Source organism: Coregonus clupeaformis, unplaced genomic scaffold (assembly GCF_020615455.1).
Source record: "Coregonus clupeaformis isolate EN_2021a unplaced genomic scaffold, ASM2061545v1 scaf0036, whole genome shotgun sequence".
Lineage (NCBI taxonomy): Eukaryota > Metazoa > Chordata > Actinopteri > Salmoniformes > Salmonidae > Coregonus > Coregonus clupeaformis.
Window position 1 is genome coordinate 779844 of NW_025533491.1, and position 122657 is coordinate 902500.

General features: G+C 45.9%; 1 protein-coding gene across 2 annotated transcripts; it reads left to right on the forward strand.

Annotated features, from left to right (window-relative positions):
• The first annotated feature begins 4285 nt into the window (after nucleotides 1-4285).
• LOC121555611 (procollagen-lysine,2-oxoglutarate 5-dioxygenase 2-like) lies at nucleotides 4286-121155 on the forward strand. Of its 2 annotated transcripts, XM_041869441.2 has the most exons (20): nucleotides 4287-4620; nucleotides 41085-41176; nucleotides 42294-42430; nucleotides 54429-54592; nucleotides 62924-63036; nucleotides 69019-69082; nucleotides 72176-72273; nucleotides 76661-76762; nucleotides 82175-82300; nucleotides 82456-82577; nucleotides 87405-87509; nucleotides 95388-95513; nucleotides 98349-98490; nucleotides 100846-100908; nucleotides 112177-112290; nucleotides 112846-112911; nucleotides 113233-113337; nucleotides 114374-114520; nucleotides 118090-118215; nucleotides 120071-121155. In XM_041869441.2, exons 1-20 carry the CDS (start codon nucleotides 4521-4523, stop codon nucleotides 120224-120226), a joined length of 2268 nt encoding a protein of 755 aa, XP_041725375.2. In that variant the 5' UTR covers nucleotides 4287-4520; the 3' UTR covers nucleotides 120227-121155. The 2 variants fall into 2 exon arrangements, with proteins under 2 accessions (XP_045068584.1, XP_041725375.2); XM_045212649.1 differs by lacking the exon at nucleotides 100846-100908 and having other exon boundaries at nucleotides 4286-4620.
• The last annotated feature ends 1502 nt before the right edge of the window (nucleotides 121156-122657 follow it).

Consider the following 122657-nt stretch of genomic DNA (forward strand, 5'->3'; position numbering starts at 1 on the left):
TGTGGCTCAACTTCAGCCTTTTTCCATATTTCCACCTCTTTCAGGAAATGTTCATAAGTTCTCATTCTTGGTTGATAATAGTTAATGCTCTCCTGTTCCTGTTCCTCCTCTGTGACCAGCTCTAGCACAGATTCATGAGCCTTCTTAAAGTCATTGAGCACAGCATCAAATGCTTCAAGACTCTCATTCACAGTTGCTATGTTTCCTCCATCAACAAGGACTTTTATTTCATTCATTTTGCGTGTACACACTCCAAGTTTGCCTCTCCGGGCTGCATAGAGTGAATTTAGATGCTCCTCTGCCCTCTCCAGTGGAGTCTTATTTGGGATTTCCTCCTCCATCATTCACTTTTAGTTCACTCAATTTACAATGACACGGTTGTTGGTTTGATTGTTAAACGTAATGCCCCTTTAGACCTCCTTTAATCTTTAAAAACACAGTCATCCATTTCAGCATATTGACCCATTTTGAATTGCACATGTGCAAGTTTGGCATTTTAGATGCGTTTTAAACATTTCATCCCGTTGAGGTTTTGTCCCTTTAATGAAGTTTTAACACGCAGTATCTTTAGATCCTTAAGTTGCATTCGTTGCGTTGATGGATTGCATTTCCACGTTAGGCCAAATATTAGATATATGATTAGGCTACATTGTGCATAGGATCTGTGTTTCCCAAACTTAAACTTCTTAATTGTTTTCACAGCGCTGTATTTTGAATTCCATTCCCAAGTTTATCAAACATTCCAATTATAAGCACATTTGCGCTTCCATAATATGCATGATCAAACGATCGCCTTGAACAGGGCAGCTCATTCATTCGCAGTGGTTACTCACGGCTGGCGAAATCTAGGAGTTCAAATCCTTCCAAGCGAGCTGTCCTTATGGTCCGAATGCAATTACAAATAGAACAAAATCCAGCGTGTGTCCGAACTGGAGATTTCCTTCCGGTAGTAATCCTTCACTGAGTTTTTTGACTTGATTGTAGTGGCTTCCTTTCCTCTTTACCATAGCCACTGCCCTAGCCTGAAGCGGGGTTGTTTCGGACGCATACAGTCCACACTCAACGTTTCCAAACGGCCAAACATTCAATGAGATCCAGGGATATAGTGCAACAAAAATGTTTATTCTTCTTATCTAACAAAAAGGTATTCTCCGATCAACTTAAAGCAGAGATTACTTGAAATGCAAATACATAATATAATATGACCTGTCTGTCTGTATTTCTGTATGTCTATATGGTCAAAAAACTATACCGCTCCCGCATCTAGCAAGGACTCCCTCCCCGAAGGCCCAACTTCCTGCCTTTATACTAACACAATTAACACAGTACAATGAATGGGCAAGAGGGGGGGCCAAAAACTGAGTTACACTAATAACAAATGAATATATCTCAATCCGGTAAATAAATCATAAAGGTACGTACCTAATATTTCATCATATACATTAATATTTAATATATTTACACAAATGTACATGGAGCTCAGTATGTTCAGTCTTTTATACAAAATATGCCCAAATCGGCTCTAACAATCTGTATGATGGATAGTCTGAGTGTTTCTAGTCATATTTTATGAGCTGCTAAATTGAATCCAGACACTTCCTGACATTTCATTTGCATGAAGCTATGCTCTTTATTAACAGCTTACTGTAAACAAACATCCAATACTACCTGTTATTAATGGTAACGCAATCAATCAATGAGAGTGATATATCTTAGACAACTCAATCAATGCCTACCGACCCGTAGCACTCACATCTGTAGCCATGAAGTGCTTTGAAAGGCTGGTCATGGCTCACATCAACACCATTATCCCAGAAACCCTAGACCCACTCCAATTTGCATACCGCCCCAACAGATCCACAAATGATGCAATCTCTATTGCGCTCCACACTACCCTTTCACACCTGGACAAAAGGAACACCTATGTGAGAATGCTATTCATTGACTACAGCTCAGCGTTCAACACCATAGTGCCCTCAAAGCTCATCACTAAGCTAAGGACCCTGGGACTAAACACCTCCCTCTGCAACTGGATCCTGGACTTCCTGACGGGCCGCCCCAGGTGGTAAGGGTAGGTAACAACACATCCGCCACGCTGATCCTCAACACGGGGGCCCCTCAGGGGTGCGTGCTCAGTCCCCTCCTGTACTCCCTGTTCACTCATGACTGCATGGCCAAACACGACTCTAACACCATCATTAAGTTTGTCGATGACACAACAGTGGTTGGCCTGATCACCAACAATGGCGAGACAGCCTATAGGGAGGAGGTCAGAGACCTGGCCATGTGGTGCCAGGACAACAACCTCTCCCTCAACGTGATCAAGACAAAGGAGATGATTGTGGATTACAGGAAAAGAAGAGGACAGAGCACGCCCCCATTCTCATCGACGGGGCTGTAGTGGAGCAGGTTGAGAGCTTCAAGTTCCTTGGTGTCCACATCACCAACAAACTATCATGGTCCAAACACACCAAGACAGTTGTGAAGAGGGCACGACAAAGCCTATTCCCCCTCAGGAGACTGAAAAGATTTGGCATGGGTCCTCAGATCCTTAAAAGGTTCTACAGCTGCACCATCGAGAGCATCCTGACTGGTTGCATCACCGCCTGGTATGGCAACTGCTCGGCCTCCGACCGCAAGGCACTACAGAGGGTACATCACTGGGGCCAAGCTTCCTGCCATCCAGGCCCTCTATACCAGGCGGTGTCAGAGGAAGGCCCTAAAACTTGTCAAAGACTCCAGCCACCCTAGTCATAGACTGTTCTCTCTGCTACCGCACGGCAAGCGGTACCGGAGCGCCAAGTCTAGATCCAAGAGGCTTCTTAACAGCTTCTACCCCCAAGCCATAAGACTCCTGAACATCTAATCAAATGGCTACCTAGACTTTTTTTGGTATTCTTTCTTAAAACTGCATTGTTGATTAAGGGCTTGTAACTAAGCATTTCACTGTAAGGTCTACACCTGTTGTTTTCGGCGCATGTGACAAATAACATTCGATTTTGATTTGATTTAACTATGAAATGAAACTAGCAAATTCAATCATGGAAGCCTTTCCCAGAGACGTCATTTCAGGTCGAGAGACGACTGTTTGTCTGTTCGCTGTTCTCTGAATAGAAGTTGATTTTATGCCCTCAGCTTTAGTTTCCTCACCTTGTTTTAAATAATCCTAGTCCCATAGTTTTATAGTTTTACCGTCTTATATCAGTTTCTAAAAAGTTTCCCACGTCCTGATCTAGCCTACCTGTGAGGCTCCCACCAGTTTGATTTGATTTTGATTTAACACATTTGCATATTTCTAAAGAACTACGGAGAGAAGAGAATGACTGTTAACCACACAGGCCTCATGTGGGGAGGGTGGGAGGGGACAGGGAGCAGGGATGGGGTAGGATACTTACTTTAGGGCGGCAGGGGGGTTTGTCAAACACAGCTGTAGTTGTTCAATCACACTTTCACACCAAGCTTCTCTCTCGCACAATTCAATTTGAAGGGGCTTTATTGGCATGGGAAACATATGTTTACATTGCCAAAGCAAGTCAAATAGACAATAAACCAAAGTGAAATAAACCAGAAATTAACATCACACACAAACGTTTCAAAGGAATAGAGACATTACACATGTCATATTATTGGCTATATACAGTGTTGTAACAATGTGCAAATAGTTAAAGTACAAATGGGAAAATAAATAAACATAAATATGGGTTGTATTTACAATGGTGTTTGTTCTTCACTGGTTGCCCTTTTCTTGTGGCAACAGGTCACAAATATTGCTGCTGTGATGGCACACTGTGGTTTTTCACCCAGTAGATAAGGGAGTTTATCAAAATTGGATTTGTTTTCGAATTCTTTGTGGATCTGTGTTATCTGAGGGAAATATGTGTCTCTAATTTCTCTCTCTCTCTCTCTCTCTCTCTCTCTCTCTCTCTCTCTCTCTCTCTCTCTCTCTCGCTCTCTCTCTCTCTCTCTCTCGCTCTCTCTCCTCTCTCTCTCTCTCTCTCTCTCTCTCTCTCTCTCTCTCTCGCTCTCTCTCCCCCCCCCCTCCCTCTCTCTCTCTCTCTCTCTCTCTCTCTCTCTCTCTCTCTCTCTCTCTCTCTCTCTCTCGCTCTCTCTCTCTCTCTCTCTCTTCCCCTCTCTCTCTCTAGCCACCATGCAACACTACTGGAAGAAGTAGCAAGTGGGTACAGTTGCAATTAAGGAACCACGCCTTGAGCTTTCTGTTCTCTCCCTGAATAACAGTATTTATACCCGCAGTCCCTGGGGAGCGACAAACCGGCTTAAACAACTGTTGCCTCACTCTCACCCGGCTCTCTCTCTCTCTCTCTCTCTGAAAGTTTGGCTGAAGGATTTGTAAAATATAATTCTATTATCGCGAGAGGAGAGCCAGTTAGTCGTCGACCCCAAGGTGGGCGTCTTGACCAGTAGCGCACAGCAGGCTAGCAGAGGAGAAGCAACGGATCAGTCTGTCCCCTAACCCCGATCTGGAACAAGGGACTGCCTGATCCCACCTACACACCGCAGACATGGAGTATCTGAAGTTGGTTGTTTTATTATGTTTTTCCTGGACACAGTTTATTTCCAATGCCCACTCATCCGACAGCAATCAACAGCCAATTCCAACAGGTAAGCGGGTTAGGCTATTATTCAACTCTTCTGGTCCAATAACCAACACCTTTTTACATAACACTGAAAATAAGTCGTTAGTCTTGTTTTGACACATTTACTGTACTTATTAATAGTTAATAAATGTGCTTATTTTCTAAAATGTTACTTTATTATCTTGTTATCGTGAGTGATGTCTGTCCACTGATCTGCGTTAAGATCTGCTGTATTCAGTAACTACCTCATGGTACCTGAGGAAGCGCAGGTTCACGGTGCCTGCGCCTGGTGCGGGAGAATGAGATGTGGGCTGTGTTCGCGAAGTGGAACATGGTGATGTCAAAATGACACGATAGCGTTCTAGGACTTTCTCTCAAAGGGAAAAGAAACGTCTGCATCTGAGGTTTCTCACATTTCAGCCTTAATGACTGTTCTGGTTTAATTTATAGTGGAGCGCACCTTTTATCTCCCTATAGGAAATGTTGTTGAATCCACATAAAAAATAATCATTTTAGCCTAATATTAAGACAGAGAAAGTTACACTTTATCAGTCTTCTGTAGACGTATTCTGTAGTTACCAACAAACTTTAAACGTTACACCTACCAGTATTAGTTTCAGTGAGCTTGTGTTTTTTTAATTAATCTGTAGACTCACTGGTTTGCTTTAACGCTGCGCTGCAAACTGAATGAGAAGGCCACCCTGTTGGAATTATTAGAATAGTAATAATTAAACTGAATCCTATCTGTATGTGAGTGCACCACAACCTTCTGCCTAGAGGTCTGTACCCTTATGGCACAGGTGGTAGTGCATTTTCCATTTGCCCTACCACCACAGTGATCACTGGTTCAATCCCTACTCCAGCTGCCCAAACTTTAACCCTACCACCACAGTGATCACTGGTTCAATCCCTACTCCAGCTGCCCAAACTTTAACCCTACCACCACAGTGATCACTGGTTCAATCCCTACTCCAGCTGCCCAAACTTTAACCCTACCACCACAGTGATCACTGGTTCAATCCCCACCAGCTGCAACAACCCTAATCTCGTCCATCATCCTGGGGACGAGTACGCCAACCCTGATACCCCCCCCTCACAATAAACCAGGCACCACTCCGTAATAAAGCAATTGTACAGAGAGGGCGTGCTAAAATACTTTTTTAACACGGCTGTGCCGCGGTACGAGGCAGAGCAGAGTACCGTAGATCAGCACAGCCGTGTTAAAAAAAGTTGTTTTGCACAACCTCGAGTGTACAATTGCTTTTATACAATGGGGTTACCAATAAAATTTTAAAAACATTATTTTGATAAATGTATTCACAGGCTACTATTTCATCCCTCAACTAAAATATAGGCCTAGTCCCGACACATCTATGGTTGCTAGCCAAGCCGGCTGGCCGTTCATTCTATCGGGCAGGTTGCCAGAGACACGACCCAGACGTTAAGTATTTTTGTTCTATGTCGTTCCAGTCGTTGGTTCTAAATGTTCCGTTGCCATGCTGGCTGGCAGCGCTCTAATCTCTTGCTAGCTAGCTAGCCAACTACGGCTAACACAGTCAGGTCAAACCGTGCAGCTAGAATAACAGCAAAGTAGCTGCATTTCATTTTGTTTGACCTGTTTTTATTTGTATATATCCATAGAAATGATGCTGATTCATGATTTCGACCTGGCTGAGAAAAGATGTCTCAGTCTCGTCCCGACATGTTAATTGTCAATAGGACAGTGGAGATCGAATTTCAATATTGAAACAATGTTGCAAATGTCGAGAGACAGACAGCAACGTTTGTACAAACCCCCGTTGTTGCAAACCAAACGTTAGGCTACAAGCAAGAGGAAATTATGTCTACATGGTAATTAAGATGCTAATTTATGCTAATTGGAGATCAAGTTAATGAGTTGGCTGGCTGGGCTGATGGGATTTCTCAGATGGAACAGAAAACAAGTACGTTTTTGCATCACGGGCTTACCAGTGCAAAAAAAAAAATCAGATCAGAACTAGAACTATCATAACTAGAACTAGAACTAGAACTAACAACAGTAGTCCCGTGTAGCTCAGTTGGTAGAGCATGGCGTTTGCAACGCCAGGGTTGTGGGTTCGTTTCCCACGGTGGGCCAGTATGAAAAAAAACGAATTGGAAAAAAAATGTATGCACTCACTAACTGTAAGTCGCTCTGGATAAGAGCGTCTGCTAAATGACTAAAATGTAACAGAACTAGAACTATCAGCACTAGAAAGTATGTATGGCTTAGAACGCATCTCAACCAATCGCAATGCTTGTTTTGACCGTTTTAGAATGAGTCCTATAGAACATGGAACCCAGTACAACCTTCTACATGCAGAAGTTGGGACCCCACAGCTCAGCTCTTCAGAGTGAAGCTGGGATATATTTAGCTACACTAGACTAAAGGAAACCTCCCCAGAAGGGTTATACCTTTATGCACTTGTCTGAAAACTCCTTTTTGTCAGTAAACATGCAATTGTCACTAAATTGCTCTGTCAATTACTCTGGAATAATTTCAGTAAAACACAAGTGCTTAGGAACACCGGGCAGCTTGTGAAAGCTCAGAAGCCAACTGGAGCCAAATGTGTTGTGAGACTCTGTATGTTTGGATGTAGACCAGTGTTACTACTTAACAAAACAGTGTTGTGGTGTTGTGAGGTCTAGGGAAACTACAGCCCCCAGAAGCCCTTTCTCTCTCTCACACGCAGTCACACTACACCATCTATGTCGTAGCCCTTCCCCCTCTGCTTATAGTTTTTTTTGGGGGGGATGGGTGTGGGGGGGTGGGGGCACTTTCACAAGCCAGCTACACTGCAGAAAAATGCATCTCTCTGAAAAATGCTTTCAGTTGGTATATTTTATTACATTGGACATGATGCAATCATTGTCTTTGGTAGTAGTGGGGCTTAGTGGTTAAGAGCGTTGTGCCAGTAACCGAAAGGTCGCTGGTTCTAATCCCCGAGCCGACTAGGTGAAAAATCTGTCGATGTGCCCTTGAGCAAGGCACTTAACCCTAATTGCTCCTGTAAGTCGCTCTGGATAAGAGCGTCTGATAAATGACTAAAACAAATTAAAATACAAATAATAATAGTAGCAGCTAGCCAAGGGCTGGGGATCAAAATAAGAATAGAAGCCTTTCACTGCCACTTTTATATTTGTCCACATCTTTCAATGGAATGGATTAAATCTGTCTGTAAACGCTGCGTGTGACAGGATAAGCATCTAACTGTTCACAGTTCTGGAAACACTGAACTGGGCCAGGGAAACACTAATTTAAGTCTTCCCACTCTGAAACGTTTAACGTGTGGTTCACGTCTCCACATCACACTGCCGCTGTCACTATTTAAAGATGGCTTTTTTGAAGGAATTAAAAACCTTATGAGCCTCGATCAACACTTGGCTGCAAACGATGGCGAAGCTGAATGGGCTCATTTGATATTTAAACTTTCAACAAAGCTGAATGGGCTCATTTGATATTTAAACTTTCAACAAAGCTGAATGGGCTCATTTGATATTTAAACTTTCAACAACAAAGAAAGGGCCTGGTGTGTGTGTGGACATGTTTAACTTTTTACTGCAGTGGACTAAATCAAGGTCACACAGAGTGATTCTTGGTAGTCTTAAACAAATCTACTTTTAAACAAAAGTATACCCCTCACACACATGGTTATGGGCTTAAAAAAAGAAGACACCTGTACCATGTCAGATATAGAGTTGAAATGTATTCCATTTTTAGTTTTCCTCCAAATATTACACTTTATAAACATCACAGAAGAATTAAGATTTTTTTTTAAAATAATCGTCAATAATATTAATAATATTCCACCCATGAGGCCAAAGAGGTCATTGACTGCAACAAAGGGATTGGATCCCCACGGCACCGGAAGACCCATTTAACCCACAACCCAGGTTACCCTGACCCCACAAGAATAGTAAACGGAAAACAATTATACCAACTGGGGACGTTTTGCCGGTCCCCACAAGGGTTCGGGTTTAGGGTTTGGGAAAATAGGATTCTGAATGGGAATCAATTGTGTGTCCCCTCAAGGTTAGACTGTGTGTTTGTGTGTGTGTGCGTGCCTGTGTGTGTGTGTGCGTGTGTGCGTGCCTGTGTGTGTGTGCGTGAGAGAGATCTGGCTCTGTACTTTACCCTGGCTCTGACGCCATGTCTCAGCCTCTGTCCTACGGGAGGATGACCCATAGAGAATTTTCTGGAGTGGGTGGATGACAAACCGAGAGAGAGAGGGAGGGAGAGAGAGAGGGAGGGAGAGAGAGAGGGAGGGAGAGAGAGAGAGAGGGAGAGAGAGAGAGAGGGAGGGAGAGAGAGAGAGAGAGAGAGAGAGAGAGAGAGGGAGGGAGGGAGGGAGGGAGAGAGAGAGGGAGGGAGGGAGGGAGGGAGAGAGAGAGAGAGGGAGAGAGAGAGGGAGGGAGGGAGAGAGAGAGGGAGAGAGAGAGGGAGGGAGGGAGAGAGGGATGATGAGGTGTGTGTGCGTGTGGGGGGGGGCATCTTGTGTTGAAATTCAACCACAGAGTAAATTGAGTTTGCTTTTCTCTTAAACGTGCTCAGCAACGTCGACTGGTAGACCATAAAGCTCCAGCGTTTAAATCTGGGAAAGCACACACCTGACCATAATAGGTTTAAATGTAGCTGCTTAACTTTAATTGCTGTGAGTTCTGGGTGTGTGTTTACCTTTAATGATTGGACCAGACTATAGCAACTGCTAGCTTCTAGAAGCTTCTCTGTGAAACTCCTTCCCATTGGTTAAGATGACGAAGTGGAAAGGAGACCCTTAGGTCTGGTGTCTTTTCATCACTGAAGCGTTAATTGTGACAGTTTGTTTGTAATCCAGTTTTAGCATTCCAGTAAAGGCTGGAACGTGTCTCGGTGTAGATGCCTGTGGGTCGTCGGGTTAGTAAGCCGTCGGTCTCTGTCCAGTAAAGGCTGGAACGTGTCTCGGTGTAGATGCCTGCGGGTCGTCGGGTTAGTAAGCCGTCGGTCTCTGTCCAGTAAAGGCTGGAACGTGTCTCGGTGTAGATGCCTGTGGGTCGTCGGGTTAGTAAGCTGTCGGTCTCTGTCCAGTAAAGGCTGGAACGTGTCTCGGTGTAGATGCCTGCGGGTCGTCGGGTTAGTAAGCCGTCAGTCTCTGTCCAGTAAAGGCTGGAACGTGTCTCGGTGTAGATGCCTGTGGGTCGTCGGGTTAGTAAGCCGTCGGTCTCTGTCCAGTAAAGGCTGGAACGTGTCTCGGTGTAGATGCCTCGCGGGTGCGTCGGGTTAGTAAGCCGTCGGTCTCTGTCCAGTAAAGGCTGGAACGTGTCTCGGTGTAGATGCCTGCGGGTCGTCGGGTTAGTAAGCCGTCGGTCTCTGTCCAGTAAAGGCTGGAACGTGTCTCGGTGTAGATGCCTGCGGGTCGTCGGGTTAGTAAGCCGTCGGTCTCTGTCCAGTAAAGGCTGGAACGTGTCTCGGTGTAGATGCCTGTGGGTCGTCGCCTGCGGGTCGTCGGGTTAGTAAGCCGTCGGTCTCTGTCCAGTAAAGGCTGGAACGTGTCTCGGTGTAGATGCCTGCGGGTCGTCGGGTTAGTAAGCCGTCGGTCTCTGTCCAGTAAAGGCTGGAACGTGTCTCGGTGTAGATGCCTGTGGGTCGTCGCCTGCGGGTCGTCGGGTTAGTAAGCCGTCGGTCTCTGTCCAGTAAAGGCTGGAACGTGTCTCGGTGTAGATGCCTGCGGGTGCGTCGGGTTAGTAAGCCGTCGGTCTCTGTCCAGTAAAGGCTGGAACGTGTCTCGGTGTAGATGCCTGCGGGTCGTCGGGTTAGTAAGCCGTCGGTCTCTGTCCAGTAAAGGCTGGAACGTGTCTCGGTGTAGATGCCTGCGGGGTCGTCGGGTTAGTAAGCCGTCGGTCTCTGTCCAGTAAAGGCTGGAACGTGTCTCGGTGTAGATGCCTGTGGGTCGTCGCCTCGCGGGTCGTCGGGTTAGTAAGCCGTCGGTCTCTGTCCAGTAAAGGCTGGAACGTGTCTCGGTGTAGATGCCTGCGGGTCGTCGGGTTAGTAAGCCGTCGGTCTCTGTCCAGTAAAGGCTGGAACGTGTCTCGGTGTAGATGCCTGTGGGTCGTCGCCTGCGGGTCGTCGGGTTAGTAAGCCGTCGGTCTCTGTCCAGTAAAGGCTGGAACGTCTCTCGGTGTAGATGCCTGCGGGTCGTCGGGTTAGTAAGCCGTCGGTCTCTGTCCAGTAAAGGCTGGAACGTGTCTCGGTGTAGATGCCTGTGGGTCGTCGCCTGCGGGTCGTCGGGTTAGTAAGCCGTCGGTCTCTGTCCAGTAAAGGCTGGAACGTGTCTCGGTGTAGATGCCTGTGGGTCGTCGCCTGCGGGTCGTCGGGTTAGTAAGCCGTCGGTCTCTGTCCAGTAAAGGCTGGAACGTGTCTCGGTGTAGATGCCTGTGGGTCGTCGGGTTAGTAAGCTGTCGGTCTCTGTCCAGTAAAGGCTGGAACGTGTCTCGGTGTAGATGCCTGTGGGTCGTCGGGTTAGTAAGCTGTCGGTCTCTGAGCTCTGGCTTTCCTCAACCGTCACACAGGAAGGCTGAGAGGCAGACTAAACTCTGTACCATGTCTGTGTCCTAAAACCATATGTGGCCCTGGTCAAAAGTAGTGCACTACATAGGGAACAGGGTGCCATTTGGGACGTAAGCCTCTGTGACATCATGAGGCCCTTCTATGAACACTTTCTCACAGAGGAAAAGGGAAACTCCACCTTAGATCCACCCATACATTCTATGGTATGTAATGACTGGGCTGTTATGTTATGTTATGCTGTCATGGTGCTAGTAAACCTAGCTGGCAGGCCGAGTCTATACTTGGTTTTCTTGGAACATTGTCACATGTCACCTCAACCAAGCATCCTTCTCTGTAAACACGTGTTTGGCCTTCTGTTTTTCTTCTTGGTGTTAGTTGTGTTTGTGGCATTCTTCTGTCAACCAATCAAATATAATATGATTAACTAGCAGGGCATTCCCATGGCCCCAAAGCCAAGTGGCAAACACATTGCCTTAAATGACAGATGGCAAGATGGCATCGCGTTTCAGTGGTGAGACCCGATCCGGGACCCGAGTCTACATCCAGAATTCTAAATAATGTCACGGATCTGGGTCGGATCTGATATGATTGTCTCGGGTATGTGTCATTTTAACTGACTTGTCCGGACTGTATATTAACTTTCCTGTTGCACTTTACCCCTACCTATGCTTTTTATTTAGGATTTCTGAAAAAAATTTTTTTGGTATTCTTTCTTAAAATTGCATTGTTGGTTAAGGGCTTGTAAGGAAGCGTTTCACTGTAAGGTCTACACCTGTTGTATTCGGCGCATGTGACAAATACAATTTGATTTGAGTTCATAGCAACATCAATTATCTCGTACCCCCTGCACATCGATTCAGTACTGATACTCCCTGTATATAGCCATGTTATTATCTGGTACCCCCTGCACATCGATTCAGTACTGATACTCCCTGTATATAGCCATGTTATTTTTACTCATTATTTATATGCCTTATTCACTGTGTATTTTATTCCTCGTGTATTTAAATGTTTTTATTTAATTTTGTATCTTATCTTTAACTCTGCATTGTTTGGAAAAAGGACCTGTAAGTAAACATTTTGCTTTTAGCCTACTGCTGTTTTCTACAAAGCATATGACACATCAAATTTGATTTGAGTGAAAGCAGATGAGGGGGAGCAGCTGATCATTACCACGGATCTCATTGGCTGACTCCTATATGTGATCTCTTAAACAGAAACGGGCCTCTAGCGTCTTTTCGATAAGCTGTCTCTGTAATATACAACGGATAATTATAACACCTCGATGTTGACGGTGTCTGCAACTTGCTGTGACAATCACTTTTTTTTATTTTTCTCCATCTGTAGCACCAAAGACAGTGGTAGAGGGAGAGCTAGAGAGTGAGAGGACCACTGAAGGCCAGTGAAGTATGTTATCAATGGCAAGGATGTAGAAAAAAAAAATACAATATTAAAATAACTCAGATAGCACATAATGTTCTGAGAACAATATGTTTCTTAGAGCTTGGTGAGAGCGTGGTTGTCCTATGGTTATTTTGCATTAAAACCTTCCCGCAACTTTCTGTGAATGGTGCAGGATAGTTGATTGGCTATGTAACATTCTCAGCACATTTAAGGAACTTGAGTTTTTTTGTATTTATTTTTTTACTTTTCTTGGTATTTTATTTCTTTAACAGAAGGTTTTCCTAAAAGTTTAAACATGATTACATTTAATTGTTCTAGGAACCAACTGGTTTGAAATTGAGAATGTTCAAAAATTGTTCCAATAATGTTAAACAATATTCTTCTGTGGGAATTTCAGTACTTCAGCAAAACGCAGCATCGTATGATGCAAAATGCATCATACGGGGTGGATTGCGGTATTTTGAAAGTTACATATCTTGAAAACTTGATTGCTGACTAGCAAAACATTTTGGGACTATGTCAACAATGGACTGATGAAACAAATGCCAGAAGATCGTTTTTGGGTGGAGTTTTCCTTTAAAGGTTAATCTGAGGCATTTGTGGTTACAGAAGTAATCAAAAGTCACTCTCTATTAGTATCAGTCGTGACATAATAGTTAACAGAGGAAGCAACAGGTTACCAGAAACCAACAGTAAGGCAGACTATAATCATCTCAGGCTGCTGTGCACATTTTACGTTTTACATTTACGTCATTTAGCAGACGCTCTTATCCATAGCGACTTACAAATTGGTGCATTCACCTTATAGCCAGTGGGATAACCACTTTACAATATGTATTTTTTTTTTTTTTGGGGGGTAAGGGGGGGTTGAAGGAATACTTTATCCTATCCCAGGTATTCCTTAAAGAGAAGGAAGGAGAAGGAATTCATGATAGTCTTGATGGAAAGCGTTTGGCAAAGCTGTTTCATTAGCAAACAAACAAACATGAGGGTAAAATAGAAAATATTCCCAACAGGCAGCCTTAGCAACAGAGTAACCATGAATTAAAATAACATCCCGAGATGAGGAGGGGAGACGCATCAATGTTTTACCCGGGGGAGGGAGACTAGCCGGGGGAGGGAGGTTAGCCGGGGGAGGGAGACTAGCCGGGGGAGGGAGACTAGCCGGGGGAGGGAGACTAGCCGGGGGAGGGAGACTAGCCGGGGGAGGGAGACTAGCCGGGGGAGGGAGACTAGCCGGGGGAGGGAGACTAGCCGGGGGAGGGAGACTAGCCGGGGAGGGAGACTTGCCGGGGGAGGGAGACTACCCGGGGGAGGGAGACTAGCCGGGGGAGGGAGACTAGCCGGGGGAGGGAGACTAGCCGGGGAGGGAGACTAGCCGGGGAGGGAGACTACCGGGGAGGGAGACTAGCCGGGGGACGGAGACTAGCCGGGGGAGGGAGACTAGCCGGGGTAGGGAGACTATCCGGGGGAGGGAGACTACCCGGGGGAGGGAGACTAGCCCGAGAAGTGGGTTGGGATGCAAGGTGGCGGATATAACAAGAGGATTGCACTCCTGGGGTTCAGGGGTAGAAGGAGGGTAAACAGGAGATGTAGCCCTGCTGCCGAGGTATCCGAGCCTGGGGATCAGGGTCGAGAAAGGCCCCTAGCACTCTGGTGTGTCAACGATGAGACACAGAAGAACAGTACAGCTGGACCACGCCGACTCAGCAGAGAAACTTCTTCTTAGAGACACCAGGAATCTGAGGCACTTGGCAGCGGAGAGTCAGCCAGAGTAGAATCAGTATAGAGATACTGAGGCCCAGGGGAGCTGGATGGCGAACGCTCTGCGGAGAAGCATCAAAGAATCCACGAGAGTCACCAGTGATCACGCAGGAAGACATCTCAGGTCCAGAGGGACAGATTAGCTGAGACACTGTAGGCCCGGGGAGACAGGCGAAAATCTACATTGTCTGTAATTTTTTTTATATATATAGCCTAGATGTTAAAGCTGGACTTCAATGGGTCCAAACAACAATTGTAAATAAGACACAGGTAGGATATAGACTGTAGGGGAAAACATCAAACACGGACAGGTCACGGACAGGTCATCATGCAACGCTACGCCATCTTGTATTAGCTTAATGTCCACGTGTTCTATCTGTGCTTGGAGTTCAAAGAAGTGAACCCAAAATAATTGACCAGTGTTACTAAAAGTCTCATTGAAACATTCAGTGCAAGTTTTAAGGAAGTTATTCAAAAAACATCCAAATAACCTATAATTTCCGTCCTCGGGGCGTTAATAAAACCTCCCAGGAAAACTTTCAAGGAACCAGAGTAAAACCAAATGTGCTAGCTGGGAAGGCACTGAGGCGACTGAGTCAGTTTTTTGATGTGGAGAGAAAGCAACTGTCTAAGTTGACAAGTAGCCGTGGTTTGGATTACGACAGCTGCAGCAGCTGTTCCATTGACTGATGAAATGACAACCATTCACTTTTGAAGTGAAGTGATGTTGTCTTTCAGTTTTCCCCAGTTACGTGGATCCCAGCAGGGTTTTAATGTCTACCACATATGGACCATCTGACCCACCCAATAGGTTCTGTTGCCCTGGTCTCACCATGGTATTTTTCCCTTAACTATTAGCCTGACAGCTATTAGTCCTAACGTTGCTATGGTAACACAGGTCTGTGACCCACACAGGAATGACGACCATAATTGTCATCATTACGCCTGACAGGAAACACCGCATGACATCGTTGGATGTTCCTTCTCTTTTTCCACCTCGTAAAAAAATAAAATAATTAAGCTCTGGGAAAAATAAATGAGAGACTGGTTTGGTTTGGGTCTCGGGCAGCTGATGGTTAGACTGCAGAGACTCAGAAGTTGTAGCCTGGGCAGATGGTGATGTCATGCTGCATTCTATGGTTGAGGTCTTTATGGGTTGGACCACAGCCCCCTCCGCGGTCCCAGCCCAGCCTGCCCGTGTTGTACTACAAGGTCCCGTGGATTATGGCACAGGTCTGTTTTACACATCATGGAAGGAAGCTTTCGAGGCCCACAACAAAGAGTTCTATTTTAGTTGTGAACAGCTAAAATAATGTCTGACTAACAATCTCCCATCATGCAATCATTCGTTTCCTCTGAATGGTGTGTTCCGACCGAGCCCAGCCCTCAATTAGATGTTACTGCTGGGGCTGTAAGTGAGAACATGTGGAGCCCTCATTCACCTACTAGGTACAGACTGGCTGACTGACTGACTGGCTGGCTGGCTGACTGGCTGGCTGGTTGACTGACTGGCTGACTGACTGACTGGCTGACTGGCTGACTGGCTGACTGACTGACTGGCTGACTGACTGGCTGACTGGCTGACTGACTGGCTGGCTGACTGGCTGGCTGGCTGACTGACTGGCTGACTGGCTGACTGACTGGCTGACTGGCTGACTGGCTGACTGGCTGACTGACTGACTGGCTGACTGACTGGCTGACTGGCTGGCTGGCTGACTGGCTGGCTGACTGACTGGCTGGCTGACTGGCTGGCTGACTGGCTGGCTGACTGTCTGACTGACTGGCTGACTGACTGGCTGACTGGCTGACTGACTGACTGGCTGACTGGCTGACTGACTGGTCTGACTGACTGGTCTGTCTGACTGACTGACTGGCTGGCTGACTGGCTGGCTGACTGGCTGGCTGGCTGACTGGCTGGCTGACTGGCTGGCTGGCTGACTGGCTGGCTGACCGACTGGTCTGACTGACTGACTGGCTGGCTGACCGACTGGACCGACTGGCTGACTGACCGACTGGCTGGCTGACTGACTGGCTGGCTGGCTGGCTGGCTGGCTGGCTGGCTGGCTGACTGGCTGGCTGGCTGACTGGCTGGCTGGCTGACCGACTGACTAACAGACTGACTGGCTGGCTGACCAACTGGTCTTACTGACTGGCTGGCTGACCAACTGGTCTTACTGACTGGCTGGCTGACTGGCTGGCTGGCTGGCTGGCTGGCTGGCTGACTGACTGGCTGGCTGGCTGACCGACTGACTAACAGACTGACTGGCTGGCTGACCGACTAACAGACTGACCGACTGGCTGGCTGGCTGGCTGGCTGGCTGACTGACTGACTGACTGGCTGGCTGACCGACTAACAGACTGACCGACTGGTCTGTCTGACTGGTCTGTCTGACTGGCTGGCTGGCTGGCTGACTGTAAAAAGTATGTGGACACCTGTTCGTCGAACATCTCATTCCAAAATCATGGGCATTAATATAGACTTTGTGCACCCTTTCGTCTGGGAAGGCTTTCCACATTAATATGGACTAACAGCCTCCACTCGTCTGGGAAGGCTTTCCACATTAATATGGAGTTGGTCCCCCTTTGCTGCTATAACAGCCTCCACTCTTCTGGGAAGGCTTTCCACTAGATGTTGGAACAAGGCTTTCCACTAGATGTTGGAACAAGGCTTTCCACTAGATGTTGGAACATTGCTCTAGGGACTTGCTTCCATTCAGCCACAAGAGCATTAGTGAGGTCGGGCACTGATGTTGTGCGATTAGGCCTGGCTCGCAGTCGACGTTCCAATTCATCCCAAAGGTGTTAGATGGGGTTGAGGTCAGGGTTCTGTGCAGGCCAATAAAGTTCTTCCACACCGATCTCGACAAACCATTTCTGTATGGACCTCGCTTTGTGCACGGGGCATTGTTATGCTGAAACAGGAAAGGGCCTTCCCCAAACTGTTGCCACAAAGTTTGAAGCACAGAATCATCTAGAATATCATTGTATGCTGTAGCGTTAAAGATTTCCCTTCACTGGAACTAAGGGGCCTAGCCCGAACCATGAAAAACAGCCCCAGACCATTATTCCTCCTCCACCAAACTTTACAGTTGGCACTATGCATTTGGGCAGGTAGCGTTCTCCTGGCATCCGCCAAACCCAGATTCGTCTGTCGGACTGCCAGATGGTGAAGCGTGATTCATCACTCCAGAGAACGCGTTTCCACTGTTTGAGTCCAATGGCGGCGAGCTTTACACCATTCCAGCCAACGCTTGGCATTGAGCATGGTGATCTTAGGCTTGTGTGAAGCTCCCGACGAACAGTTATTGTGCTGACGTTGCTTCCAGAAGTAGTTTAGAGCTCGGTAGTGAGTGTTGCAACTGAGGACAGATGATTTTTACACGCTACACGCATCAGCCCTCCGCGGCCCCAATCTGAGAGTTTGTGTGGCCTACAACGGCTGAGCCGTTGTTGCTCCTAGATATTTCCACTTTACAATAACAGCACTTACAGTTGACCGGGGCAGCTCTAGCAGGGCAGTAATTCGCCAAACTGACTTGTTGGAAAGGTTGCATCCTTTGACGGTGCCACGTTGAATGTCACTGAGCTCTTCAGTAAGGCCATTCTACTGCAAATGTTTGTCTATGGATATTGCATGGCTGTGTGCTCAATTCTATACACCTGTCAGCAGCTGAATCCACTAATTTGAAGGGGTATCCAAATACTTTTGTTAATATTTTGTCATAAATACACTACCGGTCAAAAGTTTTAGAACACCTACTCATTCAAGGGTTCTTTAACATTTAACATTTAAGTCATTTAGCAGACGCTCTTATCCAGAGTTCTTCTTTAATTGTACTATTTTCTACATTGTAGAATAATAGTGAAGACATCAAACTGTGAAATAACTCATATGGAATCATGTAGTAACCATAAAAGTGTTAAACAAGTCAAAATATATTTTATATTTGAGATTCTTCAAATAGCCACCCTTTGCCTTGATGACAGCTTTGCACAGTCTTGATATTCTCTCAAACAGCTTCACCTTTAATGTTTTTTCCAACAGTCTTGAAGGAGTTCCCACATATGCTGAGCACTTGTTGGCTGCTTTTCCATCACTCTGCGGTCCGACTCATCCCAAACCATCTCGTTTTGGTCGGGGGATTGTGGAGGCCAGGTCATCTGATGCAGCACTCCGTCACTCTCCTTCTTGGTAAAATAGCCCTTACACAGCCTGGAGATGATAGTCCCACTAAGCCCAAACCAGATGGGATGGCATATCGCTGCAGAATGCTGTGGTAGCCTTGCTGGTTAAGTGTGCCTTGAATTGTAAATAAATCACAGACAATGTCACCAGCAAAGCACCCCCACACCATAACACCTCCTCCTCCATGCTTTACGGTGGGAACAACACATGCAGAGATCATCCGTTCCGTTCACCCACACCGCGTCTCACAAAGACACGGCGGTTGGAACCAAAAATCTCAAATTTGGACTCCAGACCAAAGGACACATTTCCACTGGTCTAATGTCAATTGATCGTGTTTCTTGGCCCAAGCAGGTCTCTTCTTATTATTGGTGTCCTTTAGTAGTGGTTTCTTTGCAGCAATTTAACCATGAAGGCCTGCTTCACACAGTCCCCTCTGAACAGTTGATGTTGAGATGTGTCTGGGACTTGAACTCTGAAACATTTATTTGGGCTGCAATTTCTGAGGCTGGTAACTCTAATGAACTTATCCTCTGCAGCAGAGGTAACTCTGGGTCTTCCATTCCTGTGGCGGTCCTCATGAGAGCCAGTTTCATCATAGCGCTTGATGGTTTATGCGACTGCACTTGAAGAAACTTTCAAAGTTCTTGAAATGTTCCGGATTGACTGACCTTCATGTCTTAAAGTAATGATGGACTGTCGTTTCTCTTTGCTTATTTGAGCTGTTCTTGCCATAATATGGACTTGGTCATTTACCTGGTCACAACACAACTGATTGGCTCAAACGGATTAAGAAGGAAAGAAATTCCATAAATTAACTTTTAAGAAGGCACATCTGTTAATTGAAATGCATTTCCAGGTGACTACCTCATGAAGCTGGTTGAGAGAATGCCAAGAGTGTGCAAAGCTGTCATCAAGGCAAAGGGTGGATATTTAAAGAATCTCAAATATAACATATATTTTGATTTGTTTAACACTTTTTTGGTTACTACATGATTCCATATGTGTTATTTCATAGTTTTGATGTCATCACTATTATTCTACAAAGTAAATATAAAGGAAAATCCTTGAATGAGTAGGTGTGTCCAGACTTTTTATTGGTGGTGTGTATATGTGTAAACAGGAATTACACGTGACTCACTCCGTTGAGAAATGTTCTCCAGAATCAGAGATTATGCTACAGGACCGTTTTGCTAGAGCTGATTAGAATATGTTTCGAGACTCCGCCGATAACATCGAGTTAACCACCTCCGTTACCGGCTTCATTAGCAAATGCATCGGCGACGTTGTCCCCACAGTTAAGGTTCGCTGCTTCCCCAATCTATTACGGATTACAAAGGAAGACCCAACCGTGATCTGCCCAACGATGCCTCTCTACCAGATGAACTCAAATGCATTTTATGCAGGCTTTGACAACAACAACATCGTGCCGGGTGTAAGGGCCGTCACCGACTCAGAGGACTGGGTGATCTCGCTCTCCGAGGCCGACGTGAGTAAAGTCTTTAATCAGGTCAATACCCGCAAGGCCGCGGGGCCCGATGATATTCCAGGGCACGTTCTCAGAGCATGTGCAGAACAGCTGGCAGGTATTTTACGGTAACTTTCCAACCTCTCCTTGTTCCAGTCTGTAATCACCACATGTTTTAAGATGACCACCATCATTCCTGTTCCTAAGAAGTCTAAGGCTTCATGCCACCATGACTACCGCCCTGTACACACACCCACTCACACACACCCACTCACATACAATCTGCTGCTACTCTGTTTATCTTATATCCTGTTGCCTAGTCACCTGACCCCTATACATATCTACCTCCATCACTCCAGTATCCCTGCACATTGTTAATATGGTACTGGAACTGACCCTGTATATAGTCACCTTACCCCTATACATATCTACCTCCATCACTCCAGTATCCCTGCACATTGTTAATATCGTACTGGAACTGACCCTGTATATAGTCACCTTACCCCTATACATATCTACCTCCATCACTCCAGTATCCCTGCACATTGTTAATATGGTACTGGAACTGACCCTGTATATAGTCACCTGACCCCTATACATATCTACCTCCATCACTCCAGTATCCCTGCACATTGTTAATATGGTACTGGAACTGACCCTGTATATAGTCACCTGACCCCTATACATATCTACCTCCATCACTCCAGTATCCCTGCACATTGTTAATATGGTACTGGAACTGACCCTGTATATAGTCACCTGACCCCTATACATATCTACCTCCATCACTCCAGTATCCCTGCACATTGTTAATATGGTACTGGAACTGACCCTGTATATAGTCACCTTACCCCTATACATATCTACCTCCATCACTCCAGTATCCCTGCACATTGTTAATATGTGACCCGTTTCAGGAAACTAGCCGTATGTCGCGGGTCACTACTTCACAGGAGAGCCATTTGAACGTAAACTTTGTTTTAAAATAAAAATGTGTTTTTTGGCAGAAATGCCTTCTGGAACATGTGAGCTTTCACCTTAATAACAAACTTGTATGCCATCTGAAAACACTCGTCTGAGTGTGCCAGAGCACAGAATAACTGATGAATTTACGAACGCTCAACACCCGTTGAATATGGCCGGTGTCAGTAAATGTCGGCAAAAAAACGTTATTAAATTGTTGCCAGAGGCACAGTTACAGTCACCAACGCTCTGGATAACATGAAAACAGCCTAACCAGCTCTGCTAGGGCGAGTAAAATGGCCAGAGTGGGGTGTTCTCTCATAATGTGACTGAAAGTAGCTAGCAAGCTAGCCAATGTTAGCCAGTTAGCTTGGGTGCTTGACTGCCGTTGTGAGGATCAACCCTACTCATCGAACCAGAGCGTCCGGGGTGTGCGCTCTGAACGCTCCGAGAGTGACACATTTTGAATTTACGAAAGGACATTCTGACAGCACAGTTGCAGTCACCAACACTCTGGATAACATAATAGCCTAACCAGCTCTGCTAGGGCGAGTAAGGTTCGATGCCTAACCAGCTCTGCTAGGGCGAGTAAGGTTCAATGCCTAACCAGCTCTGCTAGGGTGAGTAAGGTTCAATGCCTAACCAGCTCTGCTAGGGCGAGTAAGGTTCAATGCCTAACCAGCTCTGCTAGGGCGAGTAAGGTTCAATGCCTAACCAGCTCTGCTAGGGCGAGTAAGGTTCAATGCCTAACCAGCTCTGCTAGGGCGAGTAAGGTTCAATGAGCTGTTCTGTGTCTCGAAGTAGCTAGGAAGTTAGCTTGGGTGCTCTGTTGTTAGGACAGAACGCTCGGATCAACCCTTAAAGAGATGGGTGGGGCTAAAGCTTAAGAGGGTGTGAACGATGCTGAATGGGTGTAGACAAAGAAGAGCTCTCCAGTAGGTGTACCAAAACATTCAAAGGTCATTTTCTCAAAAGTGAGGTTACAAGTTAATCAACTTTCAAAATAAAATGACTTTCCCATTGTTCCTCAAATGCAGGGTATGATATACCATTTTGTTGCTCTTAGTCTCTACTTTTATCCAATGTAAAAAACACAATTTCAAATTTTGGTACATAAGACCGATTTGAGCCGGACGGTCACATAGGGTACTGGAACTGACCCTGTATATAGTCACCTTACCCCTATACATATCTACCTCCATCACTCCAGTATCCCTGCACATTGTTAATATGGTACTGGAACTGACCCTGTATATAGTCACCTTACCCCTATACATATCTACCTCTATCACTCCAGTATCCCTGCACATTGTTAATATGGTACTGGACCTGACCCTGTATATAGTCACCTTACCCCTATACATATCTACCTCCATCACTCCAGTATCCCTGCACATTGTTAATATGGTACTGGAACTGACCCTGTATATAGTCACCTGACCCCTATATACATATCTACCTCCATCACTCCAGTATCCCTGCACATTGTTAATATGGTACTGGAACTGACCCTGTATATAGTCACCTGACCCCTATATACATATCTACCTCCATCACTCCAGTATCCCTGCACATTGTTAATATGGTACTGGAACTGACCCTGTATATAGTCACCTGACCCCTATACATATCTACCTCCATCACTCCAGTATCCCTGCACATTGTTAATATGGTACTGGAACTGACCCTGTATATAGTCACCTTACCCCTATACATATCTACCTCCATCACTCCAGTATCCCTGCACATTGTTAATATGTGACCCGTTTCAGGAAACTAGCCGTATGTCGCGGGTCACTACTTCACAGGAGAGCCATTTGAACGTAAACTTTGTTTTAAAATAAAAATGTGTTTTTTGGCAGAAATGCCTTCTGGAACATGTGAGCTTTCACCTTAATAACAAACTTGTATGCCATCTGAAAACACTCGTCTGAGTGTGCCAGAGCACAGAATAACTGATGAATTTACGAACGCTCAACACCCGTTGAATATGGCCGGTGTCAGTAAATGTCGGCAAAAAAACGTTATTAAATTGTTGCCAGAGGCACAGTTACAGTCACCAACGCTCTGGATAACATGAAAACAGCCTAACCAGCTCTGCTAGGGCGAGTAAAATGGCCAGAGTGGGGTGTTCTCTCATAATGTGACTGAAAGTAGCTAGCAAGCTAGCCAATGTTAGCCAGTTAGCTTGGGTGCTTGACTGCCGTTGTGAGGATCAACCCTACTCATCGAACCAGAGCGTCCGGGGTGTGCGCTCTGAACGCTCCGAGAGTGACACATTTTGAATTTACGAAAGGACATTCTGACAGCACAGTTGCAGTCCAACACGCTGGATAACATAATAGCCTAACCAGCTCTGCTAGGGCGAGTAAGGTTCAATGCCTAACCAGCTCTGCTAGGGCGAGTAAGGTTCAATGCCTAACCAGCTCTGCTAGGGGAGTAAGGTTCAATGCCTAACCAGCTCTGCTAGGGCGAGTAAGGTTCAATGCCTAACCAGCTCTGCTAGGGCGAGTAAGGTTCAATGCCTAACCAGCTCTGCTAGGGCGAGTAAGGTTCAATGCCTAACCAGCTCTGCTAGGGCGAGTAAGGTTCAATGCCTAACCAGCTCTGCTAGGGCGAGTAAGGTTCAATGCCTAACCAGCTCTGCTAGGGCGAGTAAGGTTCAGTGAGCTGTTCTGTGTCTCGAAGTAGCTAGGAAGTTAGCTTGGGTGCTCTGTTGTTAGGACAGAACGCTCGGATCAACCCTTAAAGAGATGGGTGGGGCTAAAGCTTAAGAGGGTGTGAACGATGCTGAATGGGTGTAGACAAAGAAGAGCTCTCCAGTAGGTGTACCAAAACATTCAAAGGTCATTTTCTAAAAAGTGAGGTTACAAGTTAATCAACTTTCAAAGCAGAATTACTTTCCCATTGTTCCTCAAATGCAGGGTATGATATACCATTTTGTAGCTCTTAGTCTCTACTTTTATCCAATGTAAAAAACACAATTTCAAATTTTGGTACATAAGACCGATTTGAGCCGAAAGGTCACATAGGGCACTGGAACTGACCCTGTATATAGTCCCCTGACCCCTATACATATCTACCTCCATCACTCCAGTAGCCCTGTCACCTGACCCCTATGCATATCTACCTCCATCACTCCAGTATCCCTGCACATTGTTAATATGGTACTGGAACTGACCCTGTATATAGTCACCTTACCCCTATACATATCTACCTCCATCACTCCAGTATCCCTGCACATTGTTAATATGGTACTGGAACTGACCCTGTATATAGTCACCTGACCCCTATACATATCTACCTCCATCACTCCAGTATCCCTGTCCCCTTACCCCTATACATATCTACCTCCATCACTCCAGTATCCCTGCACATTGTTAATATGGTACAGGAACTGACCCTGTATATAGTCACCTTATCCCTATACATATCTACCTCCATCACTCCAGTATCCCTGCACATTGTTAATATGGTACTGGAACTGACCCTGTATATAGTCACCTTACCCCTATACATATCTACCTCCATCACTCCAGTATCCCTGCACATTGTTAATATGGTACTGGAACTGACCCTGGAAATAGTATGCTTACTTATCTGGTGTGTCTGTGTTCCACCTTGTTATTTTAGAACTACATTCATATGTATGACTGCATTGTTGGGGTTCGAGCTGCAAGCAAGGCATTTCACTGAACTTGTGTATGTGACATTAACACAAATCATAACCATGGAGAGCCACATCATATTTAGCTGACGATGATTGGACTAAATTGTTTTTGGTATCTTTTAGTTGTCACTGTATTAGACTAAGCGTAGGTGATTTGATGATGTTGAAGTTGAACTGGTGCAGGAATAGCAGAGGCAGTGCTCCTGTTGTCTTTGGGCTGACTTGCGGTAACTCTCCGTGGATCTAAAGCAGTAGCTGTTTAGTAAACTGTTGAAAACATTAGCTTGCTTGACCGTGCTGCAGGTCATGTAACTGTTTGTTAGATGCTATATTTGCTATGTGGACTTCACTGGGCAGATGTTTGCGCTCCGGTTTTGCGATGAAACAAAGGTGTGGTTGAATTTATTCTGCCACTGTGTTTTATTGTCTCGGCCTTAGGCCTATATATCACAGTCACAAGGCATATGAACTAACAGCTTATAGAGCAAACAATACAATTATCACAACATATTTGTTTCTGGTTAAATAGTGCACTACTTTAGACCAGAGCCCTATGGTTAAATAGGGCACTACTTTAGACCAGAGCCCTATGGTTAAATAGTGCACTACTTTAGACCAGAGCCCTAGGGTTAAATAGGGCACTACTTTAGACCAGAGCCCTATGGTTAAATAGTGCACTACTTTAGACCAGAGCCCTAGGGTTAAATAGGGCACTACTTTAGACCAGAGCCCTAGGGTTAAATAGTGCACTACTTTAGACCAGAGCCCTAGGGTTAAATAGTGCACTACTTTAGACCAGAGCCCTAGGGTTAAATAGTGCACTACTTTAGACCAGAGTCCTAGGGTTAAATAGTGCACTACTTTAGACCAGAGCCCTATGGTTAAATAGTGCACTACTTTAGACCAGAGCCCTAGGGTTAAATAGTGCACTACTTTGGGACCAGAGCCCTAGGGGTTAAATAGTGCACTACTTTAGACCAGAGCCCTAGGGTTAAATAGTGCACTACTTTAGACCAGAGCCCTAGGGTTAAATAGTGCACTACTTTAGACCAGAGCCCTAGGGTTAAATAGTGCACTACTTTAGACCAGAGCCCTAGGGTTAAATAGTGCACTACTAGGGAATAGGGTGCCAAATGGGACTCAGCAGTCTGAACATTCCTGCAGCAGCTGAGCTTGTCTTGGCCAGGCAGACACTTTAGATACATTGGGTGATTCTAGCGGGGACAGAGCTCGTTGACTTGGCGGATACCGAACCGCGTGGTAGTTACACAAGTCAATCTGAGTCAGTTAGAACACCTGCATCTAAAGATACTAAATGTCATTCTGATTCCCAAATCAAATGCAGGATGTCTGGGCAGAGGCAGAGACAGACAAACCCCGTTCTTTTGGAAAAGTAGGAAGTGCTTACTTTAGCAGGAGCCAGACGGTGAGTCAAGGCTCTTGCTCATTGAAGTGTAAAAAGTTTACTTAGACAGCTTTGGCCTGTTTGCTACAGGAGAACATTTGGCCCGGGAGGCCCTTCTTACAGGAAGAGTTACAGCAGACCAGTGTTGTCTGTCTGAGTCCAGCCGGTCTGAGAGGAGAGAGCTGCATACCTCTCCTTTTGTGGGCTGTTCCTTCGTACTGACGTTCTCCCCTGTTTGCTCCGACTGACTAGACTAGACACTCATCCTACAAAATTGCTAACTTTTAAAACTCTGCCTCTCTCCCTCCGTCTCTCTCCATCTCTTTCTCTCCCTCTTCTTCCAGACAGACAGACATACACAGTACAGACAGACAGACAGACAGACAGACAGGCAGGCAGGCAGGCAGGCAGGCAGGCAGGCAGGCAGGCAGGCAGGCAGACAGACAGACAGACAGACAGACAGACAGACAGACAGACAGACAGTACAGACAGTACAGACAGTACAGAGTAAAACACAGTGCATGGGATCATCATGCACCCACCACTAATATTAGTGTTTCATCATTGGGAAGTCCACTCTGATGGCTTTAGATTGAGGTCTCTGAAATGTTCAGTCCCTTCAGATAGACAGCCTTCACAGTCTAGCCTTGAACATGATGAATTCACTGACCCTGTAGACTGACCCTAATGCATTATAACCTGTAGACTGACCCTAATGCATTATAACCTGTAGACTGACCCTAATGCATTATAACCTGTAGACTGACCCTAATGCATTATAACCTGTAGACTGACTCTAATGCATTATAACCTGTAGACTGACTCTAATGCATTATAACCTGTAGACTGACCCTAATGCATTATAACCTATAGACTGACCCTAATGCATTATAACCTGTAGACTGACCCTAATGCATTATAACCTGTAGACTGACCCTAATGCATTATAACCTGTAGACTGACCCTAATGCATTATAACCTGTAGACTGACCCTAATGCATTATAACCTGTAGACTGACTCTAATGCATTATAACCTATAGACTGACCCTAATGCATTATAACCTGTAGACTGACCCTAATGCATTATAACCTGTAGACTGACCCTAATGCATTATAACCTGTAGACTGACCCTAATGCATTATAACCTGTAGACTGACTCTAATGCATTATAACCTGTAGACTGACTCTAATGCATTATAACCTGTAGACTGACCCTAATGCATTATAACCTATAGACTGACCCTAATGCATTATAACCTGTAGACTGACTCTAATGCATTATAACCTGTAGACTGACCCTAATGCATTATAACCTGTAGACTGACCCTAATGCATTATAACCTATAGACTGACCCTAATGCATTATAACCTGTAGACTGACTCTAATGCATTATAACCTGTAGACTGACCCTAATGCATTATAACCTGTAGACTGACCCTAATGCATTATAACCTATAGACTGACCCTAATGCATTATAACCTGTAGACTGACCCTAATGCATTATAACCTATAGACTGACCCTAATGCATTATAACCTGTAGACTGACCCTAATGCATTATAACCTGTAGACTGACCCTAATGCATTATAACCTGTAGACTGACTCTAATGCATTATAACCTGTAGACTGACCCTAATGCATTATAACCTGTAGACTGACCCTAATGCATTATAACCTGTAGACTGACCCTAATGCATTATAACCTATAGACTGACCCTAATGCATTATAACCTGTAGACTGACCCTAATGCATTATAACCTGTAGACTGACCCTAATGCATTATAACCTATTGACTGACCCTAATGCATTATAACCTGTAGACTGACCCTAATGCATTATAACCTGTAGACTGACCCTAATGCATTATAACCTGTAGACTGACCCTAATGCATTATAACCTGTAGACTGAGGAACAAATCATTCACCACATCTGCCACAGGTTTCCATGATGCCGAGGTCTAACTCATAAAACCATGGGAGAAATTAGACAGAGAGATTCCCAGAAGTTAGTGGAAGGTCCAGAGGAAAGGACAGTGATGTTAGCGCTCAATGCTTCTGTTCTCCTGAATTTACCAGGAAGTCTATTACAGGGTGTCCTTGGGAGTGTTTTAAACCAGGAAGTCTATTACAGGGTGTCCTTGGGAGTGTTTTAAACCAGGAAGTCTATTACAGGGTGTCATTTGGGAGTGTTTTAAACCAGGAAGTCTATTACAGGGTGTCATTGGGAGTGTTTTAAACCAGGAAGTCTATTACAGGGTGTCCTTGGGAGTGTTTTAAACCAGGAAGTCTATTACAGGGTGTCATTGGGAGTGTTTTAAACCAGGAAGTCTATTACAGGGTGTCCTTGGGAGTGTTTTAAACCAGGAAGTCTATTACAGGGTGTCATTGGGAGTGTTTTAAACCAGGAAGTCTATTACAGGGTGTCCTTGGGAGTGTTTTAAACCAGGAAGTCTATTACAGGGTGTCATTGGGAGTGTTTTAAACCAGGAAGTCTATTACAGGGTGTCCTTGGGAGTGTTTTAAACCAGGAAGTCTATTACAGGGTGTCATTGGGAGTGTTTTAAACCAGGACGTCTATTACAGGGTGTCTTTGGGAGTGTTTTAAACCAGGAAGTCTATTACAGGGTGTCCTTGGGAGTGTTTTAAACCCAGGAAGTCTATTACAGGGTGTCATTGGGAGTGTTTTAAACCAGGAAGTCTATTACAGGGTGTCCTTGGGAGTGTTTTAAACCAGGAAGTCTATTACAGGGTGTCCTTGGGAGTGTTTTAAACCAGGAAGTCTATTACAGGGTGTCATTGGGAGTGTTTTAAACCAGGAAGTCTATTACAGGGTGTCCTTGGGAGTGTTTTAAACCAGGAAGTCTATTACAGGGTGTCCTTGGGAGTGTTTTAAACCAGGAAGTCTATTACAGGGTGTCCTTGGGAGTGTTTTAAACCAGGAAGTCTATTACAGGGTGTCATTGGGAGTGTTTTAAACCAGGAAGTCTATTACAGGGTGTCATTGGGAGTGTTTTAAACCAGGAAGTCTATTACAGGGTGTCATTGGGAGTGTTTTAAACCAGGAAGTCTATTACAGGGTGTCCTTGGGAGTGTTTTAATGCATCCTCCTCTCCATGCTCTGTCCAGTAAAGGGCATAGACCTCAGTCCTCCGATCTTCAGTCATTAAGTTGAATGCACCAATTTGTAAGTCGTCTGCTAAATGACTTAAATGTAAATGAAATTGATCCACCCCCCTGGCTGGCTGGCTGATTGCTGACTGACTGACTAGCTGGCTGACTGACTGGCTGACTGGCTGGCTGGCTGGCTGACTGACTGACTGACTGACTGGCTGACTGACTGGCTGTCTGGCTAACTGGCTGACTGACTGACTAGCTGGCTGACTGACTGACTGACTGACTGACTGACTGGCTGACTGACTGACTGACTGGCTGCCTGGCTGGCTGGCTGACTGACTGGCTGCCTGGCTGGCTGGCTGTCATGTGTTTGGTTGGAAGGGTCTCTCCGAAAGAGATTTGAGCGAAGAAGTGATGGACCAGACACACAAACCAGAGTTTTACTCCCTACATCTGGGGTGTAAACCTCCAATAACCAGAGTTGGTTTGTGTGTCTGTAATCTGGGGTGTATATAGTATCCTTAACCAGTCGGTGTGCTTGTTGGGATGCACTCTGTGGCTGACTGGTTTATGGCAGGGTGAGAGAGTGGGGGACAGAGGAGGACAGGGGGGGACAGGGGGGGACAGGGGGGGACAGGGGGGGACAGGGTGAGAGAGTGGGGGACAGAGGAGGACAGGGGGACAGGGGGGACAGGGGGGACAGAGGAGGACAGGGGGGACAGGGGGACAGGGTGAGAGAGTGGGGGACAGAGGAGGACAGGGGGGGACAGGGGGGGACAGGGGGGGACAGGGTGAGAGAGTGGGGGACAGAGGAGGACAGGGAAAGGTCAAACCCAGGTCACAGTGATTTAGTCTTGTGCTTTAGGGTCTTGGTTTGTGTCCCAAAATGGTACCCTGTTCCCTTTATAGTGTGCTACTTTTGACCAGAGCTTATTAGGGTGCAATTTCAATAGGAAATAGGGTGCAATATCAGACACACCATGTCGTTTTGTCTTGGAGAGTCGAGTAATAATAATAATAATATATAATCTACCAATTGAGCTACAGAGTACCCCAAACCCCCCCCCAAACACACCACACCAGACCGACAATTGTGTAAGGGGGGCAGAATATCAGTGATCCCTTCCTCTACTGGGAGGATGATGATGTCACCTTCCCTGTTAAACAGTGAAACAAATACTCTCTCTGCCGTGCCTCTGTGGAGCCAAGAAGGGAGTCAGGACAGTGGGGCACTCCACACCGCTCATAAGGACACCTCTTAGTAAAAATACAATCTATAGGGTTCTATTTGATTGATTACAGTAAATGTTCAGACAGACACAGGAATTCCCCTGTTTCCTGGACACACAGGGGTCTTTACAGACACACAGGGGTCTTTACAGACACACAGGGGTCTTTACAGACAGACAGGGGTCTTTACAGACACACAGGGGTCTTTACAGACACACAGGGGTCTTTACAGACACACAGGGGTCTTTACAGACAGACAGGGGTCTTTACAGACACACAGGGGTCTTTACAGACACACAGGGGTCTTTACAGACACACAGGGGTCTTTACATACACACAGGGGTCTTTACAGACAGACAGGGGTCTTTACAGACACACAGGGGTCTTTACAGACACACAGGGGTCTTTACAGACAGACAGGGGTCTTTACAGACACACAGGGGTCTTTACAGACACACGGGGGTCTTTACAGACAGACAGGGGTCTTTACAGACAGACAGGGGTCTTTACAGACACACGGGGGTCTTTACAGACACACGGGGGTCTTTACAGACACACGGGGGTCTTTACAGACACACAGGGGTCTTTATAGACACACAGGGGTCTTTACAGACACATGTGCAGTATTGTGAATAACACACAGGGGTCTTTGCAGACAGGCATGTTACTGATGGACTATTGATGGAGTGTGATTCCCATATTTTCCCCCCAGGTGTACACCAAGACAAACCAGCATAGATTAAACCCTCCCAATGTGATTGATAGTTCTGTATCTGAAAGGAGGAAGCGGTCCCAGTGTACTACCATGTTGGCAATATGGAAGAAGGAAATGTGGTACTGTGACCTGGACTCCACTGTACCTCTGGGGATACAGTGAAAAAACAGAGTGTGTAGGAACTGTCATGTTACATTCAAAGCAGCTGTTCTGTCGCACTGATTGATGACTTTCCCAGATGTGAGAAAAAATCCCCCCCCTCCTCTCTCTCCATTCCCTTCTCCCTCCAACTCCCCCACCACTCCATCCCCCTCACCCTCCCTCATTTATATAGCCAAGACTTGAGCAGAGCAGGCAGCCAGACACAGAGACAGGCTAGACAGCCTGACAACAGACTAGACAGCCAGACAACAGGCTAGACAGCCAGACAACAGACTAGACAGCCAGACAACAGACTAGACAGCCTGACAACAGACTAGACAGCCAGACAACAGACTAGACAGCCTAGACAGCCAGACAACAGACTAGACATCCAGACAACAGACTAGACAGCCAGACAACAGACTAGACAGCCAGACAACAGACTAGACAGCCAGACAGCCAGACAACAGACTAGACATCCAGACAACAGACTAGACAGCCAGACAACAGACTAGACAGCCAGACAACAGACTAGACAGCCAGACAGCCAGACAACAGACAGCCTGACAACAGACTAGACAGCCTGACAACAGACTAGACATCCAGACAACAGACTAGACATCCAGACAACAGACTAGACAGCCAGACAACAGACTAGACAGCCAGACAACAGACTAGACAGCCAGACAACAGACTAGACAGCCAGACAACAGACTAGACAGCCAGACAACAGACTAGACAGCCAGACAACAGACTAGACAGCCAGACAACAGACTAGACAGCCAGACAACAGACTAGACAGCCAGACAACAGACTAGACAGCCAGACAACAGACTAGACAGCCAGACAACAGACTAGACAGCCAGACAACAGACTAGACAGCCAGACAACAGACTAGACAGCCAGACAGCCAGACAACAGACTAGACAGCCAGACAACAGACTAGACAGCCAGACAGCCAGACAACAGACTAGACAGCCAGACAACAGACTAGACAGCCAGACAACAGACTAGACAGCCTGACAACAGACTAGACAGCCAGACAACAGACTAGACAGCCAGACAGCCTGACAACAGACTAGACAGCCTGACAACAGACTAGACAGCCTGACAACAGACTAGACAGCCAGACAACAGACTAGACAGCCAGACAGCCTGACAACAGACTAGACAGCCAGACAACAGACTAGACAGCCAGACAACAGACTAGACAGCCAGACAACAGACTAGACAGCCAGACAACAGACTAGACAGCCAGACAACAGACTAGACAGCCAGACAACAGACTAGACAGCCAGACAGCCTGACAACAGACTAGACAGCCAGACAACAGACTAGACAGCCAGACAACAGACTAGACAGCCAGACAACAGACTAGACAGCCAGACAACAGACTAGACATCCAGACAACAGACTAGACAGCCAGACAACAGACTAGACAGCCTGACAACAGACTAGACAGCCAGACAACAGACTAGACAGCCAGACAACAGACTAGACAGCCAGACAACAGACAGCCTGACAACAGACTAGACAGCCAGACAACAGACTAGACAGCCAGACAACAGACAGCCTGACAACAGACTAGACAGCCAGACAACAGACTAGACAGCCAGACAACAGACTAGACAGCCAGACAACAGACTAGACAGCCAGACAACAGACTAGACAGCCAGACAACAGACTAGACAGCCAGACAACAGACTAGACATCCAGACAACAGACTAGACAGCCAGACAACAGACTAGACAGCCAGACAACAGACTAGACAGCCAGACAACAGACTAGACAGCCTGACAACAGACTAGACAGCCAGACAACAGACTAGACAGCCAGACAACAGACTAGACAGCCAGACAACAGACTAGACAGCCAGACAACAGACTAGACAGCCTGACAACAGACTAGACAGCCAGACAACAGACTAGACAGCCAGACAACAGACTAGACAGCCTGACAACAGACTAGACATCCAGACAACAGACTAGACAGCCAGACAACAGACTAGACATCCAGACAACAGACTAGACAGCCAGACAACAGACAGCCTGACAACAGACTAGACAGCCTGACAACAGACTAGACAGCCTGACAACAGACTAGACAGCCAGACAACAGACTAGACAGCCTGACAACAGACTAGACAGCCAGACAACAGACTAGACAGCCAGACAACAGACTAGACAGCCAGACAACAGACTAGACAGCCAGACAACAGACTAGACAGCCAGACAACAGACTAGACAGCCAGACAGCCAGACAACAGACTAGACAGCCAGACAACAGACTAGACAGCCAGACAGCCAGACAACAGACTAGACAGCCAGACAACAGACTAGACAGCCAGACAACAGACTAGACAGCCTGACAACAGACTAGACAGCCAGACAACAGACTAGACAGCCAGACAGCCTGACAACAGACTAGACAGCCTGACAACAGACTAGACAGCCTGACAACAGACTAGACAGCCAGACAACAGACTAGACAGCCAGACAGCCTGACAACAGACTAGACAGCCAGACAACAGACTAGACAGCCAGACAACAGACTAGACAGCCAGACAACAGACTAGACAGCCAGACAACAGACTAGACAGCCAGACAACAGACTAGACAGCCAGACAACAGACTAGACAGCCAGACAGCCTGACAACAGACTAGACAGCCAGACAACAGACTAGACAGCCAGACAACAGACTAGACAGCCAGACAACAGACTAGACAGCCAGACAACAGACTAGACATCCAGACAACAGACTAGACAGCCAGACAACAGACTAGACAGCCTGACAACAGACTAGACAGCCAGACAACAGACTAGACAGCCAGACAACAGACTAGACAGCCAGACAACAGACAGCCTGACAACAGACTAGACAGCCAGACAACAGACTAGACAGCCAGACAACAGACAGCCTGACAACAGACTAGACAGCCAGACAACAGACTAGACAGCCAGACAACAGACTAGACAGCCAGACAACAGACTAGACAGCCAGACAACAGACTAGACAGCCAGACAACAGACTAGACAGCCAGACAACAGACTAGACATCCAGACAACAGACTAGACAGCCAGACAACAGACTAGACAGCCAGACAACAGACTAGACAGCCAGACAACAGACTAGACAGCCTGACAACAGACTAGACAGCCTGACAACAGACTAGACAGCCTGACAACAGACTAGACAGCCAGACAACAGACTAGACAGCCTGACAACAGACTAGACAGCCAGACAACAGACTAGACAGCCAGACAACAGACTAGACAGCCAGACAACAGACTAGACAGCCAGACAACAGACAGCCTGACAACAGACTAGACAGCCTGACAACAGACTAGACAGCCTGACAACAGACTAGACAGCCAGACAGCCAGACAACAGACTAGACAGCCAGACAACAGACTAGACAGCCAGACAACAGACTAGACAGCCAGACAACAGACTAGACAGCCTGACAACAGACTAGACAGCCAGACAACAGACTAGACAGCCAGACAACAGACTAGACAGCCAGACAACAGACTAGACAGCCAGACAACAGACTAGACAGCCTGACAACAGACTAGACAGCCAGACAACAGACTAGACAGCCAGACAACAGACAGCCTGACAACAGACTAGACAGCCAGACAACAGACTAGACAGCCAGACAACAGACTAGACAGCCAGACAACAGACTAGACAGCCAGCCAACAGACTAGACAGCCAGACAACAGACTAGACAGCCAGACAACAGACTAGACAGCCAGACAACAGACTAGACAGCCTGACAACAGACTAGACAGCCAGACAACAGACTAGACAGCCAGACAACAGACTAGACAGCCAGACAACAGACTAGACAGCCTGACAACAGACTAGACAGCCAGACAACAGACTAGACAGCCTGACAACAGGCTAGACAGCCAGACAACAGACAGCCTGACAACAGACTAGACAGCCAGACAACAGACTAGACAGCCTGACAACAGACTAGACAGCCAGACAACAGACTAGACAGCCAGACAACAGACTAGACAGCCTGACAACAGACTAGACTGCCAGACAACAGACTAGACAGCCTGACAACAGACTAGACAGCCAGACAACAGACTAGACAGCCAGACAACAGACTAGACAGCCTGACAACAGACTAGACAGCCAGACAACAGACTAGACATCCAGACAACAGACTAGACATCCAGACAACAGACTAGACAGCCAGACAACAGACTAGACAGCCTGACAACAGACTAGACAGCCAGACAACAGACTAGACAGCCTGACAACAGACTAGACAGCCAGACAACAGACTAGACAGCCAGACAACAGACTAGACAGCCTGACAACAGACTAGACAGCCAGACAACAGACTAGACATCCAGACAACAGACTAGACATCCAGACAACAGACTAGACAGCCTGACAACAGACTAGACAGCCAGACAACAGACTAGACAGCCAGACAACAGACTAGACAGCCAGACAACAGACTAGACAGCCAGACAACAGACAGCCTGACAACAGACTAGACAGCCAGACAACAGACTAGACAGCCAGACAACAGACTAGACAGCCAGACAACAGACTAGACAGCCAGACAACAGACTAGACAGCCAGACAACAGACAGCCTGACAACAGACTAGACAGCCAGACAACAGACTAGACAGCCAGACAACAGACTAGACAGCCAGACAACAGACTAGACAGCCAGACAACAGACTAGACAGCCTGACAACAGACTAGACTGCCAGACAACAGACTAGACAGCCAGACAACAGACTAGACAGCCTGACAACAGACTAGACAGCCTGACAACAGACTAGACTGCCAGACAACAGACTAGACAGCCTGACAACAGACTAGACAGCCAGACAACAGACTAGACAGCCAGACAACAGACTAGACAGCCTGACAACAGACTAGACAGCCAGACAACAGACTAGACAGCCTGACAACAGACTAGACAGCCAGACAACAGACAGCCTGACAACAGACTAGACAGCCAGACAACAGACTAGACAGCCAGACAACAGACTAGACAGCCAGACAACAGACAGCCTGACAACAGACTAGACAGCCAGACAACAGACTAGACAGCCAGACAACAGACTAGACAGCCAGACAACAGACTAGACAGCCTGACAACAGACTAGACAGCCAGACAACAGACTAGACAGCCAGACAACAGACTAGACAGCCAGACAACAGACTAGACAGCCAGACAACAGACTAGACTGCCAGACAACAGACTAGACAGCCAGACAACAGACTAGACAGCCTGACAACAGACTAGACAGCCTGACAACAGACTAGACTGCCAGACAACAGACTAGACAGCCTGACAACAGACTAGACTGCCAGACAACAGACTAGACAGCCAGACAACAGACTAGACAGCCAGACAACAGACTAGACAGCCAGACAACAGACAGCCTGACAACAGACTAGACAGCCAGACAACAGACTAGACAGCCAGACAACAGACTAGACAGCCAGACAACAGACTAGACAGCCAGACAACAGACTAGACAGCCTGACAACAGACTAGACTGCCAGACAACAGACTAGACAGCCAGACAACAGACTAGACAGCCTGACAACAGACTAGACAGCCTGACAACAGACTAGACTGCCAGACAACAGACTAGACAGCCTGACAACAGACTAGACAGCCAGACAACAGACTAGACAGCCAGACAACAGACTAGACAGCCTGACAACAGACTAGACAGCCAGACAACAGACTAGACAGCCTGACAACAGACTAGACAGCCAGACAACAGACAGCCTGACAACAGACTAGACAGCCAGACAACAGACTAGACAGCCAGACAACAGACTAGACAGCCAGACAACAGACAGCCTGACAACAGACTAGACAGCCAGACAACAGACTAGACAGCCAGACAACAGACTAGACAGCCAGACAACAGACTAGACAGCCTGACAACAGACTAGACAGCCAGACAACAGACTAGACAGCCAGACAACAGACTAGACAGCCAGACAGCCTGACAACAGACTAGACAGCCAGACAACAGACTAGACAGCCTGACAACAGACTAGACAGCCTGACAACAGACTAGACAGCCTGACAACAGACTAGACAGCCAGACAACAGACTAGACAGCCAGACAGCCTGACAACAGACTAGACAGCCAGACAACAGACTAGACAGCCTGACAACAGACTAGACAGCCTGACAACAGACTAGACAGCCTGACAACAGACTAGACAGCCAGACAACAGACTAGACAGCCAGACAACAGACTAGACAGCCAGACAACAGACTAGACAGCCAGACAACAGACAGCCTGACAACAGACTAGACAGCCAGACAACAGACTAGACAGCCAGACAACAGACAGCCTGACAACAGACTAGACAGCCAGACAACAGACTAGACAGCCAGACAACAGACTAGACAGCCAGACAACAGACTAGACAGCCTGACAACAGACTAGACAGCCAGACAACAGACTAGACAGCCAGACAACAGACTAGACAGCCAGACAACAGACTAGACATCCAGACAACAGACTAGACAGCCAGACAACAGACTAGACAGCCAGACAACAGACTAGACAGCCTGACAACAGACTAGACAGCCAGACAACAGACTAGACAGCCAGACAACAGACTAGACAGCCAGACAACAGACTAGACATCCAGACAACAGACTAGACAGCCAGACAACAGACTAGACTGCCAGACAACAGACTAGACAGCCAGACAACAGACTAGACATCCAGACAACAGACTAGCAGTTTGTTTTGCTATGAGGTGTAATGGATCATGATGAACAGACACTAAAACCATTGGGCATATTGACGTTCATATATAAAACGACCCATTCCCACCGTAAACAACTTAATGTGCACAACCCATAATGCTTGAGGCACATGCATCATCATACAATTCATGCAGTTCCCCCTTCACTGCACAGGAGGTTGGTGGCACCTTAATTGGGGAGGACGGGCACGTGGTAACGGCTAGAGCCGAATAAGTGAAAAGGTATCAACAACATCAAACACATGGTTTCCATTTGTTTGATACCATTCCATTCGCTCTGTTCCAGCCATTATTAGGGTTAGTGGGACTATAATTTGTTTTTCAACAGGACAATGACCCAACACACCTCCAGGATGTGTAAGGGCTATTTGACCAAGAAGGAGAGTGATGGAGTGCTGCATCAGATGACCTGGCCTCCACAATCCCTCGACCTCAACCCAATTGAGATGGTTTGGGATGAGTCGGACGGCAGAGTGAAGGAAATGCAGCCAACAAGGGCTAAGCATATGTGGGAACTCCTTCAAGACTGTTGGAAAAAGCATTCCGGGTGAAGCTGGTTGAGAGAATGCCAAGAGTGTGCAAAGCTGTAATCAAGGCAAAGGGCGGCTACTTTGAAGAATCTCAAATATAAAATATGTTTTGATTTGATTAACACTTTTTTGGTTACTACATGATTCCATATGTGTTATTTCATAGTTTTGATGTCTTGGCATTCTCTCAACCAGCTTCACCCGGAATGCTTTTTCCAACAGTCTTGAAGGAGTTCCCACATATGCTTAGCCCTTGTTGGCGCAGTGGTCAAAGGCACTGCATCGCAGTGCTAACTGTGCCACTAGAGATCCTGGTTTGAATCCAGGCTCTGTCGCAGCCGGCCACGACCGGGAGACTCATGGGCGGCGCACAATTGGCCCAGCGTCGTCCAGGGTAGGGGAGGGAATGGCCGGCAGGGATGAAGCTCAGTTGATAGAGCATGGCGTTTGCAACGCCAGGGTTGTGGGTTCGATTCCCACGGGGGGCCAGTATAAAAATAAAATAAAAAATGTATTCACTAACTGTTAGTCGCTCTGGATAAGAGCGTCTGCTAAATGACTAAAATGTAATGTAATGTCTTCACTATTATTCTACAATGTAGAAAATAGTACAAATAAAGAATGAGTAGGTGTGTCAAAATGTTTGACTGGAAGTGTATTGTTTTTTCCATTAATCACTGAAAGTAAATAATCAAAAAAGATGAAGGAGATCTAATGAATAATAACAGTTTTGGAATTGATCTAAGCCTTTTTTATGGTGGACTTTAATATATTAGTGTTTGTGAAACACCAAAAGTTAAGTATATTATACATGTTGGAAAAGTAGAACTAGCACAATATTTTGTGTCGCGCATTGGGACACATTTCACTTTCAAAATCATAAACCATGTCACGTCTGACAGCAGACTTGGCAGACTGTCACGTTTTTAAAACTACTCATTAGCTAGCTAGCTAACAGCCTGGTGACTTTACCAGTGTATCCAAACATCTGGGGCACAGACAGAAAGGAAAAAGGGATATCTTCTACAGGAGATCAATGATCATAGCAATGAATGAATGACTTGCATGTAGTCACTCACAAACATGACTTTCTTAAAGAGACAGTGTACGTACATGTTTCAATGTAATGCACCTATATCGGAAACCGTGCTTGTACACAATGTAGAAACCTAATATTCCAAAAATTGTTTTTAAAATTTCAATGACAGTTATTTGTAACAACATTTTACCTTTTTATAATAAAGTAATGTCTGTATAGGGTTACATATTAGTTTCTAGGGCACAACATGTACTTCAAAAGTAGAATTAATATAGGTCCAATATAGGCTGTATCTCAATCAAAAATCATATTTTCTGGTGGTCCTAAATTTTATGTTTATTTTTTTTATTTGTTATTTTTATTTTTTTTATTTTTTTTAGAGCCCTGACTTGACGTAATAATCAATGATTTGACCAATTTCAGGCAGAGTGGTTAGTTTGTTGTTTTTCCAATAGGAGCTTGACTTACTGTGGTTATCCAAAACCCAGCAATAGATTACTACTTCATGGAATCAAAATGTTACCCGGTGAGTTACCATTGGTGTCTCTTAAAAAGTCGTGCAACACACTTCCTGTGGGGGAACCAATTAGATGGGAGGTATTTCCCTACAGTGATATTAATGCAGTATTTGTCATTATAATGAATACACCCTCCCTCCACCCAGGGTATGTTTTCATAACATTTCTCAGGGGCTGTTCCCTCAAACCCCGCAGATGATTGACAATCAAAGCTGCTAACCGGCTAACCTTCCTGTACCTCCCTCCCTTCCTCTGCCTAGCCCTGGTCTCAGCTCCTCATCTCCCCAGTTTCAGATGTGTTTTTGCATGAGGCTGTGGCGTTGATTTCTCTTACTGGAGGTCTCCCTGGTCGCGGCCTAGTCTCAGCCCTATTCTCAGCCCTATTCTCAGCCCTAGCCTCAGCCCTAGATTCAGCCCTAGTCTCAGCCCTCACATCCAGAGGAAATGTGCAGTATGTAAGGGCAGTCCGGGAACTTGGAGGTCCGGGAACTTGGAGATCCGGGAACTTGGGTTCCTTCCCTTCCTTTTCACTCCAAGTGTAAAATCCCCTTGTCTGAAATATGCTAATATATGCAAATGCATCATGCTATATTTAGCTGTTCTGTCCGTACATTATTAAGACGTGTCATAGTGCTGCTAAACCAGGCAGTCATCAATGTGTTGACTGGTCTGTGGTTTGGTTGGGATCATGGTGGGATGAACGGGTTACCCGCTACTTTATAGGGATAAAATAACATGTATATTTTGGTGGAGTTGTTTCTTTAAATGCACGCCAGGCTTTGGAGCAATAAAATTGTTTCCTTATTTTCTTATCCAAACATTTCACTATGGTAAGAACGCAGGACCTTCCCTGCAATTGGGTAAACCGTCGACATGCCGGACATAGGAACAATAAAAGTGATAAATGTCTATTGGTTTAATTTGCCTTTATGATTACGATGATTACACGTCTCTTGATCTGGTTTAATGTTTGTTTTTCTTTCTTTTCAGAGAAGTTGCTGGTCCTAACTGTTGCCACACAGGAGACTGACGGCTATCGCCGCTTCATGCAGTCAGCCAACTATTTTAACTACACTGTCAAGGTAAGGAACATGCACCGTCTCGCTCGTTGAGCTCTACCGCATTGATTAGGCGTTGTGTCTTTCTTTAATTATGCAAAACAGGTCATTACCTACAAGACATATTTATTCTTGTAATTTTTATTTTACTCCTGCTCAACCTCATCCTCAAATAATTAATTGATTGAACTATGAAATATGAATGAATAACTTGTCAGGGGAACCTGCCATAATCTTGAGGCTATGGGAAACTCTTGTTAGCTGTCATCAGAGGATTCCTGGGGCAAAGATTTTACAGAACCTTACTAAATCTGACTCTGCATAACAGACATGTCAGTGCTCAGTCCTCAGTCAGGGCTCAGTCCTCAGTCAGGGCTCAGTCCTCAGTCAGGACTCAGTTCTCAGTCAGGACTCAGTCCTCAGTCAGGGCTCAGTCCTCAGTCAGTGGTCAGTCCTCAGTCAGTGGTCAGTCCTCAGTCAGTGCTCAGTCCTCAGTCAGGACTCAGTTCTCAGTCAGGGCTCAGTCCTCAGTCAGTGGTCAGTCCTCAGTCAGGACTCAGTTCTCAGTCAGGACTCAGTCCTCAGTCAGGACTCAGTAGTTCAGTCAGGACTCAGTCCTCAGTCAGGGCTCAGTCCTCAGTCAGGGCTCAGTCCTCAGTCAGGACTCAGTTCTCAGTCAGGACTCAGTCCTCAGTCAGGACTCAGTAGTTCAGTCAGGACTCAGTCCTCAGTCAGGGCTCAGTCCTCAGTCAGGGCTCAGTCCTCAGTCAGGACTCAGTTCTCAGTCAGGACTCAGTCCTCAGTCAGGACTCAGTTCCAGTCAGGGCTCAGTCCTCAGTCAGGACTCAGTTCTCAGTCAGGACTCAGTCCTCAGTCAGGACTCAGTTCCAGTCAGTGCTCAGTCCTCAGTCAGGGCTCAGTCCTCAGTCAGTGGTCAGTCCTCAGTCAGGGCTCAGTCCTCAGTCAGTGGTCAGTCCTCAGTCAGGACTCAGTTCCAGTCAGGACTCAGTCCTCAGTCAGGGCTCAGTAATCAGTCCTCAGTCAGTGCTAAGAGCATTGGCGGAACCCACAGGGGTTCCTGACCCTTAGCCCCTAATCCCTGACCTCTAACCCCTAACCCTGACATGTCTCTCTGCCATAGGTGCTGGGCATGGGGGAGGAGTGGAGGGGTGGGGACGTGGGGCGCTCCATCGGAGGAGGACAGAAGGTGAGACTACTGAAGGAAGCCATGGAGGGACTGACTGCCCAAGAAGACCTGGTGGTGCTGTCTGTTGACAGGTAGGAGATTCAGCTTCCATAAGGTGACCTGGAGTAGTACTGGACACCACAGTACTGAGGGGCAGAGAGACTTTTCACTTCTGTAATAGCTACCAATGTATTACTTTAAGATTGAAATGCTTCAAATGTCTAAAGCACTAGTTACCTTCTCACTAAAGCAGTCAAATGGAACATGTTCATCATACTCCTTTCCTTATTTAATATGCATGTATGCAATATGCATTGGTACTGTATGTTAGAATATCCAGTACCCTGTTTTCTAGAACAGGGGCCTCTGTCCACTAAGGCTGTGGGGTCAGGGAGAGGTCAGGGAGAGGTCAGGGCTTCTAGTTTCTCCATATTGGACCCAGATGTCCCTTAAACAAACCCTAACCCATTCTGCTCTGAGCCAAAAGTGTGAAGATTCAGTTACATCCACGTTATGACTGAATGGATGACCGGTAGGGGTAGGGTTAGGGTCACTGGCTGGCTCCTCTATGGATGACCGGTAGGGTTAGGGTTACTGGCTGGCTCCTCTATGGATGACCGGTAGGGTTAGGGTTAGGGTTACTGGCTGGCTCCTCTATGGATGACCGGTAGGGTTAGGGTTAGGGTTAGGGTTACTGGCTGGCTCCTCTATGGATGACCGGTAGGGTTAGGGTTACTGGCTGGCTCCTCTATGGATGACCGGTAGGGTTAGGGTTAGGGTTACTGGCTGGCTCCTCTATGGATGACCGGTAGGGTTAGGGTTAGGGTTAGGGTTACTGGCTGGCTCCTCTATGGATGACCGGTAGGGTTAGGGTTAGGGTTACTGGCTGGCTCCTCTATGGATGACCGGTAGGGTTAGGGTTAGGGTTAGGGTTACTGGCTGGCTCCTCTATGGATGACCGGTAGGGTTAGGGTTAGGGTTAGGGTTACTGGCTGGCTCCTCTATGGATGACCGGTAGGGGTTAGGGTTAGGGTTACTGGCTGGCTCCTCTATGGATGACCGGTAGGGTTAGGGTTAGGGTTAGGGTTACTGGCTGGCTCCTCTATGGATGACCGGTAGGGTTAGGGTTAGGGTTACTGGCTGGCTCCTCTATGGATGACCGGTAGGGTTAGGGTTAGGGGTAGGGTTAGGGTTAGGGTTAGGGTTACTGGCTGGCTCTTGTTGCTATTGCCTGAGATCTCATTAAATGGGCACAAAGCTTCTCTGTAAGATTTTTGTTATGGATAATTAACCCTAGCAAAGTGCTGATGCCTAGCCACTTACAACGGCATATCATCACGAGGGAGTTGTGATAGTGGTTGTCCCTGGACATTATATGGTGCAGAAAGAGTTAAGACCGATAGCCACGGTCGCTCTTTCTAAAGATAATTTTCCACCCAAACTGTCGATTTAGTTAATCAAACATAACACAGTCTCATTTTAAGGCACTTACTCAGAAGGAAATGACAGGAAGTCCATTTATAACGAGTAATATAAGGAGAAACACCTCCTTTCACCTGTGAGGGAGAGAGGGAGAGAGAGAGAGAGAGAGAGAGAGAGAGAGAGAGAGAGAGAGAGAGAGAGAGAGAGAGAGAGAGAGAGAGAGAGAGAGAGAGAGAGAGAGAGAGAGAGAGAGAGAGAGAGAGAGAATTAAAACACCCTCCCTTCAATCATGAAAGGTCCTAATTATAGAAAGCTCTGAACCTGCTAGTTGAGAGCTAGCTAACTACTGATTTTTTGGGGGGAATGGATCAGCTTAATATTGCAGATAGATTGTAACTTCCATCAATGTAATTGTCTGCATCTCTTCCAATCCCCCATGTTTTTTATATATATACTCCCCTTTATTACTTTTCAACCCCACCATCCTTTCCCTACTTGGAGTAAATTAGTGAACAACAACGCCCAGGCCTCTACTTCCGGTCTATACTTACTATCTACACCTTATGGACAGAGTTAATTTTACAATAATTCTATTATATATATATATATATATATAATTTTTTTTTGTTGCTCCTGAACTTCTTCTACTCTCAACCTCTCCGATCATTTTCATGGTGTCCATCCGGTTTGCTTCTATATGGCATATCTTTCTAACTGTGCTCCTTCCCAAAAGCTCCCAACATACAACCTATATACTTATTATGGACACAGTATGCTTACATTATTAGTTATCTTGTTGTTATTAGTTGTTGTTAGTTGTTATTAGTCCCATCCTTCAACTCTATTCAACACCTCCCATCTATCTCTTAACACCATCCATATAGGATTTCTATTTGCCATATATATTTCAACCGTACTGTGATGTTTTACAAAAATTCTGAACCTTTCTATTCTCAGTGCTTCTACAGATTGTGAATTAAAAATAAACATTTTTGCTAAAAGTATTATTATATTATTGATTGATTGACTATGACTTTTCAGATCACCCAGTAATGCTATCTGCAAGGTTAGTTCCAGGTAAATATTGCAATCCTTTAGCCATTCCTGGACCTGTGTCCAAAAACAAGCTACAAATGGACAGAACCAAAACAAATGATCTAATGATTCTGTCTCTTCACAGCAAAACCTGCAGAGCTGGGAAGATTGTATCCCCCATATAAATAACATTCTATTGGTAGCAAGAATTTTATATAATAATTTAAATTGAAAGATTCTAATTTTTGAATCCGGTGTCGTTTTGCGTGTCAGTTCATAAACACTATGCCATGGGATCGGTACGTCAAAGATCTCTTCCCAACTATTTTGCAATCTATATGGGACGGCTGTCAATCCTTTGGTCCTTAAGTGAAACTGATATACTTTTTTATTTATCACAGTTTTCCTTAACCAATTATGTTCTTTAATGCAAGGCCGACAGACAAGTTCCTTACTTTCTCCCCCTTCCACTTTCCTCTTCCACTTTTGCGGTAAGGCTGCAATTATTTGGTTGTAATTTTGGGTAGAGCAGACATTTCCATATGTTTTTGTTAGCTGCATGTGCTTCATAACTCCACCAGTCCTACCGATGATATCATTTACGAAGATTATACCTTTTTTAAACATTCTGTCAAAAAATAAAGTTTTTTTCCAATTAGTACAGTGGGGAAAAAATGTATTTAGTCAGCCACCAATTGTGCAAGTACTCCCACTTAAAAAGATGAGAGAGGCCTGTAATTTTCATCACAGGTACACGTCAACTATGACAGACAAAATGAGAAAAAAAAATCAGAAAATCACATTGTAGGATTTTTAATGAATTTATTTGCAAATGATGGTGGAAAATAAGTATTTGGTCAATAACAAAAGTTTCTCAATACTTTGTTATATACCCTTTGTTGGCAATGACACAGGTCAAACGTTTTCTGTAAGTCTTCACAAGGTTTTCACACACTGTTGCTGGTATTTTGGCCCATTCCTCCATGCAGATCTCCTCTAGAACAGTGATGTTTTGGGGCTGTCGCTGGGCAACACGGACTTTCAACTCCCTCCAAAGATGTTTTATGGGGTTGAGATCTGGAGACTGGCTAGGCCACTCCAGGACCTTGAAATGCTTCTTACGAAGCCACTCCTTCGTTGCCCGGGCGGTGTGTTTGGGATCATTGTCATGCTGAAAGACCCAGCCACGTTTCATCTTCAATGCCCTTGCTGATGGAAGGAGGTTTTCACTCAAAATCTCACGATACATGGCCCCATTCATTCTTTCCTTTACACGGATCAGTCGTCCTGGTCCCTTTGCAGAAAAAACAGCCCCAAAGCATGATGTTTCCACCCCCATGCTTCACAGTAGGTATGGTGTTCTTTGGATGCAACTCAGCATTCTTTGTCCTCCAAACACGACGAGTTGAGTTTTTACCAAAAAGTTATATTTTGGTTTCATCTGACCATATGACATTCTCCCAATCCTCTTCTGGATCATCCAAATGCACTCTAGCAAACTTCAGACGGGCCTGGACATGTACTGGCTTAAGCAGGGGGACACGTCTGGCACTGCAGGATTTCAGTCCCTGGCGGCATAGTGTGTTACTGATGGTAGGCTTTGTTACTTTGGTCCCAGCTCTCTACAGGTCATTCACTAGGTCCCCCCGTGTGGTTCTGGGATTTTTGCTCACCGTTCTTGTGATCATTTTGACCCCACGGGGTGAGATCTTGCGTGGAGCCCCAGATCGAGGGAGATTATCAGTTGTCTTGTATGTCTTCCATTTCCTAATAATTGCTCCCACAGTTGATTTCTTCAAACCAAGCTGCTTACCTATTGCAGATTCAGTCTTCCCAGCCTGGTGCAGGTCTACAATTTTGTTTCTGGTGTCCTTTGACAGCTCTTTGGTCTTGGCCATAGTGGAGTTTGGAGTGTGACTGTTTGAGGTTGTGGACAGGTGTCTTTTATACTGATAACAAGTTCAAACAGGTGCCATTAATACAGGTAACGAGTGGAGGACAGAGGAGCCTCTTAAAGAAGAAGTTACAGGTCTGTGAGAGCCAGAAATCTTGCTTGTTTGTAGGTGACCAAATACTTATTTTCCACCATAATTTGCAAATAAATTCATAAAAAATCCTACAATGTGATTTTCTGGATATTTTTTTCTCAATTTGTCTGTCATAGTTGACGTGTACATATGATGAAAATTACAGGCCTCTCTCATCTTTTTAAGTGGGAGAACTTGCACAATTGGTGGCTGACAAAAAATTTTTTTTCCCCACTGTATATTTGAATTTAACCACAATATTTGTTGCATTATTTGTTCTGTCGTTTCTGGAGGATTAAATTGAAATTGCAACCAACTTTCTATGGCTTGTTTTAGAAATAGTGACATTTGGGAGATGATTTCCTTTTCAAATAACTGAAAGTGAGAGGTAGTAATCTGAATAAAGGGAAAAAGGCCTTTCTTGAACATTGGGTGAGACAATCTTACTAATTTGCTTGAGAACCAGTTCGGATTTAAGTATAACTTTTGTATGACTGAAGCTTTTAGTGATAGGTCTAATGCTTTAATATTTAATCATTTCTGTCCTCCGAATTCATATTCATTATATAAATATGCTCTTTTAATTTTGTCTGGCTTGCCGTCCAAATAAAATTGAATATTTTTTTCTCATATAATTTAAAAACTGTTCGCTAGGCGTAGGCAAGACCATAAGCAAATAGGTAAACTGGGATAATACTAAAGAGTTAATCAGGGTGATTTTTCCACAAATTGACAGGTATTTTCCTTTCCATGGTAGTAAGATCTTATCTATTTTTGCTAACTTTCTATTAAAATGTATTGAAGTGAGATCATTTATTTCCTTTGGGATATGTATTCCGTGTATATCCACATCACCATCAGACCATTTTATTGGTAAACTACATGGTAATGTAAACATTTTATTTTTTAGTGATCCAATACGTAATATAGTACATTTGTCATAATTTGGTTGTAATCCAGAGAGGTTAGAAAATGTATCTAGATCCTCTATGAGGCTGTGGAGGGATTCTAGTTGTGGATTTAAAAGAAAACATGAATCATCAGCGTACAATGACACCTTTGTTTTTAAGCCCTGTATTTCTAATCCTCTGATATTATTATTGGATCTGATTTTAATAGCTAACATCTCGATGGCCACAATAAATAGATATGCCGATTTGGACAACCTTGTTTCACTCCTCTTGACAGTTTAAAACTTTCTGAGAAATAGCCATTATTTACTATTTTACACCTAGGGTTACTATACATGATTTTGACCCATTTTATAAGCCTAACTGTAAGTCGCTCTGGATAAGAGCGTCTGCTAAATGACGTAAATGTAATGTAAATGTAAATAAGAAATTCTCCAAAATTGAAATGCTCCAGGCATTTACATATAAACCCCAGTCGAACTTTATCAAATGCCTTTTCGAAGTCTGCTATGAATAGCAGGCCTGGTTTCCCATATTTTCCATAGTGTTCTATTGTTTCCAATACTTGCCTTATATTATCTCCAATGTATCTTCCATGTAAAAAACCTGTCTGATTAGAATGAATAATATCCGACAATACCTTTTTAATTCTATGCGCTATACATTTTGCTAGGATTTTTGCATCACAACACTGAAGTGTAAGGGGCCTCCAATTTTGTAAATGGACTGGATCTTTATATTTTCCACTTGTATCCTGTTTCAGTAATAATGAGATCAGACCTTCTTCTTGAGTGTCAGATAATCTACCATTTACATAGGAGTGGTTAAAACATGCTAATAACGGTCCTCTTAGTATATCAAAAAGGTTTGGTATACCTCGACTGGTATGCCATCCAACCCTGGAGTTTTCCCAGACTTAAAGTCTTTAATTGCATCCAGAAGTTCCTCCTCTGTAATTTCACCTTCACATGAGTCTTTCTGTGTGGCTGTTAATTTGACATTATCAATAGAAAAAAAATCTCTACAATTAGCTTCAGTTAGAGGAGATGGAGGCGACTGAAAAGAAAACATATGCTTAAAGTACTTTGTTTCTTCCTTCAAAATATAATTTGGTGAATTATGGGTGACTCCGTCAATTGTAACCAGTTTCATTAAGTTCTTTTTGGTAGCATTCCTATGTTGAAGATAAAAAAATAATTTTGTGCATTTTTCCCCATATTCCATCCAGTTTGCTTTATTTTTATAATATATTACACTTGATCTTTCTTGAATAAGTTTCTCCATTTCTTTTTGTTTTTCATCTAATTTATTCTGAGCCTCTATGTTACAGTTTTTATTGCCATCTATCTGTTCTGTTAGACTTTCTATTTCCTTTCTTAGTATAAACTCTTTTGACCTAAATTGCTTTTGTTTTCGAGATGAGTACTGAATTGCATGGCCTCTAAAGGCACATTTAAAGGTGTCCCATACAATAAGGGGATTCGCTGTACCTACAGTGGGGAAAAAAAGTATTTAGTCAGCCACCAATTGTGCAAGTTCTCCCACTTAAAAAGATGAGAGAGGCCTGTAATTTTCATCATTGGTGCACGTCAACTATGACAGACAAAATGAGAATTTTTTTTCCAGAAAATCACATTGTAGGATTTTTAATGAATTTATTTGCAAATTATGGTGGATAATAAGTATTTGGTCAATAACAAAAGTTTCTCAATACTTTGTTATATACCCTTTGTTGGCAATGACACAGGTCAAACGTTTTCTGTAAGTCTTCACAAGGTTTTCACACACTGTTGCTGGTATTTTGGCCCATTCCTCCATGCAGATCTCCTCTAGAGCAGTGATGTTTTGGGGCTGTCGCTGGGCAACACAGACTTTCAACTCCCTCCAAAGCTTTTCTATGGGGTTGAGATCTGGAGACTGGCTAGGCCACTCCAGGACCTTGAAATGCTTCTTACGGAGCCACTCCTTCGTTGCCCGGGCGGTGTGTTTGGGATCATTGTCATGCTGAAAGACCCAGCCACGTTTCATCTTCAATGCCCTTGCTGATGGAAGGAGGTTTTCACTCAAAATCTCACAATACATGGCCCCATTCATTCTTTCCTTTACACGGATCAGTCATCCTGGTCCCTTTGCAGAAAAACAGCCCCAAAGCATGATGTTTCCACCCTCATGCTTCACAGTAGGTATGGTGTTCTTTGGATGTAACTCAGCATTCTTTGTCCTCCAAACACGACGAGTTGAGTTTTTACCAAAAAGTTCTATTTTGGTTTCATCTGACCATATGACATTCTCCCAATCCTCTTCTGGATCATCCAAATGCACTCTAGCAAACTTCAGACGAGCCTGGACATGTACTGGCTTAAGCAGGGGGACACGTCTGACACTGCAGGATTTGAGTCCCTGGCGGCGTAGTGTGTTACTGATGGTAGGCTTTGTTACTTTGGTCCCAGCTCTCTGCAGGTCATTCACTAGGTCCCCCCGTGTGGTTCTGGGATTTTTGCTCACCGTTCTTGTGATCATTTTGACCCCACGGGGTGAGATCTTGCGTGGAGCCCCAGATCGAGGGAGATTATCAGTGGTCTTGTATGTCTTCCATTTCCTAATAATTGTTCCCACAGTTGATTTCTTCAAACCAAGCTGCTTACCTATTGCAGATTCAGTCTTCCCAGCCTGGTGCAGGTCTACAATTTTGTTTCTGGTGTCCTTTGACAGCTCTTTGGTCTTGGCCATAGTGGAGTTTGGAGTGTGACTGTTTGAGGTTGTGGACAGGTGTCTTTTATACTGATAACAAGTTCAAACAGGTGCCATTAATACAGGTAACGAGTGGAGGACAGAGGAGCCTCTTAAAGAAGAAGTTACAGGTCTGTGAGAGCCAGAAATCTTGCTTGTTTGTAGGTGACCAAATACTTATTTTCCACCATAATTTGCAAATAAATTCATTAAAAATCCTACAATGTGATTTTCTGGATTTTTCTTTCTCAATTTGTCTGTCATAGTTGACATGTACCTATGATGAAAATTACAGGCCTCTCTCATCTTTTTAAGTGGGAGAACTTGCACAATTGGTGGCTGACTAAATACTTTTTTTCCCCACTGTATGTTATGTTGGAAAAAGTCAGTTATAAATTCCTTTGTTCTAATTATAAATAAATGATCATCCAATAGGCTTTGATTAAATTTCCAATATCCTCGCCCACGTGGAAATTCAGTAAGAGTAATGTATATGCCTATTATATGATGGTCCGACCGCATTCTGTCCCCTATCAACACTTTTTTTTACTTTTGGTGCCAACGAGAATGAGATAAGAAAGAAGTCAAGACGACTAGCTTGATTCAGTCTCCGCCATGTATATCTCACTAGATCAGTATATTTAAGCCTCCATATATCTACTAGTTCTAATGTATCCATGACATTCACAATTTCCTTAAGAGCATGTGGGTGATTGTTTGTGGTGTGATTTCCTTTACGGTCCATTGAGCTATTTAAAACAGTATTATAATCCCCCACCATAATAATATTGTCTTGAGTTGCTTGCAGGCTTGATAATTTATTATATATATTGTCAAAGAATTGTGGATCATCATTATTTGGTCCGTAAAGGTTAATGAGCCATATCTGTTTATGGTCCAATAACATATTTAAAATAATCCATCTACCTTGTGTATCTATTTGTACAATTTGCACATTCGGATCGAAATTACTATTAATTAATATCATCACCCCTTTTGAATTTCTTTGCCCATGGGAGAAGTATATTCCCCCCATTCTTTTTTCCACGCTACTTCATCTCGAATTGTTGAATGAGTTTCCTGTATACAATAGATATTATATTCCTTCTCTTTGAGCCATGTAAATATTGTTCTTCTTTTGTTATTATCAGCTAAGCCATTACAATTATAACTGGCTATACTTATTTCACCATACACCATAATGAGATACAAGTTTCAAGTCTATTTATCATTATATATGTTTGTAAATTTACCAATAAAAAATAGCGTAATGATTGAGTGTCCATATAGCTGTACCGTGATATTTGCATTGCTACGGAGTAACCCTTCAATTGTTCTCCACTAATTCCCCCGCTAAAGCCCCTCCCCATCCCAAGTTGAGCCGTCATCCCAGTGATCAGCATCCCACCCACGTTCCTCCGGATCCCTAAGGCCCCGAGAGGCCAGGACCCATCCATCGACAACAGCACACAGTGCCACCCACAAAACAGAAGCAGATTAACCGCCAAAAGCATTTCCAATGCTTTCACCTCTCTCTCTCTCTCTCTCTCTCTCTCTCTATATATATATATATATATATATATATAACTATTTTTATTTATTTATTATGCATATCCTATTTTCCATCATTATCAATTAATATGCGTAATAATGTTGGCAGTTCACGCGTAGGATTCTAACATACAACCCGGATTGCCATTGTATTACATTTAATTAATTGACAAGCAATTATTATCCTAGCAAATAATTCCCGTGGTCCATCCCATACCCCCCCTCCCCCCCAACATCCCCACCCCCCCACAACAGATGCCAGACAAGCACACACGCACATACTCACATACTCCAACACACTCAACCCCCCTCCTCCACAGTCCACCATAAAATCAGATACTCAACGGCTGTTATATCCCAGAGCCCAACTCGAGAAATAACTTGATTTACGAGTGAACATACAGTTAAAGCTGATTGAGAAAGCATGCAGATTGAGCAGAAATTGATAACAATGTGAGATTTGATTAATCTATTTAATCTATGTCAAGTCCTAGGTGATGGAGATCAGATCCACCCTCTTCACCTGAGACACAAACACTCTGATCCCCTGTTGTAACCATTTTTCCCAAGCATCTCCATGCGGTCAGACCTTTGATTATTTTGTGCCACCTGGGCTACAATGATAAACCCCCTCTCTGATTGTCCGAGTGTGACCCCCTCCCCATGGGTTACTGCAGCCAGTGTTGCCAGCACTGCCACTACCTGGGTGGGCGTACCCCACCGGAATCCCCACCGGCTAGGTAAAAGGTCGTCAAGGTTCTCATTAGCACCTTTGAGAATTTCCTTGTGTATTATGCTCTCCCATCAGGGGGCTCTGGCTTTGTAGGACCAACCCTGCCAGGCAGGCTCAGAATCTTGAGGGGGCGGTGCTGCTCAAGTAGGTCTCTGACCGCATTTATTTCTCTGTTTAGGCAGCATACTCACAGCAGGTCCATAAAAGAGATGGGAACTTCTCTTTGGTGTATGGGTCGCTCAGGTGGGTGTCCAGGTTATAGGGTTAGGGATCTTTCCATCATGATAGGACAATGAAAAATTAGATTAGATGTATACTATATTTAAAAATGTATATCCCTCATCTACACTAAATTGAAAGCTCTCTCTCAGTACCCCTGCTCATAGACCCCCGGTCGGCTCTGGGATATGCAACCATTTCCCCTCTCACTCACTTAACGCCGCACCTTTTCAAACACAAAAATGCACACCACATGGTTGACTGGGGAAGAAATGGGCAGAGCGTGCAAACGCACCCGCATCCACATCTGCTGCAAGGGGAAAGGACGCCAGAGAAAACACAGGACCAACCACAACAACCATCCGCCAAAACAACAACCTCCCGCCAAAAAAGCCATGTTCTAATTATTTTGTATTTAAATATGTATTATTCTGCTAGTCAATTTTGATACTAGAATACTTGTTTCTGACTCATATCGATGCCACATAGGCCATTTTCAAAGGGATTCATTGCTTTTTAAAGGCAGTTGCTCCTTAACTGCATTTAGGAAAGAATTTAGCCTGAGAACAAATTGTAAATAGGATAATTTTGGTCATACAGTCAGTCTCGTCCAAAATGGAGATTGGAACATCCGTGCGTCACAATGGGTAAATAAAGGTTGGGTTTTGATTTGACGATGTCCATTTGCCCACTGACATGGGGTGAACAGCTGTGGTGATTGCTCTCTATCCAATAGCATAGTTCAGTGAGACAGACCTGCCCAGCAGCCCGACTTTGTTAACATAAGACAACAAGTCATACATTTTTTTACTGTACCAAACACCTTAGTTAGTTGTAAAATTGAGCAACTAAAATATATTTGCCAAATATGTAAACATTTTATTACAGACTTCTTGAGTTATCTTAAATTTAATCTGGGGATTTTCATGGGGAACAATCATTAACCAAACGCGTAATTGTTCAGGAAACACACCTCCAAGACTGAAATATCATTTTTGAAATGAGCAACAGAAAAACATACTTGCCAATCGGCGTACTCAGTGGCTATTTAAACCCATGAATGTGTGCTCACACCTTGCTTCAGAATGTCTCATGTTTACATGTAGATTTCTATCTGCCTTGGAGCCAGTTAAGGTCCAGTTGCTGGGAGACGCCATCAGATGTTGAAGAGATGAGAGGAGTTTGAGGAGGAAATGGGGGTAGCTGGATATGTCTAAACATGCTGTTATTTACTCTCTCTCTCTCTCTCGTCTCTCTCTCTCTCTCTCTCTCTCTCTCTCTCTCTCTCCCCCCCCCTCTCTCTCTCCCTCTCCCTCTCCCTCCCTCTCTCTCTCTCTCTCTCTCTCTCTCTCTCTCTCTCTCTCTCTCTCTCTCTCTCTCTCTCTCTGTCTCTCTCTCTCTCCCTCTCCCCCCCCCTCCTCTCTCTCTCTCTCTCTCTCTCTCTCTCTCTCTCTCGCTCCAGTTATGATCTTATCTTTGCTGGGGGACCAGAGGAGATACTCAGGAAGTTCCAGGAAGCCAACCACAAGGTCCTGTTTGCTGCTGAGGGTCTGATCTGGCCTGATAAACGCCTACAGGACAAATACCCATCCGTCCGCAGCGGCAAGCGTTTCCTCAATTCAGGAGGTGGGTCCGGAGCACCACAGAGTTTCTAAACCACGAGGCCTAACATTACGATACTTCTGGGACCGACTCGACAGACCGGTTTGGGGTTTGGCAAGTCAATGGGAGAAGTGAAAAATGTACCATTAGTTTATTATTTTCTTGAAATCTAAAGGCAAAACCCAGATTTGAGAATGTCTTAAGTACCTGAAACTTTCTTTACTGCAACCTGTGAAAGTAACAAACTGACACGTATTCATTTTTAATCCAAAACAACTTTTGATCGGAGGGCCTTTGATTCGACTTCCTGCTCACGTGCAGTTCGGAGTAACGTGACCGTTAGACCCGTTGACGTGTTTCTGCGCATGAGCTTAGCTAATGACGCATTTAAGACAGCTCGGAAACTCTGAACCGCCTAGTTAAAATGTGCGTATGTTTTTTGCATAGAGCTTCCTTTTTGGTTGATTCTGATACTTTCCAAGTTGAAAACTCAGACCTCATCTTTCTACAGCGAGTTTCCATGTCGGAAATGTCCAAGTTTCTGAGTTCAGAGTTGCCTTGAACAAAACAGTATTTAGATTGCCTTCGGAAAAGTTTTCAGACCCCTGGACTTTTTCCACATTTTGTTACGTTTCAGCCTTATTCTAAAATGGATTAAATCAAAACAATACCTCAGCAATCTACACACAATACCATATAATGACAAAACGAAAACAGGTTTTTAGAAATACCTTATTTACATAAGTATTCAGACAATTTGCTATGAAACTCGAAATTGAGCTCAGGTGTATCCTGTTTCCATTGATCATCCTTGAGATGTTTCTACAACTTGATTGGAGTCTACCTGTGGTAAATTCAATTGATTGGACATGACTTGGAAAGGCACACACCTGTCTATATAAGGTCCCACAGTTGACAGTGCATGTCAGAGCAAAAACAAGCCATGAGGTTGAAGGAATTGTCCGTAGAGCTCTGAGACAGGATTGTGTCGAGGCACAGATCTGGGGAAGGGTATCAAAAAATATCTGCAGCATTGAATGTCCCCAAGAACACAGTGGCCTCCATCAGTCTTAAAAGGAAGAAGTTTGCAACCACCAAGACTCTTCCTAGAGCTGGCCGCCCAGCCAAACTGAGCAATCGGGGGAGAAGGGCCTTGGTCAGGGAGGTGACCAAGAACCCGATGATCACTCTGACAGAGCTCCAGAGTTCCTCTGTGGAGATGGGAGAACCTTCCAGAAGGACAACCATCTCTGGAGCGCTCCACCAATCAGGCCTTTATGGTAGAGTGGCCAGACGGAAGCCGCTCCTCAGTAAAAGGCACATGACAGCCCACTTGGAGTTTGCCAAAAGGCACCTAAAGGACTCTAAGACCATGAGAAACAAGATTCTCTGGTCTGATGAAACCAAGATTGAACTCTTTGGCCTGAATGCCAAGCGTCACGTCTGGAGGAAACCTGGCACCATCCCTACGGTGAAGCATGATGGTGGCAGCATCATGCTGTGGGGATGTTTTCCAGCGGCAGGGACTGAGAGACTAGTCAGGATCGAGGCAAAGATGAACATAGCAAAGTACAGAGAGATCCTTGATGAAAACCTGCTACAGAGCGCTCAGGACCTCAGACTGGGGCGAAGGTTCACCTTCCAACAGGACAGCGACCCTAAGCACATAGCCAATACAACGTAGGAGTGGCTTCGAGAAAAGTCTCTGAATGTCCTTGAGTGGCCCAGCCAGACCCTGAACTTGAACCCGATCAAACATCTCTGGAGAGACCTGAAAATAGCTGTGCAGCGACTCTCCCCATCCAACCTGACAGAGCTTGAGAGGATCTGCAGAGAAGAATGGGAGAAACTCCCCAAATACAGGTGTGCCAAGCTTGTAGCGTCATACCCAAGAAGACTCAAGGCTGTAATCGCTGCCGAAGGTGCTTCAACAAAGTACTGAGTAAAGGGTCTGAATACTTATGTAAATGTGATATTTCAGTTTTTAATTTCTTATAAATTTGCAAACATTTCTAAGAACCTCTTTTTGCTTCGTCATTATATGGTATTGTGTGTAGATTGCTGAGGTATTGTTTTATTTAATCCATTTTAGAATAAGGCTGTAACGTAACAAAATGTGAAAAAAGTAAAGGGGTTTGAATACTTTCTGAATGCACTGTACATCGTCATGACATGGCCTACAAACGTGATTGGGGATTTCTATTGGAGAAGTCGTTTCTAGGCCTCTTAATTTTAATTGTATTTTCTGTCACGCTGCTGGGGCATTATGGGAGATGGAGTTTAATATTGTCACACTACTGGGGCATCATGGGAGATGGTTTAGACACTGTCACACTGTTGGGGCATCATGGGAGATGGAGTCTAAACACTGTCACACTACTGGGGCATCATGGGAGATGGAGTCTAAACACTGTCACACTACTGGGGCATCATGGGAGATGGAGTCTCAACACTATGCGCGTTTGAGTGGTAAGGTGAAAACATCCGACTGTAGTCATGGAGTGAAGTTGGGGGAGGTGCATATGGAACAGCCAAAAGTGGAACACTAATGTGGTTTTCCAACAGCAAGGCTCAGCTCAACATAGCACTGTTGTCATTGATTATAAAAGGTTTTCTTTATAATATGTAAAAACTTGTCTCCAACACCCATTTCACACCCTCGCAAACTGAAATCATATGTGTAATTACACAATCAATCACATTACACAATCAATTAGTCAATTAGTGAGAGAGAGCCTCACATGTATTTACTCGCTGTAAACACATGAATTGCAGCACATTGGTTTCTGTTTCAGTAACATCTTCGTTCGCGTGGGTAAAAAAACAAACGCCTTAATGATTGATTGACAATAGAGCCTCCCACAATGCAGGTGATGGATGAAGTGGCTGAAGAGCCCCAGAGTTTAGAGGACCTCAGAGAACTCATTGGTCAAGAATGAGGTCAGTTCTTTGAACTGTAGAACTTGACAAACTGCTCTTGAAGGCTACTGCTCTGCTGTGTCAACACTGACTGCTCATAGAGGAAGGACGACACGTAGGCTGTATGTTTAGAGGAAGGACGACACGTAGGCTGTGTGTTTAGAGGAAGGACGACACGTAGGCTGTGTGTTTAGAGGAAGGACGACACGTAGGCTGTATGTTTAGAGGAAGGACGACACGTAGGCTGTATGTTTAGAGGAAGGACGACAAATAAGCTGTGTGTTTAGAGGAAGGACGACAAATAAGCTGTGTGTTTAGAGGAAGGACGACACATAAGCTGTGTGTTTAGAGGAAGGACGACAAATAAGCTGTGTGTTTAGATGAAGGACGACACGTAGGCTGTATGTTTAGAGGAAGGATGACAAATAAGCTGTGTGTTTAGAGGAAGGACGACAAATAAGCTGTGTGTTTAGATGAAGGACGACACGTAGGCTGTATGTTTAGAGGAAGGACGACAAATAAGCTGTGTGTTTAGAGGAAGGACGACAAATAAGCTGTGTGTTTAGAGGAAGGACGACACATAAGCTGTGTGTTTAGAGGAAGGACGACAAATAAGCTGTGTGTTTAGAGGAAGGACGACACGTAGGCTGTATGTTTAGAGGAAGGACGACAAATAAGCTGTGTGTTTAGAGGAAGGACGACAAATAAGCTGTGTGTTTAGAGGAAGGACGACACATAAGCTGTGTGTTTAGAGGAAGGACGACACATAAGCTGTGTATTTAGAGGAAGGACGACACGTAGGCTGTGTGTTTAGAGGAAGGACGACACGTAGGCTGTATGTTTAGAGGAAGGACGACAAATAAGCTGTGTGTTTAGAGGAAGGACGACAAATAAGCTGTGTGTTTAGAGGAAGGACGACACGTAGGCTGTGTGTTTAGAGGAAGGACGACACGTAGGCTGTGTGTTTAGAGGAAGGACGACACGTAGGCTGTGTGTTTAGAGGAAGGACGACACGTAGGCTGTGTGTTTAGAGGAAGGACGACACGTAGGCTGTGTGTTTAGAGGAAGGACGACAAATAAGCTGTGTGTTTAGAGGAAGGACGACAAATAAGCTGTGTGTTTAGAGGAAGGACGACACGTAGGCTGTGTGTTTAGAGGAAGGACGACACGTAGGCTGTGTGTTTAGAGGAAGGATGACACAGACTTTGTTTTTTAGAGGAAGGACGACACGTAGGATGTGTGTTTATGTAGAGAGAAGGAAAATGATAGAGAATGGGTTTTCTCTGTAAACTTCACGACAGGCACTGGACAGTCACCAAGGTCTTTCCTGCCTGGAGGACTGTGGGTAATTCATTTCTGATGATCCGGTTGAACTGCAGGCCTGCTGCCTCTCATTCATCAGCTCCATAGACCAACAAGGGGACAATCCTACTTGACTTACCACTACATTCAGAACTGTGTTATGATGATTGCTGTTTGGTGTGGAAACATCCTACTGCTATTTTCTATTTAGAACGGTTGATTACTGTTGTTTTCCTGTGGTTACCTCTCAGCCTGGCCTCCCTAAAGCCTGTAGCTTATAGCAGCCTCTCCACTCCCCTGATGCATGGCTGTCAGTAACGTGTGTATTTGTCTTGGTCCCCTGTGGGCTGTCCTCTGCATCAAATTACAGGTTGTGTTTGTGTCTCTGAGGACATGCTGCCAGCCCACATCACCCAGGGGCGTAACTAACAGGGACAGGTTGTGTCTCTGAGGCCAGGAGAGGACAGGCTGCCAGCCCACATCCCCCAGGGGCGTAACTAACAGGGACAGGTTGTGTCTCTGAGGCCAGGAGAGGACAGGCTGCCAGCCCACATCCCCCAGGGGCGTAACTAACAGGGACAGGTTGTGTCTCTGAGGCCAGGAGAGGACAGGCTGCCAGCCCACATCACCCAGGGGCGTAACTAACAGGGACAGGTTGTGTCTCTGAGGCCAGGAGAGGACAGGCTGCCAGCCCACATCACCCAGGGGCGTAACTAACAGGGACAGGTTGTGTCTCTGAGGCCAGGAGAGGACAGGCTGCCGGCCCACATCACCCAGGGGCGTAACTAACAGGGACAGGTTGTGTCTCTGAGGCCAGGAGAGGACAGGCTGCCAGCCCACATCACCCAGGGGCCTAACTAACAGGGACAGGTTGTGTCTCTGAGGCCAGGAGAGGACAGGCTGCCAGCCCACATCACCCAGGGGCCTAACTAACAGGGACAGGTTGTGTCTCTGAGGCCAGGAGAGGACAGGCTGCCAGCCCACATCACCCAGGGGCGTAACTAACAGGGACAGGTTGTGTCTCTGAGGCCAGGAGAGGACAGGCTGCCAGCCCACATCACCCAGGGGGGTAACTAACAGGGACAGGTTGTGTCTCTGAGGCCAGGAGAGGACAGGCTGCCAGCCCACATCACCCAGGGGCGTAACTAACAGGGACAGGTTGTGTCTCTGAGGCCAGGAGAGGACATGCTGCCAGCCCACATCACTCAGGGGTGATGTGGGCTATCTCTGTTCTATTTTATTCGGACTTGGTCTGGAGTGTCACAGAGAGGTGAAACCTCGGTTTGTTTGGGGACTGGCACGACAGGAGAGGGGTGAGTTTAGAGTCAGGACAGGACTGGGGGTGAGTTTAGAGTCAGGACAGGACTGGGGGTGAGTTTAGAGTCAGTCGGGACAGGAGTGGGTGTTTAGAGTCAGGACAGGACTGGGGGTGAGTTTAGAGTCAGTTGGGACAGGACTGGGGGTGAGTTTAGAGTCAGGACAGGACTGGGGGTGAGTTTAGAGTCAGGACAGGACTGGGGGTGAGTTTAGAGTCAGTTGGGACAGGACTGGGGGTGAGTTTAGAGTCAGGACAGGACTGGGGGTGAGTTTAGAGTCAGGACAGGACTGGGGGTGAGTTTAGAGTCAGGACAGGACTGGGGGTGAGTTTAGAGTCAGGACAGGACTGGGGGTGAGTTTAGAGTCAGGACAGGACTGGGGGTGAGTTTAGAGTAAGTCGGGACAGGAGTGGGTGTTTAGAGTCAGGACAGGACTGGGGGTGAGTTTAGAGTCAGTTGGGACAGGACTGGGGGTGAGTTTAGAGTCAGGACAGGACTGGGGGTGAGTTTAGAGTCAGGACAGGACTGGGGGTGAGTTTAGAGTCAGGACAGGACTGGGGGTGAGTTTAGAGTCAGTCAGGACAGGAGTGGGTGTTTAGAGTAAGGACCATCATTTTCACCATGAGGCTTTTTTTCCCCGTCACTCTCACCAGGCTTTTCTATTTCCATCACTCTCACCAGGAGGTTCATCTACTTCATGACTTGGTTCCCCAGTAGATGTGGTCATATTACTTTATACACTACATGACCAAAGGTATGTGGACACCTGCTCTTCCAACATCTCATTCCAAAATCATGGGCATTAATATGGAGTTGGTCCCCCCCTTTGCTGCTATAACAGCCTCCACTCTTCTGGGAAGGCTTTCCACTAGATGTTGGAACATTACTGCGGCGACTTGCTTCCATTCAGCCACAAGAGCATTAGTGAGGTCGGGCACTGATGTTGGGCGATTATGCCTGGCTCGCAGTCGGTGTTCCAATTCATCCCAAATGTGTTTGATGGGGTTGAGGTCAGGGCTCTGTGCAGGCCAGTCAAGTTCTTCCACACCGATCTCGACAAACCATTTTGGCGGCGAGCTTTACACCACTCCAGCCGACACTTGGCATTGCGCATGGTGATCTTAGGCTTGTGTACGGCTGCTCGGCCATGGAAACTCATTTCATGAAGCTCCCAACGAACAGTTATTGTGCTGACGTTGCTTCCAGAGGCAGTTTAGAACTCTGTAGTGAGTGCTGCAACCGAGGACAGACAATTTTACACGCTACGTGCTTCAGCACTTGGCAGTCCCATTCTGTGAGCCACTTCGCGGCTGAGCCGTTGTTGCTCCTAGACGTTTCCACTTCACAATAACAGCTCTTACAGTTGCCCGGGGAAGCTCTAGCAGGGCAGAGATTTGACAATTGACTTTTTAGAAAGGTGGAATCCTACGACGGTACCACGTTGAATGTCAATGAGCTCTTCAGTAAGGCCATTATACTGCCAATGTTTGTCTATGGAGATTGCATGGCTGTGCGCTCGATTCTATACAACTGCCAGCAACGAGTGTGGCTGAAATTTCCAGCTGTGGTCAATACAATCAATAAGCTTGAGAAAGAGATCATGAAGAAAATGACCAGAGGTTATATGAGAAGATAGTATACACTGAGTATACAAAACATGTTCTTTCCATGACATAGTCTGACCAGGTGAATCCAGGAGAAAGCTATGATCCCTTATTGATGTCACTTGTTAAATCCACTTAAATCAGTGTAGATGAAGGGGAGGAGACAGGTTAAAGAAAGATTTTCAAGCCTTGAGACAATTGAGACATGGATTGTGTTCAGACAAAATGAGGCTGTTCTGAGTGTAGTATACACTCGGTGTATACTACAACACAATCACCCACACCACACCCCGTACTACAACACAATCACCCACACCACACCCCGTACTGCAACACAATCACCCACACCACACCCCGTACTGCAACACAATCACCCCGTACTGCAACACAATCACCCACACCACACCCCGTACTACAACACAATCACCCACACTACACCCCGTACTGCAACACAATCACCCCGTACTGCAACACAATCACCCACACCACACCCCGTACTACAACACAATCACCCACACTACACCCCGTACTGCAACACAATCACCCCGTACTACAACACAATCACCCACACCACACCCCGTACTGCAACACAATCACCCACACCACACCCCGTACTGCAACACAATCACCCACACCACACCCCGTACTGCAACACAATCACCCACACTACACCCCGTACTACAACACAATCACCCACACCACACCCCGTACTACAACACAATCACCCACACTACACCCCGTACTACAACACAATCACCCACACCACACCCCATACTACAACACAATCACCCACACCACACCCCGTACTGCAACACAATCACCCACACTACACCCCGTACTACAACACAATCACCCACACCACACCCCGTACTACAACACAATCACCCACACCACACCCCGTACTACAACACAATCACCCAAACCACACCTTGTACTACAACACAATCACCCACACCACACCCCGTACTACAACACAATCACCCACACTACACCCCGTACTACAACACAATCACCCACACTACACCCCATACTACAACACAATCACCCACACCACACCCCGTACTGCAACACAATCACCCACACTACACCCCGTACTGCAACACAATCACCCCGTACTGCAACACAATCACCCACACCACACCCCATACTTTGTTTTATAGGACCCAATGTGTTAACTCAATCTGGTTTTAACTCAATCTGCTTCGAATCCCTAGGCATCATCGGCTACGCCCCGTATGTGAAGAAGATCGTCGAGCAGTGGAACCTTCACGAGAACGATGATGACCAGCTGTTCTACACCAAAATATACCTGGACCCTCAACAGAGGGTGAGTAATGGTCCTGTGTGAAAACCCTTTTTCTAATATACCCGGGACTTTTCTATAGGGTAAATGCTTATGAATGTGCTTCAGTATATACATTATTATCAACACTTTGGTTCCTACCTAGGGCTGTTATGGTGACCGTATTACCGCCACGCCGGCAGTCATGAGTCATGACCGCAGTAAAATTCCAAGTGACTGCTGAGTCACGGTAATCTCCTCTTATGCACTCTGGACATGTGTTGGTAGAACCCAACTCGCTAACGACCATCAGGTCCTAATGGTCTGGTACTCAGGGCTCTAGTGTCCCTCTAACCATCAGGTCCTAATGGCCTGGTACTCAGGGCTCTATTGTCCCTCTAACCATCAGGTCCTAATGGCCTGGTACTCAGGGCTCTATTGTCCCTCTAACCATCAGGTCCTAATGGCCTGGTACTCAGGGCTCTATTGTCCCTCTAACCATCAGGTCCTAATGGCCTGGTACTCAGGGCTCTATTGTCCCTCTAACCATCAGGTCCTAATGGTCTGGTACTCAGGGCTCTATTGTCCCTCTAACCATCAGGTCCTAATGGCCTGGTACTCAGGGCTCTATTGTCCCTCTAACCATCAGGTCCTAATGGCCTGGTACTCAGAGCTCTATTGTCCCTCTAACCATCAGGTCCTAATGGCGTGGGACTCAGGGCTCTATTGTCCCTCTAACCATCAGGTCCTAATGGCCTGGTACTCAGGGCTCTATTGTCCCTCTAACCATCAGGTCCTAATGGCCTGGTACTCAGGGCTCTATTGTCCCTCTAACCATCAGGTCCTAATGGCCTGGTACTCAGGGCTCTATTGTCCCTCTAACCATCAGGTCCTAATGGCCTGGTACTCAGGGCTCTATTGTCCCTCTAACCATCAGGTCCTAATGGCCTGGTACTCAGGGCTCTATTGTCCCTCTAACCATCAGGTCCTAATGGTCTGGTACTCAGGGCTCTATTGTCCCTCTAACCATCAGGTCCTAATGGCCTGGTACTCAGGGCTCTATTGTCCCTCTAACCATCAGGTCCTAATGGCCTGGTACTCAGAGCTCTATTGTCCCTCTAACCATCAGGTCCTAATGGCGTGGGACTCAGGGCTCTATTGTCCCTCTAACCATCAGGTCCTAATGGCCTGGTACTCAGGGCTCTATTGTCCCTCTAACCATCAGGTCCTAATGGCGTGGGACTCAGGGCTCTATTGTCCCTCTAACCATCAGGTCCTAATGGCCTGGTACTCAGGGCTCTATTGTCCCTCTAACCATCAGGTCCTAATGGCCTGGTACTCTGGGCTCTATTGTCCCTCTAACCATCAGGTCCTAATGACCTGGTACTCAGGGCTCTATTGTCCCTCTAACCATCAGGTCCTAATGGCCTGGTACTCAGGGCTCTATTGTCCCTCTAACCATCAGGTCCTAATGGCCTGGTACTCAGGGCTCTATTGTCCCTCTAACCATCAGGTCCTAATGGCCTGGTACTCAGGGCTCTATTGTCCCTCTAACCATCAGGTCCTAATGGCCTGGTACTCAGGGCTCTATTGTCCCTCTAACCATCAGCTCCTAATGGCCTGGTACTCAGGGCTCTATTGTCCCTCTAACCATCAGGTCCTAATGGCCTGGTACTCAGGGCTCTATTGTCCCTCTAACCATCAGGTCCTGATGGCCTGGTACTCAGCGCTCTATTGTCCCTCTAACCACTCTGACATCAATGCAAATGCAATTTAAAATCACATCAAACACTTATCATCAAAACAGTATCGCGCTTTTAAAACTCACCTGACTGTGATGATCAATTTGACGAATTAAGTTCAACAGGAGATTGAAACTGAGTGTAAAACATGGTCGTTGTGGATGTCGTTTGAAAGCCTAACACAACGAACTGGACAGCGCTTTCTAAGGTGATGATTAATTCAAAACACCCATACAGTGAGGGGAAAAAAGTATTTTGATCCCCTGCTGATTTTGTACATTTGCCCACTGCCAAAGAAATGATCAGTCTATAATTTTAATGGTAGGTTTATTTGAACAGTGAGAGACAGAATAACAAGAGTGTGCTCCTAATCTCAGCTCGTTACCTGTATAAAAGACACCTGGGAGCCAGAAATCTTTCTGATTGAGAGGGGGTCAAATACTTATTTCCCTCATTAAAATGCAAATCAATGTATAACATTTTTGACATGCGTTTTTCTGGATTTTGTTGTTGTTATTCTGTCTCTCACTGTTCAAATAAACCTACCATTAAAATTATAGACTGATCATGTCTTTGTCAGTGGACAAACGTACAAAATCAGCAGGGGATCAAATACTTTTTTCCCCTCACTGTATGCATATTAGAGCTTATGCATATGCGTAGGCTTATGAGCCCAAGCGAAAAAATAAACTGTATTAAAATTATGATTGTGACGTTATACAATACATAGCCTACCGCATATTACACATGGCAGAAAAAAACATCTAACTAAACTGATTTAAGATGTCTTTGGTACATAATTGGTCTTACGCCTAAATTAAACCAATTTGTTTAATCGCCGTTGAGTGTGGACTGTATTATTATGCATACTGGATGGACTGGTTACCTTATGATACGCTCCAAAATGTATATCCAAGAGTCTAGGAGAGAACGTATAGCCCTAAGGGATGCTGTTGGTTCATTGATTGTGCAGAACGGTTTACCGTTAGACTACAATTATAGTGTATTTGAGATTGAATGTCCTAGTGAGTAGGGATTTATCTTTATATTTTCATAATTTATTGGGTGATACATTACCTTTAGCTGTACAGAATATCTCACCATCATGCGTTTCCCTCTCCTCCTCGCTCTCCTTTATTCCTTTCTCGAGCGCTCAGAGGGGCTGTCAGCAGTTTAGTGAAATATGTTTTGTGGAGTGAAATAATGTTCTTATATTTATTTATCAGCTGCTCATATTAAGCACATGCTCTGCTATAAAAACAAAGTAGCCTACCAGGCATCATTGAAAAACGGACCGGTGTTTGCACCTTTAAAGAAAATCACTTTCCGGTTTAAAAACCATAAAAATTAAAAACAACAAAACAATGTTTTAAGTGAGAAGTAGGGATTGGTCTGAAGCCGAAAAAAGAATGGAAATTCACATGAGCACCACAATGCCTCCTCCACCCATGCTCTACCAAGGTTTTCCAGCACACAGCTTTAACCTACTACAGGAGCTACCGTATGTTGGTCTATTGTACTTCAAACAATGTGTATGTAAAGTATTTTCATTTCTTTTTGCAATTTAGATTGTGAAGCACATTTACAAAATACATACAACCGAATATACAGTACCAGTCAAAAGTTTGGACACACCTACTCATTCAAGGGTTTTTCTTTATTTTTACTATTTTCTACTTTGTACAATAAGAGTGAAGACATCAAAACTATGAAATAACACATATGGAATCATGTAGTAACTAAAAAGTTGTTAAAGAAATTTAAATATATTTTAGATTTTAGATTCTTCTAAGTAGCCACCCTTACCTTGATGACAGCTTTGCACACTCTTGGCATTCTCTCAACCAGCTTCACCTGGAATGCTTTTCCAACAGTCTTGAAGGAGTTCCCACATATGCTGAGCACTTGTTGGCTGCTTTTCCTTCACTCTGCGGTCCAACTCATCCCAAACCATCTCAATTGGTGATTGTGGAGGCCAGGTCATCTGATGCAGCACTCCATCACTCTCCTTCTTGGTCAAATAGCCCTTACACAGCCTGGAGGTGTGTTTTGGGTCTTTGTCCAGTTAAAAAACATATGATAGTCCCACTAAGCCCAAACCAGATGGGATGGCGTATTGCTGCAGAATGCTGTGGTAGCCATGCTGGTTAAGTGTGCCTTGAATTCTAAATAAATCACTGACAGTGTCACCAGCAAAGCATCCCCACACCATAACACCTCCTCCTCCATGCTTTACGGTGGGAAGCACACATGCGGAGATCATCTGTTCACCTACTCTCCGTTTCACAAAGACACGGCGGTTGGAACCAAAAATCTCAAATTTGGACTCATCAGACCAAAGGACAGATTTCCACCAGTCTAATGTCCAGTGCTCGTGTTTCTTGGCCCAAGCAAGTCTCTTCTTCTTATTGGTGTCCTTTAGTAGTGGTTTCTTTGCAGCAATTCGACCATGAAGGCCTGATTCACGCAGTCTCCTCTGAACAGTTGATTTTGAGATGTGCCTGTCACTTGAACTCTGAAGCATTTATTTGGGAGTCATCTGAGGTGCAGTTAACTCCAATGAATTTAATCTCAGCAGCAGAGGTAACTCTGGGTCTTCATTTTTGGAGTCACTTTTATTATAAATAATAATATAATATGTTTCTAAGCACTTCTACATTAATGTGGATGCTACCATGATTACGGATAATTATGTGCTGAATGATTTGTGTATAATGATAAGTGATAAAATTAGAGACATAGAGAAATATCATTTCCAATCCAATGTGCTGGAGTACAGAGCCAAAATAAAGAAAAATGTGTCACTTGTCCCAATACTTTTGGAGCTCACTGTATGTTGATGTTGGGGTGGTGCTGGAGATGATGATGATGATGTGTTTCTGTGTTTTAAAGAAGATGAAGGAAGAGGCATGTTTCCAATGACATCATCATCATCATCAGCTAGCTATCTAGCTAACGTTAGGCTCCATGTTTTTAGCTTGCTACATAAATAGATACGCTAGCCTATTAGCCACGTTATGACTGACTTGTGATCATTCGCCCTGCTAGTCTGATTGTATTGACATTCCCAGCCTTAGTTACAGTCGTCCATTTTCTTTAAAATATTGAGCCATTGGAACTGAAACAGTGCGTCCCGAATGGAGGCAGCAAAAAAATGTACCAGGCCAGCTGTGATTTACAACCTGAAATGTATTGGTGAATTATTTGAATCATGCATTGAACTGCATCCATCTATTCTGCCAACAATGCCTTAGTGTACGTTATGGAATTTGGAGTCAAATACAACCTATTTTTAAAACATCTTATAAAGTTGGTTTTGAAGCATAAAATGGGAATATGATATCTTTGACTGATATTAAGGATGTGTTCAGTATAGACATAGACATACCTGGACCCTTTACAGAGGATACGTTCTGTAAGTACTGTTTACAGAGGGGAAGTTCTGTAAGTACTGTTTACAGAGGGGAAGTACTCTTAAGCAGTGGTGTAAAGTACTTAAGTAAAAATACTTTAAAGTACTACTTAAGTAGTTTTTTTGGGGTATCTGAACTGTACTTTACTATTTGTATTTTTGACAACTTTTACTTTTACTTCACTACATTCCTAAAGAAAATATTGTTATTTTTACTCCATACATTTTTCCCTGACAACCAAAAGTACTCGTTACATTTTGAATGCTTAGCAGGACAGGAAAATGGTCAAATTCACGCACTTATCAAGAGAACACGTGGTCATCCCTACTGCCTCTGATCTGGCAGACTCACTAAACACAATTTACAAAATGCATCTTTTGTAAATAATGTGTGGACTTGGCTATCCGTAAATTTTTAAAACAAGAAAATGGTGCTGTCTACTTTGCTTAATATAAGGAATTTTAAATGATTAATATTTTTACTTTTGATACTTAAGTATATTTTAGCAATTACGTTTACTTTTGATACTTAAGTATATTTAAAACCAAAATACTTTTCGAGTTTTACTCAAGTAGTATTTTACTGGCTGACTTTCACTTTTACTTCAGTATCTTTCTATACTTTTACGCAAGTATGACAATTGGACACTTTTCCCACCACTGCTCTTAAGGAATGTGTTCATTATACTATAGACTTGACACCATGGTCACTGGAAGTCTAACCAGAGCTGTTATCCCACCACATGTCCTCATAAAATGCCTGAAAACACATCACACCCCAGAAAACAAACAGATGAAAATAACCAGGCTGGAAAACCTTAGAGGACAATTTCACTTTTTTCATTTTTTAAAAATTGTCTTTATGTTTTTCAGGAGAGTTTGAACATGAGTTTGGACCACAAGTCTCAGATTTTCCAGAACTTAAATGGAGCAATTGGTGAGTTACCACAGAAAGCCCTTATTAGGAGAGAATGGGGTATGTTGTGCCGTCTTTTACATTCAGCTCCGTCAAGGGAAATATAGTATTCTTTCTAACAAAGATATCTACATATATTTCATGATGTTGTGTATCCCTGGACATAATCAGAATTCATGTAAACATAACAGTTTTGTTTCTTGGCACAACATACCCGGGGTGTGGGGTACATTTAGAATAGGGACAGGGTAAGTTGAGCCATCATGGGGTTAGTGGATGATGGTGTCCTGGGTAAGTTGAGCCATCATGGGGTTAGTGGGTGATGGTGTCCTGGGTAAGTTGAGCCATCATGGGGTTAGTGGGTGATGGTGTCCTGGGTAAGTTGAGCCATCATGGGGTTAGTGGGTGATGGTGTCCTGGGTAAGTTGAGCCATCATGGGGTTAGTGGGTGATGGTGTCCTGTGACAGTGGGTGATGGTGCTAGTAGGTCAAAGTTGAACTCACGGAATGGGGGTGTGGTATATTGTATATCTTAAAATGTATGCCTACATTCAGATGTAGATCTCTCTGTTCAATATCACTTAACCTTCCATTTCTTAACCAGTTGTCTGGGACAGGGATGTTGTTTTGATGCGCCAATTCGTAAGCAAGTTCTCTGCATTTGAGGCTACTGAGCTCATGAAACTGGTCCGTGAGATTCCTGATATGTTTATCAAGCTCAGACTCCATGTCATCAGACCCGGTGTTCCTCTGCTACTCTATCACAGCCTCTCTTTATCAAGCTCAGACTCCATGTCATCAGACCCGGTGTTCCTCTGCTACTCTATCACAGCCTCTCTTTATCAAGCTCAGACTCCATGTCATCAGACCTTGTGTTCCTCAGCTACTCTATCATAGCCTCTCTTCACACAGCTACTTGTTTGTTTTATTTGAGTTCATGTACCTCTTCAGGGTCATGGTTCCATTCCTTCCTGCTGCTCGAATGGACTTCTTCCCTTCTCTCACTTCCTTGGCTGCTCTCCAGAGCCATTGGCTCAACTTACCCCATGGCCATTGGCTACATTTTGTGACATTAAAGCCTTATTCTAAAATGGATTACATATATTTCTCATCAATCTACACACAATACCCCATAATGACAAAGTGAAAACAGATGTTTTGAAATTTTAGCAAATGTATTACCAAACCCTTATTTATGTATTAAATACCTTATTTACATAAGTATTCAGACCCTCGATATTGAGCTCAGGTGCATCCTGTTTACATTGATCATCCTTGAGATGTTTCTACAACTTGATTGGAGTCCACCTGTGGTAAATTCAATTGATTGGACATGATTTGGAAAGGCACACACCTGTCTATAGAAGGTCCCATAGTTGACAATGCATGTCAGAGCAAAAACTAAGCCATGAGGTCGAAATAATTGTGTCCGTAGAGCGCCGAGACAGGATTCTGTCGAAGCACAGATCTTGGGAAGGGTACCAAAACATTTCTGCAGCATTGAAGGTCCCCAAGAACACAGTGGCCTCCATCATTCTTAAATGGAAGATGTTTGAAACCACCAAGACTCTTCCTAGAGCTGGCTGCCCAGCGAAACTGAGCAATCGAGGGAGAAGAACCTTGGTCAGGGAGGTGACCAAGATCCTGATGGTCACTCTGACAGAGCTCTAGAGATCCTCTGTGGAGAAGAGAGAACCTTCCAGAACGACAACCATCTCTGCAGCACTCCACCAATCAGGCCTTTATGGTAGAGTGGCCAGACAGAAGCCACTCCTCAGTAAAAAGCACATGACAGCCCACTTGGAGTTTGCCAAAAGGCACCTAAAGACTCTGAGACCATGAGAAACAAGATTCTCTGGTCTGATAAAACCAAGATTGAACTCTTTGGCCTGAATGCCAAGCATCACGTCTGGAGGAAACCTGGCACCATCCCTATGGTGAAGCATGGTGGTGGCAGAATCATGCTGTGGGGATGTTTTTCAGCAGCAGGGACTGGGAGACTAGTCAGGATCGAGCAAAAGATGAACGGAGCAAAGTACAGAGAGATCCTTGATGAAAACCTGCTCCAGAGTGCTAAGGACCTGTAGCCTGGGGCGAAGGTTTACCTTCCAACAGGACAACGACCCTAAGCACACAGCCAAAACAACGCATGAGTGGCTTCGGGACAAGTCTCTGAATGTCCTTGAGTGGCCCAGCCAGAGCCCGGACTTGAACGCGATCTCTGGAGAGATCTGAAAATAGCTGTGCAGTGATGCTCCTTATCCAACCTGACAGAGCTTGAGAGGATCTGCAGAGAAGAATTTGAGAAACTCCCCAAATACAGATGTGCCAAGCTTGTAGCGTCATACCAAAAATACTTGAGGCTGTAATCGCTGCCAAAAGTGCTTCAACAAATTACTGAGTAAAGTGTCTGAATACTTTTTGTAAATGTGCAATTTCAGTGTTGTTTAAAAAAAATACATTTGCAAAAATGTATAAAAACCTGTTTTCACTTTGTCATTATGGGGGATAGTGTGTAGATTGATGAGGGGAAAAAACAATTTAATCAATTTTAGAATAAGGATGTCTGAAAACTTTCCGAATGACTTGGTGAAAATCTGGTTTTTGGACCTAACCTGCTTGCATGTGGTTTCTTCCTTCAGACTCCATGAAATGATGACCTCTTCCTAAATATTTGGTCAAATTATTAATTTTGTGTTTCCTAGAAACAAGGGGTGGCTCAACTAACCCTTTGGCTCAACTTACCCCTGCTGTAAACTGTTTCCTGGAGTCTCTATTTTTATTTTTAACTCTCAGATTTTCTGAAGTCTCTGTCTTTTAAACTGCTCCACTGTTGCTTATCTCCAGCTGATGAAAATGAAACTCAGGAAAAGTGTTTATAGGTTTTGGAATTGACCCAATCTGTAAAAACAACTTTAGCATTTTCACGACCTTCTTCACAGAGAGATTACATTTAATAGACAGCTTCTGAGTTCAGCCTGTGACTGTGTATTTTGCCAAAGTGCCAAAGAGCCCAGACGGAGCCTTGTGACAGCCAGATAAAAAGAGGGTTGGGGTTATGGGAAGATAAGGCCAGTAGCTGAACCCTGTTGTTCTTCTGTTCTCTCCCTAAAGACGAAGTTCTCCTGAAGTTTGGAACGGAGAGAGTACGAGTCAGAAACACTGTGTACGACACCCTGCCAGTGGTCATCCATGGGAACGCAAACACCAAAGTGAGTAAGACATTATTAATGTTTCAACATGCTGGAACCATCTACGGTAAAAAAAAAACACTGTAATAACCATTGTCTATGCTGGAACCATCCACGGTAAAAAACACTGTTCAGGTGTCTGGGTACAGGTCCATTTTTTATTTTATTTAACTAGGCAAGTCAGTTAAGAACAAATTCTTATTTACAATGATGGCCTACACCGGCCAAACCCGGGCCAATTGTGCGCTGCCCTATGGGACTCCCAATCACAGCCAGTTGTGATACAGCCTGGAATCGAACCAGGGGGTCTGTAGTGACGCCTCAAGCACTGAGATGCAGAGCCTTAGACCGCTGCGCCACTCTGGAACCATTTACAATCACTGTTTCTGGAGAAAACAAAACCAGCCTTGTTGAATGATGTCAGTGTTTCACATTGCTTTATTGTAGTTTGATAACATATGAATCCCTCCTGAGCTGCCTGGAAGGCTGGCGTTCAACCTTTTGAGGTTCCTGTCCAAATAGCTGTGCTGAAAGATCTCTAGAGGCAGGGATTCTGCAGAATTCTCCCTCCGTCTCCCTCCCTCCCTTCCTCCCTACCTCCCTCCCTCCCTCCCTCCCACCATACCAGTACTATAACACTGGGTCAGTGAGTCCATAGCAGGATGTCTGGTAAATACAGTAATCATTCTCCTGGGAGGCTCTTCTATCCCTCTGGCCTTTCGTCACAGCTTACAGTAATCATTCTCCTAGGGATGCACCATGTCTGGAACCAACAGGACCCTGAACTGCTCCTACCCCCGAGCCATAAGACTGCTAAATAGTTAGTCTGGGTAGCTATTGGTTAACTATACATATATATATATATATATATTTTAGTGATCCATTGACATTTTAGTCATTTAGCAGATGCTCTTATCCAGAGCGACTTACAATTAGTGAGTGCATACATTTTTCATAATGGCCTCCCGTGGGAATCGAAGCCACATGCGCCATGTTCTACCAACTGAGCTACGGGAGGGCCAATATATCCAATTATCTGCATTGACCCTTTTTGCACTAACTCTTTTGACTCATCACACACGCTGCTGCTACATATCTACATCAATTAGCTCGTACCCCTGCACATTGCCTCAGTACTGGTACTCCGTGTATACATTTGCTTGCGAAAGTATTCACCCCCCCCCCCCTTGGCATTTTTCCTATTTTATTGCATTACAACCTGGAATTAAAATAGATTTTTTGGGGGGTTTGTATCATTTTATTTACACAACATCCATACCACTTTGAAGATACAACATATTTTTTGGTGTGAAACAAATGAGAAATAAGACAAAAAAACAGAACTTGAGCGTGCATAACTATTCACCCCCCCCCCCCCAAAGTCAATACTTTGTAGATCCACCTTTTGCAGCAATTACAGCTGCAAGTCTCTTGGGGTATGTCTCTATAAGCTTGGCACATCTAGCCACTGGGATTTTTGCCCATTCTTCAAGGCAAAACTGCTCCAGCTCCTTCAAGTTGGATGGGTTCCGCTGGTGTACAGCAATCTTTAAGTCATACCACAGATTCTCAATTGGATTGAGGTCTGGGCTTTGACTAGGCCATTCCAAGACATTTAAATGTTTCCCCTTAAACCACTCAAGTGTTGCTTTAGCAGTATGCTTAGGGTCATTGTCCTGCTGGAAGGTGAACCTCCGTCCCAGTCTCAAATCTCTGTAACACTGAAACTGGTTTCCCTCAAGAATTTCCCTGTATTTAGCGCCATCCATCATTCCTTCAATTCTGACCAGTTTCCCAGTCCCTGCTGATGAAAAACATCCCCACAGCATGATGCTGCCACCACCATGCTTCACTGTGGGGATGGTGTTCTTGGGGTGATGAGAGGTGTTGGGTTTGCGCCAGACATAGCGTTTTCCTTGATGGCCAAAAAGCTCAATTTTAGTCTCATCTGACCAGAGTACCTTCTTCCATATGTTTGGGGAGTCTCCCACATGCCTTTTGGAGAACACCAAACATGTTTGCTTATTTTTTTCTTTAAGCAATGGCTTTTTTCCTGGCCACTCTTCCTTAAAGCCCAGCTCTGTGGAGTGCACGGCTTAAAGTGGTTCTATGGACAGATACTCCAATCTCCGCTGTGGAGCTTTGCAGCTCCTTCAGGGTTATCTTTGGTCTCTTTGTTGCCTCTCTGATTAATGCCCTCCTTGCCTGGTCCGTGAGTTTTGATGGGCGGCCCTCTCTTGGCAGGTTTGTTGTGGTGCCATATTCTATCCATTTTTTAATAATGGATTTAATGGTGCTCCGTGGGATGTTCAAAGTTTCTGATATATTTTTATAACCCAACCCTGATCTGTACTTCTCCACAACTTTGTCCCTGACCTGTTTGGAGAGCTCCTAGGTCTTCATGGTGCCGCTTGCTTGGTGGTGCCCCTTGCTTAGTGGTGTTGCAGACTCTGGGGCCTTTCAGAACAGGTGTATATATGCTGATATCATGTGACACTTAGATTGCACACAGGTGGAGTTTATTTAACTAATTATGTGACTTCTGAAGGTAATTGGTTGCACCAGATCGTATTTAGGGGCTTCATAGCAAAGGTAGTGAATACATATGCACACACCACTTTTCCGTTATTTATTTTTTTGAAACAAGTAATTTTTTTTAATTTCACTTCACCAATTTCGACTATTTTGTGTATGTCCATTACATGAAATCCAAATAAAAATCAATTTAAATGACAGGTTGTAATGTAACAAAATAGGAAAAACGCCACGGGGGATGAATAATTTTGCAAGGCACTGTAATAAGGATAATAATTACTCATTGTGTATTCATTCCTTGTTTTAATATTTTTATATTATTTCTCATTCTTTCTCTCTGCATTGTTTTGGAAGGACCATAAGCATTTCACTGTTAGTCTACTCCTGTTGTTCACGAAGTATGTGACAAATAAAACGTGATTTGATTTAATGACCAAGCATGTGGTGTTTGTCCCAAATTGTTCCCTATAGACCGTATGGTAGTGCACTATAACCGTGGTCCAAGAGGCTAGTCTGCCAAGGCAGGCTGGGGATCACTAAGGCTTGAGGAAGTGCATCCCAGCCTGGGCAGACCTTTAAATCACACAGAACCTTGTAAATGTACCAGCAGCCGTGAAGAAGCTTGTGAGATAGTGAGTTACTAAGGTCAGGTTAATCTATCCTAACCTATCTCAGCTGTAATGGCCTGTCAGAAGGTAAACAGCAGGATTACCACAACAGTTTAACTGGATTCACTTGAAATAAAGTCTGGTTTAGTTGCATCTGAAAGACATCTGTAGTGTGGTTTTTGTCGTCAGGCGAGTTGGAGCGGAGAATCCCTGGCTTACAATGATCAGAAACACACGCTCATACACACACACTCACTCACACACACACACACACACACACACACACACACACACACACACACACTCACTCACACACACACACACTCACACACACACACACACACACTCAGAGTTAACCTCCAACAGCTCTATTATGTATACTCTCCCAGAGAATCTGTCGTTGTTTAGCCAAGACATGGATCACAACACTAGTACTGTCGTTAAAAATGCTCCCGCGCGCGTGTGTGTGCAGTGTGCGTGTGTGTTTTGCTATGGGGATATCTATGATTGGATTACATATTGTTGTGATGATGAATTGCACTATGTGGTCCAAACTACTGTCACATAGACACTAGTGAGTAGGCTGAATAATACACTCCTTTTAGGGAGAGTGTATTAAACTTCAGCCCCTATATGACATGTTGAATACACTGCAGCTAAAACCTGTCTAGCTACTAGTGATCTATCTATACAATATGCTGAGAGTTATGGGCATTGACTTCAGAGAGGGAGAATAATTACAGTCCATTTAGACAGTGTAGATTTGACAGAGGAAATGTTTATGGTGCGCTGGCCTCAACTCCTCTCCTGTGACCTGTCCGTGACCTGTCCGTGACCTGTCCGTGACCTCGCAGTCCTCAGTGCCTAGAGGTAGTGCACTATAGAGGGAATATGCTAGTAAATCACTAGTGAACACAGACTACCACCAACGTGGAATATACTAGTAAATCACTAGTGAACACAGACTACCACCAACGTGGAATATGCTAGTAAATCACTAGTGAACACAGACTACCACCAACGTGGAATATACTAGTAAATCACTAGTGAACACAGACTACCACCAACGTGGAATATGCTAGGAAATCACTAGTGAACACAGACTACCACCGAACGCCAACGTGGAATATACTGTTGTTCTCATCATCTAGTTTAATACTGAATGAAACTTTGTTTCAAAGGACAATTCAACATAAAATGTCAATGGGGTTTCTTCGTTCTTTCATGTAATGATTAATGATCTGTTTGTTCTATTTTTCCTCCAGATTTATTTGAACTATCTAGGAAACTACATCCCCAACTCATGGAATTATGAGAGAGGCTGTGGCGTCTGTGACGACAACGTGGTGGATTTGTCTCAGCTGAAGGTGATTTCCTCTTCCTGTTCCCCTTTCCTATCCTTTTTTCTCTTTAAAAATGGTGATTGGTTTGTACTTGTTCTCCTGGAGACTCCCTCTACAAACACTGGAGAGAGAGAGAGAGAGAGAGAGAGAGAGAGAGAGAGAGAGAGAGAGAGAGAGAGAGAGAGAGAGAGAGAGAGAGAGAGAGAGAGAGAGAGAGAGAGAGAGAGAGAGAGAGAGAGAGAGAGAGAGAGAGAGAGAGAGAGAGAGAGAGAGAGAGAGAGAGAGAGAGAGAGAGAGAGAGAGAGAGCGCGCGCCCACTTAGCCAAAGCACAGCCCCCACACCACCAGAGGGATATCAACAGACCACCAACTTACTACCCTGAGACAAGGCTGAGTATAGCCCACCAAGATCTCCTGCACAAAACGGACAGGAAGGGTGCAAAAACGGACAGGAAGATCACCCACTCAAGTCGATATATATATATAGTGAGGACGGCATGGAAGAGCACTAGTAAGCCAGTGACTCAGCCCCCGTAATAGGGTCAGAGGCAGAACTCTCTGTCTGTGTGTAACCCTCCCAGCCCAACAGTAACCGGTGGTGTGCCCTGTGTCGCTGCAGACCCTATATTAAAAGAGCACTCTAGACAGAGGAAGCAGAGAGCTGCTGTGGTGCAGGACATGGCTTTTGGGTTTTCATTGAGCTTCACTTAAAGGGGTGTTACTGTCAACCAGCCCTCTTTTTAATGGCCTGCTCAGCAGGGGTTGTATCCACCAGGCTAAGTTACCGTGGTTACCCACCCGGAACATTTCTCACTGCCCGCAAATGTAGGCCTATAAATGTGCCAATTTGGGGATCTGATAGTATTTCTGATTGGCTTAACGCACCACCACTAATGACCTGTGGAGCTTCTCAAAGTAATGTTTTCTTCACCTCAAACAGCAAAGCAAATGTAGTCTGTTTATACGTCCATTGAGAATTACCATAGCTCCTCAATGTATTTGGAAAAATAATCCAGCTCTCTCCCTTTCGATAACCACTCAGCGTGAAAGGGAAAAATGTCATTCTCTGATCCAGTGGAAATGTCATAAAATAGGCCTACCTGATTACTTCTTATCAGTGCTTGACTTGGACTGAAATAGGTTGCTGGTACTAATTTTGGGTGCTGGTACCGTTTATATTTAGGTGCAGGAGCTCAAACTTCGGGCCAGACCCAAGTTAATAGTTGATACAATGTTTCAAGTTCGTTGCAGACAGGCCATGTGCAGCTAATGTGATTTATAGGATATTTACTGTATTTCTATCAGGATATTTTCTACCTGAAGGCAGCAATGTTTTTATTTGTTGGCTTTATGGAGGCTATTTTTACAGGGTTGGCAATGGAATAGAAGTTACTTTTTAGGTTTGTATCCTTTTCATTTAGATTTGGATATAATTTAGATGAACCACATGACAATGACTGAGATATGAAGACGTTACTATAAATGAAATGAAACTGTTTCATGAAAATGTGTCTATGAAAACCATAACTGGCACGCAGATCGGTAGAAATGGTAAGATACATTTGCATTCCACATGAGAAAAGTTGCCGACTCCTGGTCGCCTATTACCGGCACATCTTGTGTTTTGTCCTATATTTGTATTTTCAATCAATTGGTCGAAAGAACAGACGACTTTAGGTCGACCAAGATGTTTTGGGGGGTCGGGGACAGCCCTAGTCTCTATAGACATATCAGTGACAGCAGTAAGAACTGTCTCTATAGACATATCAGGGACAGCAGTAAGAACTGTCTCTATAGACATATCAGGGACAGCAGTAAGAACTGTCTCTATAGACATATCAGGGACAGGAGTAAGAACTGTCTCTATAGACATATCAGGGACAGCAGTAAGAACTGTCTCTATAGACATATCAGGGACAGGAGTAAGAACTGTCTCTATAGACATATCAGTGACAGCAGTAAGAACTGTCTCTATAGACATATCAGTGACAGCAGTAAGAACTGTCTCTATAGACATATCAGTGACAGCAGTAAGAACTGTCTCTATAGACATATCAGGGACAGGAGTAAGAACTGTCTCTATAGACATATCAGTGACAGCAGTAAGAACTGTCTCTATAGACATATCAGTGACAGCAGTAAGAACTGTCTCTATAGACATATCAGGGACAGGAGTAAGAACTGTCTCTATAGACATATCAGTGACAGCAGTAAGAACTGTCTCTATAGACATATCAGGGACAGCAGTAAGAACTGTCTCTATAGACATATCAGGGACAGCAGTAAGAACTGTCTCTATAGACATATCAGTGACAGCAGTAAGAACTGTCTCTATAGACATATCAGGGACAGCAGTAAGAACTGTCTCTATAGACATATCAGGGACAGGAGTAAGAACTGTCTCTATAGACATATCAGGGACAGCAGTAAGAACTGTCTCTATAGACATATCAGGGACAGCAGTAAGAACTGTCTCTATAGACATATCAGTGACAGCAGTAAGAACTGTCTCTATAGACATATCAGGGACAGCAGTAAGAACTGTCTCTATAGACATATCAGGGACAGGAGTAAGAACTGTCTCTATAGACATATCAGGGACAGCAGTAAGAACTGTCTCTATAGTAACTGTCTACTTTGTCTCTCCACCTCTCCTCCACTCTTTCCCTCCATCTTTCACTACGTTCAAGGATATAAACAAAGACATGGGGTTAGAAGCTTGGATGGTAAACCGAATACACAATCAAGCACGTGCAGATCTGAACACCCCACTTACGCTACACTCGTGCACAGTGAATACTGCTGTCTCCAGAGAGGCTCTATGTCTCTGCAGAGACTTTACTGTGTGAGGTCTATGAATGGAAGGATTCACTCTATCTATTTAACTGTATCTGGAGCTAACTCAATACAAACCAACCCAGCTGTATGAAAGACATCTTTGGGAGAATCTCTAGAAGACGTCCTCAATGAACCATCCACTACCAGACTACCACTGAATATGAGGAACGGACAAATCCTCAGAAAGCCTGCTTCTCATCTGCTTGATATTAGGCAGGGTATTGGAAGCTGTGGGTGAGCAGCAATATCTCACACTGCTGTGGTATTCAGAGGCTGGCTTGCTGGACCATACTGTAGGTTGGATGTTTCCGAGAAAGAAAGACTTACTGGACTCTGGGACCTGGGTGGAGGTCAGAGGGTTCCAACTCGTTTCAACAGAGCGTGGTGGTTCAAAACCACTGTCCCTGCTGTGTCCTGGGAGTGAGTGAGTGAGATGCCCTGGCTGTGTGTGAGGGGGGTAAGCTCCGGTCACTGCCTGGCCTACCCAGCTATGTATGCTGTGGTTTTGGGACCGGTCCTAGCAGCACAAAGACACGTTGTTGTTGCTGACCCTCTAATGTCCTGTCCTGCCTTCTCTGAGATTCTGCAGCATCCTTCCCTCTCTTTCATTCTTTCCCTTTCTTCCTTTCTTTCTGTCCTCCCTGTCCATAAACAATTTAAGGGCCCTCTGGCTTGATGCCTTCCGTCCATGGAAGTTCTGGAACTCTGAGTCATCACGGAACTCGCAAATTAGAAGGTTTGAAACGGGTCCTTTTTCAACCCTGTCCGGCTGGCCCAGGCCTGCTCTTTAGCCTGGTCAAGAGGAGGAAGAGGAGGGTGGCCCTGTACAGCTGTGTGGGCTGGAGGATCAGAGAGTCATGGGAAAGAACTCTCTCCTCTGTCTACTGTCTCTTCAGGGAGGGACCAGCTCTCAATCTCTTCAGGGAGGGACCAGCTCTCAATCTCTTCAGGGAGGGACCAGCTCTCAATCTCTTCAGGGAGGGACCAGCTCTCAATCTCTTCAGGGAGGGACCAGCTCTCAATCTCTTCAGGGAGGGACCAGCTCTCAATCTCTTCAGGGAGGGACCAGCTCTCAATCTCTTCAGGGAGGGACCAGCTCTCAATCTCTTCAGGGAGGGACCAGCTCTCAATCTCTTCAGGGAGGGACCAGCTCTCAATCTCTTCAGGGAGGGACCAGCTCTCAATCTCTTCAGGGAGGGACCAGCTCTCAATCTCTTCAGGGAGGGACCAGCTCTCAATCTCTTCAGGGAGGGACCAGCTCTCAATCTCTTCAGGGAGGGACCAGCTCTCAATCTCTTCAGGGAGGGTCCCACTCTCACATGATTTCATTGATTCTAAACAGACATAAGTGGCCTTCTCTGTTGTTGCAGGTGTTGTTGACTTTTAGAATGCATGGCATTTTCTGTTTATGATTGATGAGGTAAAGTGTTAGTAAAAGTGAGACATGATGTTAGTGAATAAAATGCATACTTGGATGAGTTATTGAAAACAGCTGTAACGCTTTATTTGGATAGTCCATCTGTAGATGCGCTACAGACTATCAGTAACATTTCAACTAACTATCTACTAACCCTAGCCCTAGCCCTAACCTTAACCCTTTACCCTTTACCCCAACCCTAACCCTAACCTTTACCCTTTACCCTAACCCTAACCTTAACCTTAACCTTAACCCTTTACCCTAACCCTAACCCTAACCCTAACCCTAACCCTAACCTTAACCCTTTACCCTAACCCTAACCCTAACCTTAACCCTTTACCCTAACCCTAACCCTAACCTTAACCTTAACCCTTTACCCTAACCCTAACCCTAACCTTAACCCTTTACCCTAACCCTAAACTTAACCCTTTACCTTAACCCTAACCCTAACCCTAAACTTAACCCTTTACCCTAACCTTAACCCTAACCCTAACCTTAACCCTTTACCCTAACCCTAACCTTTACCCTTTACCCTTTATCCTAACCCTAACCCTAACCTTTACCCTTTACCCTAACCCTAGCCCTAACCTAAACCCTTACCCCAGGGATCATCAACTAGATTCAGCCACTGGCCGTTGTTTTCTTGAGCCGATGGTCTGGGGGCCGGAACATAATTACAAATAATTTGTAGACTGCAAATTAACCGTGAGAAGCCCAAACAGATATAATGTTTGACTACAACATAATCATTTTAAACCTTGTTTATATTTGTATACAATCACGTGTCTCTCTATTGTGCGTGGGAATACTTGGGAACAGATTTCTTACATTAAAATTACTTTATTGATTTATTGGTGTTTTTACAGTCTTTTATGTGCAACAATGAAAATGAAAAAATATATAATACGTTTTATTTTCTTTGCTCAGAAAACTTGTGGGGCCAAATAAAACCACCAGCGGGCCAAATTCGGTATGCGTGCCGCCAGTTGGGGAACCATACCTTACCCTAACCTTATTCTAAACCTAACCCTAACCTTAGCAAGCAGTTGCTTATCAACAGATTTGTTGACAGTATCTACAGAAAATCCTGACTAGTCAAATAAAGAGTGACCAGAACAGATTTCCATTACTGCAATGTGGCGTTAAGTGTTGCTTAATAACAGTATTTCTTGTCTCAACAGGAGTATCCCACTGTGATGGTTGGAGTGTTCATCGAACAGCCCACTCCTTTCCTCTCCCAATTCTTCCAAAGACTTGTGACCCTCGACTACCCCAAACATAAACTTAACATCTTCGTTCATAACAATGTGAGTATCTGCAGCTGGACCTTGGCTCTGGGTCGACTCAGTCCAAGACACAGCTCCCAATCATCAACCATGACCTCTTCTCTCTCTCTCTCTCCCTCTCTCTCTCAGCTCTCTATAATATACATGTAATATTAGTAATAATTCTCTCTCTGCAGGAGGTTTACCACGAGAGACACATCCAGAGGTTTTGGGAGGAGAATAAAGATGTGTTCAACAGCTTCAAGGTTGTGGGTCCGGAGGAGAACTTGAGCCAAGGAGAGGCCAGGAATATGGGCATGTACGTACGCTACTTGACCTGTGTGATTCATCAAGTTGTGTGTGTCCCCATCTCCACATCATATCATTTCACAGACATTCTTCATCTCAGACTTGCTAAACAGTCAGAGCATTGGCCCTAATTAATCATTCAAGAAAATATGCAAATCAAGAATCTCTGTCATAATGTTTAGCAGTGGTGTCAAAAAATGTTATTGGAGGATAAAGCCAGGTAGAAAATAAATACATAATTTGTCTCAGATGTTAAACAGACCTACAGCTGGTCTGAAAGCAGAGCTTCAGAGACCTGTGTCATCATTCAGCAGAGAGCAGTGTGTGATTCAACATGTCTTCTCTAGGTTATGCTGTACAGAGCCATGAAGAGACATGACTCTGGTGTACACCATAAAGAAGCCTGGGTCAATAGCAGGAGCACAGGATGAAACCATCCCCCCTCACCTGAAATGTTCTCGCCTCGCCTTGCCTCACCTCAGAAAGACTAGGCCTCCTATCCTCCTATCCCACTATCCTCCTATCCTCCTATCCCACTATCCTCCTATCCTCATATCCTCCTATCCTCCTATCCCACTATCCTCCTATCCCACTATCCTCCTATCCTCCTATCCCACTATCCTCCTATCCCACTATTCTCCTATCCCACTATCCTCCTATCCCACTATCCTCCTATCCCACTATCCTCCTATCCCACTACCCTCCTATCCCACTATCCTCCTATCCCACTATACTCCTATCCTCCTATCCTCCTATCCCACTATCCTCCTATCCCACTATCCTCCTATCCTCCTATCCCACTATCCTCCTATCCTCCTATCCTCATATCATCCTATCCTCCTATCATCCTATCCCACTATTCTCCTATCCTCCTATCCCACTATCCTCCTATCCCCCTATCATTCTATCCCACTATCCTCCTATCCCACTATCCTCCTATCCCACTATTCTCCTATCCCACTATCCTCCTATCCCACTATCCCCCTTTCCTCCTATCCTCCTATCCCCCTATCCTCCTATCCTCCTATCCCACTATCCTCCTATCCTCCAATCCCACTATCCCACTATCCTCCTATCCCACTATCCTCCTATCCCACTATCCTCCTATCCCACTATACTCCTATCCCACTATCCTCCTATCCCACTATCCTCCTATCCTCCTATCCACTATCCTCCTATCCTCCTATCATCCTATACCACTATTCTCCTATCCTTCTATCCCACTATCCTCCTATCCCCCTATCCCACTATCCTCCTATCCTCCTATCCCACTATCCCCCTATCCTCCTATCCTCCTATCCCCCTATCCTCCTATTCCCCTATCCCACTATCCCCCTATCCCACTATCCTCCTATCCCACTATCCTCCTATCCTCCTATCACACTATCCTCCTATCCTCCTATCCCCCTATCCTCCTATCCCACTATCCTCCTATCCCACTATCCCCCTATCCTCCTATCCCCCTATCCCCCTATCCTCCTATTCTCCTATCCCACTATCCTCCTATCCTCCTATCCCACTATCCTCCTATCCCACTATTCTCCTATCCCACTATCCTCCTATCCCACTATCCCCCTTTCCTCCTATCCTCCTATCCCCCTATCCTCCTATCCTCCTATCCCACTATCCTCCTATCCTCCAATCCCACTATCCTCCTATCCCACTATCCTCCTATCCCACTATCCTCCTATCCCACTATACTCCTATCCCACTATCCTCCTATCCCACTATCCTCCTATCCACTATCCTCCTATCCTCCTATCCTCCTATCCTCCTATCCTCCTATCATCCTATCCCACTATCCCCCTATCCTCCTATCCCACTATCCTCCTATCCCCCTATCCCACTATCCTCCTATCCTCCTATCCCACTATCCCCCTATCCTCCTATCCTCCTATTCCCCTATCCTCCTATTCCCCTATCCCACTATCCCACTATCCTCCTATCCTCCTATCCACTATCCTCCTATCCTCCTATCATCCTATACCACTATTCTCCTATCCTCCTATCCCACTATCCTCCTATCCCCCTATCCCACTATCCTCCTATCCTCCTATCCCACTATCCCCCTATCCTCCTATCCTCCTATCCCCCTATCCTCCTATTCCCCTATCCCACTATCCCCCTATCCCACTATCCTCCTATCCCACTATCCTCCTATCCTCCTATCACACTATCCTCCTATCCTCCTATCCCCCTATCCTCCTATCCCACTATCCTCCTATCCCACTATCCCCCTATCCTCCTATCCCCCTATCCCCCTATCCTCCTATTCTCCTATCCCACTATCCTCCTATCCTCCTATCCCACTATCCTCCTATCCCCCTATCCCACTATCCTCCTATCCTCCTATCCCACTATCCCCCTATCCTCCTATCCTCCTATTCCCCTATCCTCCTATTCCCCTATCCCACTATTCTCCTATCCCACTATCCTCCTATCCCACTATCCCCCTTTCCTCCTATCCTCCTATCCCCCTATCCTCCTATCCTCCTATCCCACTATCCTCCTATCCTCCAATCCCACTATCCTCCTATCCCACTATCCTCCTATCCCACTATCCTCCTATCCCACTATACTCCTATCCCACTATCCTCCTATCCCACTATCCTCCTATCCACTATCCTCCTATCCTCCTATCCTCCTATCCTCCTATCCTCCTATCCTCCTATCCTCCTATCATCCTATCCCACTATCCCCCTATCCTCCTATCCCACTATCCTCCTATCCCCCTATCCCACTATCCTCCTATCCTCCTATCCCACTATCCCCCTATCCTCCTATCCTCCTATTCCCCTATCCTCCTATTCCCCTATCCCACTATCCTCCTATCCCACTATCCTCCTATCCCACTATCCTCCTATCCTCCTATCCCACTATCCTCCTATCCTCCTATCCCCCTATCCCCCTATCCTCCTATCCCACTATCCTCCTATCCCACTATCCCCCTATCCTCCTATCCCCCTATCCCCCTATCCTCCTATTCTCCTATCCCACTATCATCCTATCCCACTATCCCCCTATCCTCCTACCCCACTATCCTCCTATCCTCCTATCCCACTATGCTCCTATCCCACTATCCTCCTATCCCACTATCCTCCTATCCTCCTATCCCACTATTCTCCTATCCTCCTATCCCACTATCATCCTATCCTCCTATCCCCCTATCCTCTTATCCCACTATCCACTTATCCCACTATCCTCCTATCCTCCTATCCCACTATCCTCATATCCTCCTATCCCACTATCCTCCTATCCCACTATCCTCATATCCTCCTATCCCCCTATCCTCTTATCCCACTATCCTCTTATCCCACTATCCTCCTATCTCACCATCCCACCATCCCACTATCCTCCTATCCCACTATCCCCCTATCCTCATATCCTCCTATCCCCCTATCCTCCTATCCCACTATCATCCTATCCCACTATCCTCCTATCCCACTATCCCACTATTCTCCTATCCCACTATCCTCCTATCCTCCTATCCTCCTATCCCACTATCCCACTATCCTCCTATCCTCCTATCCCACTATCCTCCTATCCCCCTATCCTCCTATCCCACTATCCTCCTATCCTCCTATCTCACTATCCCCCTATCCTCATATCCCACTATCCCACTATCCTCCTATCCCACTATCCTCCTATCCCACTATCCTCCTATCCCACTATTCTCCTATCCCACTATCCTCCTATCCCACTATCCTCCTATCCCACTATCCTCCTATCCCACTATCCTCATATCCTCCTATCTCACTATCCTCCTATCCCCTATACCTCAGATCTGTTTGTGCTGTCTAGCTGTGTGACAATGAAGATAGGAGTATGAACAGATCTGGCACCAGGCTAGGTTAGACAGCACAAACAGGTCTGGCACCAGGCTAGTTTAGACAGCACAAACAGATCTGGCACCAAGCTAGGTTAGACAACACAAACAGATCTGGCACCAGGCTAGGTTAGGCAGCACAAACATATCTGGCACCAGGCTAGGTTAGACAGCACAAACAGATCTGGCAACAGGCTAGGTTAGACAGCACAAACATATCTGGCACCACGCTACGTTAGACAGCACAAACATCTGGCACCAGGCTAGTTTAGACAGCACAAACAGATCTGGCACCAGGTTAGACAGCACAAACAGATCTGGCACCAGGTTAGGTTAGACAGCACAAACAGATATGGCACCAGGCTTTCATTGAACTCATTGATCTATCACATAGAGAGCATGCTGATGTCTTAGATCACTAGACAGGACGGGCAGGAAGGGGCAGGACAGGGCGGGGCAGGACAAGACAGGACGGGGTAGGACGGGACAGGGCAGGACAAGACAGGATGGGGCAGGACAGGACTGGGTAGGACGGGACAGGGCAGGATAGGACAGGGCAGGTCGGGATGTCCCCCCATGATTCACAATCCTCTCTAAGGGTTATCACTGGTCTGTAATCTTCAGATGAATACAGTTCATAAACCTAAATTACACCGTCCAACGGGGTCATTGAGAACTGAATCTCTGTACGAGGGAATTAGTAAAGGAGTGGAGGAGTGTTTACTTTAGGATCTAATAATTGGTGACTTGCACAGCACTGTAGGACTTCTGGCAAAGTATATGTCTGGTACCTCATCACCCTATCATTATGTAATCAGTTATAATTGATCATTGATTGATTACTCTTGTACATGGCCTGTGTCTAGGGAGCTGGGGAATAAGTGATGACTAAATGTATCTCCTTTAGGACTTCAAAGTCTGTGCTTGGTAGCTCAGCAGGCCATCATTACGTTGTCAGTTATAATTAAACAATGATTGATTAGACTTATTTTCTCCATATCGATAACCCAGGGGGCTGTGTCGTAAGGACCCGAGCTGTGACTTCTATCTCAGTATGGACGCTGACGTGATGCTCACCAACAGACAGACCCTGAAGATCCTCATTGAGCAGAACAGGTATGTTATTGTATTTCTGTCTCAGGCCATTTGAACAGGTATGTTATTGTATTTCTGTCTCAGGCCATTTGAACAGGTATGTTATTGTATTTCTGTCTCAGGCCATTTGAACAGGTATGTTATTGTATTTCTGTCTCAGGCCATTTGAACAGGTATGTTATTGTATTTCTGTCTCAGGCCATTTGAACAGGTATGTTATTGTATTTCTGTCTCAGGCCATTTGAACAGGTATGTTATTGTATTTCTGTCTCAGGCCATTTGAACAGGTATGTTATTGTATTTCTGTCTCAGGCCATTTGAACAGGTATGTTATTGTATTTCTGTCTCAGGCCATTTGAACAGGTATGTTATTGTATTTCTGTCTCAGGCCATTTGAACAGGTATGTTATTGTATTTCTGTCTCAGGCCATTTGAACAGGGATGATGTCTTTATAGTGTTGTGGCCGTTACTATACAGAGGGATCGTCATAGGGACACAAACCTCAATGATCTCACACTTGCAATGTTTATGTACGTTCCATGGGTAATATAGAACAGGTATGCTGTACGTTCCATGGGTAATATAGAACAGGTATGCTGTACGCTCCATGGGTAATATAGAACAGGTATGCTGTACGTTCCATGGGTAATATAGAACAGGTATGCTGTACGTTCCATGGGTAATATAGAACAGGTATGCTGTACGTTCCATGGGTAATATAGAACAGGTATGCTGTACGTTCCATGGGTAATATAGAACAGGTATGCTGTACGGTCCATGGGTAATATAGAACAGGTATGCTGTACGGTCCATGGGTAATATAGAACAGGTATGCTGTACGCTCCATGGGTAATATAGAACAGGTATGCTGTACGTTCCATGGGTAGTATAGAACAGGTATGCTGTACGCTCCATGGGTAATATAGAACAGGTATGCTGTACGTTCCATGGGTAATATAGAACAGGTATGCTGTACGCTCCATGGGTAATATAGAACAGGTATGCTGTACGTTCCATGGGTAATATAGAACAGGTATGCTGTACGCTCCATGGGTAATATAGAACAGGTATGCTGTACGGTCCATGGGTAATATAGAACAGGTATGCTGTATGTTCCATGGGTAGTATAGAACAGGTATGCTGTACGTTCCATGGGTAATATAGAACAGGTATGCTGTACGTTCCATGGGTAATATAGAACAGGTATGCTGTACGTTCCATGGGTAATATAGAACAGGTATGCTGTACGTTCCATGGGTAATATAGAACAGGTATGCTGTACGGTCCATGGGTAATATAGAACAGGTATGCTGTACGGTCCATGGGTAATATAGAACAGGTATGCTGTACGGTCCATGGGTAATATAGAACAGGTATGCTGTACGTTCCATGGGTAATATAGAACAGGTATGCTGTACGGTCCATGGGTAATATAGAACAGGTATGCTGTACGTTCCATGGGTAGTATAGAACAGGTATGCTGTACGTTCCATGGGTAATATAGAACAGGTATGCTGTACGGTCCATGGGTAATATAGAACAGGTATGCTGTACGGTCCATGGGTAATATAGAACAGGTATGCTGTACGTTCCATGGGTAATATAGAACAGGTATGCTGTACGTTCCATGGTTAATATAGAACAGGTATGCTGTACGTTCCATGGGTAATATAGAACAGGTATGCTGTACGTTCCATGGGTAATATAGAACAGGTATGCTGTACGTTCCATGGGTAATATAGAACAGGTATGCTGTACGTTCCATGGGTAATATAGAACAGGTAATCTGTACGTTCCATGGTTAATATAGAACAGGTATGCTGTACGTTCCATGGGTAATATAGAACAGGTATGCTGTACGTTCCATGGGTAATATAGAACAGGTATGCTGTACGGTCCATGGGTAATATAGAACAGGTATGCTGTACGTTCCATGGGTAGTATAGAACAGGTATGCTGTATGTTCCATGGGTAATATAGAACAGGTATGCTGTACGTTCCATGGGTAATATAGAACAGGTATGCTGTACGTTCCATGGGTAATATAGAACAGGTATGCTGTACGGTCCATGGGTAATATAGAACAGGTATGCTGTACGTTCCATGGGTAATATAGAACAGGTATGCTGTATATTACCGCTGCAGTCTTCTGAAAGTTAGATTACTGCTGAAGGTTATATTACTGCTGCAGTCTGCTGAAGGTTATATTCCTGCTGCAGTCTGCTGAAGGTTATATTACCGCTGCAGTCTGCTGAAGGTTATATTACTGCTGCAGTTTGCTGAAGGTTATATTACTGCTGCAGTCTGCTGAAGGTTATATTACCGCTGCAGTCTGCTGAAGGTTATATTGCCACTGCAGTCTGCTGAAGGTTATATTACCGCTGCAGTCTTCTGAAGGTTATATTACTGCTGCAGTCTGCTGAAGGTTATATTACCGCTGCAGTCTGCTGAAGGTTATATTACAGCTGCAGTCTGCTGAAGGTTATATTACCGCTGCAGTCTGCTGATGGTTATATTACTGCTGCAGTCTGCTGAAGGTTATATTACTGCTGAAGGTTGTATTACTGCTGCAGTCTGCTGAAGGTTATATTACTGCTGCAGTCTGCTGAAAGTTATATTACTGCTGCAGTCTGCTGAAGGTTATATTACTGCTGCAGTCTGCTGAAGGTTATATTACTGCTGCAGTCTGCTGAAGGTTATATTACTGCTGAAGGTTATATTACTGCTGCAGTCTGCTGAAGGTTATATTCCTGCTGCAGTCTGCTGAAGGTTATATTACCGCTGCAGTCTGCTGAAGATTATATTACTTCTGCAGTTTGCTGAAGGTTATATTACTGCTGCAGTCTGCTGAAGGTTATATTACCGCTGCAGTCTGCTGAAGGTTATATTGCCACTGCAGTCTGCTGAAGGTTATATTACCGCTGCAGTCTGCTGAAGGTTATATTACTGCTGCAGTCTGCTGAAGGTTATATTACCGCTGCAGTCTGCTGAAGGTTATATTACCGCTGCAGTCTGCTGATGGTTATATTACTGCTGCAGTCTGCTGAAGGTTATATTACTGCTGCAGTCTGCTGAAGGTTATATTACCGCTGCAGTCTGCTGAAGGTTATATTACTGCTGCAGTCTGCTGAAGGTTATATTACCGCTGCAGTCTGCTGAAGGTTATATTACTGCTGCAGTCTGCTGAAGGTTATATTACCGCTGCAGTCTGCTGAAGGTTATATTACCGCTGCAGTCTGCTGATGGTTATATTACTGCTGCAGTCTGCTGAAGGTTATATTACTGCTGCAGTCTGCTGAAGGTTATATTACTGCTGAAGGTTATATTACTGCTGCAGTCTGCTGAAAGTTATATTACCGCTGCAGTATGCTGAAGGTTATATTACTGCTGCAGTCTGCTGAAGGTTATATTACTGCTGAAGATTATATTACCGCTGCAGTCTGCTGAAGGTTATATTACTGCTGCAGTCTGCTGAAGGTTATATTACCGCTGCAGTCTGCTGAAGATTATATTACCGCTGCAGTCTGCTGAAGGTTATATTACCGCTGCAGTCTGCTGAAGGTTATATTACTGCTGCAGTCTGCTGAAGGTTATATTACTGCTGCAGTCTGCTGAAGGTTATATTACCGCTGCAGTCTACTGAAGGTTATATTACCGCTGCAGTCTGCTGAAGGTTATATTACCGCTGCAGTCTGCTGAAGGTTATATTACCGCTGCAGTCTGCTGAAGATTATATTACCGCTGCAGTCTGCTGAAGGTTATATTACCGCTGCAGTCTGCTGAAGGTTATATTACTGCTGCAGTCTGCTGAAGGTTATATTACCGCTGCAGTCTTCTGAAAGTTATATTACCGCTGAAGGTTATATTACCGCTGCAGTCTGCTGAAGGTTATATTACCGCTGCAGTCTGCTGAAGGTTATATTACCGCTGCAGTCTGCTGAAGGTTATATTACCGCTGCAGTCTGCTGAAGGTTATATTACCGCTGCAGTCTGCTGAAGGTTATATTACTGCTGCAGTCTGCTGAAGGTTATATTACCGCTGCAGTCTGCTGAAGGTTATAGTACTGCTGCAGTCTGCTGAAGGTTATATTACTGCTGCAGTCTGCTGAAGGTTATATTACCGCTGAAGGTTATATTACGCTGCAGTCTGCTGAAGGTTATATTACTGCTGCAGACTGCTGAAGGTTATATTACCGCTGCAGTCTGCTGAAGGTTATATTACCGCTGCAGTCTTCTGAAAGTTATATTACCGCTGAAGGTTATATTACTGCTGCAGTCTGCTGAAGGTTATATTACTGCTGCAGTTTGCTGAAGGTTATATTACTGCTGCAGTCTGCTGAAGATTATATTACCGCTGCAGTCTGCTGAAAGTTATATTACCGCTGAAGGTTATATTACTGCTGCAGTCTGCTGAAGGTTATATTACTGCTGCAGTCTGCTGAAGGTTATATTACCGCTGCAGTCTGCTGAAGGTTATATTACCGCTGAAGGTTATATTACTGCTGCAGTCTGCTGAAGGTTATATTACCGCTGCAGTCTGCTGAAGGTTATATTACTGCTGCAGTCTGCTGAAGGTTATATTACCGCTGCAGTCTGCTGAAGGTTATATTACCGCTGCAGTCTGCTGAAGGTTATATTACCGCTGCAGTCTGCTGAAGGTTATATTACCGCTGCAGTCTGCTGAAGGTTATATTACCGCTGCAGTCTGCTGAAGGTTATATTACTGCTGCAGTCTGCTGAAGGTTATATTACCGCTGCAGTCTGCTGAAGGTTATAGTACTGCTGCAGTCTGCTGAAGGTTATATTACTGCTGCAGTCTGCTGAAGGTTATATTACCGCTGAAGGTTATATTACTGCTGCAGTCTGCTGAAGGTTATATTACTGCTGCAGACTGCTGAAGGTTATATTACCGCTGCAGTCTGCTGAAGGTTATATTACCGCTGCAGTCTTCTGAAAGTTATATTACCGCTGAAGGTTATATTACTGCTGCAGTCTGCTGAAGGTTATATTACTGCTGCAGTTTGCTGAAGGTTATATTACTGCTGCAGTCTGCTGAAGATTATATTACCGCTGCAGTCTGCTGAAAGTTATATTACCGCTGAAGGTTATATTACTGCTGCAGTCTGCTGAAGGTTATATTACTGCTGCAGTCTGCTGAAGGTTATATTACCGCTGCAGTCTGCTGAAGGTTATATTACCGCTGAAGGTTATATTACTGCTGCAGTCTGCTGAAGGTTATATTACCGCTGCAGTCTGCTGAAGGTTATATTACTGCTGCAGTCTGCTGAAGGTTATATTACCGCTGCAGTCTGCTGAAGGTTATATTACTGCTGCAGTCTGCTGAAGGTTATATTACCGCTGAAGGTTATATTACTGCTGCAGTCTGCTGAAGGTTATATTACCGCTGCAGTCTGCTGAAAGTTATATTGCCACTGCAGTCTGCTGAAGGTTATATTACCGCTGCAGTCTGCTGAAGGTTATTTTACCGCTGCAGTCTGCTGAATGTTATATTACCGCTGCAGTCTGCTGAAGGTTATATTACCGCTGCAGTCTGCTGAAAGTTATATTACTGCTGCAGTCTGCTGAAGGTTATATTACCGCTGCAGTCTGCTGAAGGTTATATTACTGCTGCAGTCTGCTGAAGGTTATATTACCGCTGAAGGTTATATTACTGCTGCAGTCTGCTGAAGGTTATATTACCGCTGCAGTCTGCTGAAGGTTATATTACTGCTGCAGTCTGCTGAAGGTTATATTACCTCTGCAGTCTGCTGAAGGTTATATTACCGCTGCAGTCTTCTGAAAGTTATATTACCGCTGAAGGTTATATTACTGCTGCAGTCTGCTGAAGGTTATATTACCGCTGCAGTCTGCTGAAAGTTATATTGCCACTGCAGTCTGCTGAAGGTTATATTACCGCTGCAGTCTGCTGAAGGTTATTTTACCGCTGCAGTCTGCTGAAGGTTATATTACCGCTGCAGTCTGCTGAAGGTTATATTACCGCTGCAGTCTGCTGAAAGTTATATTACTGCTGCAGTCTGCTGAAGGTTATATTACCGCTGCAGTCTGCTGAAGGTTATATTACTGCTGCAGTCTGCTGAAGGTTATATTACCGCTGCTGAAGGTTATATTACCGCTGCAGTCTGCTGAAGGTTATATTACAGCTGCAGTCTGCTGAAGGTTATATTACCGCTGCAGTCTGCTGAAGGTTATATTACCGCTGCAGTCTGCTGAAGGTTATATTACCGCTGCAGTCTGCTGAAAGTTATATTACCGCTGCAGTCTGCTGAAGGTTATATTACTGCTGCAGTCTGCTGAAGGTTATATTACCGCTGCAGTCTGCTGAAAGTTATATTACCGCTGCAGTCTGCTGAAGGTTATATTACTGCTGCAGCCTGCTGAAGGTTATATTACCGCTGCAGTCTGATGAAGGTTATATTACCGCTGCAGTCTGCTGAAGGTTATATTACTGCTGCAGTCTGCTGAAGGTTATATTACCGCTGCAGTCTGCTGAAGGTTATATTACTGCTGCAGTCTGCTGAAGGTTATATTACCGCTGCAGTCTGCTGAAGGTTATATTACCGCTGCAGTCTACTGAAGGTTATATTACCGCTGCAGTCTGCTGAAGGTTATATTACCGCTGCAGTCTGCTGAAGGTTATATTACCGCTGCAGTCTGCTGAAGGTTATATTACCGCTGCAGTCTGCTGAAGGTTATATTACCGTTGCAGTCTGCTGAAGGTTATATTACCGCTGCAGTCTGCTGAAGGTTATATTACCGCTGCAGTCTGCTGAAGGTTATATTACCGCTGCAGTCTGCGGAGGTTGGTTCCTCCACAGTGGTTGTTTTGCCCGTAGAGCCCAGCGGGAGAGACCAGCGGTAGGGTAGGCTTGTAGTCCTCTCTTCGAGTGAAGAAACCACAGCAACATTACAGCCAATCCCAGGCCCTTCTGACTGGTTGAAGAATAATCAGGCATGGCTTCCTGTTTTGCCAGGCTGCATGGAAACACCGTGAGGCTCTATGGACTGAGCTTGAAACACCGTGAGGCTCTATGGACTGAGCTTGAAACACCGTGAGGCTCTATGGACTGAGCTTGAAACACCGTGAGGCTCTATGGACTGAGCTTGGAACACTGTGAGGCTCTATGGACTGAGCTTGAAACACCGTGAGGCTCTATGGACTGAGCTTGAAACGTCACTTCGTATTATACCAACATTGTTGTATCCATATTGTAGATGAACACTGTAATTTCTGGTAATGTATTCTCCATAACTTGTTTTCCTCAATAATCACGATAGTTCCAGGTTGTGAGTCTGTCTCCAACAGCAGGTTGTGAGTCTGTCTCCAACAGCAGGTTGTGAGTCTGTCTCCAACAGCAGGTTGTGTGTCTGTCTCCAACAGCAGGTTGTGAGTCTGTCTCCAACAGCAGGTTGTGTGTCGGTCTCACACACATTTACACACAAACTCAGACTTGGAGGCTTTGTGTCTGCTACCATTGTTTAGTAGCTGGCCAGCAGAATGCCTGTGTGAATTCAGTATATTATAGGCTACCATTATATTATGTCTGGTTTACTGTAATATGACACATTGAGATTCTGTTCTAGCATTACCCACTTGGCAGCAATCCTCCTGGTTCACTTTGGGGGTTGAGTTGAGTTCTGAGATGCAGGATGTTTGAATGTTTGTTACACCACTAAGACACCCAGTATATCTGGTGGCTAACTGTCTGGGAAATGATACTTAGTTTTATCCTGTTTGATATAATTTCTCTCTCTCTCTCTCTCTCTCTCTCTCTCTCTCTCTCTCTCTCTCTCTCTCTCTCTCTCTCTCTCTCTCTGTCCTCTCTCTTTCTCCTCTCTCTCTTTCTCCTCTCTCTCTTTCTTCACTCTCTTTTCTGCAGGAAAATAATTGGTCCCCTTGTCACTCGTCATGGCAAGCTGTGGTCCAACTTCTGGGGAGCGTTGAGTCTGGACGGATACTATGCCCGTTCTGAAGACTACATCGACATCGTACAGAGCAAGCGTGTGTGAGTCTCCTGTCCTCAACCAATGGGGTTGGAACTTCATATAAACTATCCTTTTGTATGTGTCATATGTACATTATCAGTCAAAAGATTGGACACACCTACTCATTCAAGGGTTTTTCTTTATTTTTACTATTTTCTACATTGTAGAATAATAGTGAAGACATCACAACTATGAAATAACACATATGGAATCATGTGGTAACCCAAAAAGTGTTAAACAAATCAATATATGTTTTATATTTGAGATTCTTCAAAGTAGCCACCCTTTGCCTTGATGGCAGCTTTGCACACTCTTGGCATTCTCTCAACCAGCTTCATGAGGTAGACACCTGGAATGCATTTCAATTAACAGATGTGCCTTGTTAAAAGTTAATTAGTGGAATTTATTTCCTTCTTAATGTGTTTTCTTATTTATTTATTTATTTCACCTTTATTTAACCAGGTAAGCCAGTTGAGAACAAGTTCTCATTTACAACTGCGACCTGGCCAAGATAAAGCAAAGCAGTGCGATAAAAACAACAACACAGAGTTACATATGGGGTAAACAAAACAAAGTCAAAAATACAACAGAAAATCTATATACAGTGTGTGCTAATGTTGTAAGTTATGGAGGTAAGGCAATAAATAGGCCATAGTGCAAAATAATTACAATTTAGTATTAACACTGGAATGATAGATGTGCAGAAGATGATGTGCGAATAGAGATACTGGGGTGCAAATGAGCAAAATAAATAACAATTTGGGGATGAGGTAGTTGGGTGGGCTAATTACAGATGGGCTGTGTACAGGTGCAGTGATCGGTAAGCTGCTCTGACAACTGATGCTTAAAGTTAGTGAGGGAGATAAGAGTCTCCAGCTTCAGAGATTTTTGCAATTCGTTCCAGTCATTGGCAGCAGAGAACTGGAAGGAATGGCGGCTAAAGGAGGTGTTGGCTTTGGGGATGACCAGTGAGATATACCTGCTGGAGCGCATACTACGGGTGGGTGCTGCTATGGTGACCAATGAGCTAAGATAAGGCGGGGATTTGCCTAGAAGTGATTTATAGATGACCTGGAGCCAGTGGGTTTGGCAACGAATATGTAGTGAGGACCAGCCAACAAGAGCGTACAGGACACAGTGGTGGGTAGTATACAGGGCTTTGGTGACAAAACGGATGGCACTGTGATAGACTACATCCAATTTGCTGAGTAGAGCATTTGAGCCAAACATTTGTGTTGTGACAAGGTAGGGTGGTATACAGAAGATAGCCCTATTTGGTAAAATACCAAGTCCATATTATGGCAAGAACAGCTCAAATAAGCAAAGAGAAACAACAGTCCATCATTATTTTAAGACATGAAGGTCAGTCAATGCTGTCGCAAAAACCATCAAGCACTATGATGAAACTGGCTCTCATGAGGACAGCCACAGGAATTTGGTTTTTGGTTCCAACCGCCGTGTCTTTGTGAGACGCAGAGTAGGTGAACGGATGATATCTGCATGTGTGGTTCCCACCGTGAAGCATGGAGGAGGAGGTGTGATAGTGTGGGGGTGCTTTGCTGGTGACACTGTCTGTCTATTTCTTTAGAATTCAAGGCACACTTAACCAGCATGGCTACCACAGCATTCTGCAACGATACGCCGTCCCATCTGGTTTGGGCTTAGTGGGACTATCATTTGTTTTTCAACTGGACAATGACCCAAAACACACCTCCAGGCTGTGTAAGGGCTATTTGACTAAGGAGAGTGATGGAGTGCTGCACCAGATGACCTGGCCTCCACAATCCCCCGACCTCAACCCAATTGAGATGGTTTGGGATGAGTTGGACAGCAGAGTGAAGGAAAAGCAGCCAACAAGTACTCAGCATATGTGGGAACTCCTTTAAGACTGTTGGAAAAACATTCCTCATGAAACTGGTTGAGAGAATGCCAAGAGTGTGCAAAGCTGTCATCAAGGCAAAGGGTGGCTACTTTGAATAATCTAAAATCTCAAATGTATTTTGATTTGTTTAACACTTTTTTGGTCACTACATGATTTCATGTGTTATTTCATAGTTTTGATGTCTTCACTATTATTCAACAATGTAGAAAATTGTAAAAAATAAAGAAAAACCTTGGAATTAATAGGTGTTTCCAAACTTTTGACTGGTACTGTATATCTCAGCATTCGGCTTATTTGTGCATTTATGAGTATTACTCACTCACTGATCGGTTTCATGGAAGCCACAGTGTCAGACACAGGGGGTTGGTGTCACCTTAATTGGGGAGGACGGGCTCGTGGTAACGGCTGGAGAAGAGTGAGTGGAATGGTATCAAACACATGGTTTCTATGCGTTTGATGTCATTCCGTTTGCCCCGTTCCAGCCATCATTGTGAGCCGTTCTCCCTTCACCAGCCTCCACTGCTGTCAGAACAACAAGCCTTTAAACCTCGAATGCTGCTAGTTGGTGTGGTCCACTGGCAGGGCCTGGGTTTATGGCTGATGTGAGTGAATGGTTGTGTGTAAAAATAACCGGCAGGAGGATCATTTGTGATGATCTCATTGGATCACCACCACAGACAATAGAGGTGGAATGGATAACATGCGTTTCCTGCATCCGACGACGCTCTGCCAAGGATCCCGCAAAAAAAACCTGTCTTTCCAAACCAGATCCAGGATCAGATTCCCTGGTCGTGCATGACATATTTAATATAGCGCAGCTCCACAAGAAGAATCATGTTCAGCAGTTGAGATCCTGAGTTGCAGGACGTTTTGAATATTTGTTTACATCACTAAGACACCCAGTATATCTGGTAGCTGACCGTGACACTTAGTTGTATCCCGTTTGACCGAATCTCTCTCTCTCCTCGCTCAGGGGCGTATGGAACATTCCCTACATGGCTCATATCTACCTGATAAAGGGAGCGGTCCTGAGAGACGAGCTGAAGGAGAGGAAACATTTTGTTTTGGAGAAACTGGATCCTGACATGGCTCTGTGTAGACATGCTAGAGAATTGGTAAGACCACTCAGATAACTCCTGTTATTACATTTCTCAGCAAAAATAAATATAATGATCTAGTAGCTACTGCCTATGACAGTAATACACTGTTTAGATTGGAAGCATATAAGACATCTGTTTTATGTAAGACAGAAAACAAGGACATTTGTAGGCAGTTTAATGGCTCACTGCCTTCGCCTCTTCCTCTGTGTTGTCAACTGTCCATAGACACAACCCAGACTGTTAGCTTATGTTAGCTTATGTTAGGTTATGTTAGCTTATGTTAGTTTATCTTAGCTTGTGTTAGCTTATGTTAGGTTATCTTAGCATATGTTAGCTTATGTTAGGTTATCTTAGCATATGTTAGCATATGTTAGCTTGTGTTAGGTTATCTTAGCATATGTTAGCTTGTGTTAGCTTGTGTTAGGTTATCTTAGCATATGTTAGCTTGTGTTAGCTTGTGTTAGGTTAGGTTAGCTTATGTTAGCTTGTGTTAGCTTGTGTTAGGTTAGGTTAGCTTATGCTGTATGTACAGTATCTACACTGAGTATACAAAACATTAAGAACACTTTCCTAATATTGAGTTGCACCCCTTCCCCTTTTTGCCTTCAGAACAGCCTCAATTAGTCAGGGCATGGACTCTACAAGGTGTCAAAAGCGTTCCACAGGGATGCTGGCCCATGTTGACTTCAATGTGGTCCTCTGTAGCTCAGCTGGTAGAGCACGGCGCTTGTAACGCCAAGGTAGTGGGTTCGATCCCCGGGACCACCCATACACAAAAATGTATGCACGCATGACTGTAAGTCGCTTTGGATAAAAGCGTCTGCTAAATGGCATATTATTATTATTATATTATAATGCTTCACACAGTTGTGTCAAGTTGACTGGATGTCCTTTGGTTGGTGGACCATTCTGGATGTCCTTTGGTTGGTGGACCATTCTGGATGTCCTTTGGTTGGTGGACCATTCTGGATGTCCTTTGGTTGGTGGACCATTCTGGATGTCCTTTGGTTGGTGGACCATTCTGGATGTCCTTTGGTTGGTGGACCATTCTGGATGTCCTTTGGTTGGTGGACCATTCTGGATGTCCTTTGGGTGGTGGACCATTCTGGATGTCCTTTGGTTGGTGGACCATTCTTGATACACACGGGAAACTGTTGAGCGTGAAAAACCCAGCAGCGTCCCAGTTCTTGACACACTCAAACCGATGCGCCTGGCACCTACTACCATACCCCGTTCAAAGGCACTTAAATATTTGGTCTTGCCCATTCACCCTCTGAATGGCACATACACAATCCATGCCTCAATTGTCACAAGGCTTAATCATCCTTGTCTCCACCCCTTAATTGATTGAAGTGGATTTAAGTGACATCAATAAGGGATCGTAGATTGACCAGGTGAATCCAGGAGAAAACTATGTCATGGAAAGACCAGGTGTTCTTAATGTTTTGTCCACTCAGTGCATATGTATCTGAATGCTTAAAAAAGCCTCCAGAGAGCAAAGACTGGTATTCTGTAAGGTAATGTCTCCCAGTCTCCATCTGTCTCCATTTGCTGTGGTATCCTGTCTGTCTGTCTGTCTGTCTGTCTGTCTGTCTGTCTGTCTGTCTGTCTGTCTGTCTGTCTGTCTGTCTGTCTGTCTGTCTGTCTGTCTGTCTGTCTGTCTGTCTGTCTGTCTGTCTGTCTGTCTGTCTGTCTGTCTGTCTGTCTGTCTGTCTGTCTGTCTGTCTGTCTGTCTGTCTCCATGTGCTGTCTGTCTATCTGTCTATCTGTCTATCTGTCTATCTGTCTGTCTGTCTGTCTGTCTCCATGTGCTGTCTGTCTATCTGTCTGTCTTTCCTTAAGCCATGATCTCCTCTGTTTACGACAGCCTCTGTGGTGCTTTCAGGGCTCTCTGCTCCACTGGTGTCCCATCATCCTACACCTCCTCTCCTCTGCTCTGTCATGTGACCATGTCCAACCAATGGGAATGTCTGGCTGTCTTCTGACCTTTGTGTTTGGTTACCTCCCTTGTCCCATGTAGACTTTGGTCTGGTCTATATAGTCTGTCCAGCTGTGCTTTATGGCATCAGGTCACGTGTCACCCCATGCTAACTCGTACTGCCACGGAGCTCTGCTCTGATTGTATGTATCTCTGCACCGCGTCCCTCTGTCCCAGCATGCAATGCTTCCTAAAATAATAACGACCAAAACATCAGCTTCAGAGGGAATCTTGGTCTTCCTCAATGCAATGCAGCAGGCTCATCTCCTCTCCTCCCCACCCTGCCTAATCCTCCTGTATGTTACATCTTACCCTGCCTATCAATCTAGCTCTCTCTCTCTCTGTCAAACGTAACGTTACAACATTTACATGGTGCTTTTCCTTCGTTTTAGACCAATCACAGAGAAAAAGACTCCCCCAACCCGGAAACATTCCATATGCTCAGAGTCCCAAAGGTTTTTAACTGCTTTCATTATTCTACTTTGTATAAATAACAATTCCCAACAGGTTGACAACGTCCAACCAACGTAGGCCTATGTCCAACAGCGGTAGGAAACCATTAGGTATCCCCAGAAAGTTATGAGCCAGGTACGAAATTGAAGAATCAGTACCTGAACTCCTATGGACGTGTTTTTCCGTCAGAGCATTACAATATCACCCCTTACAGAGCTGTTTATTTGATGAATGATTATATCAACATAAAGTATCAGATCATCTCTAGAGATGAGTAGTGATGTCTTTCAGGAAGTCTGCCGAGGCCTCTTAGAGGATCACAGCCTAACCAAAAGAGATAAAGCTGTCTGTCTCTTCGTAACCAATAGAGATAAAGCTGTCTGTCTCTTCAGCCTAACCAATAGAGAAAAAGCTGTCTGTCTCTTCGTAACCAATAGAGATATAGCTGTCTGTCTCTTCGTAACCAATAGAGATAAAGCTGTCTGTCTCTTCGTAACCAATAGAGATAAAGCTGTCTGTCTCTTCGTAACCAATAGAGATATAGCTGTCTGTCTCTTCAGCCTAACCAATAGAGATATAGTTGTCTGTCTCTTCGTAACCAATAGAGATATAGTTGTCTGTCTCTTCGTAACCAATAGAGATATAGCTGTCTGTCTCTTCGTAACAATAGAGATAAAGTTGTCTGTCTCTTCGTAACCAATAGAGATATAGCTGTCTGTCTCTTCGTAACCAATAGAGATAAAGCTGTCTGTCTCTTCGTAACCAATAGTGATAAAGCTGTCTGTCTCTTCGTAACCAATAGAGATATAGCTCTCTGTCACTTCAGCCTAACCAATAGAGATAAAGCTGTCTGTCTCTTCGTAACCAATAGAGATATAGCTCTCTGTCTCTTCAGCCTAACCAATAGTGATAAAGCTGTCTGTCTCTTCGTAACCAATAGAGATATAGCTGTCTGTCTCTTCGTAACCAATAGAGATATAGCTGTCTGTCTCTTCGTAACCAATAGAGATAAAGCTGTCTGTCTCTTCGTAACCAATAGAGATATAGCTGTCTGTCTCTTCGTAACCAATAGAGATAAAGCTGTCTGTCTCTTCGTAACCAATAGAGATAAAGCTGTCTGTCTCTTCATAACCAATAGAGATATAGCTGTCTGTCTCCACAGCCTAACCCTTTGGAAATGGATGTTGACCTTCTGCCTGTGATGAGTTAGAGACTGAGCGAGGTTAGAGACAGAAGGATCTAGTGTAGTTCCTCCCACCCCTCAAGGAGAATAATGATCAGATGTACGCTACATGACCAAAAGTATGTGGACACCTGCTTGTCGAACATCTCATTCAAAAATCATGGACACTAATATGGACTTGGTCCCCGCTTTGCTGCTATAACAGCCTCCACTCTTCTGGGAAGGCTTTCCACTAGATGTTGGAACATTGCTGCGGGGACTTGCTTCCATTCAGCCACAAGAGCATTAGTTAGGTCGGGCACTGATGTTGGGCGATTAGGCCTGGCTCGCAGTCGGCGTTCCAATTCATCCCAAAGGTGTTCGTGTTCGATGGGGTTGAGGTCAGGGCTTTGTGCTGACCAGTCAAGTTCTTCCACACCGATCTCGACAAACCATTTCTGTATGGACCTCACTTTGTGCACAGGGGCATTGTCATGCTGAAACAGGAAAGGGCCTTCCCCAAACTGTTGCCACAAAATCGGAAGCACAGAATTGTCTAGAATGTCATTGTATGCTGTATCATTAAGATTTCCCTTCACTGGAACTAAGGGGCCTAGCCCGAACCATGAAAAACAGCCCCATACCATTATTCCTCCTCCACCAAACTTTACAGTTGGCACTATGTATTCGGGGAGGTAGCGTTCTCCTGGCATCTGCCAAACCCAGATTCGTCCGTCGGACTGCCAGATGGTGAAGCGTGATTCATCACTCCAGAGAACATGTTTCCACTGCTCCAGAGTCCAATGGCGGTGAGCTTTACACCACTCCAGCCGACACTTGGCATTGCGCATGGTGACCTTAAGCTTGTGTGCGGCTGCTCGGCCATGGAAACCCATTTCATGAAACTCATGACGAACAGTTATTCTGCTGACGTTGCTTCCAGAGGCAGTTTGGAATTCGGTAGTGAGTGTTGCAACCGAGGACAGACGATTTATTCGAGCTATGCGCTTTAGCACTCGGATGTCCCATTCTGTGTGGCCTTCCATTTCGCGGCTGAGCTGTTGTTGCTCCTAGACGTTTCCACTTCATAATAACAGCACTTACAGTTGAGCAGGGCAGAAATTTGGCAAAATGACTTGTTGGAAAGGTGGCATCCTGTGACGGTGCAACGTTGAAAGTCACTGAGCTCTTCAGTAAGGCCATTCTACTGCCAATGTTTGTCTATGGAGATTGCATGGCTGTGTGCTCGATTTTATACACCTGTCAGCAACGGGTGTGGCTGAAATAGCCGAATCCACTAATTTGAAGTGGTGTCCACATACTTTGTATAAATAGTATCAGTCCGTGAGATCTATAGTCACGGAGCCGTAGTCACGGAGCCGTAGTCACGGAGCCGTAGTCACGGAGCCGTAGTCACGGAGCCGTAGTCACGGAGCTGTAGTCACGGAGCTGTAGTCACTCATGATGCTTTATCCCACTCGCTTCTTCAGAGCTGTACATGTAAGAAGCTTCTCTCCCTAAACCCATCCCCAATGCTCTGACCGTCTCACACTAGGCTAGCTGATCAGACCCAGACTATCAGGACAAACTCCCTCCTAAAATTACATCAATAAAATCATAAATTGTAAATTGGAGACATTATTCGGATAAGAAACAGATCCCAAACAACCCAAACCTCCCAGCTGTGCAGTCAAGGGAAAAGACAGAAAGCCAAGTCTGAGAGTGGGTCCAGTTCAGCCACATTCCTCCACCTCCCCCCACAATGCAACGCCAGACAACCCCCCTCCCTCCCCCTACCATGTCCCCCCTCCCTCCCCATACTATGTCCCCTCCCTCCCCATACCATGTCCCTTCCCTCCCTCCCCATACCATGTCCCCTCCCTCCCTCCCCATACCATGTCCCCTCCCTCCCTCCCCATACCATGTCCCCTCCCTCCCTCCCCATACCATGTCCCTCCCTCCCTCCCCATACCATGTCCCCCTCCTCCATACCATGTCCCCTCCCTCCCTCCCCATACCATGTCCCCTCCCTCCTCCCCATACCATGTCCCTCCCTCCCCCATACCATGTCCCCTCCTCCTCCCCATACCATGTCCCCTCCTCCCCATACCATGTCCCTCCCTCCCTCCCCATACCATGTCCCCTCCTCCCCATGCCTGTCCCCTCCTCCCTCCCCATGCCATGTCCCTCCCTCCTCCCCATACCATGTCCCTCCCTCCCCATACCATGTCCCCCTCCTCCTCTCCCATACCATGTCCCCTCTCCCCATGCTCATGTCCCTCTCCCTCCCTCCCCATACCATGTCCCTTCCTCCTCCTCATGCCATGTCCCTCCCTCCCCCATACCATGTCCCCTCCCTCCCTCCCCATGCCATGTCCCTCCTCCCCATACCATGTCCCCTCCTCCCTCCCCATATCATGTCCCCTCCTCCCCATACCATGTCCCCTCCCTCCCCCATACCATGTCCCCCCCCTCCCCATACCATGTCCCCTCTCCCCATACCATGTCCCTTCCTCCCCATGCCATGTCCCCTCCCTCCCTCCCCATATCATGTCCCCTCCTCCCCATACCATGTCCCCTCCCTCCCTCCCCATACCATGTCCCCTCCCTCCCCATGCCATGTCCTTCCCTCCCCATACCATGTCCCCTCCTCCCTCCCCATACCATGTCCCTCCCTCCCCATACCATGTCCCCTCCCTCCCCATACCATGTCCCCTCCCTCCCCATACCATGTCCCCTCCCTCCCCATACCATGTCCCTTCCCTCCCCATACCATGTCCCCCTCCTCCCCATACCATGTCCCTCCCTCCCCATACCATGTCCCCTCCCTCCCTCCCCATACCATGTCCCCTCCCTCCCTCCCCATACCATGTCCCCTCCTCCCCATACCATGTCCCCTCCTCCCTCCCCATACCATGTCCCCTCCCTCCTCCCCATACCATGTCCCCTCCCTCCCCCATACCATGTCCCCTCCTCCCCATACCATGTCCCCTCCCTCCCTCCCCCATACCATGTCCCTTCCCTCCCTCCCCATACCATGTCCTTCCCTCCCTCCCATACCATGTCCCCTCCTCCCCATACCATGTCCCCTCCTCCCCATGCCATGTCCCCTCCCTCCTCCCCCTATCATGTCCTCCCTCCCTCCCCATATCGTGTCCCTCCCTCCCCATACCATGTCCCCTCCTCCCATACCATGTCCCTTCCATCCCCATACCATGTCCCCTCCCTCCCATGCCATGTCCCTCCCTCCTCCCCATACCATGTCCCCTCCTCCTCATACCATGTCCCTTCCCTCCTCCCCATACCATGTCTCCCTCCCTCCCCATACCATGTCTCCTCCCCATACCATGTCCCCTCCCTCCCTCCCCATACCATGTCCCCTCCTCCCCATACCATGTCCCCTCCCTCCCCATACCATGTCCCCTCCCTCCCTCCCCATACCATGTCCCCTCCTCCTCATGCCATTTCCTTCCCTCCCTCCCCCCATACCATGTCCCCTCCTCCCCATACCATGTCCCCTCCCTCCCCATATCATGTCCCCTCCCTCCCTCCATATCATGTCCCCTCCCTCCCCATACCATGTCCCCCCCTCCCCATACCATGTCCCCTCCCTCCCCATGCCATGTCCCCTCCTCCCCATACCATGTCCCTCCCTCCCCATGCCATGTCCCCTCCCTCCCCCATACCATGTCTCCCTCCCTCCCTCCCATACCATGTCCCTTCCCTCCCTCCCCATACCATGTCCCCTCCCTCCCCATACCATGTCCTTCCCTCCCTCCCCATACCATGTCCCCTCCCTCCCCATACCATGTCCCCTCCCTCCCCATACCATGTCCCCTCCCTCCCTCCCCATACCATGTCCCCTCCCTCCCCATACCATGTCCCCTCCCTCCCTCCCCATATCATGTCCCCTCCTCCCATACCATGTCCCTCCCTCCCCCATACCATGTCCCTCCCTCCCCATACCATGTCCCTCCCTCCCTCCCCCATACCATGTCCCCTCCTCTCCCCATACCATGTCCCCCCCCATACCATGTCCCTTCCCTCCTCTCCCATGCCATGTCCCCTCCCTCCTCCCCATGCCATGTCCCTTCCCTCCCTCCCCATACCATGTCCCTCCCTCCCCATACCATGTCCCCTCCTCCCCATACCATGTCCCTCCCTCCCTCCCCATACCATGTCCCCTCCCTCCCTCCCCATACCATGTCCCCTTCCCTCCCTCCCCATACCATGTCCCTCCTCCCCTCCCCATACCATGTCCCCTCCCTCCCCCATACCATGTCCCCCTCCCTCCCCATGCCATGTCCCCTCCCTCCCCGCTACCATGCCCTCCTCCCTCCCCATACCATGTCCCCTCCCTCCCCATACCATGTCCCCTCCCTCCCTCCCCATACCATGTCCCCTCCCTCCCTCCCCATACCATGTCCCCTCCTCCCTCCCCCATACCATGTCCCCTCCCTCCCCTACCAGTCCCTCCCCCCCATGCCAGTCCCTCCCTCCCCCATACCATGTCCCCTCCTCCTCCCCATACCATGTCCCCTCCTCCCTCCCCATACCATGTCCTCCCTCCTCCCCATACCATGTCCCTCCCTCCCCATACCATGTCCCCTCCCTCCCCATACCATGTCCCCTCCCTCCCTCCCCATACCATGTCCCTCCCTCCCTCCCCCTGCCTGTCTCCTCCCTCCCCATGCCATGTCCCTCCCTCCCCACCATGCTCCCCTCCCTCCCTCCCCCATACCATGTCCCTCCCTCCCCATACCATGTCCCCTCCCTCCCCTCTACCATGTCCCCTCCTCCCCATACCATGTCCCCTCCCTCCCATACCATGTCCCCTCCCTCCCCCCATACCATGTCCCTCCCTCCCTCATACCATGTCCCTCCTTCCCCATACCATGTCCCTCCCTCCCTCCCCATACCATGTCCCTCCCTCTCCCATACCATGTCCTCCTCCCCATACCATGTCCCCTCCTCCCCCCCATACCATGTCCCTCCCTCCCATACCATGTCCCCTCCCTCCCTCCCCATACCATATCCCCTCCCTCCATCCCCATACCATGTCCCCCCTCCTCTCCATGTCCCCTCACTGCCGTCCCTCCCTCCCATACCATGTCCCTCCCTCCCCCATACCATGTCCCCTCCCCCATGCCATGTCCCTCCCTCCCCATACCATGTTCCCCCCTCCTCCCCATACCATGTCCCCTCCTCTCCCATACCTGTCCTCCTCCCTCCCCATACCATGTCCCCTCCTCCCCAGCCATGCCTCCTCCCCCATCCATGTTCCCTCCCCCCATACCATGTCCCCTCCCTCCCCCATACCATGTCCCTCCTCATGCCTCCATCCATGTCCCTCCTCCTCCCCATACCATGTCCCCTCCTCCCATACCATGTCCCCTCCCTCCCCATACCATGTCCCTCCCTCCCTCCCCATACCATGTCCCCTCCCTCCCCCCATACCATGTCCCTCCCTCCCCATACCATGTCCTCCCTCCTCCCCATACCATGTCCCCTCCTCCCTCCCCATACCATGTCCCTCCTCCCCATGCCATGTCCCTCCCTCCCATACCATGTCCCTCCTCTCCCATACCATGTCCCTCCCTCCTCCCCATACCATGTCCCCTCCCTCCCCATACCATGTCCCCTCCCTCCTCCCCCATGCCATGTCCCTCCCTCCCTCCCATGCCATGTCCCTCTCCCTCCCATACCATGTTCCCTCCCTCATACCATGTCCCCTCCTCCCCATGCCATGTCCTCCCTCCCATACCATGTCTCCCTCCTCCCATACCATGTCCTCCCTCCCCATACCATGTCCTCCTCCATACCATGTCCTCCTCCCCCCATACCATGTCCCTCCCTCCCCATACCATGTCCCTCCCTCCCCATACCATGTTCCTCTCCCTCCCCATCCATATCCCCCTCCTCCCTCCCCATGCCATGTCCCCTCCTCCCCATACCATGTCCCTCCCTCCCCATACCATGTTCCTCCCTCCCCCATACCATATCCCCCTCCTCCCTCCCCATACCATGTCCCCCTCCCTCCCCCATACCATGTCCCCTCCTCCCCGTACCATGTCCCCTCCCTCCTCTTGCCATGTCCCCTCCCTCCCTCCCCATACCATGTCCCTCCTCCCCATGCCATGTCCCCTCCTCCCCCCATACCATGTCCCCTCCCTCCTCATACCATGTCCCTCCTCCCCATCCGTGTTCTCCTCCCTCCCCCATACCATATCCCCCCCCTCCCTCCCCATACCATGTCCCCCCTCCCATGCCATGTCCCCTCCTCCCACATGCCATGTCCCCCCTCCCTCATACCATGTCCCCCTCTCCATACCATGTCCCCCCCTCCTCCCTCATACCATGTCCCCCCTCCTCCCCATACCATGTCCCCTCCCTCCCCATGCCATGTCCCCTCCTCCCCATACCATGTCCCTCCTCCCTATACCATGTCCCTCCCTCCTCCCCATGCCATGTCCCCTCCCTCCCTCCCCATGCCATGTCCCCTCCTCCTCCCCATACCATGTCCCTCCCTCCTCCATTCCATGTCCCCTCCCTCCCATACCATGTCCCCTCTCCTCCCCATGCCATGTCCCTCCCTCCCTCCCCATACCATGTCCCTCCTCCCCCATACCATGTCCCTCCTCCTCCCATACCATGTCCTCCCCTCCATCCTCCCCATGCCATGTCCCCTCCCTCCCTATACCATGTCCCTCCTCCCCCATGCCTTCCTCCTCCTCATACCATGTCCCCTCCTCCCTCCATACCATTCCTCCCTCCCATACCATGTCCCTCCTCCCCATGCCATGTCCTCCCTCCCTCCATACCATGTCCCCTCCCTCCCTCATACCAGTCCCTCCTCCCCATGCCATCTCCCTCCTCCCATACCATGTCCCTCCTCCCCATACCATGTCCCTCCCTCTCCCATACCATGTCCCCTCTCCTCCCAGTCCTCCCTCATGCCATGTCCCTCCCTCCCCATACCATGTCCTCCCTCCTCCCAGTCCTCTCCCTCCCTCCCATACCTGTCCCTCCTCCCTCATACCATGTCCCTCCTCCTCATACCATGTCCCTCCTCCCCATACCATGTCCCCTCCTTGCCATACCATGTCCCCCTCTCCCATACCATGTCCCTCCTCCTCATGCCTGTCCCTCCTCCCATACCATGTCCTCCTCCCCATGCCATGTCCCCTCCTCCTCCCCATACCATGTCCTCCTCATACCATGTCCCCCTCCTCCCACATGCCATGTCCTCCCTCCCTCCCCATGCCATGTCCCCTCCCTCCTCCCCATACCATGTCCCTCCTCCTCATGCCATGTCCTCCTCCCTCCCATGCCATGTCCCTCCCTCCCCATGCCATGTCCCCTCCCTCCCCCTATGTGCTCCATCCATGCTTCCTCTCCTCCCCGTGCCATGTCCCCCTCCCTCCCTCATACCATGTCCCCTCCTCCTCTCCATACCATGTCCCCTCCCTCATCCACCATGTCCTCCTCTCTCCCCATACCATGTCCCTCCCTCTCCTCCCCATACCATGTCCCCCTCCCCTCCTCCCCATACCATGTCCTCTCCCTCCCATACCATGTCCCTCCCTCCTCCCATACCATGTCCCTCCTCCCTCCCATGCCATGTCCCCTCCTCTCCCATGCCATGTCCCCTCCCTCCCCTCATACCATGTCCCCTCCTCCCCATACCATGTCCCTCCTCCTCATACCATGTCCCCCTCCCTCCTCCCCATGCCATGTCCCTCCCTCCCTCCATACCATGTCCCTCCTCCTCCCATGCCATGTCCCTCCCTCATATACCATGTCCTCCTCCTCATACCATGTCCCTCCTCCCTCATACCATGTCCCCTCCCTCCCTCATACCATGTCCCCTCCTCCTCCCCATACCATGTCCCCTCCCTCCCCATACCATGTCCCCTCCCTCCCCATACCATGTCCCCCTCCCTCCCCATACCATGTCCCCTCCTCCCTCATACCATGTCCTCCTCCCATACCATGTCCCCCTCCTCCCCATACCATGTCCCTCCCTCCATACCATGTCCCTCCTCCCTCCCCCATACCATGTCCCCTCCTCCCTCCCCCATACCATGTCCCCTCCCTCCTCCCCATACCATGTTCCCTCCTCCCCATACCATGTCCCTCCCTCCCCCATACCATGTCCCCTCCTCCATGCCATGTCCCCTCCCTCCCCATACCATGTCCCTCCCTCCTCCCCATACCATGTCCCCCTCCCTCCCCAACCATGTCCCTCTCCTCCCCATACCATGTCCCCTCCCTCCCCATGCCATGTCCTCCTCCCTCCCCATACCATGTCCCCTCCCTCCCCCATACCATGTCCCCTCCTCCCTCCCCATACCATGTCCCTCCCTCTCCCCATACCATGTCCCTCCCTCCTCCCCATACCATGTCCCCTCTCCTCCCCATACCATGTCCCTCCCTCCTCCCATACCATGTCCCCCTCCTCCTCCCCATACCATGTCCCCTCCTCCCCCCATACCATGTCCTCCTCCCTCCCCATACCATGTCCTCCTCCTCCTCAACCATGTCCCCTCCCTCCCCATACCATGTCCCCTCCCTCCCCATACCATGTCCCCTCCCTCCCCATACCATGTCCCCCTCCTCCCCATGCCATGTCCCCCTCCTCCCCATACCATGTCCCTCCTCCCTCCCCATGCCATTGTCCCTCCTCCTCCCCATACCATGTCCCTCCTCCTCCCATACCATGTCCCTCCCTCCCTCCCCATACCATGTCCCTCCCTCTCCCATACCATGTCCTCCTCTCCATCATGTCCCCTCCCTCCCATACCATGTCCCCCCCCTCCTCCCCCATACCATGTCCCTCCTCCTCCCATACCATGTCCTCCTCCTCCCTCCCCATACCATGTCCCTCCCTCCCTCCCCATACCATGTCCCCTCCTCCCATACTGTCCTCCTCCCCATACCATGTCCCCTCCTCCCCATGTCCCCTCCCTCCCCATACCATGTCCCCTCCCTCCCCATACCATGTCCCCTCCCTCCCCATACTGTCCCTCCTCCATCCCATGCCATATCCCTCCCTCCTCCCCATACCATATCTCCTCCTCCTCCCCATACCATATCCCCCCTCCCTCATCCCCATACCATGTCCCTCCTCCCTCCTCCATACCATGTCCCCTCCCTCCCTCCCCATACCATGTCCCTCCCTCCTCCCATACCATGTCCTCCCTCCCCATGCCATGTCCCTCCCTCCTCCCCATACCATGTCCCCTCCCTCCTCCCATACCATGTCCCCTCCCTCCCCATACCATGTCCCCTCCTCCTCCCCATACCATGTCCCCTCCTCCCCATACCATGTCCCCCTCCCTCCCCATACCATGTCCCTCCTCCCCATACCATGTCCTCCTCCCATACCATGTCCTCCTCCCCATACCATGTCCCTCCCTCCCTCCATACCATGTCCCCTCCCTCCTCCCCATACCATGTCCCTCCCTCCCTCCCCATACCATATCCCTCCTCCCATACCATGTCCCTCCTCCTCCCCATACCATGTCCCCTCCTCCTCCCATACCATGTCCCCTCCCTCCCCATACCATGTCCCTCCTCCCCCATACCATGTCCCCTCCCTCCCTCCCCATACCATGTCCCCTCCCCTCCTCCCCATACCATGTCCCCTCCTCCATACCATGTCCCTCCCTCCTCCCCCATACCATGTCCCTCCCTCCCTCCCCATACCATGTCCCCTCCCTCCCTCCCAACATGTCCCCTTCATACCATGTCCTCCCCTCCTCTCCATGCCATGTCCTCCCTCCTCATACCATGTCCCCTCCCTCCAACATGTCCCCTCCTCCCTCCCCATACCAGTCCCCTCCTCCCCCTCCCTGTCCACCCTCCCTCCCTCCCCATACCACTAAGATGCCCCTCCACTCCCCTTCCATTAATATTCCAGTATTATTGATTGACATGTGGACCTTATTGTTTGCTTTCCAAAACTCACACTTCATCAGGATGTCAGAGATTGTTCTAGTGAGACATCTCAATCAGTTTGTGAAAACAGCAGTAAACAACTAATGTACTTCTACCTAATGACTGAGCATTGTGAGAAGGCTAATGTTACTTTCTCTGTCCGCTACAGGGGATGTTCATGTACGTTACAAACCGTCATGAGTTTGGAAGGCTAATATCCACAGCTAACTTTAACACGTCACATTATAACAGTGATTTGTGGCAAATATTTGAAAATCCAGTGGTAAGTCTTTATAACCTGCCTCCCTACTTTTGTTTTCTTTTTAAATATGTTTTGATGTCGTGAGATACAATAGCCATTTATCTGTATTGTTTGTAGTAATTAGCTTGAAAAATTAGCTTGAAAAATTAGCTTGAAAATGTAAGTGAACTCCGTCTCTCTCTGTCTCTCTCTCTGTCTCTCTCTCTCTCTCTCTCTCTGTCTCTCTCTCTGTCTCTCGCTCTGTCTCTCTCTGTCTCTCTCTCTGTCTCTGTCTCTCTGTCTCTCTCTCTCTCTCTCTCTCTCTCTCTCTCTCTCTCTCTCTCTCTCTCTCTCTCTCTCTCTCTCTCTCTGTTCTCTCTCTCTCTCCCCTCTCTCTCTCTCTCTCTCTCTCTCTCTCTCTCTCTCTGTCTCTCTCTCCTCTCTCTCTCTCTCTCTCTCTGTCTCTCTCTCTCTCTCTCTCTCTCTCTCTCTGTCTCTCTCTCTCTCTCTCTCTCTCTCTCTCTGTCTCTCTCTCTCTCTCTCTCTCTCTCTCTCTCTCTCTCTCTCTCTCTCTCTCTCTCTGTGTGTGTATACCAGGACTGGAAGGAGAAATACATCCACCCCAACTACACACACATCTTCACAGAGAACTACCTAGAAGAGGTGTGTGTATACATTTCACGTTACACAGAGCTCATTTACATAGTCTGCACCTGGACAGACAGAGTAGAAGAGTACTTAACCCTCTTTTACATGATCGTCTTTCAACAATACTTCATGTTTCTCCATGTAGATAGAGTAGCATAGACAACAGCTTCATGAGTTCATGAGTTCATTGAAATGGTTGAAGTTGATAAATGTAGAGTGAATCAGTCCCATGTCCTTCAGTGATTCAGCAGTTAGTCTTATCTCCAAATGTCTCTTATAGCCAGTGACTCTTATCTCCTGATGTCTCATCCTTCTAAACTTGTTTGTCTCCTCTAGCCGTGTCCAGACGTGTTCTGGTTCCCGGTCTTCACGGAGCGGGCCTGTGACGAGCTGGTGGAGGAGATGGAACACTACGGGTCCTGGTCTGGAGGCAATCACGAGGTCAGAGGTCAACCATAAGTACATACATACATGTTACGTTATTAATATAAACGCAGGCTGTTATTACACAAAGGCTGGGATTCATTCCAAGAAGCATTATAGAACAGAGCACTGGACAGCCGACAATGCGTCTTTTTTAAAGGCAATTTCCCCGTCTGGCATTCACAGAGCTTGTATCCATTACCTTTAAAAGGAGTTATAGCGCTACTTTGATTGAATCCTGGCCACGTTGTTATTAATACTGTTTTAATGAGCTAGGCAGATCTGACTTTGAAACACTTTTGGAATTAAAGGGTTTTGATATCTGTTTTAATTCATGTGGGTGGTTTTATGTAGTGCTATATTAGCTAATGTTCATAATACAAGTATGTGGCTAGGTTCTGAGATCCCTGGTGCATTCTTAGCCTATGAGTCATGAGTCATGAGGTTGATCTCTGCCTAACCTAACGTAGCAAGCGTAAAAGAAACGCCTGAGCGGCGTTTTTTACTTTCTGGTCCTGGCGAGACAAAAATTATTGTCAGGGGAGGTTCTCTTCTGCACTGCTGAACCAATCCAGTAAATGTGGAGGAGGAGTTAAGATGGAGTGTCGACTTGTTAAGATCATAAAGCGAGGAGTCGTGTCACAGGCTCTCTTTCCATTTCCCCTGATAACCGGATGTGGTTGTTTCCGACCCCGTAGAGGGTGGTCTCTGCCAAGTCCAGGTCATTCATCTTCAAAGAGAAAGGTTTAAACCCACACACCCCTCATCATCCCTAACCATCCATCACCATGGAGACAGCAGTCTCACACAGTCACCCCTCTTCATCCCTAACCATCCATCACCATGGAGACAGCAGTCTCACACAGTCACCCCTCATCATCCCTAACCATCCATCACCATGGAGACAGCAGTCTCACACAGTCACCCCTCATCATCCCTAACCATCCATCACCATGGAGACAGCAGTCTCACACAGTCACATAGCAGGAGGAGGTTTTGGCTAATATGTTCTATCAATGTTCTGTTGTTGTTTCCTGGTCTCTCTTCCTATCAGGACAAGCGGATCACCGGTGGCTATGAGACCGTGCCGACTGATGACATCCACATGAAGCAGATCGGTTACGACAAGGAGTGGCTACACTTCATCAGAGAGTTCATATCCCCCGTCACTCTCAAAGTCTTCTCCGGATACTACACCAAGGTATTCAGTTAATCTATCTATCTATCTACAGTGCGTTCGAAAAGTATTCAGACCCCTTCCCTTTTTCCACATTTTGTAATGTTACAGCATTATTCGAAAATGTATTAAATAAATAACAATTCTCATCAATCTACACACAATACCCCATAATAACGAACCAAAACCAGGTTTTTAGAAATGTTTGCAAATTTATAAAAAATAAAAAACAGAAATACCTTATTTATATAAGTATTCAGACTCTTTGCTATGAGACTCGAAATTGAGCTCAGGTGCATCCTGTTTCCATTGATCATCCTTGAGATGTTTCTACAACTTGATTGGAGTCCACCTGTGGTAAATTCAATTGATTAGGCATGATTTGGAAAGGCACACACCTGTCTATATAAGGTCCCACAGTTGACAGTGCATGTCAGAGCAAAAACCAAGCAATGAGGTCGAAGGAATTTTCTCTGAGACAGGATTGTGTCGAGGCACAGATCTGGGGAAGGGTACTAAAAAATGTCTGCAGCATTGAATGTCCCCAAGAACACAGTGGCCTCCATCATTCTTAAATGGAAGAAGTTTGCAACCACCAATACTTTTCCTAGAGCTGGCTGCCCTGCCAAACTGAGCAATCAGGGGAGAAGGGCCTTGGTCAGGGAGGTGACCAAGAACCCGATGGTCACTCTGACAGAGATCTAGAGTTCCTCTGTGGAGATGGGAGAACCTTCCAGAAGGACAACCATCTCTGCAGCACTCCACCAATCAGGCCTTTATGGTAGAGTGGCCAGACGGAAGCCACTCCTCTGTAAAAGGCACATGACAGCCCGCTTGGAGTTTGCCAAAAGGACTCTCAGACCATGAGAAACAAGATTATCTAGTCTGATGAAACCAATATTGAACTCTTTGGCCTGAATGCCAAGCTTCACATCTGGAGGAAACCAGGTACCGCTCATCACCTGGCCAATACCATCCCTACAGTGAAGCATGGTGGTGGCAGCATCATGCTGTGGGGATGTTTTTCAGTGGCAGGGACTATGAGACTAGTCAGGATCGAGGGAAAGATGAATGGAGCAGAGTACAGAGAGATCCTTGTTGAAAACCTGCTCCAGAGCGCTCTGGACCTCAGACTGGGGTAAAGGTTCACCTTCCAACAGGACAATGACCCTAAGCACACAGCCAAAACAACGCAGGAGTGGCTTCGGGACAAGTCTCTGAATGTCCTTGAGTGGCCCAGCCAGAGCCCGATCTAACATCTCTGGAGAGACCTGAAAATAGCTGTGCTGCGACGCCCCCATCCAACCTGACAGAACTTGAGAGGATCTGCAGAGAAGAATGGGAGAAACTCCCAAAATACAGATGTGCCAAGCTTGTAGCGTCATACCCAAGAAGACTCAAGGCTGTAATCGCTGCCAAAGGTGCTTCAACAAAGTACTGAGTAAAGGGTCTGAATACTTATGCAAATGTATTATTTCAGTTTTTATATTTATTGAATTTGCAATAATGTCTAAAAACCAGTTTATGCTTTGTCATTATGTAATGGGATAAGTGACATAATATAATAGTTGATGCACTTTGAAGATGCAAAATATTTTTTTGCGAAACAAACAAGAAATAAGACAAAAAAACAGAAAACTTGAGCATACTTTGTAGAGCCACCTTTTGCAGCAATTACAGCTGCTAGTCTCTTGTGGTACATTTACATTTACATTTTAGTCATTTAGCAGACGCTCTTATCCAGAGCGACTTACAGTTAGTGAATACATTTTTTTTTTATACTGGCCCCCCGTGGGAATCGAACCCACAACCCTGGCGTTGCAAACACCATGCTCTATCAACTGAGCTACATCCCTGCCGGCCATTCCCTCCCCTACCCTGGACGACGCTGGGCCAATTGTGCGCCGCCCATGAGTCTCCCGGTCACGGCCGGCTGCGACAGAGCCTGGATTCGAACCAGGAACTAGTGGCACAGTTAGCACTGCGATGCAGTGCCTTAGACCACTGCACCACTCAGGAGACCGGGATACGGGTACGTCTCTATAAGCTTGGCACATCTAGCCACTGGGATTTCTGCCCATTCTTCAATGCAAAACTGCTACAGCTCCTTCAAGTTGGATGGGTTCTGCTGGTGTACAGCAATCTTTAAGTCATACGACAGATTCTCAATTGGATTGAGGTCTGGGCTTTTACTAGGCCATTCCAAGACATTTAAATGTTTCCCCTTAAACCACTCGAGTGTTGCTTCAGCAGTATGCTTAGGGTCATTGTCCTGCTGGAAGGTGAATCTACGTCCCAGTCTCAAATCTCTGGAAGACTGAAACTGGTTTCCCTCAAGTATTTCCCTGTATTTTAGCGCCATCCATCATTCCTTCAATTCTGACCAGTTTCCCAGTCCCTGCCGATGAAAAACATCCCCACAGCATGATGCTGCCACCACCATGCTTCACTGTGGGTATGGTGTTCTCGGGTGATGAGAGGTGTTGGGTTTGCGCCAGACATAGCGTTTTGTGCAGTTTTGTCACACTACCAATGACACAGATGTCTGAAGTTTTGAGGGAGTGTGTAATTGACATGCTGACAGCAGGAATGTCCACCAGAACTGTTGCCAGATAATTGTATGTTCATTTATCTACCTTAAGCCGCCTCCAAAGTTGTTTTAGAGAATTTGACAGTACGTCTACCCAGCCTCACAACCGCAGACCACGTGTAACCACGCCAGCCCAGGACCTCCACATCTGGCTTCTTCACCTGCGGGATGGTCTGAGACGAGCCACGCTGACAGCTGATGAAACTGTGGGTTTGCACAACCGAATAATTTATGCACAAACTGTCAGAAGCCGTCTTAAGGAAGCTCATCTGCATGTTCATCGTCCTCACCAGAGTCTTGACCTGACTGCAATTCGGCGTCGTAACCAACTTGTGGCCCAAATGCTCACCTTCGATGGCCACTGGCACATGTGCTCTTCAAGGGATGAATCCCTGTTTCAACTGTACCGGGCAGATGGCAGACAGCGTGTATGGCGTCATGTGGGCGAGCGGTTTGCTGATGTCAACGTTGTGAACAGATCCTGAGGCCCATTGTCGTGCCATTAATCCGCCACCATCACCTCATGTTTCAGCATGATAATGCACGGCCTCATGCAGCAAGGATCTGTACACAATTCCTGGAAGTTGAAAAGGTTCCAGTTCTTCCATGACCTGCATACTGACCAGACATGTCACCCACTGACGTGTACGACAGCCTGTTCCAGTTCCCGCCAACATCCATCAACTTCACACAGCCACTGAAGAGGAGTGGGACAACATTCCACAGGCCACAATCAACAGCCTGATCAACTCTATGCGAAGGAGATGTGTCTCGCTGCATGAGGCAAATTGTGGTCACACCACATACCTTTTTTGTGACCAACAAATGCATTTCTGTATTCCCAGTCATGTGAAATCCATAGATTAGGGCCTAATACATTTATTTAAATTGACTGATTTCCTTAAATTATGAACTGCAACTCAGTAAAATCTTTGAAATTTCTGCATGTTAACGTTTATGTTTTTGTTCAGTATAAGTGTGTGATTTGAGCTTTTCTCAACAGGGCTATGCAGTGATGAACTTTGTAGTGAAGTACACCCCTGGCAGACAGGCCTACCTGAGACCCCATCATGACTCCTCCACATTCACCATCAACGTTGCTCTCAACAGCAAAGGAACTGACTTCCAGGTAAGACATTATACTGAACCTCAACACAGGAACTGACTTCCAGGTAAGACATTATACTGTATCTCAACACAGGAACTGACTTCCAGGTAAGACATTGTACTGTATCTCAACACAGGAACTGACTTCCAGGTAAGACATTGTACTGTATATCAACACAGGAACTGACTTCCAGGTAAGACATTGTACTGTATCTCAACACAGGAGCTGACTTCCAGGTAAGACATTATACTGTATCTCAACACAGGAACTGACTGCCAGGTAAGACATTATACTGTATCTCAGCACAGGAACTGACTTCCAGGTAAGACATTATACTGTATATCAACACAGGAACTGACTTCCAGGTAAGACATTATACTGTATCTCAACACAGGAACTGACTTCCAGGTAAGACATTATACTGTATCTCAACACAGGAACTGACTTCCAGGTAAGACATTATACTGTATCTCAACACAGGAACTGACTTCCAGGTAAGACATTATACTGTATCTCAACACAGGAACTGACTTCCAGGTAAGACATTATACTGTATCTCAACACAGGAACTGACTTCCAGGTAAGACATTATACTGTATCTCAACACAGGAACTGACTTCCAGGTAAGACATTATACTGTATATCAACACAGGAACTGACTTCCAGGTAAGACATTATACTGTATATCAACACAGGAACTGACTTCCAGGTAAGACATTATACTGTATATCAACACAGGAACTGACTTCCAGGGAAGACATTATACTGTATCTCAACACAGGAACTGACTTCCAGGTAAGACATTATACTGTATATCAATATTTTTTGGGTATCTGTACTTTACTTTACTATTTATATTTTTGACAACTTTTACTTTTACTTCACTACATTCCTAAATAAAGAATGTACTTTTTACTGCATACATTTTCCCTGACACCCAAAAGTACTTGTTACATTTTGAATGCTTAGCAGGACAGGAAAATGGTCAAATTCACTCACTTATCAAGAGAATACGTGGTCATCCCTACTGCCTATGATCTGGCAGACTCACTAAACACAAATGCTTAGTTTGTAAATTATGTCTGGGTGTTGGAATGTGCCCCTGGCTATCTGTAAATTTAAAAAAATAAAAAGAAAATGGTGCCGTCTGCTTTGCTTAATATAAAGAATTTAAAATGATTAATGCTTTTACTTTTGATACTTAAGTATATTTTAGCAATTACATTTACTTTAGATACTTAAGTACTGTATATTTAAAACCAAAAACGTTTAGACTTTTACTCAAGTAGTATTTTACTGGGTGACTTTCACTTTTACTTGAGTAACTTTCTATGAAGAAAGTTCTATTACTTTTACTCAAGTATGACAATTGGGTACTTTCCCCCCCACTGCTCCCCCCCTCTCTCTCTCTCTCTCTCTCTCTCTCTCTGTCTCTCTCTCTCTCTCTCTCTCTCTCTCTTTCTCTTTCTTTCTCTCTCTCTCTCTCTCTCTGCCTCTCTCTCTCTCTCTCTCTCTCTCTCTCTCTCTCTGTCTCTCTCTCTCTCTCTCTCTCTCTCTCTCTCTCTGTCTCTCTCTCTGTCTCTGCTCTCTCTCTCTCTCTCTCTCTCTCTTTCTTTCTCTCTCTCTGCCTCTCTCTCTCTCTCTCTCTCTCTCTCTCTCTCTCTCTCTCTCTCTCTCTCTGTCTCTCTCTGTCTCTGTCTCTCTCTTTCTTTCTCTCTCTCTGCCTCTCTCTCTCTCTCTCTCTCTCTCTCTCTCTCTCTCTCTCTCTCTCTCTCTCTCTCTCTCTCTCTCTCTCTCTCTCTCTCTCTCTCTCTCTCTCTCTCTCCTCCCTCTGTATCTCTATCTCGCTTTCTCTATATCAACCCCCCCTCTCCAGGGTGGAGGCTGCCGGTTCCACAGGTATAACTGCTCGCTAGAATCTCCCAGGAAGGGGTGGAGCTTCATGCACCCAGGACGTCTGACGCACCTTCATGAAGGCCTGCCCACCACCAACGGAACACGCTACATCGCTGTCTCCTTCATCGACCCTTGAACTCTACACTCTACACTAGCATAGGGTTTGATCAGGTTTTATTTGTTTTGTTTGTTTTTGTTGTCGTTCATTTGATCTGATTTGTTTGGACGTAATGATGACGTGCCATATGTTGTGCTTTAGATCTTTTACTGATGTCATTTACTGTAAATATATATATATATATATATATATATATATATATATATGATTGAAAAGAACACAAAGGAATTGTGGGTAATGTCGTGCCAGAATCAGACGATCCCCTTCATTGTAAACTCTCTGTCAAACAGAGTGTGGTGCCTTAAGGGACGTGGTGACTTGTAATCTCTGTTATTCACCGTCAGTCAGCATTTTAGGTAAAACTCACCAGAACCTTCATTCTTCATCTTCAAAATCACTCATACTGTAATAATCCCTATTGATTATTCAGCAATCCCACCCATAATCTTAAAGAAAAATATATGTGTTAAGGATTATTCTGCCAAAGGGCATTCCCGGCTCGTCTTAGCTGTTGTAATTAAATTACTTGTTTTGTATGTTTCACATTTAGTTGTCTAGTTTTGAAACCATTTTCTATGTTCTGTCTACACCTTTTATAAACAGTTTGTTACCTGATGTTAATACGACCTACATGCCCAAGGAAATATATTTTAAATTTGGTAACTTTGCACACCAAATAATAAAATAAATGACATCGGAATTTAATATGAATTCTGGTTGAATTAAGTTCGATATTGTCAAAATATTTTACTTGACATGTTTTTTTTTTACATCGCAGGACAATATGCCGTTGATGGCATTTCGTTTCTGAACTGAAACATTTCGGAGATGTTTACTTTCTCTGAAAGTTGTTTGTGAATGAACTTTGAACCTCAGTTCATTAAGTTAAGCTTAACTTATTGTGAAATCGATGGAAATGTAATAAAATATGTTTAAAAAAACATGAATAGCGATTTTTCATTTCCTTCAACCACATTTTCTTTTGAGAAATGATCCTTGATGTTGAACTTCTAGCTAGGAGCAGCTTGTAGTTTCCCCCCTCTATTGTAGAATCTATTAGTTTGAAGCCATCCGTCGCCACCATTCAATTCTATTTTTCAAGGAAACAATTGCAACATGTGGATGGAATTTAGACTCCATCATCAGAAATCCACACTGTCCGATCTGTTCACCCTTATTTTGCTTAAAAATTGTCTCAAGAACAGTTAACACTCATCACCCTTCCCAAATACACACACACACACACACACACACACATCAATCACTGGCAGTCAAGAATGCATGACCCCAGTTTGGCTAGGGAGTGGTACTATGCTTTGTTGAGAGGTGGGTGTGTGTCTGTACTGTCTCTGTGTTGATTTTCAGTACAGTGTGTAGAGTGAAGGTTAAGTGTACTTCAGTTTACCCTGACAAGCTACAGACTTCACAGGGGAGAGGGAGAAGTTGGAGGAAGAGGGAGAAGTTAGAGGAAGAGGGAGAAGTTGGAGGAAGAGGGAGAAGTTGGAGGAAGAAGTTGGAGGAAGAGGGAGAAGTTAGAGGGAGAAGTTGGCGTAAGACGGAGAAGTTAGAGGAAGAGGGAGAATTTGGAGGAAGAGGGAGAAGTTGGAAGAAGAGGGAGAAGTTGGAGGAAGAGGGAGAAGTTGTAGGAAGAGGGAGAAGTTGGAGGAAGAGGGAGATGTTGGAGGGAGAGGGAGAAGTTGTAGGAAGAGGGAGAAGTTGTAGGAAGAGGGAGAAGTTAGAGGAAGAGGGAGAAGTTGGAGGAAGAGGGAGAAGTTGGAAGAAGAGGGAGAAGTTGGAGTAAGACGGAGAAGTTAGAGGAAGAGGGAGAATTTGGAGGAAGAGGGAGAAGTTGGAGGAAGAGGGAGATGTTGGAGGGAGAGGGAGAAGTTGGAGGAAGAGGGAGAAGTTGTAGGAAGAGGGAGAAGTTAGAGGAAGAGGGAGATGTTGGAGGGAGAGGGAGAAGTTGGAGGAAGAGGAAGAAGTTGTAGGAAGAGGGAGAAGTTGTAGGAAGAGGGAGATGTTGGAGGGAGAAATTGGAGGAAGAGGGAGAAGTTAGAGGGAGAAGTTGGAGGAAGAGGGAGAAGTTGGAGGAAGAAGTTGGAGGAAGAGGGAGAAGTTAGAGGGAGAAGTTGTAGGAAGAGGGAGAAGTTGTAGGAAGAGGGAGAAGTTGGAGGAAGAGGGAGAAGTTGTAGGAAGAGGGAGAAGTTGGAGGGAGAGGGAGAAATTGGAGGAAGAGGGAGAAGTTAGAGGGAGAAGTTGGAGGAAGAGGGAGAAGTTAAAGGGAGAAGTTGGAGGAAGAGGGAGAAGTTGGAGGAAGAAGTTGGAGGAAGAGGGAGAAGTTGTAGGAAGAGGGAGAAGTTGGAGGAAGAAGTTGGAGGAAGAGGGAGAAGTTGGAGGAAGAGGGAGAAGTTAGAGGGAGAGGGAGAAGTTGGAGGAAGAGGGAGAAGTT

What these genes read in the sequence shown, in the direction of transcription:
- LOC121555611 (XM_041869441.2), top strand. Translation starts at nt 4,521, where the DNA reads ATGGAGTATCTGAAGTTGGTTGTTTTATTATGTTTTTCCTGGACACAG. An exon ending in ATATGCTCAGAGTCCCAAAG is followed by an intron (nt 100,909 to 112,176) that starts GTTTTTAACTGC and finishes TGTCCGCTACAG; the next exon opens with GGGATGTTCATGTACGTTAC. An exon ending in TCTCCGGATACTACACCAAG is followed by an intron (nt 114,521 to 118,089) that starts GTATTCAGTTAA and finishes TTTTCTCAACAG; the next exon opens with GGCTATGCAGTGATGAACTT.